The sequence below is a fragment of the Coregonus clupeaformis genome, chromosome 2 (assembly GCF_020615455.1).
Source record: "Coregonus clupeaformis isolate EN_2021a chromosome 2, ASM2061545v1, whole genome shotgun sequence".
Taxonomy (NCBI): Eukaryota; Metazoa; Chordata; class Actinopteri; order Salmoniformes; family Salmonidae; genus Coregonus; species Coregonus clupeaformis.
This window is the reverse complement of record NC_059193.1, coordinates 8445039-8575890: the sequence shown is the minus strand read 5'-3', so window position 1 is coordinate 8575890 and position 130852 is coordinate 8445039. Positions and strand designations below refer to the sequence as shown.

The window sequence follows — 130852 nt, the reverse complement described above, 5'->3', positions numbered from 1 at the left end:
GCATGACAATGGGCCTCAGGATCTCGTCACGGTATCTCTGTGCATTCAAAATGCCATTGATAAAATGCAATTATGTTCGTTGTCCGTAGCTTATGACAGCCCATACCATAACCACACCGCCACCATGGGACACTCTGTTCACAACGTAGACATTAGCAAACCGCTCGCCCACATAAAGTGGTCTGCGGTTGTGAGGCTGGTTGGACGCACTGCAACATTTTCTAAAATGACTGAGGCGGCTTATGGTAGAGAAATTAAAATTTAATTATCTGGCAACAGTTCTGGTGGACATTCCTGCAGTCAGCATGCCAATTGCACACTCCCTCAAAACTTGAGACATCTGTGGCATTGTGTTGTGACAAAACAAGTGGCCTTTTATTGTCCCCAGCTCGAGGTGCACCTGTGTAATGAGAAATTATATTTTTGTGGGTATGGAAACTTTCTGGGATATTTTATTTCTGCTCATGAAACATGGGAACAACACTTTACATGTTGGGTTGATATTTCTGTTCAGTGTATAAGAGGCATACTCAATCAAATATCAATCTACTCAGTTGTTACATTTTCTTGTTACATTTTCTTTGAGGCAACAGGGTTACTCTTTTTAGAGATGAATTATATGTGAATGTCAATATAAATTACAAATAAACATTTTTCTGCACAAATCTGACTAATTTCTCACTTATGGCTAACAATGTACACTAGTAACAATCATGGTATATTCTGTAAGACATGGCAACAGTTGGCGCCCCTCTAACAGACGTGAGTGGGGCTGCTGGCATGGACAACGGAAAGAGCTGTGTGTTTTTTTCACTCTAAATTACAATCTCTGGAAAAGGCTGAAGAGCAGCTGGAAGATGTTTCTCTCAGAGCATTAAAAGCAGATGGAGTCAAGGCTTGATTGGTATCCTACCTTGACGTTCTTCCTCTTTCATGTCAACCCGTCCAACAAACATTTGGCTCCTCTCAACACTTAAATCATCATTTGTTATTTATGTTCCTATATGGATGTGTTCGCTGCCTGCGTGGTAGGCCCAGCCTTCACAGATGAGTTCAGCAGTGACTGAGACGCTGCCTGCGTGGTAGGCCCAGCCTTCACAGATGAGTTCAGCAGTGACTGAGACGCTGCCTGCGTGGTAGGCCCAGCCTTCACAGATGAGTTCAGCAGTGACTGAGACGCTGCCTGCGTGGTAGGCCCAGCCTTCACAGATGAGTTCAGCAGTGACTGAGACGCTGCCTGCGTGGTAGGCCCAGCCTTCACAGATGAGTTCAGCAGTGACTGAGACGCTGCCTGCGTGGTAGGCCCAGCCTTCACAGATGCGTTCAGCAGTGACTGAGACGCTGCCTGCGTGGTAGGCCCAGCCTTCACAGATGCGTTCAGCAGTGACTGAGACGCTGCCTGCGTGGTAGGCCCAGCCTTCACAGATGAGTTCAGCAGTGACTGAGACGCTGCCTGCGTGGTAGGCCCAGCCTTCACAGATGAGTTCAGCAGTGACTGAGACGCTGCCTGACAGGATTTCCAGACTTCCTCCCAGCTCTCTCTGAACAGAGCTGCAGTTGGTTGAGTTGGGGCAGAGCTGCAGGTGGTTGAGTTGGGGCAGAGCTGCAGTTGGTTGAGTTGGGGCAGAGCTGCAGTTGGTTGAGTTGGGGCAGAGCTGCAGGTGGTTGAGTTGGGGCAGAGCTGCAGTTGGTTGAGTTGGGGCAGAGCTGCAGTTGGTTGAGTTGGGGCTGAGCTGCAGTTGGCTGAGTTGGGGCAGAGCTGCAGGTGGTTGAGTCGGGGCAGAGAGACAGAGAAATATACAAGACATTGAATGGAAAGGTGTTATAATAATAATATAATATGCCATTTAGCAGACGCTTTTATCCAAAGCGACTTACAGTCATGCGTGCATACATTTTGTTTTGTTTTGTGTATGGGTGGTCCCGGGGATCGAACCCACTACCTTGGCGTTACAAGCACCGTGCTCTACCAGCTGAGCTACAGAGGACCACACACTGGGTTATAGATCCATATGCAATGTTTGGCTTTTCCATGCCAAAGTGGGTTGTGGCGTTAGTATGACCAAAAGTTTTGTGAGAAGTGTTTTAGTTTAGCCGGCACATTGTACGGGAGCAGGAGAATGTGCTCACTTGTAGAGGCGCCATGCCCATAGCGGGCACAGAGGCACGCGCCACCTCAGATTGGTCCTGTACATTATTAGTTTTTACTTTTTGGTTTGTTTTTTTCTCTGTAATATTACTAAACACTTAGCAAATTTATGAAGTTGGCTTTAGCTAGCCCAGATAGGTTCCCAATCTCCCAACCTCATAACTAGCTAACATGAAGCCGTTTCAGGCTATCAAGTTAGAGTAGCTAGCTTGTCAACTATCTTAGCTGGCATGCCTGCTGGCAAGGTTGGTAGACTTTAGAAAAGCAAGCAATATCTAAATGTACTGAATAAGACTCACATTCCTTTCAATCTTTTACCCAGATTTTAGCAGAGATGCAGAGAAGCATATTTAGTTTCTTATTTTTTTTTTTACCCCAGTCAGGAGGATACAGACAGCTCAATAGGTATTGCTTAGATATGCAGAAAAAACAAACACATTAACATAGAATTAAGCATAATGACTATGTTTTTAGATTGCAGGAAAAAGTTTGATCCAATTTATGGACAGTGGTGTAAAGTACTTAAGTAAAAATACTTTAAAGTACTACTTAAGTTGTTTTTGGGGGTATCAGTACTTTACTATTTATATTTTTTTACAACTTTTATTTTTACTTCACTACATTCCTAAAGAAAATATGTACTTTTTACTCCCTACATTTTTCCTGACACCAAAAAAGTACTTATTACATTTCGAATGCTCAGGCAGAAAAGAATTATGGTCCGATTCACGCACCTATCAATATAACGCATTGTCACTCCTACTGCCTCTGATCTGTCGGACTCACTAAACACAAATACTGCATTTGTAAATGATGTCTGAGTGTCAGTGTGACCCTGTCTGTCCGTCCGGTTTGCTTAATATAAGGAATTTGATGTATAGAATGTACTTTTACTTTTTACTTTTACTCAAGTAACATTATGACAATTGAGTACTTTTTCCACCACTGTACTAGTAAAAGTAAAGATAACTTTGACAAGTAGTCAAGTAAAAGTAAAAGTCGCTGGGTAAAATACTACTTGAGTAAAAGTATCTGGTTTTAAATATCCTTAAGTATGACAACTGAGTACTTTTTCCACCACTGCTTACAGTACTTTGTGCCCACTCAGAATTTTTGGGTGCATGACGCCCTTGGTCACTTAGATGCCTGGTCCTCCTCTCAGCTCACAATAAAACTAGTGTGCTCCACTGTGAAAAGAAGGGTAATGTCTTAAACCCAGTTCCAACACCTACATAGCCTACATTTATACAGAAGCCAATTGTCCACATTATAAATAAAGAAAACTTAAAAGGCTGAGTGCTTTGATAGTTTTTTAAACCAAAAGACAAGGCTATAACCGGCAATTCGCTCTATAACACTTACAACAATCATTATTTTAAGTGTAATTGTTTTTGTAGACCCATATAATATTGTGGATTGAGTAAAAGTTGGAATGTAAGGTAAACAATTGGGCAAAGACTGTCATGAGATTGGAAAACAGTTCAACTTGACCATTGGAAAGGAGGGGGATGGGGCATAAAAAGACTACTAAAACAGAGGAAGGATGTTTTATGTGTCGATTAAGAACAGTCCGGTTTGGCTATGCAAACATTTAGGCCGTATTTTAGTTTTCATTTTCCATCGTTAACGGCCACGTTTTGAGAAACGAGACTGTGAGAGGAGATTGACCCACTTTCAGTCTGGTTATGTTGTCTAGTTGTGATTTGAACGGGAGCTGTTGTGTGCCATGTGGTTTTCATCAAAGTTTTGGCTAATAGGACCTCGGTGGTACCTTTACAAGCTTATGTAAGAGATTCCCTCAGAAAGACACTGGTCTTTTATTGACGGAAGACAGTTTCAATGCCTGCTAACATCCTTTCTTTTAGTTCTAGCCCTCACAATACTCAAGGTCTATTTTCTTAGCTATAATCTGAATGATGACTTGTCAGCACCGATGGGCTTGCACCTAGACTACATGGGAAATCATGCCTTTTGTATTAAATGCACTCATTTTACCTGTCTCAAAACAAAGTGAAATCCCAAGTTTTTCCAAAGCTAAACCACCATTATTTCCCCTTAAAATTGACTCATGATTCCAAGAACCTATTCAAACATCTGGAGAGCAGTATTGTTTGCGAAAATCTAAGTAGTTTCAAGCAATAACAAAATAATAAATTCAGATCGTACTTGCTTTAATCCATCATAAACACATTAATGTCAGATATATTTCCGACTGTCTGGTCAAAGGGGTTTTTGACCAGGACTTTCATCACTTCCATGACTGCACATGACTTTCAGAGTGGAGGCCAGCTGAGGTTGCAGTGACTCACCTGACCAGACAAAGATTTCTGGAGGCCTGCAATTGGGCTCAATTGACCCCAACATCAAGTGTATTTCTTAAGACACAATCTGGGCGTCCTCAGATCATTCTTCTTGTTCTCTAAGTTATGCTTAATCACAACCTTCCTTGCCTGTCAGAAGACATGCTAAAGCAATGCATTGCCTCTCTGACATAAGTCAAGTTTTCCCTTCCATGCTTGGGCCTGCTTAATGTCAAACGAACTGAGGTCTTGATTCAATATGACAGCTAGATTCCCCTCTAGTCCACCCGGGCCTTCACTGTCCATTACCAGCCTGGCTGCTTTCATCCCTTACAAATGAACATTAATGACCAAAGTGAAGTGGAAATCTTTGGCATCAACCAATGGTTGTTTGTATGTTCTCCTTCCCAACATGTTCCTTCCCAGTCCATTGACCTTACACTTCAGTCAAATTTACTTCAAATCCTCTGTAAGTCCAATGGAAATGCGGTAATGCTATGGGAAACACCAAGCGTAACTTTATTATTGCGTATATTACATAAGATATACTTTTTTAACATAAACAAAACGTTCTCTCCTAGTGACTTGAGGATGAAATATGTCTCTGCTATAACTCAAACTGAATTATTTGTTAATTTCATTGGCATTTGTTTACACACACACAGCTCAGGGTGAACAGTTTCAAATTAACGTTTCAAATCCTTTGCCATACTTTAATAACATCCTTTTTAAGGATGTATTTCAACGTCTTTTGTAGACTTATAGCTGATTGGCCTCAATGGGGGAAGGCAATGAAACTGTCTCTATGATAATCTTTCCATCTGCTCTCATAAATATTTAGACCTGAGAATGCCAGTAACTGCACTGACAGCACGGAACACCAAGAGACATCCTTCTCAACCTTATAAGCCCCTTCCACTGGCAACAAATGTGAGAAATTGTCACTATTGTAATAACCTCTGAGAAAATAAGGCATTGTAGTCCATTGAGAGTGTCTCGTAAAACGCTTGCACCTATCAAATCTAAATGAACCCTTCTTAGAGTTACCCGCTAAAAACAGAGTGTTTCAAAGATCCTTGAAGAGAGCTAGGTTTGGGTTTTGAGGAATAGTTTCACGACTTTATGGTCCTGACATTGAAAGACCGCACCGAAAGACCCATATGCATGTCAGCATTGTGTGTCAGCGCACACCACACTGAAAGCTGTCTGTGTTTACCTAGTGAATGGTATACTGTCTGTGTTTACCTAGTGAATGGTATACTGTCTGTGTTTACCTAGTGAATGGTATACTGTCTGTGTTTACCTAGTGAATGGTATACTGTCTGTGTTTACCTAGTGAATGGTATACTGTCTGTGTTTACCTAGTGAATGGTATACTGTCTGTGTTTACCTACTGAATGGTATACTGTCTGTGTTTACCTAGTGAATGGTATACTGTCTGTGTTTACCTACTGAATGGTATACTGTCTGTGTTTACCTAGTGAATGGTATACTGTCTGTGTTTACCTAGTGAATGGTATACTGTATGTGTTTACCTAGTGAATGGTATACTGTCTGTGTTTACCTACTGAATGGTATACTGTCTGTGTTTACCTAGTGAATGGTATACTGTCTGTGTTTACCTAGTGAATGGTATACTGTATGTGTTTACCTAGTGAATGGTATACTGTCTGTGTTTACCTAGTGAATGGTATACTGTCTGTGTTTACCTAGTGAATGGTATACTGTATGTGTTTACCTAGTGAATGGTATACTGTCGGTGTTTACCTAGTGAATGGTATACTGTATGTGTTTACCTAGTGAATGGTAAACTCCACCACCACCCTGCTGAACACGACATAGACAGATTCCATAGACTCCATATTCTCCATATCCTGTTATCTAATAGTTTTGGACTTAAGGACAGTGTACTCCTTGAGACAAGGACAGGTAGAAACACATGTGGGGACGCAGCAGGTTGCTGGAGGGACAACAGTCATCAAACCACTAATATCCTGGCAAATTAGCGTCATCCATTACTACAGTGAGGGAAAAAAGTATTTGATCCGCTGCTGATTTTGTACATTTGCCCACTGACAAAGGAATTATCAGTCTATAATTTTAATGGTAGGTTTATTTGAACAGTGAGAGACAGAATAACAACAACAAAATCCAGAAAAATGTCAAAAATGTTATAAATTGATTTGCATTTTAATGAGGGAAATAAGTATTTGACCCCTCTGCAAAACATGACTTAGTACTTGGTGGCAAAACCCTTGTTGGCAATCACAGAGGTCAGACGTTTCTTGTAGTTGGCCACCAAGTTTGCACACATCTCAGGAGGGATTTTGTCCCACTCCTCTTTGCAGATCTTCTCCAAGTCATTAAGGTTTCGAGGCTGACGTTTGGCAACTCAAACCTTCAGCTCCCTCCACAGATTTTCTCTGGGATTAAGGTCTGGAGACTGGCTAGGCCACTCCAGGACCTTAATGTGCTACTTCTTGAGCCACTCCTTTGTTGCCTTGGCCGTGTGTTTTGGGTCATTGTCATGCTGGAATACCCATCCACGACACATTTTCAATGCCCTGGCTGAGGGAAGGAGGTTCTCACCCAAGATTTGACGGTACATTGCCCTGTCCATCGTCCCTTTGATGCGGTGAAGTTGTCCTGTCCCCTTAGCAGAAAGACACCCCCAAAGCATAATGTTTCCACCTCCATGTTTGACGGTGGGGATGGTGTTCTTGGGGTCATAGGCAGCATTCCTCCTCCTCCAAACACGGCGAGTTGAGTTGATGCCAAAGAGCTCCATTTTGGTCTCATCTGACCACAACACTTTCACCCAGTTCTCCTCTGAATCATTCAGATGTTCATTGGCAAACTTCAGACAGGCATGTATATGTGCTTTCTTGAGCAGGGGGACCTTGCGGGTGCTGCAGGATTTCAGTCCTTCACGGCGTAGTGTGTTACCAATTGTTTTCTTAGTGACTATGGTCCCAGCTGCCTTGAGATCATTGACAAGATCCTCCCGTGTAGTTCTTGGCTGATTCCTCACCGTTCTCATGATCATTGCAACTCCACGAGGTGAGATCTTGCATGGAGCCCCAGGCCGAGGGAGATTGACAGTTATTTTGTGTTTCTTCCATTTGCGAATAATCGCACCAACTGTTGTCACCTTCTCACAGAGCTGCTTGGCGATGGTCTTGAAGCCCATTCCAGCCTTGTGTAGGTCTACAATCTTGTCCCTGACATCCTTGGAGAGCTCTTTGGTCTTGGCCATGGTGGAGAGTTTGGAATCTGATTGATTGATTGCTTCTGTGGACAGGTGTCTTTTATACAGGTAACAAGCTGAGATTAGGAGCACTCCCTTAAAGAGTGTGCTCCTAATCTCAGCTCGTTACCTGTATAAAAGACACCTGGGAGCCAGAAATCTTTCTGATTGAGAGGGGGTCAAATACTTATTTCCCTCATTAAAATGCAAATCAATGTTAAAAAAAATTGACATGCGTCTTTCTGGATTTTTTTGTTGTTATTCTGTCTCTCACTGTTCAAATAAACCTACCATTAAAATTATAGACTGATAATTTCTTTGTCAGTCGGCAAACGTACAAAATCAGCAGGGGATCAAATACTTTTTTCCCTCACTGTATACCCAATCAGGGAGGAGAGTCAGTAGAAAGTAAATCCCACATTAATCAGGCGCTATGTCATTTAGTGGTTCCCATTATAAGCCAAGTGGGATTTGGCTGATACGCGGCGCCAAGTGAAGAACTTACTATCCAAATAATTTCCTCTCTGATTCTCCATACGGCTATGAACTCATCTGTATCAATGTGAGTATTTCATTATGGGGGCCGGTCGACAGAGCTTTAACTAACAGGCTTCGAGGGCCAGGTACCTATCAGAACACATAAGCGCAACTCTCGCTCGAATTGAAACTGATCCTTTTTATTGATTTATTTGTATTAAAAACATGAATGTGTTGGCCATGGGGTGAGATTTAATTATTGTCTTCTGACAAATATTATATAACAGACATGGGAATGTGTCTGGCAAGGAACCACTGTTACACCACTGTTACACCACTGTTACACCACTGTTACACCACTGTTACACCACTGTTACACTACTGTTACACCACTGTTACCTTCTTTCTGCAAGGCCCCCTAGCTGATAGGCATCCATTAACTGAATCTAGGTCACAGCACTAATGTAACCAGCAGAGTTTTCTGAGCACCACAGGACTATGCTAGCCTGCATCACGTTCTATCAAACTACTGTCTATAATACTACAGTACCTTTACATACTTCATGCTTGGTGCATGTGGTTCCCACATGTGATCATACCATCTTGATATCTGGTTCTGTAGATTGTCCAGGTCCATCTGGGAAGTGGCCTGTAAACAAAACACAGGTGACTACGTTAAATAGGGTTTACTGTTTTCAAGTCCTGCTGAGGAAATGGATTTTGCACTTTCACAAAATGAAATGTAACCGCATTGTGCAGTGCCAAAGGCCTATATATCAAACTAACATTTGAGAGGGCGAAGCTCCCTGTAAAAAGTGCTACCCATGCTGGAAAACAAATCTCTCTCGTTTTTTTTGGAGAGGCCCTGTAAATCATGTTCTTTATACCTCCGGCCGGAGTCAGACGACTCCCACGGTGGAAGAGGTGGATGATTGGAATACCAGCGGGCTCTCACTTAGTGGGTCAATAGAGGATAACCTGTGTTCAACAGGAGAAACAGAGCCTGAGAGAGCAACCTGATCTCAGAGCATGTTGTATTATTATGTACATAAATCCACTCCATTCAGTACGAATTTGCAAAATGTACAATATTTTACAAATTTGCAAAACGTATGATATGTTACAAATTCCAATTTCAAATTCTAATGTTAGCTATGTGACTAATGCTAAGATTAGTTAACTGGCTAACGTTAGCTAGGCTAGGGCTTAGGGTTAAGGTTAGGGTTAAGGTTAGGAGTTGGGTTAAATAGTTAATTGAGTTTTGGCACTGATCTAGCTATGTATACAGTATCCTACATTATTATAACCTTCATTTCTATTTCTATCCCTAAATGATTTGTGTTGGTGCATGTAAATCCGAATATCAGACCTGTCTCTATACATCTCTAATTCTTCTCCCACTTGTATGTCTGTGAGAATCCCCGCTCATCCTCCCATGATGTATGTCTCTCTCTCCAGCCTGGTCTCATAGACTAGATGTAACATAGTAAACATACAGTGGGGAAAAAAAGTATTTAGTCAGCCACCAATTGTGCAAGTTCTCTCACTTAAAAAGATGAGAGAGGCCTGTAATTTTCATCATAGGTACACGTCAACTATGACAGACAAAATGAGGAAAAAAAATCCAGAAAATCACATTGTAGGATTTTTAATGAATTTATTTGCAAATTATGGTGGAAAATAAGTATTTGGTCAATAACAAAAGTTTCTCAATACTTTGTTATATACCCTTTGTTGGCAATGACACAGGTCAAACGTTTTCTGTAAGTCTTCACAAGGTTTTCTCACACTGTTGCTGGTATTTTGGCCCATTCCTCCATGAAGATCTCCTCTAGAGCAGTGATGTTTTGGGGCTGTCGCTGGGCAACACGGACTTTCAACTCCCTCCAAAGATTTTGTATGGGGTTGAGATCTGGAGACTGGCTAGGCCACTCCAGGACCTTGAAATGCTTCTTACGAAGCCACTCCTTCGTTGCCCGGGCGGTGTGTTTGGGATCATTCTCATGCTGAAGGACCCAGCCACGTTTCATCTTCAATGCCCTTGCTGATGGAAGGAGGTTTTCACTCAAAATCTCACGATACATGGCCCCATTCATTCTTTCCTTTACATGGATCAGTTGTCCTGGTCCCTTAGCAGAAAAACAGCCCCAAAGCATGATGTTTCCACCCCCATGCTTCACAGTAGGTATGGTGTTCTTTGGATGCAACTCAGCATTCTTTGTCCTCCAAACACGACGCAGGTTGAGTTTTTACCAAAAAGTTTTATTTTGGTTTCATCTGACATTCTCCCAATCCTCTTCTGGATCATCCAAATGCACTCTAGCAAACTTCAGATGGGCCTGGACATGTACTGGCTTAAGCAGGGGGACACGTCTGGCACTGCAGGATTTGAGTCCCTGGCGGCGTGTGTTACTGATGGTAGGCTTTGTTACTTTGGTCCCAGCTCTCTGCAGGTCATTCACTAGGTCCCCCCGTGTGGTTCTGGGATTTTTGCTCACCGTTTTTGTGATCATTTTGACCCCACGGGGTGAGATCTTGCGTGGAGCCCCAGATCGAGGGTGATTATCAGTGGTCTTGTATGTCTTCCATTTCCTATTAATTGCTCCCACAGTTGATTTCTTCAAACCAAGCTGCTTACCTATTGCAGATTCAGTCTTCCCAGCCTGTTGCAGGTCTACAATTTTGTTTCTGGTGTCCTTTGACAGCTCTTTGGTCTTGGCCATAGTGGAGTTTGGAGTGTGACTGTTTGAGGTTGTGGACAGGTGTCTTTTATACTGATAACAAGTTCAAACAGGTGCCATTAATACAGGTAATGAGTGGAGGACAGAGGAGCCTCTTAAAGAAGAAGTTACAGGTCTGTGAGAGCCAGAAATCTTGCTTGTTTGTAGGTGACCAAATACTTATTTTCCACCATCATTTGCAAATAAATTCATAAAAAATCCTACATTGTGATTTTTTGGAGAAAAAAAATCTCAATTTGTCTGTCATAGTTGACGTGTACCTATGATGAAAATTACAGGCCTCTCTCATCTTTTTAAGTGGGAGAACTTGCACAATTGGTGGCTGACTAAATACTTTTTTTCCCCACTGTACATCTGGGACACTCAAATGAGTTTGATATGTTAGGTTTGGTATGGTTACATAAGACAAGGTTACTTAAGGCAAAAACGAAAGGAGGGTGGTTGGTCGGAGTAGAACGCGAACATCTAGCAACCCATAGGTCGAATCTCATCACGGACAACTTTAGTATATTAGCAACTTTTCAACTACTTACTACTTTTTAGCTACTTTGCAACTACTTAGCATGTTAGCTAACCCTTCCCCTAACCCTAACCCTAACCCTAACCCTAACCCTTTTAGCTAACCCTTCCCCTAACCCCAACCTTAATAAAATCTTTCACATTGGCTCAATTAATGCAAAAAGCTTGAAGGAACTTAAACAACAAACTTTATCTCATAATTGCTATTCTGAATACACAGAGCAACACTGGAACAGAGGCTTATTCAAACATAGATTAAAAAAGAATATGAGTAGGCACAGTAGAGCTTTCATAGACGCTGAGAGTCTCGTTAAGCAAGTTGTATAGGATTTTACAACTTTGGCAGATGTTTCCGATAAAAGGGGCCAACATGTATAGCATATCACCACATTGGAGTATATCCCACCTGCTGCCTGTCTGCAGCTTCCATTACCGTCAAGATATGGCTTGATATTTTGATGGAAGTGACATAGCAAGGAAATTACATTCGGAAATTGGAGGTGATTATTGCCTAACGACCGCTAAGGGCAATGTTTGGTGCCGTAGGGATAAAGAGAAAAGTGTCAAAGGGATATCAGTCAATATTTTGTCCAGGTGTGGTTGTGTGGAGACCCCTCTAAACATCTCACAGCCAGAGAGCCATGGCGCTGTGTTTATGGCTGCAACAACACTTTCTTTGTATCCTCTTCTGCCACTCCTGACCTACACCTGCAGTCACACCATGTTTGACTCCGGTATTTATTACATCCTAACATAATAAGGTTACATATGTTTCATCAGTGTTAGAGTTTTAGCAGACCACTCACATTACTTTGAGCCCTTGCCATCATTAGATACAGTGTGCATATGGTACAATCAAATATCAACATATTGAATATTGATAATCCGTTAAATTACCTCACTCACATTGATGCAAAATAAATTGCTTGCTTGCAAGATTTTACGACAGAATGTATACTGCACGTGCACTTCTGATTGAACTTCTGGAACTTAATCAACAGAATCTTACAAACAACCCTAGTCTTGGAGTTAAAGAGCAAGGAGTGGGAGTGGGAGTGGGAGGGCAGCAGCGGCAGCAGCAGAAGCAGCCGTGGAGGTGAAACGTGAGCATGTGAAAGCAATTACAGCAGCAGGCTGGAGCTGTTAGCCTGAATGTGGGCTAGAAGGGCTGCCGGCTCAGGCTACCTCCCCATCCCTTTCCCACCGCCAAGCTGTCCGCCGGCCAAGCCACTTCCCCACAACTCTGCTTGCCTAAAAACCAAGAGGCCCTTCACAGGCAGGCGTGGTCCCTGCTCCACTGTAAACTAGACCTCCTGGTTCCAACTATGATCTATTAACTCACACCCTGGGAGGACTAGGAGGGAGGGAGGGAGGGAGGGAGGGAGGGAGGGAGGGAGGAAGGGAGGGAGGGAGGGAGGAAGGAGAGAGAGCTAATGTGGAGCATGCATCAGTGAAGCTGGGAGGGGTCAGGACAGGGGTTATTGATATTGTTCGACTGAGGGGACCTCTGGAAGGCATAAATAGCTGAGGGAAGCGTTCAGGTCTCGTAGTCCCTCCTCAAGACAGCCCAGGCACAGGTGGTTTCCTGCACTCCTATCCTCTACATTTCACTCTTCAACTTCAACGATAACCACATCTGTATCTGCAAACTCAGTAAGTACCCACTCCTCTGTCGTCTCAAGCACTGCCTTACTGAATGTCAAATGTACCTTTGTGTAGTGCGGATCTGACAAGCATGCATGCAATGAGTAGGTGTTATGTGTGGAAAGCAAAAGCTATTCGTCACTCGTCTAAATGTTTTGAACAAGTGTTCTATGAATGCATGATGTTCCTATTGGCATAAGCTTATTTATATTCATGAAGTCTGACAATTCACATGTGAATTGTCAGACTTAATGTCGCCGCTGTTATATTCCTAGGCTTTCATTGTCAGTAGGTTAGCTGTGCATGTTCATACTCATGTAGCCTAATGCCTACAGGTACATTTCAAATGCAATAATATGAATGAAGACAAATGATCATATATAGACTGCAAACACCTTAGAATTCTCTCAGTACAGATATTAATATAGACATCTAAGTTGATTTCAAGTCTGCATCTGACCTGCTTCTGTTTCCCATTTCACTCTCACTCACATTGTTGCACTGGGTTTAGGCTAAGCGAGAGTTTGAGTCTCCTCAGTCATATGGACCACATACTTTAAACCAACACAGAACGAATGTGGTTGGTTGCCCAGTCAAGTGGTGCAGAACCTGAAATTCCCCTCTCTCTTTTCCAGCTCAGTAACAAGCATGGAAAGTGGCATGAAATTGAGCAGCACTAGCAGTGTGGTGCACTGGCTAGCCAGCCTGACCCTGACCCTGCTTGGGAGTGTCCACCCCATGCCTGTGACCATAGACCCGGTGTGCATGGCAGACACCACTGCTAAGTACAGCCTGACATTTACAGGGATGTGGAGCCAAACCTCCTTCCCCAAGCAGTACCCAATCTACCGCCCCCCTGCCCAGTGGTCCCCTCTCATTGGTAAGTTAAATATTTTTTGGGCGGCAAGTAGCCTAGCAGTTAAGAGCGTTGGGCTAGTAACCGAAAGGTCACTGGTTCGAATCCCCGAGCCGACTAGGTGAGAGATCTGTGGATGTGCCCTTGAGCAAGGCACTTAACCCTAATTGCTCTTGTAAGTCAGTTTGGATAAGTGCGTCTGCTAAATGTTAAATAAAATGTCCCCTTATTAGCCTGTGATCTGACTCCCTTTGTTTATATTGTAATAGTAATCCTATACTGTAATAGATTCCTATATTCATTAATAAAACATGGTATGAAAAAATACTAAATTTATGGTAGCAGACATGCATTGCAGATTTCCCCATTTCCCCTAGAATTTAAAACCCTTTGAGCACCTGGAAAAGCAGTATATGAATCCAATCCATTACTATTAGGTTACAGTGTGCCTGAAAAGCAGACCTTTTAAATACATTCTGAGCTGCTAGTTAAGAGCTAGACTAACTTGAGGAAACAATCCATGTAATATGTTGTGTGATTCTTCCATTCCAGGGGTGACCCACAGTTCAGACTATCATATCTGGCAGCGGAATGCGTTTGCAAGCAACGGGGTGAGGGAGTTTTCTGAGAAGGGCGAGGCCTGGACTCTGATGAAGGAGGTGGAGGCGGCTGGGGAACGCATCCAGAGTGTCTATGGGCTGTTCTCCGCTCCAGCTGTGGTCGGGGGAACGGGCCAGATGACCTCAGAGTTCGAGGTCTTTGCAAGGCACTCTTTCGTAAGTAAACTTCACAGAGCGTTCAATATCTATCTAAAATACATATCTCGATTTATGTCTATCTAATATACCTCTCTCACTGTCCATCTATCTAATATACCTCTCTCAATGTCCATCAATCTAATATACATTTCTCAATGTGCACCTGTTTACTTGAAGAACCTTTCTAAAGGTTTGTCTCTTCGAGACTACGCCAGAAATCAAGTATACTGTCATAGAGAGATTGCTATCTCAAACCTACACAACATATTCTAAACCTTGTACCAACTTTTAATATAAAATGTTTTTATGAGTGTTCCAGTAGGTATAGATTAGTAGATTAATATATTTGCTGTTCAGTTGCCAACTCTCATTTATATGGCCCAAAGCTAACAACCGTAATATAAAAAATAAAAAAATAATTCTACACAACATTCAGAGTCTGCATTTGGGACCAGTTACAGTTTCTTATTATTGGCCACCAGGTTTCCAATAAAATATGTCAGCAAAAAGAACTCTTACTGTTGGAACTCTCTGTTGGAACTCTCTGTTGGAACTCTCTGTTGGAACTCTCTGTTAGAACTCTCTGTTGGAACTCTCTGTTGGAACTCTCTGTTGGAACTCTTACTGTTGGAACTCTTACTGTTGGAACTCTCTGTTGGAACTCTCTGTTGGAACTCTCTGTTGGAACTCTCTGTTAGAACTCTCTGTTAGAACTCTCTGTTGGAACTCTTACTGTTGGAACTCTTACTGTTGGAACTCTTACTGTTGGAACTCTCTGTTGGAACTCTCTGTTGGAACTCTCTGTTGGAACTCTCTGTTGGAACTCTCTGTTAGAACTCTCTGTTGGAACTCTCTGTTGGAACTCTCTGTTGGAACTCTCTGTTGGAACTCTCTGTTGGAACTGTAGTTGAGGAAAGCTCTGGAAAGATGAGAGTGCGGAATAATGAAGAGCAGATTAAGACTGCTGATCCTTTGACTGTCTGCACTAAATTTGAGTTTACTGTTAGGCGTACTCCTAGAAACGTCAACACATAACCCATCCTACTCCTCCCTCTCTCTACAGCTATCCTTCCTAGTGAGGATAGTTCCCAGCCCAGACTGGTTCCTGGGAGTGGACAGCTTTAACCTGTGTGAGGGAGACCAGTGGAAGGAAAGCATCACACTGGAGCTGTACCCCTACGATGCAGGCACTGACAGCGGCTTCACCTTCTCCTCTCCCAACTTTGAGACCATTCCTCAGGACAAAGTCACACAGGTAAATCTAAAAGAGCCCATGGTTCATCATCATGTGGATACTGTATGATAGTGATGATGCTATATCAGTTTTCGGTAATCAACACCAGCAGTGTTGTTGACAACACGACTTGATTTTGTCCTTTCCAGATAACGTCATCTTCTCCAAGCCATCCTGCCAACTCCTTCTACTATCCCCGTCTGAAGAATCTGCCACCCATGGGCAAGGTCACCCTGACAAAGACCAAAAACAACCAGATCTTCAGCATACCTATGGAGCCCACCCAGTTCAACCAGACTGCCAATGAGATTGGCAATGAGATTGAGGACTCTCTTATAAGTAAGCAAGAAACATGTAAGAAACAAATACAGTGAAAATGCATAACTAATATTTATTGCTTGCTATCCTCCAATCCTACCCCTCTGATAGAAAACAATCTGATCTGGCAAAAAATAGTAAAGTAAAGCCTAGCGGTAATCGGATCCATTGTGTTGGAGTCAGCAAGAGCTGCTCCTCTGTGCCCATGGCAAATCAAAACCAGGCAACACACAGGATAAAGGAGGTCAAAGGCATTGGACATTTCCTGCCACTCAGCACTGATGTCAAGTAGTCCAGCCTTGCTTTTATTTCCATGTTCCATCCTTCTGCTTCTCTAATTCTCCAAAAATATCCTAAATCTGTGCTAGATATCAACATTTTACAGGCTCATAACTTGGGGGGGCGCTGGCAAACATACAAAGTCAAGTTTCTGTAATTTAATTATTCAATAAAAGTCCATCCAGATGTAGCAACCGTAGCCAGGAATGTACAGCTAAGAGCTTTGGATATATAAAAGCATATATTTTAAAGAATTTCCTTACATTGGGATTTACTTTGGCATATATACGAAATACATTTGGTTACCCTGTAAATTCTATACAATCATAAAATGTCCTGTTTTCTACAGTTTTACAGCTATATTTTACATAGCACTTGGAAATATTCTATAAACTATTTTTTTCTGTTTGAGCAAATGAACTAAAAGTTTAGTATCAGACAATAAATCAAGTCTTTCATATGAAATGGTGTTGGGTGGCTTAGCTAAATCAGTCATTTTAACCTATGCCTGAGGGCTTATCCTTCTGTGGCATGTTATAACTCCAGCAGACCACCACACACACAGAGGGCCCCTGAGCCTGGCTAGAGAAAGGGTCACTGAAATCATATCACCCCTTACTGCTGCACGCTCAAGTGTTACAGGTCTCTGGTCTCTTGCAATTCAAGTGTTCTATGGATTGCTAAAATATTGCTAACAGAGTATCTCTGGTGTCCTTCCCACTAGATTCCACCCCTCTGGACTGTGAGGTGTCTGTATGGTCACCCTGGGGCCTGTGCAAAGGCAAATGCGGAGACTCAGGGGTGCGCCACAGAACGCGCTACATCCACCTACAACCAGCCAACAATGGGGTAGTCTGCCCCCCACTGGAAGAGGAGAACAAATGCATCCCTGACAACTGCTTATGACTGGCTGGCAAGGGTAAGAAACAGAAAATAAGAGGCCATGCAAGACGACAAAGAGTACGAAAGATGCGTCCGTCATCTCCACTGGAGAAGTCCAAGCTGTAGAAATTCACCCTTTTCTCGCTGGGCTTCCTAGCCTATTCACTGGGAAAAGTGCAGGCTGGTGAGGGGAGGACGGTTCATAGTAATGGCTGGAATGGAATAGATGGAACAGTATCTAACCATTAGAAACATGTGTTTAATGCCGTTCCATTAATTCCACTCCAGCCATTACTATGAGCCCGTCCTTCAATTGAAAGTGGCACCAGCCACCACTGACTGGGAAAGATTTATAAATGGGTCATAGACAGGCAATTATTGTGTAGCCAGAGGAATGAAGAGGTTGTCTTGAAACTTTGCCCATAGTTCTTCCTTGTGATGAATGTTCCCTACGTCATTGGGTTTTCTGAGGTAGCTAGCCATGAGTCTGAAAAATAATTATTACATTCAAATCTGGACCTGGAAGCCAGTTCCACTGTTCTTCTTCTTCTTCTTCTTCTTCTTCTTCTTCTTCTTCTTCTTCTTCTTCTTCTTCATTCTTCCCCTCTAATCCAGGACTGATTTAGACCTGGGACACCAGGTGGGGCCAATTCATTATCAGGTAGAACAGAAAACCAGCAGTACTCCGGACCTTGTAGGGTAAGATTTGAATACCCCTGTTACAGACGATAAGGCAGTCAACCCCAAAACCTCAGAGAACAGAGAAGTCATGGTGCTTCAATGGCTTCATTACTTACAACAGACCAGATGTGTGTTTACAGATAAAGCATTGCTTTCCATTATGATCTCTACTACAGAGAATATATTTATTTACAGGGTTTGGACCTGTACTGTACAGTAACAAGCAGTAGAAATATCACACTCGATCGTGCTATTGAGATATTGTCAAAATCAGAGAGAAATTGCAAAATGCGTACTTGTCAGAGAAAGTATACCTCCTTGTAAAAAAACCAGTAGGCTGTCTGTATGTATGTTCTTTGTAAGTCCAATAAACTGTAAATACATGTAAGTTGATTGCAATTTTATTTCTAATTGATGTAAAGCAAAAATATTTCATACAATCAACAAAATCCATCATGCTACACCACAGCATAAAATAGGTCTATGAAACACAACGATCTCAAAGGAGTGTCCCTGTCATGAAAAGCTTTGTTACTCATTGATGTTGTTTGCTATCTATGCCAAAGCTTTCATCAGTCATACCTGACATACTTCATCATGCCATGTCCCATGATAAGATATGACAAACTGTCTTACAATGTAGCACAAATGAGCTCTTCCCTAGAAAACCCCTAAGCTACAGAAAACCTGAGAAATAGACTGACTCCAAGCAATTGCAATCATCGCCTACATCTGGCCCATTGGTGCCTTCCGCTTCATATATTTCTGGTTGTTTCTCAAGTGTTGGTCTTATTTCAAACCAATGAAAACTGATGGAAAATTACTGGGAAAAGTAACAGGAAAAATAGACAGAGATTCTTGGCTTTTGATGGAGGACAGTCTTTGCAGATGCTATGTGAGTACACTCTTAGGGAAAAAAGGTGCTATCTAGAAAAGGGTTCTTCGGCTGTCCCCATAGGAAAACCCATTGAATAGTTATTTTTGGTTCCAGGTAGAACCCATTTGGTTCCAGGTAGAACCCTATTTGGTTCCATGTAGAACACTTTCCACAGAGGGTTCTACATGGAAACCTAAAGGGTTATAATAATAATAATAATAATAATAAGCCATTTAGCAGACGCTTTTATCCAAAGCGACTTACAGTCATGCGTGCATACATATTTTTTTTGTGCATGGGTGGTCCCGGGGATCGAACCCACTACCTTGGCGTTACAAGCGCCGTGCTCTACCAGCTGAGTTCCAGGTAGAACCCATGGGGGACAGCTGAAGAACCCTTTTGGAACCCTTTTTTCTAAGAGTGTAGGTTTCATGATGGTACAGTGGACAGGACAGTAATTAATAAGTGAACTATTTCATGTTTCTTTATCAATACATGTGGGCTTCTACTTCTGGTCAGGCTTATCAGTTTCTCTGCTGACCTTGGGTGCCCACTCAGATGCACAGTTTGGATGGGTCGGTCGCAGCAACAGCAGGTGTCAGTTTCTCACACCAGAGTGGTCGCCTGCACACCAGCAACCATAAGGCTCATTATACTCATTTAACTTTGTCACATACTGTGTGTCAAAATGAATGTGAGGGGCATTGGGCTGTGGATGCTGTGTTACCTGGCACTGACGGCTGCTATGTACTTTGATCTGGGTGAACAGGAGGAAAAGTGGCTCATTGAGGAGATTCCAGGCAACATGCTGGTCACAGGTGAGCTCTATGGGCAGGTGGAGAGGAGGACATTGTTCTGCATGGTTGACAGGTGAGTTCTATGGGCAGGTGGAGAGGAGGAAATTGTTCTGTATGGTTCAATCTCACCCTGCTGTATCTCAGCCTATCAGAAAAACACCACAAAGTTCAATGGGTTAACAGAGATCATGATGAAGTCAACCCAATTAAAAAGTGAAATGGGTTAGCAGAGATCATGATGAAGTCAACCAGGAGGCATATGAAATTTGCTTGATATTCTAGTAGTATTTGCACGCTTAATTAGAAAAATCGTCTCTACTTTTAATGTAATAATGGTTTACTCCCAAGCAATCTAAAGCACATTGAGATGTAATAAAACATTTGGAATATCATCTGTCAGTGTTATGTTTTTCTCAGTTATTTTCTTTTGGAGAATTGGGAAAAAGAACCCTAACTCCCCTCCTCTTGGCCTGACTATCACTGTGATCCAGAGCACCATGTACGGAGGCCTATAGAGCAGTTTACTACCCAGACAACTCTCTAAACACAAACATGTTCTCCTGATTACATAAAAGCATTCCTTAAACAGAGAAAACATACTCTTAATATTTTTCTCCTTTTTCTTTTGGTTCTAGACATTAATGAAAAAAAATATGGCAGATTTGGAAAATTCACATTCACATCCCATGCCTCTGGCTCACATTGGTTGTGCATGCAGTCCAACTCTACTCTAAGGTTTTCCATTTTCGCCAGTGACAGCCTGGTGAGTTCAACCATACTTGCACTGAGTCTGCTGGACTGTGTTGCTCCACAACCATATCTGAATATTTTTCTGATATCTCCAACGAAGAAGATTCATTTTGATGTTCAGACGGGAGAGCACTCTGTTGACCCCAGTGCTGAGAGGCACAAAGACACAGTCCAGACCATTGAGTACAGCCTGAAGCACCTAAGAGACCAGATGTTATACATCACCAAAAAGGAAATAATCACAAACACACTTTGTTATGAAAGGGTCATTTTCCAAAATTCTAGTTTCAGAACAAAACAGACTATTGTTTTGATCAGAACTAGGCCTACAGTACAATACATGAAGACAACAAATATTGTGTTGAGCTACTAGGCCTGTCCTACTAACGGTCCAGAATGAACTATTCACCGGCCCTTTTATTTATATTCACAGGAACGAGAGGAGACGTTTCGCCAGATCAGTGAAGAAACCAATAGGAAGGTTTTGTGGTGGGCTGTTGTGCAGACTTCCATTGTACTATCAGTTGGATTTTGGTAAATCAAAAGACTGAAAGACTTCCTGATTGCAAAGAAGTTGGTTTGATAAGAACTTTAGGGCAGGAATTATGTCTTGCAGTACAATGCAAAGTGGCCACTAGAGTCAACTGCTATTCCAAACTAGACTAAGATCAGTGCTGAGGAGGTATCTACTTTACTGTACATCCTTCTAGAGACAATGTATGAATTAATAAAATGTGTTTTGTTTCATTTACACAACTATCCTAATGTTTATTTTTTATTTCAATGAATGCCCCAAAATGTAAATAATGACGTAGCCAGCCAATCAGAAAGCGATCTGAAATGCAAACAAACCGAAAATCAGAAGGTAGCCAGGCTAGTTAATAGCTACTGTAGCTAAAGCCAGGAAAACGACACAGAAAGTTTTGTGACAGTTTGCTAGCTAGTTCCATAGAGAAGAAAAGGCCATCATGTAAGTCAGATGTGGGTCTTTCTTCAGTAAAATATCCTTTACTTTTAGTAGATACCTGTTCGGGGGCAGCTAAGTTAGCTAGCTACTGTAGCTAGCTATTTTTTTTTAGCGTTGACACGCAAGCTAACGTTAGCTAGCTAGCTAGTTCGTCTGTGCTATTACCAGGCTATTATAGTCCAAATTGGTAGCCATTAATCTATTTTGGCTGATCTATTCGACTTGAAAGCAAGAAGATAGTTATAAATTCAGACATTCTATGTCATAGTTTTATGTTATGTTTTTACTATCTAACATTGGCTAATGTTAATCTCTTAGCTATGGAAAATGGCTTACTGGATCTGCTGTAACTCCTGCTTCAACCTCCCTGGTCCTGAACGCAAACTAGCTGTTACCACCTGTGGTCATGTCATCTGCAATGTGTGTTTTCAGAAAGGTAGCATGTTCAGTCTGTCTATTTAATTGTGCCAATGCACCCTGTTATGTATCTTTAAATGAATTAAGCTCAGCATATCATACTACCTTACTTCTGATGCTATATGAGAAAATATCTGTTCCTCCATGAAACTCAGCCTATTTGTCGGTTTGCAGCAGTTCTGTCTTTTTTAGAACACACAGGCTAAACTTGAACACACTGACCTCTGCTGGTCTTTGTCTGATGTTACAGAAACAATTTGGCTATACAAAAAACTGTCATGCTGTTTAAAAGCATCGTTCTAGTCAGTGTTATATTCTTAATGGCATGCTATTGTATTGTATATGATATTGTGCTTGTTCCAATAACCACATTGTACATTTTCTTTCAGGCAATCAAGGAGAATGCCTGATATGTAAGGCAAAATGTCAAGTTACTCCTCTCTCAGACAAAGTAAGTAGTGATACAGTATCTTATAGATGTGTTTGTCTGGCGAGGCTCACAAACAAATCTATTTGATAACCTAAACTTTACAATCTTTACTTTCACAGAGTAGTGCAGAAGTAAAGGCCCTCTTCTCTGACATCAATTCTGTAGCAACCAAACACTTCACAGAGATAAGCAAGGTATTTCTCTTGATGCTCATAATAATAATAATATAATATGCCATTTAGCAGACGCTTTTATCCAAAGCGACTTACAGTCATGCGTGCATACATTTTTTTTTTTTTGTGTATGGGTGGTCCCGGGGATCGAACCCACTACCTTGGCGTTATAAGCGCCGTGCTCTACCAGCTGAGCTACAGAGGACCACATAATAGGATAGGCACATAAGAAATTAGCCTATTTATAGTGAACATTTTTAAACACCTCAAGGTTGTACACTGCCGGTCAAATGTTTTAGAACACCTACTCATTCAACGTTTTTTCTTTATTTGTACTATTTTCTACATTGTAGGGCGGCAGGTAGCTTAGTGGTTAAGAGCGTTGTACCAGTAACCGAAAGGTCGCTGGTTCTAATCCCCAAGCCGACTAGGTGAAAAATCTGTCGATGTGCCCTTGAGCAAGGCACTTAACCCTAATTGCTCCTGTAAGTCGCTCTGGATAAGAGCGTCTGCTAAATGACCAATTTATTATTATTATTTATTTATAGTGAAGACATCGAAACTATGAAATAACACATATGGAATCATGTAGTAACCCAAAAAGTGTTAAACAAATCAAAATATATTTTATATTTGAGATTCTTCAAATAGCCACCCTTTGCCTTGATGCACACTCTTGGCATTCTCTCAACCAGCTACACCTGGAATGCTTTTCCAACAGTCTTGAAGGAGTTCCCACATATGCTGAGCCCTTGTTGGCTGCTTTTCCTTCACTCGGCGGTCCGACTCATCCTAAACCATCTCAATTTGGTTGAGGTCGGGGAATTGTGGAGGCCAGGTCATCTGATGCAGCACTCCATCACTCTCCTTCTTGGTAAAATAGCCCTTACACAGCCAGGAGGTGTGTTGGGTCATTGTCCTGTTGAAAAACAAATGATAGTCCCACTAAGCGCAAACCAGATGGGATGGCGTATCGCTGCAGAATGCTGTGGTAGCCATGCTGGTTAAGTGTGCCTTGAATTCTAAATAAATCACTGACAGTGTCACCAGCAAAGCACCCCCACACCATAACACCTCCTCCTCCATGCTTTACGGTGGGAAATACACATGCAGAGATCATCCGTTCACCCACATCGTGTCTCACAAAGACACAGCGGTTGGAACCAAAAATCTCTAATCTAATGTCCATTGCTCGTGTTTCTTGGCCCAAGCAAGTCTCTTCTTCTTATTGGTGTCTTTTAGTAGTGGTTTCTTTGCAGCAATTCAACCATGAAGGCCTGATTCACACAGTCTCCTCTGAGCAGTTGATGTTGAGATGTGTCTGTTAAGTCTGTTGAACTCCGTGAAGCATTTATTTGGGCTGCAATTTCTGAGGCTGGTAACTCTAATGAACTTATCCTCTGCAGCAGAGGTAACTCTGGGTCTTCCATTCCTGTGGCGGTCCTCATGAGAGCCAGTTTCATCATAGCGCTTGATGGTTTTTGCGACTGCACTTGAAGATACTTTCAAAGTTCTTGAAATGTTCCGTATTGACTGACCTTCATGTCTAAAAGTAATGATAGACTGTAGTTTCTCTTTGCTTATTTGAGCTGTTCTTGCCATAATATGGACTTGGTATTTTACAAAATAGGGCTATCTTCTGTATACAACCCCTACCTTGTCACAACACAACTGATTGGCTCAAACACATTAAGAAGGAAAAAAATTCCACAAATTAACTTTTAAGAAGGCACACCTGTTAATTGAAATCCATTCCAGGTGACTACCTCATGAAGCCGGTTGAGAGAACGCCAAGAGTGTGCAAAGCTTTCATCAAGGAAAAGGGTGGCTATTTGAAGAAATATAAAATATATTTTGATTTGTTTAACACTTTTTTGGGTACTACATGATTCCATATGTGTTATTTCATAGTTTTGATGTCTTCACTATTATTCTACAATGTAGAAAATAGTAAAAAATAAAGAAAAAACGTTGAATGAGTAGGTGTTCTAAAAATGTTGACCGGTAGTGTATAAAAACAACATATTTATCCACTCTATTAGGTGTTACTATTCCAGGCAAGGCACCAAAAGAGGTTGTTGGCGCATTCCCAGCAGAGGGTGAGGCTGGGGGACATTTAGTTGTACCTCTACTACTATTTAATAATACCAAAGAGTTGAATGGTAGCCTATGTCTTGTGGTGTTATAATCTGAAACATCTGTGCTCCTTATTTTTCAACCCGTTTAGAATGAAAAGTTAGAAGAAGTTTTACTCAAGATGAAGCAAGAAATGCAGCAGATGTCCAAGTAAGAATGCAAATCATTAGACATCACGTAGCAGAATTCAGTACCACATATTAACGATGGCTTAGTGCGACTTTAACATTCTTATATTTACCAGAAAAATGACAGAGCAGAATTCCTATATTGCCAAGCTGGAGAGCACTCTTCCGCATCAAAGGTATCAATATCTTTATGGGTGTTACTGCTTTCTACTCACCAGGGGTCACTATTGTCATCTTGATATCAACATATTTTTTATTCAGACCAACTCGTTAGTATTAATGACCATGGTTGGAGATTAATCACATTCCTCTCTCTCTCTGTACAGTGCAAAAGCAGCTTCTACATCTCAGCTGAACCATAGTTCTCACAACGCTCGTTCACAACAAATCAAATCTGATCAAATGCAGATGCCGTTCAACTCGCCCATGTCCCTCTCTCGCCACTCATCTACTACAAGTCTGTAAGTATTACATCTTAGGAAATCTGCATTAGGCCTACGCATATAAAAAAAAATGTGAACCCTTTAGTTAAAGGTTACAAATGTCTAGCCTAAATGAAGATAGATGCTAGTACATGGCATATATCCAGGAACAAGATAATGTATTGTGTAACTGTTTTCTGATGCTTTGACTTAAAATATGACATGGCGTGCTGCGTTCTGCGGTCGTCCTGACCCTGTTTGATTTATAGTCAGCATGCTGTGGACTAGTCTAGCTGACAGACAGAGCATGTGTCTGTCTGCTGGCCTCTCTGGGCTCTCTGTGGGGCCCTTTGCTCCATACCTCTATCACAACAGCTCTGAGCTGCAGGGGAGAAAGGGGATCCTTCAATGTAAACTGTGTATATCCTGACTTCATTCACCCTAGCTGCTGTTTGGCTTTGCCCTGCAGTACCACACCAGTCTCACCTGAATAAGCTGGGCAGGCTTGTGAACATTATGTCTGAGTGAGCATTTCCATAATCTTTCTTCCTGGGTTCTATGAGAATGAAATGTGACATGCCATGTTATGTGATTTCCCCTCAGGGCAGAAAACATGGAGGTGGATAGCAGGGGTCTGTTTAGGAAAGTATGTGAACCTTTTCAATTGACCAATAATGGTTCAAATCAGAGACAAATATTTATATTATTTGTATCTAAATATGTCTCTGGTTCATATTAATAGTCTACTTATTTAGTTTTGAGAGTGAATACTAGATGTGTATACCCTGACTCCAAATCATTATTTGATGTTTAATACCAGTGATGAGGTCTATTGCATACTGAAACTGGTTTTAATGATCGAGACGTATGTTTGTACAAATAGAAATGTGTTTTTCTCCCTGAACAGCCGGAGCTCTCTGGAAGTGTCCAGAGGTTGTCCTTGATCAGCCCTCCACAGGACGGCCGGATGGGTACGTCTGCTACTCTACTCTGCTCTACTCCACAGACAGACAGATAGATGCCTGTGGAGCTGTTCACTGCTTACATAACAGCACAATGCTTCAATGGATTCAACTTCTGTCTGTTGTATCTGATTAAGGGTTTTCGTTTCTGTTTGTGGTTAGTAGACTCTGCTATGAGTCTGGAAGTCTTGAGTTTTAGCATACAGTATTTAGGGTGTTGCTGAACTTGTGGTGTGTGAATTCTAAATATTGTATCTTTAGGTACCGTCCCCCATCGATCGACCAATCAGAACACCCTAGTCAACCACTCAGCTCGCTCGGCCACTGTCAGGTATAACTTGTTATAATCAGATCATTATGATGACTTAATCATTTATACACCAGTGTGCTATGACACAATAAATTAACTTTGATGCCTTGCCTTCTGTCCTCCCAGCCGTCTGGCGGAGCTGCAGATGACCCCTAACCTGCCGTATCGTAGGGACACAGGGTGGGAGACGCCCGTGTTCAAGCCCCCGTCAGCCTACAGACACTCCTCCATGTCTTCTCTGGTCATGTCCTCTCTGGGAGTCACCTACCCTCCACCATAACACCGCCAAGAGCCAGCCATCACGAAGGCACAAGGAGACGTCTCCGATCCACTTCAATGCCCTCCACGAGTGACTTAGCTAGAGTATCAAATCACTTGGTAATGGTTGAACTCTCCACTGTGGAGAGATTATCTGTAGAATAGGAAGTGTTGGTCAGAAATTGAGCCCCCTTCACACAGGGTTAAGAAGAGTTTGGAAGCTGTAATTCTGTTGGTTGTGTGTGCAGTGTAGCGTGTATATTGTCATTGTAATGGATTACATACGGTATTACTTCATTCATTGAATTTTGTCACAGTAACAAATAAAATTTAACAAACCAATCAAATGGATCTCTCAATAATGAATTGGCTAATAAGACACTGAAATCACAAAACCTGTACTGTAACCTCTGTGCCACTGAGTCATTAATCATTAACAAACCACTCATCTGATTGGCATGTTTAGAGGTTGTGATTTGCAGTATAATTAGTTAACACCCACAGTGAGTCCCAGACAGTGCCAAGTGTTCCATTGGCCTCCAGCATGATTCAACCAGGACAGGACCAGCTCTGCTCTCTGCTCGGCTGTCTCTGGGGTGCCTGCTGCTGCCTGCCTGTCCCTCCCAGGCATTCTCAAGGTCAATTAATCACAAAGGCACTGTGTGAAGAGGTGTGGGCAACATAATTGTGTTATTTCTTCAAATAGCCTGTCCAACATGGCAGATATGACACATGATTAGAACAACCTCCATGGCCTCTTGATTGCTTCGAGCCCCAAGGGCAGGAAATCTACTTCTTACAAGCACAGGTTTTGGCTTTCATAACTACTTTTAGGATTTACAGACTTGCACAGGGCAAAAGCGGTGGTTTGCGTGCAACAGTAGATTGCAGGGTGAGTGCTGGATTGGAACACCTTAGTAAGAGGGCAGTTAGAATCAGAAGGCTACACTTCCCAATCCCTTCTGAATCAGCCCTCTGCTACCAATGACCTGCTACCTTTCAGGACAAAGATAGAGGAGACCTTGTAAGCACACTATGATTATTTCCTGTGGTTTCAATGTTTCCTTAAAGCTTTTAACAGACATGATGACATGGAATGATGACACCCTGGAGACAGCTGTGGAGGGAGATGGGGACCATTTATTCATTTACATGAACTCAGGCAGCTGTAGGCTGCAAATGAAGCATGATGATACACAGGAAGCATGGCGGGAACATGGGTCTGATCTGGCAGAACAAAGTCTCCTGCGGGCCGATGAACCAAAATGACCCTCCTTGTTTGTCTTATTAGAATTCAGCCTAAAACTATTTGTACTGCCAATGCACATTACTATAACGTACAGGTCCCTTGGCAGAACTTTTCAAAGTACCACCTATTCTCAATTTGGACATAGAGAAGTCTGATTATGGAATCCCAATAAGTCATTCTACTCTGATAACATTTCAGGGAATGGAAATTCCATTCACATTGATTGGCAGCTGACTTTCCAGTCAAAATGAGTCATGCTAAATCCCTGTGTTGTGCACCCTGTGATAAGTGCAGTGGAGCCACAAGCTGTGCTCTGTACTAATGACAAATCAAAAACAGGTTTTTAGAAGAAAAAAAAGAAATATTACATTTACATAAGTATTCAGACCCTTTACTCAGTACTTTGTTGAAGCACCTTTGGCAGCGATTACAGCCTCGAGTCTTTTTGGGTTTGACGCTACAAGCTTGGCACACCTGTATTCTCCCATTCTTCTCTGCAGATCCTCTCAAACTCTGTCAGGTTGGATTGGGAGCGTTGCTGCACAGCTATTTTCAGGTCTCTCCAGAGATGTTCGATCGGGTTCAAGTCCATGCTCTGGCTGGGTCACTCAAGGACATTCAGAGACTTATCCCGAAGCCACTCCTGCGTTGTCTTAGGTGTGTGCTTAGGGTTGTTGTCCTGTTGGAAGGTGAACCTTCACCCATTCTGAGGTCCTGAGCGCTCTGGAGCAGGTTTTCATCAAGGATCTCTCTGCGCTTTGCTCTGTTCATCTTTGCCTCAATCCGGACTAGTCTCCCAGTCCCTGCCGCTGAAAAACATCCCTACAGCATGATGCTGCCACCACCATGCTTCACCGTAGGGATGGTGCCAGGTTTCCTCCAGACGTGACACTTGGCATTCAAGCCAAAGAGTTCAATCTTGGTTTCATCAGACCAGAGAATCTTGTTTCTCATGGTCTGAGAGTCTTTAGGTGCCATTTGGTAAACTTCAAGTGGGCTGTCATGTGCCTTTTACTGAGGAGTGGCTTCCGTCTGGCCACTCTACCATAAAGGCCTGATTGGTGGACTGCTGCAGAGATGGTTGTCCTTCTGGAAGGTTCTCCCATCTCCACAAAGGAACTCTAGAGCTCTGTCAGAGTGATCATCAGGTTCTCGGTCACCTCCCTGACCAAGGCCCTTCTACCCCGATTGTTCAGTTTGGCCGGGGGCCAGCTCTAGGAAGAGTCTTGGTGGTTCCAAACTTCTTCCATTTAAGAATGATGGAGAGCACTCTGTTCTTGGGGACATTCAATGCTGCATAATTTTTTTGGTACTCATCCCCAGATCTGTGCCTCGACACAATCCTGTCTCGGAGCTCTACGGACAATTCCTTCGACCTCATGGCTTGGTTTTTGCTGTGACATGCACTGTCAACTGTGGGACCTTTTATAGACAGTTGTGTGCCTTTCCAAATCATGTTCAATCAATTGAATTTACAACAGGTGGACTCCAATCATGTTGTAGAAACATCTCAAGGATGATCAATGGAAACAGGATGCACTTGAGCTCAATTTCGAGTCTCATAGCAAAGAGTCTGAATACTTGTGTAAATAAGGTATTTCTGTTTTCTATTAAAAACCTGTTTTCGCTCTGTCATTATGGGGTATTGTGTGTAGATACCCCCAACAATAACAAACATATACATTCTCACAGGCAGGTATACTTTCACCTACACACATTACCACATGCATACACACACATACACACACACACACACACACACACACACCTGGTGCTCGTTAGCTCACTCAGAGGTAGAAAGACAGGCTATCATGTAGGGTTAGGCAAAACCCTATCCCCTCTTGCTTCTGGGCTAAATCTGTGTGGATTTAAACCATGGGAAATCTCCTAATAAGGCTTTAAATCTAAATTAGTCAAAGAGTTCCCTAATGTGCCAAGTGAGAGCAGAAACAGAATATACTTTCTCCCACACAGCAGGCACGACGGAGCATTTAATTGCAAAACCGTCAATCTAAAGGCTGTAGGCATAGGGGCTACACATGGCTGACTACTGCTTGACGAGACCATCATTGAATCCCCATCATGGACACGTGTGTTTCATTTATATTCAGCTGCGATTGAACAATGCCTTAATTGTGTTGCACAGATGCACAGAGTTATTCTTATTCCCTTCATTACGAAACATGCAATAAAGAGGAGTTGAAAACGAGTGTGGTGAAAGTGTAAATCAGACCATAGAGTTGGATTACTAAAACGAGAGAATACAGACTTGGGCATGCTGTACCCCATTGGACCCTGTGTAGTGGCATTTCTGACTCAAAGACTGCTGTCAAGAGTCATAATCTGGACCTGTCTAATTAGGTCACAGTTTTCAGGCCATTCCATAAACCTCTCAACAAGCCCTTAGCACTTCACTTCATGAATTTGTCTCTTTTCCACAGCATCGGCTACAGTTGCAAGATTTTACTCTACCAATCTGTTAACTAACATAGATAAATATTGGAGCTGTAAGCACGTGATCATTACTGAGAACAGAAGGAGAAGCCATTTGTGCAGCTTGTTGTGATGTGCCTGTCCAGACAGGTATCTTTGGATAATCTGTGTTTCCTCTGTTGCCCACAGTAACACGCGTCATTTTGGTAGCTTTTCATAGTTGTGAATGGCCACAATTTAAAAGGAATTAGGTGTGAACAGACGCTATTGTACATGAGAAATGTACATGAACTCCTTTGCTTCACTTGGATTTGGGATAATTTCCTGTTTGGGGTCCAGTGAGAGTGAAATTCAGCCCTGGGGCAAGCTGTCATTGTGTCAAAGAGAGGCAGAGAGAGAAATCTAAATCAGTGCTTTCTCTCTCTCCTGGATGGCTGCAGGGCTTACAAATGAGTCGTGCCACTTCACCGAGGAACAGAAAACAATTTCTAATGGTGAGAGCAATTATTTAACACTCACAGTGTGTCCTCTCATAGAGGCATACATCTGCTTTATAAAATGAAATTACATTAAATTTGCTCCAGTCTTCAAACTCATATTCTCACAAAGCATGTTGTTCTTGTCAACCACAATTTAGGTGGTTGACAGGTATGATTACAGAAATACTTATCTCACAAATAAATGATTATCTTTGCCCACACTTGCTGTTCAGAATATGTGGTCTCAAGTTCTATATATAGAAGAGAGATATGGTTCTAGCCTGGCTACCTATCCACACCGCTCTGGCCAAACGCCACGCCCACTAACATTTCTTCTCCTCAATGATGTACAGAGCAATCAATAGGGCAGTGAAATTAAATTCAGGACGAGTCGTCAGGCAAATATGCTTTAGGCTCAGTTGTCTTCCTGACACCAGCCACCTGTGATGTGAACCAGTGGCCAGTGACTGGCACTATAATCCACTAGACTCCCATGGACAGCCTCTGATTTCAACACAACTTTTGTTTAAGGGAGAATTTGAACAAAACTTTTGTTTAAGGGAGAATTTGAATATAACTTTTGTTAAAGGGAGAATTTGAATAAAACTTTTGTTTAAGGGAGAATTTGAATACAACTTTTGTTTAAGGGAGAATTTGAATACAACTTTTGTTTAAGGGAGAATTTGAATACAACTTTTGTTAAAGGGAGAATTTGAATAAAACTTTTGTTTAAGGGAGAATTTGAATACAACCTTTGTTTAAGGGAGAATTTGAATACAACTTTTGTTTAAGGGAGAATTTGAATACAACTTTTGTTTAAGGGAGAATTTGAATAAAACTTTTGTTTAAGGGAGAATTTGAATAAAACTTTTGTTTAAGGGAGAATTTGAATAAAACTTTTGTTTAAGGGAGAATTTGAATACAACTTTTGTTTAAGGGAGAATTTGAATACAACTTTATGAGGATAAAGATCTATATTGTGGATTTGTTGCATTTGGGAGAATAGAGATAACCTCTATGGTGGTCTATGAGTAGAAAGAGGAGCAGGTGAAGGGTGGGGTGGTACTGACAGGCCCACTCATGTTCTCTTAGTCACACACAGACGTCCCGCATGTGAAGGGCCTTTGAAGGCCCTGACTCCATCCCATGCTTGAGTGATGTCAGCGGGGCTGTGGAAGTCCTCTCCTGTCAGACAGCTTGGCAGGATGTGTAAAGAAAGTCTGAAAGACAACACTGAGATTAGGCCGCTTTTGTCACGGCTCCGTAGCAGACTTTAAAGGCCTTGGCCTCTTTCCCATCACACAGATTTCCTTTCTCACTCTGCATCCCTTTCTCTTCACCAGCACGGTAAACATCTGGGGAAAACCGCTGCCTCTTTAGCTTTTTTGTGTGGTTTTTATTTTCCCAGTTTTAAATGGTGGTTTTGTTGTTCTGAATGTCAATTTGAAAAGACGGAGGTATGCAAACAGAGGGAATTGTTCTCTGCCAGGTACTCACAGGTGTGTCCTTCATGGACGCCGACTTCATTCATCTGATGGTTCCTTTCAGTGTGCACCAGTAAAGACCTCTGGACACTTTTCCATCATCACAATACAGTTGGTATTTGCACAAGTGCCCAAGAATCTGATATCTCTTTTTCTTAAACATTACAATTAAAGCATGTCCACCATTAGTATGAATAAATAGTGTATCACTAATATATAGTATCAATATATTAGTGATTTGGATTTAATGCTCCCATTCACAATTATCTTAAATATATATTTTATTGTAAAGATCAATCAGCAAAGTCTTGTTTTGAAGGCTGAAGTAGCTAGGCTACATACTGTCACTAAGTGTTCCAGAATGAGACAATTCTCGTTGATGCCTGCTCCTCACCCTGTCGTCCTCAATGGGCAGCTGTGAACTCAACACCAATGTCTGTCAACAGCACAGGTGTGTGTCATCTGACTCAATCACTCCGCTGAGAGCTTCTCAACCCTGAGTCCGCAAGCAAGACTTGTTCATCTATAATCTAGAACAAAAACACTGACAGACAGCTAAATCAGTTGCTCTGACTGCCCCTATCTTTTTAACAGCAAAATGCATTTTAAATAGCACATGTACTTGTGTTTAATGATCCCCGTTCCCATGTGTCAATTTTGTGTGCTTAGAGTTATTATTATTTGTTTCTTATCTCCTAATATAATTATGTACCCTCATGTCTGCTCTGGCTGTCTGTGGCCTGTCCCTCAAGACTATTTGTTGATGACTGATTTTATGATGTTCTCCCTCACTTAGAAGAAGTCTATTACTTTTATATAATAAAAGTCACTTGATATGCATGTATGCATTGTACACATATCAACAGCACTATTCACTGCACAGCTTAATATCAAACACAAATTGCAAAGATTAACTATCATTTTAATGACGTTGATAAAATGATTAAAATGTTTCCATGTGACAAAAACTTGTTTCCATGTGACAAAAATCATATTGAACCTAAAAGACAATAGATTGTACAAGATTGTCTATACAAAGATTACCAATAATGTTTTGTATATCTGAATGGCACATATAAATATGTTACACTTGATACGTATTTGCTACATAGCTTACACTGTAACTATAAGACAAAATGTCATCCACTGATGAGTTGCTATTTTTTTGGAGAAAAAAACAACACAATGCCCAATTGTAAAAATAAATAAAATTATTGCTTATGAAAATAAATGAAAAACACATTGATATACAGTGCCTTCGGAAAGCATTCAGACCCCTTGACCTTTTCCACATTTTGTTAGGTTACAGCCTTATTTAAAATTGCTTTAATTGTTTTTTCCCCCTCATCTACACACAATACCCCATAATGACAAAGCAAAAACAGGTTTTAGAAATGTTTGTTAATTTATAAAAAATAAAAAACAGAAATATCACATTTACATAAGTAATCAGACCCTTTACTCAGTACTTTGTTGAAGCACCTTTGGCAGCGATTACAGCCTTGAGTCTTCTTGGGTATGACGCTACAAGCTTGGCACACCTGTACTTGGGGAGATTCTCCCATTCTTCTCTGCAGATCCTCTCAAGCTCTGTCAGGTTGGATGGGGAGCGTTGCTGCACAGCTATTTTCAGGTCTCTCAAGAGATGTTCGATTGGGTTCAAGTCCGGGCTTTGGCTGGGCCACTCAAGGACATTCAGAGACTTGTCCCAAAGCCACTCCTGCGTTGTCTTGGCTGTGAGCTTAGGGTCCCCAAATACAGGTTTGCCAAGCTTGTAGTGTCATACCCAAGAAGACTCGAGTCTGTAATCGCTTCCAAAGGTGCTTCAACAAAGTACTGAGTAAAGGGTCTGAATACTTATGTAAATGTCACATTTCCGTTTTTTAATACATTTGCAAAAATCTCTAAAAACCTGTTTTGCTTTGTCATTATGGGGTATTATGTGTACATTGATGAGGGAAAAAAACAATTAAATCCATTTTAGAAATAGGCTGTAACGTAACAAAATGTGGAAAAAGTGAAGGGGCCTGAATACTTCCGAATGCACTGTGTATATATACACACTGTATATATATATGCAGTACTGTGAAATAGTATGTGCCCCCTTTCTGATTTTCTCTATTTTTGCATATTTTTGATACTGAATGTTATCAGATCTTCTACCAAAACCTAATATTAGATAAAGAGAACCCGAGTGAACAAATAACAAAAAAAAAGGATACTTATTTTATCTATTTAATTAACAAAGTTTTGCAACACCCCATTCCCCTGTGTGAAAAAGTAATTGCCCCCTTATACTTAACTGGTTGTGCGACCTTCAGCTCCAATGACTGCCGTCAAATGCTTCCATAATGGGACGAGATGGGTCCAATTATGTCTGGCGAAAACCAAACACAATCAAGTCTACATGAAAATTTGAAGTTCTGGAATGGCCTAGTCAAATTACTTTTTCACATAGGGGCATTGGGTGTTGCATAACTTTGTTTAAGAAAAATATGAAATAAGTAAGTCATTGGTGTGTTATTTGTTCACTCAGGTTCCCTTTATCTAATATTAGGTTTTGTTTGAAGATCTGATAAAATTCAGTATCAAAAATATGCAAAAGTAGAGAAAATTAGAAAGGGGGGGAAATACTTTTTCACAGCACTGTGTATATATATATATATATACAGTATCTCACAAAGGTAGTACACCCCTCACATTTTTATAAATATTTGAGTATATCTGTTCATGTGACAACACTGAAGAAATGACACTTTGCTACAATGTAAAGTAGTGAGTGTACAGCTTGTATAACAGTGTACATTTTCTGTCCCCTCAAAATAACACAACACACAGCCATTAATGTCTAAACCGCTGGCAACAAAGTGAGTACACGCCTAAGTGAAAATGTCCAGATTGGGCCCAAAGTGTCAATATTTTGTGTGGCCACCATCATTTTCCAGCACTGCCTTAACCCTCTTGGGCATGGAGTTCACCAGAGCTTCACAGGTTGCCACTGGAGTCCTCTCCCACTCCTCCATGACGACATCACGGAGCTGGTGGATGTTAGAGACCTTGCACTTCTCCACCTTCCGTTTGAGGATGCCCCACAGATGCTCAATAGGGTTTAGGTCTGGAGACATGCTTGGCCAGTCCATCACCTTTACCCTCAGCTTCTTTAGCAAGGCAGTGGTCGTCTTGGAGGTGTGTTTGGGGTCGTTATCATGTTGGAATACTGACCTGCGGCCCAGTCTCCGAAGGGAGGGGATCATGCTCTGCTTCAGTATGTCACAGTACATGTTGGCATTCATGGTTCTCTCAATGAACTGTAGCTCCCCAGTGCCGGCAGCACTCATGCAGCCCCAGACCATGACACTCCCACCACCATGCTTGACTGTAGGCAAGACACACTTGTCTTTGTCAACTCCTCACCTGGTTGCCGCCACACACGCTTGACACCATCTGAACCAAATACGTTTATCTTGGTCTCATCAGACCACAGGACATGGTTCCAGTAATCCATGTCCTTAGTCTGCTTGTCTTCAGCAAACTGTTTGCGGGCTTTCTTGTGCATCATCTTTAGAAGAGGCTTCCTTCTGGGACGACAGCCATGCAGACCAATTTGATGCAGTGTGCGGCGTATGGTCTGAGCACTGATAGGCTGACCCCCCACCCCTTCAACCTCTGCAGCAATGCTGGCAGCACTCATACGTCTATTTCCCAAAGACAACCTCTGGATATGACGCTGAGCACATGCACTCAACTTCTTTGGTAGACCATGGCGAGGCCTGTTCTGAGTGGAACCTGTCCTGTTAAACCGCTGTATGGTCTTGGCCACCGTGCTGCAGCTCAGTTTCAGGGTCTTGGCAATCTTCTTATAGCCCAGGCCATCTTTATGTAGAGCAACAATTCTTTTTTTCAGATCCTCAGAGAGTTCTTTGCCATGAGGTGCCATGTTGAACTTCCAGTGACCAGTATGAGGGAGTGTGAGAGCGATGACACCAAATTTAACACAGCTGCTCCCCATTCACACCTGAGACCTTGTGACACTAATGAGTCACATGACACCGGGGAGGGAAAATGGCTAATTGGGCCCAATTTGGACATTTTCACTTAGGGGTGTACTCACTTTTGTTGCCAGCGGTTTAGACATTAATGGCTGTGTGTTGAGTTATTTTGAGGGGATAGCAAATGTACACTGTTATACAAGCTGTACACTCACTACTTTACATTGTAGCAAAGTGTCATTTCTTCAGTGTTGTCACATGAAAAGATATACTCAAATATTTACAAAGATGTGAGGCGTGTACTCACTTTTGTGAGATACTGTATATATACACACAGCACCAGTCAAAAGTTTGGACACACCTACCCATTCCATGGTTTTTCTTTATTTTTACTATTTCCTACATTGTGGAATAATAGTGAAGACATCAAAACTATGAAATAACACATATGGAATCATGTAGTAACCAAATCAAAATATATTTTATAATTGAGATTCTTCAAAGTAGCCACCGTTTGCCTTGATGACAGCTTTGTACACTCTTGGCATTCTCTCAACCAGCTTCATGAGGAAGTCACCTGGAATGCATTTCAATTAACAGGTGTGCCTTGTTAAAAGTTAATTTGTGGAATTTCTTTCCTTCTTAATGCGTTTGAGCCAATCAGTTGTGTTGTGACAAGGGAGGGTTGGTATACAGAAGATAGCCCTATTTGGTAAAATAGCAAGTTCATATTATGGCAAGAACAGCTCAAATAAGAAAAGAGAAACGACAGTCCATCATTACTTTAAGACATGAAGGTCAGTCAATGCGGAAAATTTCAAGAACTTTGAACGTTTCTTCAAGTGCAGTCGCAAAAACCATCAAGCGCTATGATGAAACTGGCTCTCATGAGGACCACCACAGGAAAGGAAGACCCAGAGTTACCTCTGCTGCAGAGGATAAGTTCATTAGAGTTACCAGCCTCAGATATTGCAGCCCAAATAAATGCTTTACAGAGTTTAAGTAACAGACACATCTCAACATCAACTGTTCAGAGGAGACTGCGTGAATCAGGCCTTCATGGTCGAATTGCTGCAAATAAACAACTACTAAAGCACACCAATAAGAAGAAGAGACTTGCTTGGGCCAAGAAACACGAGCAATGGACCGGTGGAAATCTGTCCTTTGGTCTGATGTGTCCAGTAGGTGAATGGATGATCTCCGCATGTGTGGTTCCCACCGTGAGGCATGGAGGAGGTGTGATGGTGACACTGTCAGTGATTTATTTAGAATTCAAGGCACACTTAACCAGCATGGCTACCACAGCATTCTGCAGCGATACGCCATCCCAAACTGGTTTGCGCTTAGTGGGACTATCATTTGTTTTTCAACAGGACAATTACCCAACACACCTCCAGGCTGTGTAAGGGCTATTTGACCAAGAAGGAGAGCGATGGACTGCTGCATCGGATGACCTGGCCTCCACAATCACCTGACCTCAACCCAATTGAGATGGTTTGGGATGAGTTGGACAGCAGAGTGAAGGAAAAGCAGCCAACAAGTGCTCAGCACGTGGTAACTCCTTCAAAACTGTCGGAAAAGCATTCCAGGTGAAGTTGGTTGAGAGAATGCCAAGAGTGTGCAAAGCTGTCATCAAGGCAAAGGGTGGCTACTTTGAAGAATCTAAAATCTAAAATATATTTTGATTTGTTTAACACTTTTTTGGTTACTACATGATTCCATATGTGTTATTTTATAGTTCTGATGTCTTCACTATTATTCTACAATGTAGAAAATAGTATATATATATATATATATATATATATATATATATACACTACCGGTCAAAAGTTTTAGAACACCTACTCATTCAAGGGTTTTTATTTATTTTTACTATTTTCTACATTTACTTAGGATTTAAATTTGTAGGTCAATTCGACATGGGATATTCCATGGTACTAGATTCCCCCCAAAAGGCTGAAAGCAATAGATTAACTTTAACACTACTTTGATCAACATACTTGGAATAAGTGCATGAATTCTTAATCTGGCAGTCCATTAGCTTTGACACAACAAATAGTGGGGTAAAACACAGAACAACTGAACAATCAGTTTGAGGACACTTTTCACAGACAATGCAGCAATCATACTGTATTTTGGTTTTTGGCAAGCTTTCCGTCTCTCTTCCCATAGCTTGAAAAGGGTTCCATTACATGAGCAGTCAAAGGCATATTCCACAGTTTCATGTAGTGGTCAGAGTTGTACCCTATACACACCCAAAGAACAAGACACAAAAAGAAAGATGGCCACCTGAGAATTCAAAAGTTGAACAAGTCCTTTTGTGATTGGGTGCCCCTGCGGTTTGGATCAGCCCAACAGTACCACTCACAGGACCATGACGCCCCCATGTCAGTGACCTGTAAAACCCAACGTAATAATGAGAAGAACACAGTACTGTATGCTTTGCTGTAATTCTGAATATTTCAGTATCTAGGTTCTTTGTTAGGATATTGACAATATAGGAATTATAACGTTCTTTACACGATTTCATACCATTTCCTATTACCCATAAATAATTGTCCATTCACGTACACATACAACAGACAAAAGACTGTAATGCTTTGCAGGTCTTTTCCTTGAACAAAACCTTTTTTAGAAACAAAATACATGCGATCTTTGTTTACTCAATCCCGCTGTGTCTCTATTGGTTGACCTGCTTCTGACGTTCTCAGGATGTGAAGGCACATGTGGATTCTGATTCAATCCAACGGCAATCCATAAAATCTGCAAACAGTTTACATCGCACTGTATTCCTTTTGCTGCTTGCTGAGGTTGTGCATCTGACAAAAATGTGGAGCTAATGTACATGATCCTCTTGGACCCATCCACAGTCACTGCACATGAAGGCCGGAGAGGAGATGGGGTGTTGGAGGAAATGCTGCCATTTTCCTACAGAGTAAAGACTCAAATGAGACAGAGCTAACTCTATACATTCACTCATTTCAGTCACTGTGAGTTTGTGCAGATTGTCCCAGACTTGAGAAACAAATGTTGCCACATCTCTGCAGAGTGGGGTTCTGTGTGAAATGTTGCTCCATTTGGACTCACATTAGTTTATGTGGGATTCCTGAACAGCATTTCCATGTCCCTTATTCTGTACCTCATGGAGGGTGCTATCTATCCGGACTGTGTCCATGTTCCCCAGGGCCTTGGTTCAGTACACTACAGTATTTAGCAGTGAGAGGGTTTATGTGCAGCACCCCAGCACAGACTGTTTGGCTGGGTCTTTAGAATGAAGGCAGGACTGGGCATGTGGAGGAGGGGAGGTGGTGGGAGCTGACACAACACTGCAGACATGAGGGCTATTGTACATATGAGCATCCCTGTCGGGACAGTGGCAGCTAACATTGGTAGTGGATGTGCTGGTGTTGGTGCACTTTGCCATCCATGTGTGAGTGGGTGTGTGTGTGGATGTCCGTGTAGATCTTTGGGTAGACTTTAGGGACCGTCAGACCGCTGCCTCCCTGGGCCAGGAGGAGCTGCTGCTGCTGGGTCATGTAGTAGCTCAGGCAGTCTTTGTCCACGCTGGGGGGGCAGTTTGGCACCCGGGGGGCCGGGCGCTGTGAGGCGGACAGGGCCTGGGCGGTGACCACACCTCCAGAGGAGCAGTGGCGTTTGGATTGACAGAACCACAGCAGGACAGTACCCAGGATGAACACCACCCCGGCTGGGAGGCCGATGATCACAGGCCAGGGCAGGCTGGGGGAGGTGGCCGTGGGGATGGGAGTGTGGTGAGGCTTTGGGTCTGGAGGGAAGAGAAGAGAAAATATGGAGAGTTATGAGCAGCTTGGTCAAAAGTCACTATTAAAACCTGATGGTGAATTCATACAGTAGAAAATATAACAATTATTAAAACAACTTCAGTTGGACAGTTGTGGATGATGGGTGCATCACATGTTGTTTGGTTGTGAATGTGACAGGATGTTACATGGTTGTAACAGGGTGTTATGGTTAAACAGGGTGTATCAGGGTGTTATAATATGGTTGTAAAAGGGTGTTATGGTTAAACAGGGTGTAACAGGGTGTTATAATATGGTTGTAACAGGGTGCTATGGTTAAAGAGGGTGTATCAGGGTGTTATAATATGGTTGTAACAGGGTATTATGGTTAAACAGGGTGTAACAGGGTGTTATGGTTAAACAGGGTGTAACAGGGTGTTATAATATGGGTGTAACAGGGTGTTATGGTTAAACAAGGTGTAACAGGGTGTTATGGTTAAACAGGGTGTTATAATATGGTTGTAACAGGGTGTTATGGTTAAACAGGGTGTATCAGGTTGTTATAATATGGTTGTAACAGGGTGTTATGGTTAAACAGAGTGTAAGAGGGTGTTATGGTTAAATTGGGTGTAACAGGGTGTTATAATATGGTTGTAACAGGGTGTTATGGTTAAACAGGGTGTGATAATATGGTTGTAACAGGGTGTTATGGTTAAACAGTGTGTAACAGGGTGTTATGGTTAAACAGGGTGTGATAATATGGTTGTAACAGGGTGTTATGGTTAAACAGTGTGTAACGGGTTGTTATAATATGGTTGTAACAGGGTGTTATGGTTAAACAGGGTGTAACAGTGTGTTATGGTTAAACTGGCTGTTATAATATGGTTGTAACTGGGTGTTATGGTTAAAGAGGGTGTATCAGGGTGCTATAATATGGTTGTAACAGGGTGTTATGGTTAAACAGGGTATATCAGGTTGTTATAATATGGTTGTAACAGGGTGTTATGGTTAAACAGGGTGTAACAGGATGTTATAATATGGTTGTAACAGGGTGCTATGGTTAAAGAGGGTGTATCAGGGTGTTATAATATGGTTGTAACAGGGTATTATGGTTAAACAGGGTGTAACAGGGTGTTATGGTTAAACAGGGTGTAACAGGGTGTTATAATATGGGTGTAACAGGGTGTTATGGTTAAACAAGGTGTAACAGGGTGTTATGGTTAAACAGGGTGTTATAATATGGTTGTAACAGGGTGTTATGGTTAAACAGGGTGTATCAGGTTGTTATAATATGGTTGTAACAGGGTGTTATGGTTAAACAGGGTGTAAGAGGGTGTTATGGTTAAATTGGGTGTAACAGGGTGTTATAATATGGTTGTAACAGGGTGTTATGGTTAAAGAGGGTGTATCAGGGTGTTATAATATGGTTGTAACAGGGTATTATGGTTAAACAGGGTGTAACAGGGTGTTATGGTTAAACAGGGTGTGATAATATGGTTGTAACAGGGTGTTATGGTTAAACAGTGTGTAACGGGTTGTTATAATATGGTTGTAACAGGGTGTTATGGTTAAACAGGGTGTAACAGTGTGTTATGGTTAAACTGGCTGTTATAATATGGTTGTAACCGGGTGTTATGGTTAAAGAGGGTGTATCAGGGTGCTATAATATGGTTGTAACAGGGTGTTATGGTTAAACAGAGTGTAACAGGGTGTAATGGTTAAACAGAGTGTAACAGGGTGTTATGGTTAAACAGGGTGTAGCAGGGTGTTCCACTCACCTGGCAGCACGGTGAGGTAAGCACTGCGGAAGCTGTAACCCATGGTGTTGGCACCCAGACAGATGTACATCCCAGCGTCCTCCTCCTTGGCCCGGGTGATGAGCAGCTTGTTGAGGTAGGAGCCATCTGGCCTGGACCACACCTCTCCCGTGGGCAGCACCACGAAGCCATGGTCGCCCACCTCGATGGTGGAGTTGTACTTGTTCTCATCCCCCGGCTCCACCCTCTTCAGCCACTGAATCACCGGCTTGACGTCGCTGCGGACCTTACACTGGAATGAGGTGGTGCCGCCGTAGTCCACCGTGGTGTTCACCGGATGGGTGCCGGTCAGGATAGGCTTGGAATGTGTCCGCTCTATAACGGGAAAAAACGTAATAGAGCATATTCATACTATTCATATTAACAGAAAAGTTATTGCCATGTTCAGCGCTTTCCTCTCATTCTCTGTGCTGCGGCTAGAATAGTCTGAGGTTGAGGGAGAAAATACCACATTTGACACAAGCAAGCACAAGTTTTATTCACTTCCTCTCCTCTCCGCTTCTGCGTACACAGCTGGGATATAATGCTAAGCAGATGGCCAAGGGGAGAGAGAGAGGAAGGCTGAAGCTCACCATACCACACCAGCCCAGGTTTAACCCAACCTCACAGCTCAACGCTCAACCGACCATTACCAACCTAAACCCAAACCCCATCCTCAATACTCAACTATAAACCAATCTGACCAGTAAATCCAAGTTAATGCACAACCTCCAAACTCAACACCCTGCATTAATACCCTACTCCAACCCTAGCTCAATGCTAATCCAACCTCACCATTCAACATTGACCCAAGCTTATAAATCATCCAAAAAGCAATACATCTATACTGAAAGTAAGTAAGTGACCAAACTTACGGATGACTTCCACTTTGTATGTGGCATTGATCTCTCCAGCCCGGTTGGAGACGTGGCAGGTGTACTTCCCGCTGTTCTCAGGGGTCAGATTCTTCAGACTCAGGGTCCACTTCTTCTTACGGCCCTCACCCACCTCCTCAGGGGTCAGCGGCTTGTTGTCCTTCAGCCACACGATGTCCGGACGAGGGTTCCCGCTGGCCGTGCACTTCAGCCGTACTGAGCTGCCCACTGGCCGGGCAATCACGCGCTTCCTCATCTTGGCTGGCTGCGTGAAGCGTGGTCGGACTGAGATCAAAGAAAGGGTTGTTTATGAAATAGTGTTGTTGGGAAAAAGGGTGAAGTTCACAGGAACAGTTTATAATGGTATGCACAATGCACACCAGACAGCTATTAAATATTGCAATGAATCACGCTGGAGGACTTTGAAAATAATTAAGGTTGAGTCTGTTTGTTTGACAACGTTATTTTTCTAACACTGAACAAATAAATATTAAGGATATGTAGTGGGGCTTCCATTTGGGGTCCATCAGTATTTCTGGTGTGGCGGCACTATTCAGCATAACATAACCCAGTTTGATACCACTGGTCTGGCCTTCTAGAGAGCTGAGTGCAGAGTCAGGGTCACAGCCCAGTGGAGCACTTCATCACCACACTTCATCACCACCACCACACCTCACCACCACACCACCACCACACCTCACCACCACAATTCACCACCACCACACCTCACCACCACAACTCACCACCACACCACCACCACACCTCACCACCACAATTCACCACCACCACACCTCACCACCACAACTCACCACCACCACAACTCACCACCACACCTCACCACCACACCTCACCACCAGACCTCACTACCACCACACCTCAACACCACCACCACACCTCGCCACCACACCTCACCACCACACCTCACCACCACCACACCTCACCTCACCACCACCACACCTCACCTCACCACCACACCTCACCACCACCACACCTCACCACACCTCACCTCACCACCACCACACCTCACCACAATTCACCACCACACCTCACCACCACCACACCTCACCACCACACTTCACAACCACACTTCACCACCACACTTCACAGTGCAACAATACTCATGGCAGCCCGCCTTTGATCAGGGTAGAACACGGTTAGATTCTGCAGCCACTGACAGTGGAGCTCAGTACCGACAGAGTCCAAGGGGGCAGCCAACAGAAAGAGAGGGGAGAGGATGGAATGTTTCCCCAATCACACTTCACTCAAATAGCCTGCTCTCTGGCCTGTCAGAGGCAATTACCAAAGCAAAGAGCACCCTGCTGGTGGGGTGGGTGGGGGGTCTCTAGAGAGGGGGTGTGTGTGTCAGGGCGGAGTGGTGCCAGGTGTGGCCAGACACACTTGGCCCCTCCAAAACTAGAACTACACCCCCTCTCTAGAGACTGGGCCACTACATACCCATCACTAAGACAATGCCCTGTTTTCTAAATGATCTAGGATCAGATGAAACCAGAGATAAACATCAGAGAGAGAGATACAGTGCTCAGTGTCTTACCCAGTTTCCCTGACAGGTCAGTGGTGTATTCTGGGTCTCCCGCTGTTCCTGCTCCGTCCCTCCCAGTGCTGGCGTCCTCTACAGAGAGAGAGCGATACAGACAGATAGATAGAGTTAGCATAGCATCAGTGTCAGTGGGAAATAACATCCTCTCAGTGATAAAACAGTTTTATATTTCACAGCTCTAGCAGTGTTCCAATACGCTGTAATGTGTCTGTGGATGCAGTAGTGGTATTAGGACAGAACCAGAATCCAGCCTGAAGTGTCCAGTAACATGGGCCACGATGCTGAAGACCCGAGATCATATCTCCTATCTCATCTCTGTGACTGGTCCTGCTCAAGGCTTTGTTCTGCCACCACCCTCCTCACTCCAGGAGACACACAGAGTGATGGATTAACAATGATGAGCCAATGCCAAACAGATCGGCCATACTGCACGCTATGAAACCACTTCAAGATGTGGACATATTCTCAGAGGAGCCGTTCACCAGAGATGCAAGAATCAGACATTACATCAGGTGGGACTGGGTAAACCAATGCCAACTTGTCAAAACAGATAAGTGACTTATCTATTCTCAGTGGCTATATGTGCTAATATTGGCCTGGCTGGCCAGCGCTGAAGAGCTCAGTAAACAAACGATGCTTGTGAAAAGAGCGAGCTGAGAACAGTCTCGGACCACCTGAGAGCGCCACATGAATTGATTTGGAGCCAATGTCTTTGAATTCAGCCATTTGGACTGAGAATATATTTTAAATGCAAATAGAAGAAAACGAAGTCAGCATCCCGTTTGCTCTTTTTATAGAGTGCTAGATGGTTGTATCTGACTAACTGGTAACCTGAGTTGCTGTACGGTATTCTGGTTACTCCACACTCTCCCCCGCTCCTCCCTCCAACTACAGCACATGACCGGCATGTTCAGAGCTGGCAGTTCTTTGAAGCCGGTGGCAGGACAGTTTGATCTCAAAGAGTACATGGTTTAGCACTCTTACAGTACTGGGCCTCCAGAAGATAGGAGAGGAGGGGCGGGGAGGGGAGGAGGGGAGAAGAGGGGAGATGAGAGAGGAGAGGAGGGGAGGAGAGGAGAGAGTGGAGAGGAGAGGACGGGAGGGGAGGAGAGGAAGAGGAGGAGAAGAGAGGAAGAGGAGAGAAGAGAGGAGGAGGAGGGGAGGAGGGGAGAAGAGGAGAGGAAGAGGAGGAGAGGAAGGGAGAGGAAGGGAATGGAGGAAGAGAAGAAAAGAGAGGAAGAGGAGAAAAGAGAGGAAGAGGAGGAGAAAAGAGGAGAGGAAGAGGAGAGAAGAAGAGGAGGAGAGCAGAGGAAGAGGAGAGAGGATAGGAAAAGGAGAAGGAGAGAAGAAGAGGAAGAGGAGGAGAAGAGAGGAGAGGAAGAGGAGGAGAAGAGAGGAGAGGAAGAGGAGGAGAAGAGAGAGGAGAGGAAGAGGAGGAGAAGAGAGGAGAGGAGGAGAAGAGAGGAGAGGAAGAGGAGGAGAAGAGAGGAAGATAAGAGAGCACCACTGATGGGCACCTGACAGCTTCATATTCACTCCATTCACCCAGCCATGCTCCTTACATACTAGGCCCCTACAGTGGGCCCCTACACTCTCTCCCTCCTTCCCTCCCTCCCTCCACAGTACCCTTTCTTCAAATATTTTATAGGTATATACACCATATATACCAGATGAATTTACACAAGATATACTAGGAATGATATGTATAGCAGTAGATATATTACAGTGAGCTATGTCAAGAATCCAGTACATAAATAAACATGAGGTGATGAAAACAGTGTAACCAAAATGCAATGTACAGTAGTAGAAATATTAGAATCGGCATTGTCGAGAATCCAGTATTTATATACACAGTTCAAAACCCCATGGCAAAATGGATAGAATTGCAGGAAATTAGCTTCCGGACCAGAGTCTGGAATATAAATATATATTCATGTGAATGGTGTGTATAGACAGTATGTGAATATAAAAGGTGTTTACAGCAGTAGTTATATAGGATGAGCCTTGACTAGAATACAGTATATACATATGAAGTGGGTGAAACAGTATGTAAACATTATTAAAGTGACCAGTGTTCCATGACTATGTACATAGGGCAGCAGTCTTTAAGGTGCAGGTTAGACTACCTGGTGCTAGTAACAGTGTCTAAGGTTCAGGGCAGGGTGCTGGGCAGAGGCCGACTAGTGGTGACTATTTAACAGTCTGATGGCCTGGAGATAGAAGCTGTTTTTCAGTCTCTCTGTCCCAGCTTTGAAGCACCTGTACTGTCTCCACCTTCTAGATGGGAGCAGGGATAAACAGGCTCGGGTGGCTGAGGTCCTTGATGATCTTCTTGGCCTTCCTGTGACACCGGGTGCTGTAGATGTCCTGGAGGGCAGGCAGTGTGCCCCCGGTGATGCGTTGGGCTGACTGCCCCACCCTCTGGAGAGCCCTGCGGTTGGCGTACCAGGCGGTGATACAGCCCGACAGAATGTTCTCAAGTGGTGTCTAATGCACATTCAAACACTAAAGGAACTACGAGGGTTTATTGTGATTACACTGTGCACTTACATTCGAGCACACACACACAGAGAACACGAACATGTTGAAAATCATTCCTTCAATTTCAGCTGTACTCAATTACAATATCCCCCCTCTTCTGATCTGATCCCACCCTCTAATCACGAGTCAAATGTCCTTCAGTAATATACCCTCCATGTCCTACAGTAATATACCCTCCATGTCCTACAGTAATATACCCTCCATGTCCTTCAGTAATATACCCGGTGATACAGTAATTACAGTAATATATCCTCCATGTCCTACAGTAATTACAGTAATATACCCTCCATGTCCTACAGTAATTACAGTAATATACCCTCCATGTCCTACAGTAATATACCCTCCATGTACTAACATAATATACCCTCCATATCCTACAGTAATTACAGTAATATACCCTCCATGTCCTACAGTAATTACAGTAATATACCCTCCATGTCCTACAGTAATTACAGTAATATACCCTCCATGTCCTACAGCAACATACCCTCCATGTCCTACAGTAATTACAGTAATATACCCTCCATGTCCTACAGTAATTACAGTAATATACCCGGTGATACAGTAATTACAGTAATATATCCTCCATGTCCTACAGTAATTACAGTAATATACCCTCCATGTCCTACAGTAATATACCCTCCATGTACTAACATAATATACCCTCCATATCCTACAGTAATTACAGTAATATACCCTCCATGTTCTACAGTAATTACAGTAATATACCCTCCATGTCCTACAGTAATTACAGTAATATACCCTCCATGTCCTACAGTAATATAACCCTACATGTACTAATATAATATACCCTCCATATCCTACAGTAATTACAGTAATATACCCTCCATGTCCTACAGTAATTACAGTAATATACCCTCCATGTCCTACAGTAATTACAGTAATATACCCTCCATGTCCTACAGCAACATACCCTCCATGTCCTACAGTAATTACAGTAATATACCCTCCATGTCCTACAGTAATTACAGTAATATACCCTCCATGACCTACAGTAATTACAGTAATATACCCTCCATTAGTGTTCTGATATACAGTACATCCAAATAGCATGGCTGCAGAAAATCAGCCTCCACCCGCGGCGACCTGCCCATCAAAAACTCTCCTTGATTTATGGAAAGTCAAACAAAGACATGCAGTATGAGGGGAGTCAGGTTTCTCAATAAAACAAACTCCTTATCCCCTTTATTCAGGGGAAAAAGTCACAACAGCGTACTACATTTCACACATTCACTGACTTGGTGCCCTGTGACAGGCCTGTTTGTGTAACCACACACTGTATTTGTTTTAATGTCTGCAGAGCAGCTAGGCGGCAGCTCTAGAGAGCTCAGTCCTCAGAAATATGAATCCCTGAGTCCAGTGTTGGTGTAGGCCTCTGTTTTCCAACAGGGTCATGTCCTTCAGTAATTTTAATTCAGAGACATTGGATCTCAGTCTGGACAGTCTAGTCTGGTAGTGAGAGGGTGGGTGGGTCAGTGTCTACTGTCCTCTGTTATTCACTGGCCAAGCCTAACTCTTCACAGTTCAATTGTGGCTTGAATGGTGGAGGGCTAAAACCACTCAGAACCAGAGCTTTGCCACAACATGTTTTAGATTGATGTACAAGGCCAGATAATAATAACCGATGGACTAAAAAATTGTTGGACAGAAGATTACCCAACTAAACACCCAGATCTAAACAAATAATATTTATCCCAAAACCACGCTAATTACTCTGTCATCTTTTCTGCCTTTTGAGCAGAAACTAGAGCGTGAAACCCGAGAGGGACTGTTATTGCAGCTCTACACATTCAAAGACATAGCTCCAGAGGATTGACAGTGTGCAATGCTAGCTACAGCCTTCACCCCAGGCTCTATGAGAATCTGATTTACACAATTCCAGGGCCTAGCTTATGGAAACCATTACCGTTTGGTGCTGTTACACAGGTCTGTATTAACGACTGGCTCTAAACGGAGGGGGAGATTTACGAGCAGTGGTCACAGCACAGACGTTACTACATTACCCAGTGCCACTACAACCGTACAAAGGAATGAATAACACAGAGAGGCCGACAGATTAACAACCTGTTGAGGATATTTACAGTCATAATCGCACCAGATGCATCTTTGAAGCGTTAACATTTTCAAAGTTCATTAAACATTACTGATTCGGCGCTATTAAATGTTGACATTTCACAACATTTCCTGGGTGTGTGAGTTTTAATTGGTTTTAATGGCCAGCTATGTATGCTTGGCTTGCATTGCCTAAGGACACAATTCGCAGAGGTCCTCCACAAATCCTTTTCGTCTTCAACATGAAAGAGACATGAAGCTAGAATTAATCTTTTTAAACATTCCTTTTCACTACGCTGTCCACCTAATAATTGCTCCTTTGAAAGTTATTTTAGACTGAACCAAGGCAACAAAGTTTAGGACTAAATACTATTTACTAAATGTGATTACGCATTGCAATTTCTGAGCTCCATCTCAGTCCGAAATATGAACATGCTTAAACTGTTGAATTATTCTGTGAATAGTTTCCAGCTTTCAGACCATTCCATAAGGTAATCCATCTGCATGGGCCGATTACCCAGGGTGCCTTGCTCTCTGGCAGGGGTCCACGACGAGGAAGCACAGCGCAGATTTAGGGAGGCCTTATTCTGTCGAGCAGAGGACTGACCCGGCATTAAGCATTTCCTCTTCTCTTTTAGGGATTACCAGCACAGAGGGGGGAACGACTTGGACCACGCGACGTCCTGCTTCAGTCCAGGGATCTCTGGGACCTCAGCACAGGAGGAACAGAGGGTCAAAACTAGCCACAATCTGGCCTACTGGGCTGACTCCTGGTCTATCTGTTCTGGACCCACTGTCCTATATGAGTCTGGACCCAGTATCACCGTTCTATATGAGTCTGGACCCAGTATCACTGTCCTATATGAGTCTGGACCCATTATCACTGTCCAATACGAGTCTGGACCCAGTATCACTGTCCTATATGAGTCTGGACCCAGTATCACTGTCCTATATGAGTCTGGACCCATTATCACTGTCCAATACGAGTCTGGACCCAGTATCACTGTCCTATACGAGTCTGGACCCAGTATCACTGTCCTATACGAGTCTGGCCCCAGTATCACTGTCCTATACGAGTCTGGACCCAGTATCACTGTCCTATACGAGTCTGGACCCAGTAAATAAAAAACGGAAATACCTTATTTACATAAGTATTCAGACCTTTTGCTATGAGACTCGAAATTGAGCTCAGGTGCATCCTGTTTCCATTGATCATCCTTGAGATGTTTCTACAACTTGATTGGAGTCCACCTGTGGTAAATTCAATTGATTGAACATGATTTGGAAAGGCACACACCCATCTACATAAGGTCCCACAGTTGACAGTGTATGTCAGAGCAAAAACCAAGCCATGAGGTCGAAGGAATTGTCCGTAGAGCCCCGAGACAAGATTGTGTCGAGGCACAGATCTGGGGAAGGGTACCAAAAAATTTCTGCAGCATTGAAGGTCCCAAAGAACACAGTGGCCTCCATCATTCTTAAATGGAAGAAGTTTGGAACCACCAAGACTCTTCCTAGAGCTGGCCACCCGGCCAAACTGAGCAATCGGGAGAGAAGGTCCTTGGTCAGGGAGGTGACCAAGAACCTGATGGTCATGCTGACAGAGCTCTAGAGTTCCTCTGTGGAGATGGGAGAACCTTCCAGAAGGACAACCATCTCTGCAGCACTCCACCAATCAGGCCTTTATGGTAGAGTGGCCAGACGGACGCCACTCCTCAGTAAAAGGCACATGACAGCCCTCTTGGAGTTTGCCAAAAGGCACCTAAAGACTCTCAGAACATGAGAAACAAGATTCTCTGGTCTGATGAAACCAAGATTGAACTCTTTGGTCTGAATGCCAAGCATCACGTCTGGAGGAAACCTGGCACCATCCCTACGTTGAAGCATGGTGGTGGCAGCATGCTGTGGGCATGTTTTTCAGTGGCAGGGACTAGGAGACTAGTCAGGATCGAGGCAAAGATGAACGGAGCAAAGTACAGAGAGATCCTTGATGTAAACCTGCTCCAGAGCACTCAGGACCTCAGACTGGGGCAAAAGTTGACCTTCCAACAGGACAACGACCCTAAGCACACAGCCAAGACAATACAGAAGTGGCTTCGGGACAAGTCTCTGAATGTCTTTGAGTTGCCCAGCCAGAGCCCGGACTTGAACCCGATCTAACATCTCTGGAGAGACCTGAAAATAGCTGTGCAGCAACGCTCCCCATCCAACCTGACAGAGCTTGAGAGGATCTGCAGAGAAGAATGGGAGAAACTCACCAAATACAGGTGTGCCAAGCTTGTAGCGTCATACCCAAGAAGACTCAAGGCTGTAATCGCTGCCAAAGGTGATTCAACAAAGTACTGAGTAAAGGGTCTGAATACTTATGTAAATGTGATATTTCAGTTTTTTATTTTTTATAAATTTGCAAGCATTTCTAAAAACCTGTTTTTGCTTTGTCATTATCGGGTATTGTGTGTAGATTGATGAGGGGGAAAAACTATTTAATCAATTTTAGAATAAGGCTGTAGTGTTGGAGGGTTGTTCTGTGTGTGGAAGAGAGGACCAGCAGGTATAACCACTAGGGGGAGGTAATGTCTGATTAGGCATCATTCAGTCCCTGGTATTAGTGAGAGGAAGAAATCCACCTACAGTAGTGTAGATCAGTGGTTCCAACCAGGGGTACTAGGACCCCTGGGGGGTATTTGGCCTATCCACAGGGGGTACTTGAGAAGCCTCATGAGACCATAGCCCTACTGGTAAAATGCACATAAGGGGGTACTTCAGGGGTACTCCGGGCAGAGCAACATTTAGTTGGTTGGACAGTAACTGATAAAGGTTGGGAACCACTGGTTTAGCATTAAGATAAAGCCGCTCTCACTACACTGGAATTTAATAGGAATACGACTTTTAGATTGCGAAACATCTATCATACATGTCAGATTTCAATACTGTCCGATGTCATAACGCGGGAGGTTGTCTTCTCTCGAATGAGCCATTGATCATATTGTTGCGATATTCCTTCCACGAGAAATGTGTAATTTAACAGAGGGTCTAACACATTTCCCTATTTGTGTGCCTCATCAGTCAAGGTGCATTGCATGGCCGTTGTGAATGTCAGACTCCCCTCTGCGAGGCACATAGATCTGCAGGTTGAACATGGTGAGATTGTAGTCTCCTAAATTGATAGTGCAGTTTGTTTAGGCGATTTTACAGCTAGCTAGCTACTTCACATGCTGATATTGACTTTGGTATTATTTTGTGTGTAGCTACGTTTGCTAGTTTGCTAGCTAGCTAGCTAGCCAGCCCATAGAGAGAGTATTGCATTCTGGGTTTTGTGGTCGACTTGAGCTGCAACTGATTTCCACAATGTTGCTACCAACCTTATTATAACGACAAAATGAAAGATTTGTTCACAACAAATATTGTTTGCACATATTTAACACTCCAAATTATAGGAATTAGTGGTTTTGGGTGGGATTTTTTTTTAACATAGTTCAAATACACAGTATGATTAATGATTCATGTGATGGATCTTTTGTCATGAAACATTGCAAACCAATTCCAATTCACTATTGAAATGTGCTATACCAGGGTTACTGTTAAGTTTCTGTATATCTTCCTTTAAAGTATCTTTAAGTGGTAATGGAACGCTATTGTATTCTGCTGAACAATTTGGAATTGATGGTGCGGTTGATTGTTGAGATGAAAATGTATATAAAGAACAGATCCTCGGAGCATGAACATTACTAAGTACAAGTATAATGTCAACATTCACTAAAATAACATATCTGGGTACAAGTGGTTCCATCCCGTTGGTCATAAATGTCAAGTGCGATGCATTTTATAAGTTCTGAAACCTGCAGTTAGTATCATGTTCTGTGTGTATCTGCACAAAAAGGCCTTTTTTTGTTCATTGTTCAAACCTTGGTTTCTGCCTCACTTGGAAAGCACATTTCCCTCATGCCTGTGTGCAGCGGCTGCTTCATATCATGTTAACACTTAATTTACTCAGGGTCACGTATGAAAGCCAAAGTTTTGCCTCAAATGGGTATATGGGTGGACTGGAGAAGATACAATGGAACCCTGAACCCCCCCACCACACACACACACACATTAGGATGATGGCCTGATCCAACCCCCACACATTAGGATGATGGACTGATCCAACCCCGAACACATTAGGATGATGGCCTGATCCAACCCCCTCACATTAGGATGATCTGTTCAGGCAGTTCCCACATGGATTCACTTCAAGGAGGGAACCGACTGGATTCCTCCTCACATGCCTGTCTGTCTGTCTCACAGGAGCCTCTCACTAACACCAAAGAGGACAGTGCACATGGGAAAGGGACACACTTTTATGTCCACACAGGTCTATCTCTGTTTCATCGACTGTCCCAAGCTATGCTTTTGTTCAGTTGAACTTTTTCTTCTCTGAGTTGTAAGAGCAGCCCTCCTAAAACTTATCTGAGGGGAAGTGAAATGAGGAGATTCACAGTTGTCTTTGGAGGTGGTCGCTGCCTGCGACGTGTGTCTCTGTCTCTTCTCTTCCACTCTCCCGCTCATCATCCCAGCTGCTTCAGTGTAACTCTAGCAAACATCAAGGCCAGGACGGGGCTTTACCGAATTAACATATCTCATATATTGATCGCCTCACGCTCCCTTTGAAACCGACACTCCCGCCCTTGCACTTTGAACTCCCTCTCTCCAGTTCCGTCCAAATCATTTCAACACATAAAGGCTCCATAAAATGAATGGGGTTCCAGGTTTGAGGTTCCTGTTACGGAGAAATGAAAGTTAATTCAGAGAAGCAGGGAACATATATTGACATCCCCGTATCTAACATAAGGTTAAGAAGATGGGTAATATACAGGACATGGATATTATTACAAATCATGTTGATACAAACTGATAGATGCAGCCTGCCAAACAACATAAACAAAAGCCGAAAATACTTTTACAGATTGTTTACACGTACTTTATGTGCATGGACAAAACATCGATAAACACTCTGTACTACACTGTACTGTAAAACCCTTTCTGGAATGTGAGACTAGCTTATGCAACCAACATTACAAAGTCAACAGTCAGACAAAAACTAAAGCCTTAGGTTAAAAGGCCGGTCATCTTTCACTGTGTCGAGGTTACTGCTGACAGTGTCCCTTTGATGAATGAATGTTTACAGCAAAACACTAACTTATACGTATTACATCATTAGACTATTCTATACATTATTACGAGGAGGAGATGAGGGCTGAGTGAACTGTACTTTGTGGTTTGTGCTTGACTTGGTACAACATGTTTATAAAGCCTAACTAATTGACTTTCCACCATATCACAGCTTTCCTCCCTCTGCCAGACGTGTACAGCACATACTGAAGGAGTCACACTTAGATCTAACAAATCACAAAGCTACAAAGGACATCAACGCAGAGCTCAAATGTCTTTGCCACGCTGGCTGACATACCTTCATAAACCATGGCAAATCTCGGAATAACGCAAACGTCTGCAGTTTAAATGAATTGAGAACGATTACAGTGAATGGTACGTGGGTATACAGAACGTTTTGAAATGTAAAAACAAGCCTTCATTCCCGTTGACTCAAGCTATCACTTTCAGCACAATGTCCTGCTGATCAAACTGACGTCCGATAGCCGAGGCGCCGGGGAATGATCCCTATGTTTGTGTAACAAACTAACTAAAGGGGTAATCGCACAGCTATACTCACACCCAGATACGGCCTTGTAAAGGGAGACCTTTATATCAACATTAGAAATAAAAAGTAGCTGAATTCTGAATTCATGCTGATTAACTTAAACAAGTTTTCTGTCGCCTTAGTGTTTGGACTTGTAATGGAACGTGAACGTTGTTTTAAGTCTCTCTTCTCTTATAAAGGAGACAAAAAGATTGAAAAGATGAAAAGATTCATTTAGTCAGAGAATCTGCACATTAACAAAAGCAGACAAGAGGAAAGTCAGAGTCCTCATTACTGATCAAAGTGATGCAAGTGGTTCTTGGGCATTTCTAGAGGGACAAACATTTCACAAACATAGGAGTATCAAAAAGGAACATTATGCAGAATTGCTGCGCTTGGATGGAAGAATGGAGGATGCAGGACAAAGGCTTGTGAAACTTCAAAAGGAATCGTTCGTGTGCACCGTGCTCTTTCTTCAAACATGTCTTTACTAATTGCTATGCCTATTCCCCCCATCCACACTCCACTTGTTTCTTTCTTATTCAGGTTTCACCACTGCAGAGGTTGGGCTGATAATCACCCTGCGGAATCACAAAGGACGACAAGCAGAGGACACAAAAAATACTTATAATGAGAAAAGATTCCTCCATCATACAACCTAGCCGCTGCAGAGAACCTATTATGGGCCTTTTAAAGTGGGGGAACTCAGGGTAGTGTGTGGCTGCTGGCTCAAAGGAGGACAAGTCCCTCCCTCTGTGGGCCAAGCCCTCAGGGAACAATAGTTGACAATCTTAATCCTCAGTACCGCATAATGAGCTGTAAGCTTTCCTTTCAGCACAGAAATGTCTCCCTGCTTACCGCTCTAATCACAGACAAATGCCCTTGTCCCATTCACAGGCCTGAAAACCTTGTTCCTTCCTTCACCTCTCCGCTAACCCTCGTCACTCGCTCCGTTTTTAAGTGTTGGGGGGGTTGATGAAGTTTGAGTGCTGGACGACCCGTGAGAATGGATGGGACCTCATTTCTCATTGCATTGGAGGGCTCTCGTTGAGATGCTTTCCATTTTTGATAGGTCGGCATCTGCTTAGATGTTGAGAGGCTTTTTGTTGATGTGAGGTTCTCACTGTGCCATCACGTTGGTGAGGAAGGCCCATGTTGGAGATGTGGTCTAGGAGTGGACAAATTACCAATCTTGTTCCCTCATTATTCCCAGCAAGCCACTTCAGAATGACTTACTTAGAACAAAAAAGACATAGCATGCTAACTGCATGAGAAATGTTAATGCTTTCATGAAGAATTTCAGTCAAAACTGTGGGTAGGCTACTTAAGTTCCATTAGGGAGCGTTTGTGCGAGCTTGACTTACTCTGGCCCACATTTTAACACATACAACACCGCCCCTAGCCTCAAACAGAGCTTGAATTAAGGCGTCCGCATGCTTCCCAGCCGAAACAGTTTGGAAGAGTTTGTGCATATATTATGATGACAGTTTGTGACGTTTTTGTTCGTTTTGGACTTCAGTGAGGGTTCTTTCGGCTGTTCGGACACACACATTTTTCTCTGGAGGCAAGCCGAAGTCCGTAGCCGAAGTCTACGCCCCTTAGTCAGTGATTGGTCAACAGTAGGGATTCTTCAATAAAGTCTTTGTTGTTATTCAACGATTCAACGCACATTTTTTCATTGAGATATACAGCACCAAACATCTTAGTTAGACGTAAAATTGCACAGCTAAGATCTCCTTGGCAAAAACATATAAATTAACTCAAGAAATCTGTCATTATCTTAGATCAATTCTGACTATTTTGAGTAAGTGTATACTGGCTACGGCGTCTCAAAATGGACAAACAGTATTATTGCTGCTTTTTTCTCATTTCTCAATCAAAGGTCTTTTTAAGAGAGTATGCGAGCACACTCGTTCGGTTAGGCACCAGCAGTATGCTGATGCCTTTACCCTGGCCCCCATTTTAACACCTACAACACTGCCCCTAGCCTCAAACAGAGCTTGACTTACTCTGGCCCCCATTTTAACTGTCACGCCCCCTGGCTCTGGGGAGGCTTGTATGTTGAGCCAGGGTGTGAGTGTTCTTTGTTTATTCTAGTTCATGTATATCTATGTTGGCCAGAGTGGTTCTCAATCAGAGGCAACGAGTGTCAGCTGTTGCTGGTTGTCTCTGATTGGGAACCATATTTAGACAGGCTGTTTTCCCACAGTGTTTGTGGGATCTTGTTCCTGTGTAGGTTTGTGTTTTGCACCTTTGGACGGCACGTATCGATTTGTTGTTTTGTTCGTGTAATCATTTAATAAATAAGTATGTTCACCTTCCACGCTGCGCCTTGGTCCTCCTCCTTCAGCGAACGTGACATTAACACCTTACACGCCTGAGAATTGGCCTATATGGATAGGGCTAAATTGAAATGTTTCTTACAGAAGAAATGATAAGAATATTCTTGGAAAATGTTGGGTAGGTGCAACATAAGATAAAAAAATGACAAGGGTTTGAGTGAGAGGACAACTAGTGTTTCCAAGTGGCCACACACCTCTCCAAAGTGTGCACAGTTCCTAAGTAATTTCAATGCACTTTTATGACTTAAAGAAGAGTCTTCAACTATAAGGTGCTTTTTTGAGCTCTCCTACCTGTGCTGTTGAGGAACTAGCACACTTGTAGTTGTTTTCTTTGGAACACAGCCCTGCATCCCCGCCTTTACACAATTACTGTTGTTGTTTACGCAATCCGAAAACGGTCCATTATAAATTGCAATCTGGGTGAGGTGGGCATAATTTGAAAGCTTGTTCTATTGCCAACATGACTAGTTAAGTTATAAAATATAGGTAATTCAGAGAAGCAGATCATAATGTTGGTGTGCATAGAATGGAGTCGTGAGCGCATTCAGATGCATGGTCCATGTAAGATTTTCTTCACAATACAACAAACATAGGCTCATTCTGTTCAGGACAACCCAGGGTATAACGCCACGTCATCTTGTAACTGTACATCAAACATAGTGATCATAAACGTTGACACTATATATTACATGAGTTTTATGATATGGAAGTGCACATTTGGAATCACAGGTGTTTAGCTTGCATTACATTTACGTCATTTAGCAGACACTCTTATCCAGAGCGACTTACAGGAGCAATTAGGGTTAAGTGCCTTGCTCAAGGGCACATCGACAGATTTTTCACCTAGTCGGCTCGGGGATTAGAACCAGCGACCTTTCGGTTACTGGCACAACGCTCTTAACCACTAAGCTACCTGTCGCCCTACATCAAAGTGGTATTTATTAGAATCCTCAACGTCTCATCTTTCAAAATACATTGAGTCCTCGTAATTTACAGCATTTCCCTCACTCAGACAGTAAGACATTTGCTAAAGTTGCCCAATTACAAGGAGGGATGGGGACAACTTCTTGTCGCACGGTGCTCAAGTTCAGAATGGCTGTCAGTGAAAACCCATACAGCGCTGTGAAGCGCAGAGCCAGAGCTTTGACATCATGTACATCATGTTACTGTACAAATCAAATCAAATCAAATTGTATTGGCCACATGCGCCGAATACAACAGGTGCAGACATTACAGTGAAATGCTTACTTACAGCCCTTAACCAACAGTGCATTTTAATTTTTTATAAAAAAGTAAAATAAAACAACAAAAAAGTGTTGAGAACAAAAGAGCAGAAGTAAAATAAAAGAACAGTAGGGAGGCTATATATACAGGGGGGTACCGGTGCAGAGTCAATGTGCGGGGACACCGGCTAGTTGAGGTAGTTGAAGTAATATGTACATGTGGGTAGAGTTAAAGTGACTATGCATAAATAATTAACAGAGTAGCAGCAGCGTAAAAATATGTGGTGGGGGGTGGGGGTGGGGGGGCAGTGCAAATAGTCCGGGTAGCCATGATTAGCTGTTCAGGAGTCTTATGGCCTGGGGGTAGAAGCTGTTGAGAAGTCTTTTGGACCTAGACTTGGCACTCCGGTACCGCTTGCAGTGCGGTAGCAGAGAGAACAGTCTATGACTAGGGTGGCTGGAGTCTTTGACAATTTTGAGGGCCTTCCTCTGACACCGCCTGGTATAGAGGTCCTGGATGGCAGGAAGCTTGGCTCCAGTGATGTACTGGGCCGTACGCACTACCCTCTGTAGTGCCTTGCGGTCGGAGGCCGAGCAGTTGCCATACCAGGTGGTGATGCAACCAGTCAGGATGCTCTCGATGGTGCAGCTGTAGAATTTTTGAGGATCTGAGGACCCATGCCAAATCTTTTCAGTCTCCTGAGGGGGAATAGGCTTTGTCGTGCCCTCTTCACGACTGTCTTGGTGTGTTTGGACCATGATAGTTAGTTGGTGATGTGGACACCAAGGAACTTGAAGCTCTCAACCTGTTCCACTACAGCCCCGTCGATGAGAATGGGGGCGTGCTCAGTCCTCTTTTTTTTTCCTGTAGAGCTACTACGTTCCGGTTAAGGTGTTTATCAGTGTCCAAATCTGACATTTTCAACCCGTATACGGGTAAGAGTGTAAAGGGTTAACCCATACAACACTGCCCCTAACCTCAAACAGAGCATGAAGACATAGAGAAGAAAACAACAGACCCAAAACCAATTCAACTCCTGACAGAAAGAAGACTTCCAGCTGAAGCATGTAGCACTCTGCCAGGGAACATTTCTTCCATTTGAGCGGCAGGTCGGCGAGGGAAAGGGAGAGGGCTGGATGAGGAATCCATTAAAGCAGAATGACAGCTAATCGGCTTAGGGAGAGCTGCTCTGTGGCCGGACCAAATGAAAGATTTTGGTTCCAAGACTCCATGTTCCATTTAAGCTCCCAGTGGAGCCGCAGGAGCCACCGATGGGGAGGCAAACGACCAGCCACTTCAGGGACGAGGGGACAATTAAGCGTTACAAATGAATAAGCCCACTAGCCACCAGGGAAAGCCAGATCAGCTTTAAAGATGCATCAACTCTCTTTATTCTAGAGAACATTGCTGTAATAAAAGTAAGTGAACAGCATTGCTCCATCTGAAGACGTTGAGCTAGTATCTCCTGATGTCTGCCTGTTCTCAGACAAAACAAAAAGGAATGTGACTCTTTCTTCTTTCATCCATTCTCTCTATCTTGTTTCCGTCTTTCTGTGGTCGGTGAAATGATCCAGAACCGTGATGTGGAACCATGACAGTGCAGCCTCCTCTCCAGCCCACAGGAACAGGCAGGCGTGAAATGTAAGCCTGGGCCCCCATGCCCCTGTGCTTGGGGGCCCAGGCTTACTGTGTGTGTATGGGGGTACGGGGTACTCTGTCCCTGCCTCACAGATCTGTTGCTGTTTTCCTTTCCGGCTCTTTGAATAACTGCTTGCAAATAGCTTTGAAACCCGAAGCCCCACTCCCACCTGTGGCATTGTAACCCCTCTGGACTGCCATGTTGACGTTTGGGTTGTTTTCAAATGCCAACTTCATTTCCTCTGTGCTGTTTCCGGGGGAGTAGGTTCTCTAACAATATGATAGGGAGGTATTGTTATCAGCTGGGGGATAGGATAGCAAAGGTCTAGTTAACATTGTAGGCACAACAATCTGACTCAACTGAACGAAACACTATACGATATCACTATGGTCTATCTGTGGCTATGGCTGCAGAGAATAGTGCTTTTTAATGAACTGGCATGGACTGTGCCCAATGCTGAAGTTGTACTAAAAAGATCTTAGAAATGTGTGCAGCTTACTGCATGTATACTACTCCCTCAACACATGGCATTTCTAACTTTTACGATGTGAGAAACAGGTCAGTGAATTCTAACATGAGGAACATGTGTCCTCTGTAGCTCAATTGGTAGAGCATGGCGCTTGTAACGCCAGGGTAGTGGGTTCGATCCCCGGGACCACCCATATGTAAAAATGTATGCACACATGACTGTAAGTCGCTTTGGCTAACTGGCATATTATATTATAAGAGCTCTGTCTGTCAACTCTGATTTCTACAGCTCTGCCTCTCCCTGTAACCCTGTTACCCTTTCTGGGCTCGTGTCCCAAATGGCACCCTATCCATTTATAGTGCACTACTTTTGACCAGGACCCATAGAGCACTTTATAGGGAATAAGGTGCCATTAGGGAAGCATCCTCTGTAACACTGTTCCCCTTCCTGATCCTTCTCTACTACAGACTGCCAGTCAACCCCTGGTTCCTGACCACCCCTTTGCTCACACCACCCCTCCACCATAGCAGGCAGGCCTGTGGACACATGGCCAGTGAGGATTAGTGGAGCACAAGTGAAGACAAATTTACCCAGCCACACGCCACAAAGGCCTCGTTAGCACATGAAGGGGAGGCAAGCGGGGGGGAGGGTGTCAACATCAGAGAGCGGCTTCCCAGCTACCAACACTACCCCCACGCACAGCTCTCCGAACCAATTCCAAACACCAATCCTACCCTCCCCCTTCCTGTCCACCTCTTGCAATGGTAGCGCGGCTAGAAGTTCAATAATGAAGAAGCTGAAAACAGATGTGAAAACACTACAAAGATGCCAGATTCCAGGTATAAACATATATCTAAATTAAATCATCAACTATTCATTTCAAATAAATATTTTCCCTTCCACATGAAGTCAAAATCAAGCGGAAATCAGCGAATTACAGTAAAAGCCCTTTGTAACTTGACCACAGGATCTGAGTGCAGACCATGGAAAAGTCCACAGCCCTCAGCATTCAACCCTATGTCTGTGTGTGTGTGTGAGGGAGGGAGGGAGGGAGGGAGGGAGCAGCCGCTGTTTGAGGCCCTACACTTTGGGTGTAACGATCCCGGCAGTCTGAGTCGGGTCCTGTCTGTGGACTAGTTTTTCCGCTCGTGATCTCCAGTTTCCCGAGGGTTCTGGAACGCTCCGGGGAGCTCTCTTGATTTCCGCACCTGCATCCCATCAGCAATCTGCACACCTGGTCCTGATCATCACCCTTCTTAGGCTCTGGCCTAACATCCATTCCCTGCCGGATCGTTAGCCATGAACATCAATCTCCCGGAACCTTCACCCAACCCCTGCCTGGTTGTCGGCGGCTGCCGAGCCATTCTTGGATCTACCACTGCACCTCCACCAACTCACCTCCGCCGTCCGCTCTGTCCCCTGGATTATTCTACATCGTTTTTGGAATCTGTTAAATAAATACTCCCCTTCGTTTCAACTCACCTTGTCCTGGTCTGCTTCTGGGTTCTGGCTTAGTAAACCGTGACATTGGGTTCTTTCTTCTCCCTGTCTGATGAGACACCAGATTTCTCAATAAAACTGCAGTAACTTGAGTCAATGCCTCCAAGCACTTTTCAATTTATTCAACATCTAATGGGATATCGTGGAGAGCACCCATGAAGGTTGTGATATTGGTGGTAATATGATATGTTTTGTTAGGTTCTGCACGGAGAGAGCTGTGGAATTTGACACTTGCGTCATGGTGTGGAGAGAGAGCGAGAGAGATTAAGGAGAACAGGCAGGTCCAGAGAGTTTGTTTCCAGTTCATTTACCTTCCCGTTCAAACTAACATTTCTGTCTCTGTGTGTGTTTTTTCAGTACAGACTCAAGGTCTGTGTGCTGTGGAACATGGATACAGTGTGCCTGCCTGTACAGACAAGAACATACTGAGAATTACAATTGCGGGACAGGACACCCTTGTGGGACAGGACACCCTTGTGGGACAGGACACCCTTGTGATCCTCAACCATATGCAGTAATTGTTACACCTCAACAGATGTAAGACACATGACCAATAGTGTGTTATTAACTTGCATTTAAGATCAATGTCTCTAGTACCACACATTCCAGTACTTACAGCAATACTCTTAGTTACAATGAATTACAGACCGTTCCAGAGCTTATCACAGTTGTGCACATGGAGGACGGACATATATAGAGGGCAGAGAGAGTGACATTGACCTCTCACTCCAACAATCACCAGTGTAAACACAACTCGCCAGGCAGTCAGGCAGTCTAACCAGCAGCAGTCACATTCTGGTCAGATTAACCAGACTGTTCCCATGAAAAAAGAGTTTATTTTAACTACTGTTACTAGTTTAAAAAAAACACGACTCGATATCAGTCAGGCACATCCCTATTTGGACACAAAACGTGACCTTCAGAGTTAACTTTGTTCCTGTACTGATGCCCTGACATACACACAGGAAGCCTATGCTGTTCAACTCCTGAAAAGGAAAACTACATGTTGCTGCTGGTAGAGGTTATCACTTCTGCAGTAGCCGTATGTCTACACCCCATCCCACTAGCAGCATGTCAGGTCAACAGAACCATCATAAATAGTACAGTCAGGTTACTGAACCGTAATGTACATGGGCTGGTACAGCTACACATCTTTTCCAATAACCTTTAGAGTAAAACCCTGGGGTAATGGTAAGAGAACCAAGTGCATAGAGAAATAGACACAGTCTATCTGCCTGTCTATTCCTCCTGGTCCAGGATCAGTCTATCTGCCTGTCTATTCCTCCTGGTCCAGGATCAGTCTATCTGCCTGTCTATTCCTCCTGGTCCAGGATCAGTCTATCTGCCTGTCTATTCCTCCTGGTCCAAGATCAGTCTATGTGCCTGTCTATCCCTCCTGGTCCAGGATCAGTCTATCTGCCTGTCTATTCCTCCTGGTCCAGGATCAGTCTATCTGCCTGTCTATTCCTCCTGGTCCAATATCAGTCTATCTGCCTGTCTATTCCTCCTGGTCCAAGATCAGTCTATGTGTCTGTCTATCCCTCCTGGTCCAAGATCAGTCTATCTGCCTGTCTATTCCTCCTGGTCCAAGATCAGTCTATGTGTCTGTCTATCCCTCCTGGTCCAGGATCAGTCTATCTGCCTGTCTATTCCTCCTGGTCCAATATCAGTCTATGTGTCTGTCTATTCCTCCTGGTCCAGGATCAGTCTATCTGCCTGTCTATTCCTCCTGGTCCAGGATCAGTCTATCTGCCTGTCTATTCCTCCTGGTCCAGGATCAGTCTATCTGCCTGTCTATTCCTCCTGGTCCAGGATCAGTCTATCTGCCTGTCTATTCCTCCTGGTCCAATATCAGTCTATCTGCCTGTCTATTCCTCCTGGTCCAAGATCAGTCTATGTGTCTGTCTATCCCTCCTGGTCCAGGATCAGTCTATCTGCCTGTCTATTCCTCCTGGTCCAGGATCAGTCTATCTGCCTGTCTATTCCTCCTGGTCCAAGATCAGTCTATGTGTCTGTCTATCCCTCCTGGTCCAAGATCAGTCTATCTGCCTGTCTATTCCTCCTGGTCCAAGATCAGTTTATGTGTCTGTCTATCCCTCCTGGTCCAGGATCAGTCTATCTGCCTGTCTATTCCTCCTGGTCCAAGATCAGTCTATGTGTCTGTCTATTCCTCCTGGTCCAGGATCAGTCTAGCTGCCTGTCTATTCCTCCTGGTCCAGGATCAGTCTATCTGTCTGTCTATTCCTCCTGGTCCAAGATCAGTCTATGTGTCTGTCTATCCCTCCTGGTCCAGGATCAGTCTATCTGCCTGTCTATTCCTCCTGGTCCAAGATCAGTCTATGTGTCTGTCTATCCCTCCTGGTCCAGGATCAGTCCCAGATGTTGGCTCAGTCTGAGCTTCTAGCGCCAGAGTAAGCAGCAAAAATCACCATAAATCACATTGTGTCACTTCCAACCAGCTCCCTACACACACAAATCTCTATCCAACACTAATTTCTAGTCACGCTTGTATTGTCATCACACCAGTAAATCCGGTAGTGTCATTCACAATGGTGCAGTATACAACTTCATAAATGTGAGAAGTAGCTTTGTGAGTACAGTACACGCTGTGGGTCCCATCATGAAACCATTCTCCATCTCACTTTGATCCTCTACATCAGGGGTTCCCAAACTCTTTCACTCAGGCCTCCCTTCTAGTGTTGAGGACCTCTTTCACTCAGGCCTCCCTTCTAGTGTTGAGGACCTCTTTCACTCAGGCTTCCCTTCTAGTGTTGAGGACCTCTTTCACTCAGGCCTCCCTTCTAGTGTTGAGGAACTCTTTCACTCAGACCCCCCTTCTAGTGTTGAGGAACTCTTTCACTCAGGCCCCCCTTCTAGTGTTGAGGAACTCTTTCATTCAGGCCCCCCTTCTAGTGTTGAGGAACTCTTTCACTCAGACCCCCCTTCTAGTGTTGAGGAACTCTTTCACTCAGACCCCCCTTCTAGTGTTGAGGAACTCTTTCACTCAGACCCCCCTTCTAGTGTTGAGGAACTCTTTCACTCAGACCCCCCTTCTAGTGTTGAGGAACTCTTTCACTAAGCCCCCCCTTTAGCCAGGCCTGCTAGAAAACTCTGAGCTTGGTGGTAGAAGTCCAAATCACCATGTGCTCCTATTACGTGAGCCCCATCCTCAAAACTGAACAACAGTTGGATTAGATTTCATAATAGATGGGTTAGCTGACAACATCACAAAAACGATGCACACGCTTCAATGGGGCAGAAGTCTGTGAGTTGTGATTCTGGATGGGCAGATACTGTAGCTACCAACAATGACAAGAAACTGCCATTTCAGCTAGTTTAATCTTTTTCTTGATACCATGTCTTGTTTTGAGGTGTTTTGACTGATTTTATGTCAATGCTAATATGGCAAAAATTCGCTAGCTAGCTAACCAACAACTGTAACAATGTATTTGAGAGACAACAAGTGCTCATTTGGCAAATGTATTTATGTTTTCAATAAACATTTGAGACTAAATATAGTTTACATGTTGTCAACAATCTAAGCCAACCCCATCTGTTTTGCCCCATAGTGGTGCACGCGTCGGTTTTGTTGCTAAACAACCAACCAGTCTATATACACATTATCAACGACTTTACCAGCTGGATGGATGAAGGGTTCCAACAGACTCCTCCCATCACCGGTCAGTCATCAACACCAGGATAACACTGAAAAAACGCTGCTGGTGTGGGGAGATTACAGTACGTACAACCTCCCACTCATTTCATGATGGACCAACAGTGGTCCCACAATGGTTGAAAGAAAGACTGAGCCAAATGCAATGGTCAGAAATGAGCAACATACAGTGCATTCGGAAAGTATTCAGACGTCCAGCCTAATAAAAAAAAAAAAAGATGAATCAATCTACACACAATACCCCATAATGACAAAGCGAAAACAGGTTTTTAGAAATTTCTGCAAATGTATTAAAAATAAAAAACAGAAATACCTTATTTACATAAGTATTCAGACCCTTTGCTATGAGACTCGAAATTGAGCTCAGGTGCATCCTGTTTCCATTGATTATCCTTGAGATGTTTTACAACTTGATTGGAGTCCACCTGTGGTAAATTCAATTAATTGGACATGATTTGGAAAGGCACACACCTGTCTATATAAGGTCCCACAATTGACAGTGCATGTAAGAGCAAAAACCAAGCCATGAGATCGAAGGAATTGTCCGTAGAGCTCCGATACAGGATTGTGTCGAAACACATATCTGGGGAAGGGTACCAAAAAATGTCTGCAGCATTGGAGGTCCCCAAGAACACAGTGGCCTCCATCATTCTTAAATGGAAGAAGTCTGGAACACCAAGACTCTTCCTAGAGCTGGCCGACCGGCCAAACTGAGCAATAGGAGAGAAAGGCCTTGGTCAGGGAGGTGACCAAGAACCCGATGGTCACTCTGACAGAGCTCCAGAGTTCCTCTGTGGAGATGGGAGAACCTTCTAGAAGGACAACCATCTCTGCTGCACTACACCAAATCAGGCCTATATGGTAGAGTGGCCAGATGAAAGCCACTCATCTTTAAAAGGCACATGACAGCCCACTTGGAGTTTGCCAAAAGGCACCTTAAGGACTCTCAGACCATGAGAAACAAGATTATCTGCTCTGATGAAACCAAGATTGAACTCTTTGGTCTGAATGCCAAGCGTCACGTCTGGAGGAAACCTGGCACCATCCCTACAGTGAAGCATGGTGATGGCAGCATCATGCTGTTGGGATGTTTTTCAGTGGCAGGGACTGGGAGACTAGTCGAGGGAAAGATGAACGGAGCAAAGTGCAGAGAGATCCTTGATGAAAACCTGCTCCAGAGCGCTCAGGACTTCAGATGGGGCGAAGGTTCACCTTCCAACAGGACACCGACCCCCTCTTTGAAGGATCGTTTAACCTCAATCCCTTGTGAATGGCACTGGAGGAGATGGCTGCCGTTTTATGGGCTCCTAACCAATTGTGCTATTTTGGGTGTTTTTTCGCGTTGTTTGTAACTTATTTTCTAATCAAATCAAATGTTATTTGTCACATGTGCCGAATACAACAGGTATAGACCTTACAGTGAAATGCTTACTTACAAGCCCTTAACCAACAATGCAGTTCAAGAAATAGAGTTAAGAAAATATTGACTAAATAAACTAAAGTAAAACATTTAATAAAAGGTAACACAATAAAAATAACAATAACGAGGCTATATACAGGGGTTACCGGTACCGAGTCATTGTGCGGGGCTACAGGTTAGTCGAGGTAATTTATACATTTACGTTTTACATTTTAGTCATTTAGCAGACGCTCTTATCCAGAGCGACTTACAGTTAGCGAGTGTATACATTTTTCATACTGGCCCCACGTAGGAATCGAACCCACAACCCTGGCGTTGCAAAAGCCATGCTCTACCAACTGAGCTTACATGTAGGTAAGGGTAATGTGACTATGCATAGATAATAAACAGCGAGTAGCAGCAGTGTAAAAACAAAGGGGGGGTGTCAACGTAAATAGTCCAGGTGGTGCTCCGGTACCGCTTGTCATGTGGTAGTATAGAGAACAGTCTATGACTTGGGTGACTGGAGTCTTTGACAATTTTTAGGGCCTTCCTCTGACACCGCCTGGTATATAGGTCCTGGATGGCAGGAAGCTTCGCCCCAGTGATGTACTGGGCTGTACGCACTACCCTCTGTAGCACCTTTCGGTCTGATGCCGAGCAGTTGCCATCCCAGGCAGTGATGCAACCGGTCAGGATGCTCTCGATGGTGCAGCTGTATAACTTTTTGAGGATCTGGGGACCCATGCCAAATCTTTTCAGTCTCCTATGGGGGAAAAGGCGTTGTCGTGCCCTCTTCACAACTTTCTTGGTGTGTTTGGACCATGATCGTTTGTTGGTGATGTGGACACCAAGGAACTTGAAACTCTCAACCCGCACCACTACAGCCCTGTCGATGTGAATCGGGGCGTGTTCGGCCATCCTTTTCCTGTAGTCCACAATCATCTCCTTTGTCTTGCTCACGTTGAGGGAGAGGTTGTTGTCCTGGCACCACACTGCCAGGTCTCTGACCTCCTCTCATCATTGTCGGTGATCAGGCCTACCACTGTTGTGTCGTCAGTAAACTTAATGATGGTGTTGGAGTCGTGCTTGGCCATGCAGTCGTTGGTTGAACAGGGAGTACAGGAGGGGACTAAGCATGCACCCCTGAGGGGCCCCAGTGTTGAGGATCAGCATGGCAGATGTGTTGTTGCCTACCCTTACCACCTGGGGGCGGCCCGTCAGGAAGTCCAGGATCCAGTTGCAGAGGGAGGTGTTTAGTCCCAGGGTCCTTAGCTTAGTGATGTGCTTTGGTGTTGAATGCTGAGCTGTAGTCAATGAACATCATTCTCACATAGGTGTTCCTTTTGTCCAGTTGGGAAAGGGCAGTGTGGAGTGCGATTGAGATTGCGTCATCTGTGGATCTGTTGGGCACTATTGCGAATTGGAGTGGGTCTAGGGTTTCCGGGATGATGGTGTTGATGTGAGCCATGACCAGCCTTTCAAAGCACTTCATGGCTACTGACGTGAGTGCTACGGGACGGTAGTCATTTAGGCAGGTTACCTTTGCTTTCTTGGGCACAGTGACTATGGTGGTCTGCTTGAAACATATAGGTATAACAGACTCGGTCAGGGAGAGGTTGAAAATGTCACTGAAGACACTTGCCAGTTGGTCCGCACATGCTCTGAGTACACGTCCTGGTAATCCGTCTGGCCCCGCTGCCTTGTGAATGTTGACCTGTTTAAAGGTCTTGCTCACATTGGCTACGGAGAGCGTGATCACACAGTCATCCAGAACAGCTGGTGCTCTCATGCATTTGTTGCTTGCCTCGAAGCAAGCATAAAAGGCATTTAGCCCGTCTGGTAGGCTCGCGTCACTGGGCAGCTCGCGGCTGAGTTTCCCTTTGTAGTCCGTAATAATTTGCAATCCCTGCCACATCCGACGAGCGTCAGAGCCGGTGTAGTAGGATTCAATCTTAGTCTGGAATTGACGCTTTGTCTGTTTGATGGTTCGATTACTCACCTTGAACTGGACAAAGATGTTTTATTTAATGAGTCGGACGTGAAGGATTTACTGCTGATACCGGACCAGGCCCATATCCCTGTCATTCGCATGAAGAAGAGATGCCGATACAGGGGACGTAGGTCCGGGTGCCTTGTGAGAATTTATCGGCAAGTGGGTAACATGCCTCTACCATCCGTCCTATTGGCCAACGTGCAATCATTGGAGAATAAACTGGATGAGCTCTGTTCAAGACTATCCTACCAACGGGACATAAAAAACGGTAATATCTAATAAAGTCGGGGCTGAACGACGACATGGATAATATACAGTTAGAGCTGGGTTTTCCGTGTTTATTCTCCAATGAAACAGAACAGCTGCCTCCGGTAAGATGAGGGGTGGTGGTCTGTGTCAATTTGTCAACAACAGCTGGTGCGCGAAATCTAATATTAAGGAAGTCTCTAGGTTTTGCTCGCCTGAGGTAGAGTATCTCATGATAAGCTGTAGACCACACTATTTACCAAGAGAGTTTTCATCTATATTTTTTGTAGCTGTCTATTTACCACCACAAACCGATGCTGGCACTAAGACCACACTCAGCGAGCTGTATAAGGCCATAAGAAAACAAGAAAATGCTCATCCAGAGGCGGCGCTCCTAGTGCCAGGGGACATTAATGCAGGGAAACTTAAATCAGTTTTACCTCATTTCTACCAGCATGTCAAATGTGCAACCAGAGGAAAAAAAACTTTACTCCACACACAGAGACGCGTAACAAAGCTCTCCCCCGCCCTCCATTTGGCAAATCTGACCATAATTATATCCTACTGATTCCTGCTTACAAGCAAAAACTAAAGCAGGAAGTACCAGTGTCTCTCTCAATACGGAAGTGGTCAGATGACGCAGATGCTAAGCTACAGGACTGTTTTGCTAGCACAGAATGGAATATGTTCTGGGATTCCTTCGATGGCATTGAGGAGTATAACACATCAGTCACCGGCTTCATCAATAAGTGCACCGATGACGTCGTCCCCTCCTACAGGAAAAGGAGGGCCGAGCACGCCCCCATTCTCATCGACAGGGCTGTAGTGGAGCAGGTTGAGCACTTCAAGTTCCTTTGTGTCCACATCACCAACAAACTATCATGGTCCAAACACACCAAGACAGTTGTGAAGAGGGCATGACAACTCCTATTCCCCCTCAGGACACTGAAAAGATTTGGCATGGGTCTTCAGATCCTCAAAAAGTTCTACAGCTGCACCATCGAAAGCATCCTGACTGGTTGCATCACCGACTGGTATGGCAACTGCTTGGTCTCCGACTGCAAGGCGGTAAAGAGGGTAGTACGTACGGCCCAGTACACCACTGGGGCCAAGCTTCCTGCCATCCAGGACCTCTATACCAGGCGGTGTCAGAGGAAGGCCCTAAAAATTGCCAAAGACTCCAAACACCCTAGTCATAGACTGTTCTCTCTGCTACCACACAGCAAGCAGTACGGGAGTGCCAAGCCTAGGTCCAAAAGGCTTCTTAACAGCTTCTATCCCCAAGCCATAAGACTGCTGAACAGCTAATCAAATGGCTAACCGGACTATTTGCATTTTCACTTTACCTCTACGTACATGTACATATTACCTCAATTACAGTGGCTTGCGAAAGTATTCTCCCCCCTTGGCATTTTGCCTAATTTGTTGCCTTACAACCTGGAATTAAAATGATTTTTTGGGGGGGTTTGTATTATTTGATTTACACAACATGCCTACCACTTTGAAGATGCAAAATATTTTTTATTGTGAAACAAACAACAAATCTTGAGCGTGCATAACTATTCACCCCCCCCCAAAGTCAATACTTTTTAGAGCCACCTTTTGCAGCAATTACAGCTGCAAGTCTCTTGGGGTATGTCTCTATAAGCTTGGCACATCTAGCCACTGGGATTTTTGCCCATTCTTCAAGGCAAAACTGCTCCAGCTCCATCAAGTTGGATGTGTTCCGCTGGTGTACAGCAATCTTTAAGTCATACCGCAGATTCTCAATTGGATTGAGGTCTGGGCTTTGACTAGGCCATTCCAAGACATTTAAATGGTTTCCCTTAAACCACACGAGTGTTGCTTTAGCAGTATGCTTAGTGTCATTGTCCTGCTGGAAGGTGAACCTCCGTCCCAGTCTCAAATCTCTGGAAGACTGAAACAGGTTTCCCTCAAGAATTTCCCTGTATTTAGAGCCATCCATCATTCCTTCAATTCGGACCAGTTTCCCAGTCCCTGTCGATGAAAAACATCCCCACAGCATGATGCTGCCACCACCATGCTTCACTGTGGGGATGATGAGAGGTGTATATATACTGAGATCATGTGACAGATCATGTGACACTTAGATTGCACACAGGTGGACTTTATTTAACTAATTATGTGACTTCTGAAGGTAATTGGTTGCACCAGATCTTATTCAGGGGCTTTCATAGCAAAGGGGGTGAATACATATGCACGCACCACTTTTCCGTTATTTATCTTTTTAAATTTTTTTTAAACAAGTTATATTTTTAATTTCACTTCACCAATTTGGACTATTTTGTGTATGTCCATTACATGAAATCCAAATAAAAATCCATTTAAATTACAGGTTGTAATGCAACAAAATAGGAAAAACGCCAAGGGGGATGATAGGAAAAACGCCAAGGGGGATGAATACTTTTGCAAGGCACTGTACCTCGACTAACCTGTACCCCCTGTATATAGCCTCATTATTTTTTTATTTTTTACTTTAGTTTATTTAATAAATATTTTCTTAACTCTTATTTTTATTAAAACTGCATAGTTGGTTAAGGGCTTGTAAGTAAACATTTCACTGTAAGGTCTACACCTGTTGTATTCGGCGCATGTTACAAATACAATTTGATTTGATTTGAAGCCAACTCAGTCTGCTGTGATCCATCAACCACCTCACTCTGTATAATAAATCCATACAGCATTCATGCACAATACTCACTAAATAGTCTTATTACTGGGTTATTATTACACTTCATACAAATGCAATTTATCATATTTTATACAAAATGTGAATGAATACTGGGTCATAATAGTGAGCTAAAGATACTTGAGCCATATAGTCATAACAGTCTATAATCAGCCTTGCTTCACCTCTGAGCCTTGCTGGATCCCAGTGGCTGACGCCTGCATACAATCAGAGAGGCTTTGGCTCCCCGTGGTCCCATTGACCAGCGCACTGATATCCTCCACGCAGTAACAGATATGCAAGGAGAAAAAAAAGCAAAAGGAATCTTTTAATTTCCCTAAAATTGGGAACAAGTGTTGTCATGTAACTATTTTGACTGGCTTCTGTAACCGGATCGAACAGTACATCTATTGTGCGATCAAATACAATAAAGTGGAAAACGAAAGCGGTGAAAATATTTATACAAATGAAATGTGGTCTGTGAAGCAGGATTTGGCAAGGCAGCCAGAGACTTGAGCCTTAATGGGAAAGAGGTGTCAATACTTTAGTGAGTTAAACTCCAGAATAAAACATCAAGGCTCTTTTAGTCCGGGTGTGGGTTTGACTTTAGTCCAGGTGTGGGTTAGACTTTAGTACAGGTTAGGCTTTAGTCGAGGTGTGGGTTAGACTTTGGTACAGGTTAGACTTTAGTCCAGGTGTGGGTTAGACTTTAGTACAGGTTAGGCTTTAGTCAAGGTGTGGGTTAGACTTTAGTACAGGTTAGGCTTTAGTCGAGGTGTGGGTTAGACTTTGGTACAGGTTAGACTTTAGTCCAGGTGTGGGTTAGACTTTAGTACAGGTTAGGCTTTAGTCAAGGTGTGGGTTAGACTTTAGTACAGGTTAGGCTTTAGTCGAGGTGTGGGTTAGACTTTGGTACAGGTTAGACTTTAGTCCAGGTGTGGGTTAGACTTTAGTACAGGTTAGGCTTTAGTCCAGGTGTGGGTTAGACTTTAGTCCTGGTGTTGGATACATTTTAGTCCAGGTGTGGGTTAGACTTTAGTCCCGGTGTGAGTTAGACTTTAGTCCAGGTGTGGGTTAGACCTTGCCTTTCCAACCACCAAACACGCCATTTCATTATTGGGACCACACAAGAGAAGCATGGATTCATTTATGTTCCCATGTTTGATTCAGAGTTCACCAAGCAGACTAGTTGGGCTAATGAAAATACACTTGTCTGTTTTCCATACTAAGTGGACCTCAGTGGGAATCTCATAGCTTAGTGCTCCTATTACATGACCTACCGTCTTCTGGGGTCAAATCCACGGTTCATGACGCTCTCCTACAAAGCCAAGAAGGCAGGAGGCACTGCAGTCTGATTCTGCACAGTTATGTGACCCTGCCCTAGTTAGAGCGTCTGCTAAATGACGTAAATGTAAAATGTTAACGTGTACGTTCTCTGACTGCAACATACATGGAAGTCAAATTGGCGGCCCCCTTGAACACTCCTTATTCCTGCCACATAAACAACATGCTGGACAGGCTTGGGTTAGGAGGCGAGAGGAGGCAAGCCAACAAATAAAACAAGAACAAGTTCAAGACACCTGACTAAACGGCATCTCCAGGCCCGTGTCGGCACTTCAAACACGGGCTGGCACCCAGAGCAGGGGGAGGGGAGGAGGAGCAGCTGCTGCTGAGGTCATCTGGGCAGCTGCCTCTTTCCACACCTCACAGGCCTAGCCAGCCATCACTGGAGCCCAGCCTCTCAGCTCCAGGCTTCAAATAACTACTGCAGACCTATCCTCCATTCAGACTCTCTCTCTCACTCTCTCTTTTTCTTTCTTTCTTCTTGCGTTACTACTTTATTTGTATTATTATTTTAAAACTCTGCATCGTTGGTAAGGGGTCGTGAGCAAGCATTTCACAGTAAAGTCTACACCAGTTGTATTCGGCGCATGTGACAAATAAAAACTCATTTGATTTTCTCTTACTCTCTCTCTCTTTAGTCATGCTATTTGTATTTGAGCAATATGATTGGCCGTTTATTCAAGCACCACTACGCTCCCGCAAGTCACAACTTGTCACACAAGCAAGCTGTCCTGAGCACAAAGAAGCGCTCATCAATCTACTCGCTGAGCTTACTTATTTTAGGGAAAGTGATTTACAAAAGTGAACATACTAGCAATATGCTGGCTACTGTTGATAGTCCACAAAAAGAATGCTACAGAAATACACTATTGCATTAGTCTTGGCTAGCCTACTGTAGCCAGGTTGATCTCTATTTTGGAACCGCAGTTCTCTTAAAGGTGCAGCGTCCTATTTTGAGATGTAGAAAATGTGAGGGTCCGTTAGTACTGTGGTAGTGAACAGACGCAATGTGAGGGTCTGTTAGTACTGTGGTAGTGAACAGACCCAATGTGAGGGTCTGTTAGTACTGTGGTAGTGAACAGACCCAATGTGAGGGTCCGTTAGTACTGTGGTAGTGAACAGACCCAATGTGAGGGTCCGTTAGTACTGTGGTAGTGAACAGACCCAATGTGAGGGTCTGTTATTACTGTGGTAGTGAACAGACCCAATGTGAGTGTCTGTTAGTACTGTGGTAGTGAAGAGACCCAATGTGAGGGTCCGTTAGTACTGTGGTAGTGAACAGACCCAATGTGAGGGTCTGTTAGTACTGTGGTAGTGAATAGACCCAATGTGAGGGTCCGTTAGTACTGTGGTAGTGAACAGACCCAATGTGAGTGTCTGTTAGTACTGTGGTAGTGCAGAGACCCAATGTGAGGGTCTGTTAGTACTGTGGTAGTGAACATACCCAATGTGAGGGTATGTTAGTACTGTGGTAGTGAACAGACCCAATGTGAGGGTCTGTTAGTACTGTGGTAGTGAAGAGACCCAATGTGAGGGTCTGTTAGTACTGTGGTAGTGCAGAGACCCAATGTGAGGGTCCGTTAGTACTGTGGTAGTGAACAGACCCAATGTGAGGGTCCGTTAATACTGTGGTAGTGAACAGACCCAATGTGAGGTTCTGTTAGTACTGGTGACAGACCCAATGTGAGGGTCTGTTAGTACTGTGGTAGTGAACAGAGCCAATGTCTATGTCCCAAAAGGCACCCTATTCCCTATATAGTGCACTACTTTTGCACTATATAGGGAATAGGGTGCAATTTGGGACATAGCCAATGTGAGGCTGAGGGTGGGTCAGTGGTAATGGCTTCCCTCCTTTTTGAGTCTGATTTACCACCAGTGGAGTTAATTACCCTCCTTCCTTTGTCCCAATGGCAGCCATTCTGGCCACGCAGCCAGGGGCCACATACGCTGAAGCCCAGTTCCTGCTGTTTAAACATCGGCTCTGTTTAGACTGATGGAGAACTTGTTTGTGTTTCCAAAGACGGCAATAATTGTTGCCAGTTTGTCTTTTTTTACAATATTAGTTAAGTGTCTACAGACATCTGTCTGAACATGTTCATTCCAACATTTCCCTGAGTTGTTAGGACACTAGTCAGACTAGTGAATAATGACCGGCTAAAGAAAACAACCTCTCAAGATAAAACCCTGGCAGTGGGAATGAGCACGCTCCACACTGGCCTCGAACACATAAAGTCACACACAGTCAAACTCACTCATATGCAAGCACACACGTTCAACCAAAACAATCTAAATAACAAAAGCTCTCTCTCTCTCTCTCTCTCTCTCTCTCTCTCTCTCTCTCTCACAAACACACACACACGCACTCATCCATGGGATGAGGGTTCATGTCCTTAAATACTTGGGGTTTGGAGGGAGGGAGGGCAATCACAAGACCAGCCCATGGATGGATGACCCCCCTCCACCTCAGCGTCTGTCTCTCCCCAGGACACCCTGCCAAATTAGGCCCTGATTCATCAGGCAGATAGCCAGGCCGCTCAGGCAGGTACCACTCATAGACAGGCCTGGGTGGGTGGGGGGTGGTTGGGGTCACAGAGAACCAAAGAGGAGAAGAGTAGTAGGGTTATTCCTTATTTCTGTGTCTTATTGTCCAAGTTCAAGTCAAGTTCACTGGTTTCTGGCCTGGCGTCAGGGTGGTGGTGGTGATTCTCTAACAACATGAATGAATGAATGTTGCTGGCTGTTAGGACAAGGAGCCATTCCACTGATTAGAATGATATGAGGAGAACCACTAACCAACCAACCAGTGGTAGAGCAGCCGTGTAAAATCATAACACATATTAGATCCACTTGGCTCCCGTCCAGGGAGAGGAGGAGATACTGTACTGACTGTGTAAGTGGATAGCCTGGTTTCAGGTATGTTTGTGCTGTTTTTCATTGTCACACCCCAAGACAGTAAACAGATCTGGAACCCGGCAAGGTGGATGGGAGGGGGGAGGGGACTCACCGACGACGATGAGGGTGTAGTTGATGTTGACGCTGCCGAAGCCATTGGTGGCCTTGCAGATGAAGGTGCCTGCGTCTTCGGCCTCCACGTCTTTGATGCGCAGCGCCTGCCGCAGCACCCGGAAGCGCATCCAGCCGCTGTGGATGTTGCGGCCGTCCTTTGTCCACATGATGAGGGGTGGAGGGTCGCCCTCCACGGGGCACTGCAGCTTCATGGTGCGCCCGATCCGCACCGTCTGCCGGTGGGCGATCTTCTCTGCCACGCGGGGAGGGCCTAGGACAAGAGAGGGAGACGTAACAGTGTTATAATGGGACATCAAGTAGATTACAGACAACTGAATCAATCAGCTACAATGTCTGCTACTTCAGGTAAAGATAGTCTGCCATACAGAACAGAACAATGCTGAGCCTTGTACTGACTATAATCTGAACTGAGATTACATCAACCTTACATCAACCTTATATCAACCTTACATCAATCTTACATCAACCGTACATCAACCTTACATCAACCTTACATCAACCGTACATCAACCTTACATCAACCTTACATCAACCGTACATCAACCTTAAATGAAAGGTGGAGTGGAGATAGGGGGAATTAGAGGGGGTGATTTAACGAGGGAGAGAGAATGTGTCAGAGAGTGGGAGAAAGGCAGACAGAGAAAGAAAACACAGAAAGGATCTGTGGTCTTCAGTTCCATCTCCATCCTCTCCTGTTAAATACATGTTGGACATGGAGCCCAGCAGTCTAGAACAGTCCCCTGTGAGCAGCACGTCTAGAACAGTCCTCTGTGAGCAGCACGTCTAGAACAGTCCTCTGTGAGCAGCACGTCTAGAACAGTCCCTGTGAGCAGCACGTCTAGAACAGTCCTCTGTGAGCAGCACGTCTAGAACAGTCCTCTGTGAGCAGCACGTCTAGAACAGTCCCCTGTGAGCAGCACGTCTAGAACAGTCCCCTGTGAGCAGCATGTCTAGAACAGTCCCCTGTGAGCAGCACGTCTAGAACAGTCCTCTGTGAGCAGCACATCTAGAACAGTCCTCTGTGAGCAGCACATCTAGAACAGTCCCCTGTGAGCAGCACGTCTGTTTGAATCCTATCTTTCTGCATAAATCACATCACATTTCCACCGGGTTCAGTCCCTGGGCACCAGAGGTTAACACATCTTTACTGCCTTGTAACTTGCACATCTTCAACCCCTCGTACAAAGTCAGCCCTTCCAATTGCCAAAGTGATATACATTTGTGAGGAAAAATGCTAAAAATGCTAAATGTCTGACTACAGTACAACTAGTGTTTCATGTATTTAGTGTTAGCCATCCATAGGGGTGTGCTGTGATGTGTTGATGTGTGGAGCGAGGCTTTAGTGCTGGCTTCTCCAGCCCACACACTACAGTACACGGCCCACTCCCTGGAGGCAGTCTGGAGGCTGTGTGATAGTGTCACTGTTTATGTCTGTGGGAAATGGTAACCGCCGTCCCTTGTCAGCTGGCCACATCTCCCTCCTTACTCCTCAGCTACCGGGCTGTGGTTGGACAGATTCACTGGGTTGTTTGTGTACTGGTCTTACTACTGTGTGTGTGTGTGTGTGTGTGTGTGTGTGTGTGTGTGTGTGTGTGTGTGTGTGTGTGAATGTGGTTGTGTGTATGTGTGTGTATGGTTGTGTGTGTGTGTGTGTGTGGGTTAGTGTGTGTGTGTGTGTGTGTGTGTGTGTGTGTGTGTGTGTGTGTGTAGTGTGTGTGTGTGTGTGTGTGTGTGTGTGTGTGTGTGTGTGTGGTGTGTGTGTGTGTGTGGTGGTGTGTGGTTGTGCCTATCACTACAATGTGCTCCTTGGTTAGTGATTATTCCAGGGTTAAAGCTAAGGTGCCCCCCTGAGTTACACCAGCCAGAAATCCTTCCCTCCACCATGCTGTGAGTCATGCTAATGCACGTTAGCGTAAAGCTAATTCCAGATTTGATTAACATGACTTGCATGAAATGCAGTTCGATTGAGCCTGTGATGAGAAACATAGATACGCAGCCGTTTAGAGGTTGGCATGAATTATATTTGATTGGTCGTTAGAGAAGCATTTTTGGCTTGTAGTTGAAAGGTTTTGCCGTTCTCACTCAAACAATGTCTGTCTATCATGTCCATTCATCCTCAAATCTGTTTCAGCCAATCATTTTACAGAGATGGGAATCATGGTGAATAATTCTAGAGAGCAGTATGGACCCACTGGTCACACACTGGTTGAATCAACATTGTTTCATTTTAATGAAATTACATTAAACCAACGTGGAATAGACATCTGTACCCAATGGGGAAGATATTTAGAGGGGGCAGTCTTACGAAGATGGTGGCACATCACTGTTTTCACAGGAGAACGCGAGAACCAACACTTTAATGGATGGAGGTTGAAAATTTGAAAAATAAATGAGTCACAGTGAGGAATTCACTGGACCACTCTTTATCCACCCGCTTCACTGTTACTGGTTTTCTCATCAGGAGCTGAAACCTTTAGTAAAACCTTCCTGGTCAGACTTTCTCATCAGGAGCAGAAACCTTTAGTAAAACCTTCCTGGTCAGACTTTCTCATCAGGAGCAGAAACCTTTAGTAAAACCTTCCTGGTCAGACTTTCTCATCAGGAGCAGAAACCTCTAGTAAAACCTTCCTGGTCAAACTTTCTCATCAGGAGCAGAAACCTCTAGTAAAACCTTCCTGGTCAGACTTTCTCAAAGATTGGAATCTCATTCTCTCTGGAAGCCTGTAGACCTAAACGCCCTCTCTCTCTCTACCTCTCCTTCTCTCTCTCCGTGGTGATTTACAGCTGTACTGCTCTGTGCCTTCTGTTTGAGAGAAAGCCCAGGATTCAGGTCCCATAACTGCTCCTCACACCGAAAGGCTCGGGGGTCCAACAGAACCACACCACACCACTGCACCTTCCAGAGATCACAGGAGCACAACCCAGACTGCAGCCCCACACACTCTCACCAGTTAACCTCCTGCTTTTCACTCCTCTCCCCTTCTCTTTAGGCCAGAGTGATGAATTGAACATACAACAGACACCTCTCTGAGGAGCTTTCCTTGACGTTGGAGGGACGACTGGCCTGGAGTCAAATACTGTTTAACCTCTCTCTGGAGGAATGAAACAGAAACGACCAAAGAACATGTTTTTTTCATGAGATTCTCTGTCAGTGTGAGTGCAGGTCACTGTTGCTTTGTGTGTGTGTGTTTATGTATGTGTGTGTGTGTGCGCATCAGAGAGAGAGAGAGAGAGAGAGAGAGAGAGAGAGAGAGAGAGAGAGAGAGAGAGAGAGAGAGAGAGAGAGAGAGAGAGAGAGAGAGAGAGAGAGAGAGAGAAAGAGAGAGAGAGAGTTGTGTGAGGGGAGCAGAGGGAATTGTGGGGAGAGGAAATTGCAGGCTGGACCTTTTAAAACACAATCTGTTTTGTCCATTTCAAACTAAATGCCTTAACCTATGCTGCAGCTGCTGGCTCCACTTGGGGGATCTAAAGTACACGGCTCGTCGAACATCTCATTCCAAAATCATGGGCATTAATATGAAGTTGGTCCCACTTTTGCTGCTATAACAGCCTCCACTCTTCTGGGAAGGCTTTCTACTAGATGTTGGAACGATGCTGCAGGGACTTGCTTCCATTCAACCACAAGAGCATTAGTGAGGTCGGGCACTGATGTTGGGCGATTAGGCCTGGCTTGCAGTCGGCGCTCCAATTCATCCCAAAGGTGTTCGATGGAGTTGAGTTCAGGGCTCTGTCCAGGCCAGTCAAGTTCTTCCACACCGATCTTGACAAACCATTTCTGTATTGACCTCGCTTTGTGCACGGACGGGGGCATTGTCATGCTGAAACAGGAAAGGGCCTTCCCCAAACTGTTGCCACAAAGTTGGAAGCACAGAATTGTCTAAAATGTCATTGTATGCTGTAGCGTTAAGGTTACCCTTCACTGGAACTAAGGGGCCTAGCCCAAACCATGAAAAACAGCTCCAGACCATTATTCCTCCTCCACCGAACTTTACAGTTGGCACTTTGCATTTGGGCAGGTAGCGTTCTCCTGGCATCCGCCAAACCCAGATTCGTCCTTCGTACTGCCGGATGGTGAAGTGTGATTCATCACTCCAGAGAGCACGTTTCCACTGCTCCAGAGTCCAATGGCAGCGAGCTTTACACCACTCCAGCCGACGCTTGGCATTGCGCATGGTGATCTTAGGCTTGTGTGCGGCTGCTCGGCCATGGAAACCCATTTCATGAAGCTCCCGACGAACAGTTCTTGTGCTGATGTTGCTTCCAGAGGCAGTTTGAAACTCGGTAGTGAGTGTTGCAACAGAGGACAGACGATTTTACGCGCTAGGCGCTTCAGCATTCTGCAGTCCCATTCTGTGAGCTTGTGTGGCCTACGACTTAGTGGCTGAGCCGTTGTTGCAACTAGACGTTTTCACTTCATAATAACAGCACTTAGAGTTGATCGGGGAAGCTCTAGCAGGGCAGAAATTTGACGAACTGACTTGTGGGAAAGGTGGCATCCTATGACGCTGCCACGTTGAAAGTCACTGAGCTCTTCATTATGGCCATTCTACTGCCAATGTTTGTCTATGGAGATTGCATGGTCGTGTGCTCGATTTTATACACCTGTCAGCAATGGGTGTGCTGAAATAGCCGATTCCACAAATTTGAAGGGGTGTCCACATACTTTTATTTATTTATATATAGTGTAGCTTAAAGAGGCAGCGTGTTTCCATATACCTCATGTCTAAGGATCTCTCTTAAAGCCGCATACTCCGATGTCTCTTTATTCCCTTTTACGGCATACTGGCTTAAGGTATAGAGGGAGTCAACATACTGGCTTAAGGTATAGAGGGAGTCAACATACTGGCTTAAGGTATAGAGGGAGTCAACATACTGGTTTAAGGTATGGAGGGAGTCAACATACTGGTTTAAGGTATGGAGGGAGTCAACATATTGGCTTAAGGTATAGAGGGAGTCAACATACTGGCTTAAGGTATAGAGGGAGTCAACATACTGGCTTAAGGTATAGAGGGAGTCAACATACTGGCTTAAGGTATAGAAGGAGTCAACATACTGACTTAAGGTATACAGGGAGTCAAAATACTGGCTTAAGGTATAGAGGGAGTCAACATACTGGCTTAAGGTATAGAGGGAGTCAACATACTGGCTTAAGGAATAGAGGGAGTCAACATACTGGCTTAAATTTACGGAGGGAATCAACATGGTGGCTTAAGGTATAGAGGGAGTCAACATACTGGCTTAAGGTATAGAGGGAGTCAATATACTGGCTTAAGGTATTCAGGGAGTCAACATACTGGCTTAAGGTACGGAGGGAGTCTGGAATGTCTACTAATGACAGGAAAAGAAGAGAAGGCCAGAATTCCAAGCAAGGCCAACAAAAGTATCATTCTCTCTCTCTCTTTCGGCTCTGTCCGCTGACCAGCGGTGATTAACATTGTCAATGAGGTCTGACTATCCTTGTATCCTGGAGAGTCTAGGCTCTGATCATAGACTCGAAGGAAGAGGAAGAATTCCACCGCAGATACACTGTCGATTGGCCAGTGAGTCAGATAGGGACATTTGGTCTATCGAAGTCCAATGCACAACATTGTTGTTGGCATGCGCCTGTACCCTGAGCTTCGAGAATGGGAGTTGGGATCTGAGGAATGTTTTTGATTATGAACTCTTAAGCAGGACTTAGGTATAATGTGTTCTCTGTGCCAGAGTCTTCGCCTTCAGGAGGTCAGGGTGAGCCTGGTGATAACTGATAGTCCTACCACACCTAGACCATAGGTTAACCCTACCACACCATCCTAGACCATAGGTTAACCCTACCACATCATCCTATACCATAGGTTAACCCTACCACATCATCCTATACCATAGGTTAACCCTACCACACCATCCTACACCATAGGTTAACCCTACCACACCATCCTAGATCATAGGTTAACCCTACCACATCATCCTATACCATAGGTTAACCCTACCACATCATCCTATACCATAGGTTAACCCTACCACACCATCCTAGACCATAGGTTAACCCTACCACATCATCCTAGACCATAGGTTAACGCTACCACATCATCCTAGACCATAGGTTAACCCTACCACATCATCCTAGACCATAGGTTAACCCTACCACACCATCCTAGATCATAGGTTAACCCTACCACATCATCCTATACCATAGGTTAACCCTACCACATCATCCTATACCATAGGTTAACCCTACCACACCATCCTAGACCATAGGTTAACCCTACCACACCACCCTAGACCATAGGTTAACCCTACCACATCATCCTAGACCATAGGTTAACCCTACCACATCATCCTAGACCATAGGTTAACCCTACCACACCATCCTAGACCATAGGTTAACCCTACCACATCATCCTATACCATAGGTTAACCCTACCACACCATCCTAGACCATAGGTTAACCCTACCACATCATCCTAGACCATAGGTTAACCCTACCACATAATCATAGACCATAGGTTAACCATACCACATCATCCTAGACCATAGGTTAACCCTACCACATCATCCTAGACCATAGGTTAACCCTACCACATCATCCTAGATCATAGGTTAACCCTACCACACCATCCTAGACCATAGGTTAACCCTACCACACCATCCTAGACCATAGGTTAACCCTACCACACCATCCTAGACCATAGGTTAACCCTACCACACCATCCTAGACCATAGGTTAACCCTACCACATCATCCTAGACCATAGGTTAACCCTACCACACCATCCTAGACCATAGGTTAACCCTACCACACCATCCTAGACCATAGGTTAACACCAAGCGTATAGGCTAAGCACCTCAAGGGTTAAAGCAAATCATTCAGGTAAGGTTTTATATCTAATAGAAAAACAACACTGGAATGAATTGCATGATTGAAATACATTGTTGAAAACAGCAATACATTCATAATATTAATGCATTTTTTAAGATCAGTGTGTGGTATGGAAAAGTAGGACATAGGCCTACATTTGCAATAGCCAACCAGCTGGGTTGGACCTGGTCATGAGATGATTTCACCAACAACTTGACAACTGGAATGGTGTTAGGTGACTGTAGACATGGGATGCAAAATAGTGCTTGTATCCTAGGCAACAGCACAGCACTCCATCTACAGGTATAGATCAGCCTGTACACTTTCAATCCATCTCTAAGTCACCAGAATTCCCACTATTCAGAGATACACACTGTGACGTCACGAGAGGCTACACAGCTTTCAGCGGGATTGCTCAAGTAGTGCAAGGAGACAAGGTTCAAACAAAACAAGGATTTTATTAAAGGTCTTGGGAAACTAACGAAAGTATAACACAATACTGTTCTCTGGTGGCTCTTAAGGGTTAACAGTTCAGGGATGTCTCTTCCACATCCAAAATCATAACTCTCCCTCGCTCAAATAACTTTTCCCCAGTCTTACTGTCCTCCACGTTGCAGCTAGTGGCCAACCCAGCAAAACGTCCTTCCAAATGTCCCACACGTATTTCCACAGGTGCATATATCCAAAGGTGAGTATTTCCCAAAGGTAAGTATCTCCAAATCCTTATATTCCTCATGGAAGTGGACGTGCAGCACTCTTGTCCTCCAGAGAGCCCAGGTTGGAGACTGTGTCTCTTCACCCCCACACACCCCCTCAGTGTGTCTCTTCCCTTCCCAAACCTTCAGCTCATCAGCTCCTCATTTGTTTCAGCTGCGTGGGGAAGATTGGCCATAGAGGGGTGGAGTTCCCGACCATACCAGCAGATGGAGCCATAGCTGTCTGGGTTTGCAGCCACCTCAGGGGATGTAAAGTCCCTCCAGGACACAGCCTCTCGTGACATCACACATCCCCCTCCTCGGGACCGACGTCCTCGTCGGGGTAAAGGCAGCGAAGAAGGCATCACGCCGGGAGAGGGCGTCCCGCATTGCCGTGGTGCTTGCCAGACTGCTCTCTCTTCAACTCCTCCAACTCTAGGACCAGGGACTCAGCCTCCTGTTGTCTCTCCTTGAGTTTCTTACTGAACGCATCAGCCTTGGTTTTAGCAGAGTTTAGCTTCTGTTGAGCAGCTTTCAGTTCCTTCTCTCTCTCTCTGCCTCCGCATTCTTCATCTTGTTCTCCAACACCTTGTACTTCTCCTCTGCCTTCTTCTGGACCTCCTTACTACTGCGCAGGGTCTCCTCACACTCCTCGATGGTCCTGCGCAGCCTCTCCAGCTCCTCCTGTTGCTTAGGGAAGGAGCTCTGTTGGAGTTTAGCCTGGAGGATATCTAACTCTTCTGTCTTCATGTCTAACTGTTGCTTTAACAAACGATACCTCTCAGCGGTCCCCTTCAGACCAGACAGTTCTTTGTCCAGATTCTGTAGCTCCGCCTCTGTGTCGGTCTGGGCACCTGCCATCCCTATCAGAGCCCGGGCGGGAGTGAGTAACTCGGAGGATTGCACCGGAGCCTTCCCAGGATGAGTCTTGCCTCTCCGTTTCCGAGGTACTCGGGTTATCCTCTCCTGAGACTCTCTCCAGAGTGGGTAAAAGGCTGGGCAGTCTCGTCCAATTAGGACAGGGACGGGGAGGGAATCAACCACCCCCGCCAGTCGTGTGTATGGTTCCCCGTGTGCTGGTCATTGTAAGTTCAGTAATGGGGTATTCTCTGGTGTCCCCATGGACACAGGAAACTGGGAGGACTTTCCCGGGGTCAGACACGTTGGGCCCACCAAATCCCTTACGCACCAGGGTGGCCCGGCTACCAGAATCCAGTAAGGCCTCCACATCATGGTGATTCACAGTTACCGGGCAGGTGGGGGGTCGATCTGGGCCGCCATCTACGACTCCCAAGAGCGAGGCAAAACGGTGTGTGGGTGCTGAGCTGGAGGACTCCGCAGTGGGCATAGGTTCATCGGCTGGTTTCCCACACTGCCAGGAGATATGTCCCATCTCCCCACACCGGTAACACTGTCGAGTTTCCCCTCCTGGTGTACTCTTCTTGGACCCGCCTGGTTTCTGGCTCCCCCTGGAGCCGGGATAAGTCCTGACGTGGCTGGGTTCGAGACCTTGGGGTCCTTTGGACGGGTTCTTCCCATTTGTGGTGGGGGCCGCCCTCCTGGGGTCTTTTTCGGGAAGCATTCAGCATCTCCGCTGTGGCCTGGTACTTTTCCACAGCTTCCACGGTCAGATCAGCCGTGGTCAAGGCCTGTTGACTGATGAACCGTTTTTGCCTCATAAGGCAGGGCGCGTAGGTAACGATCCACCACAACGGCCTCCACCACCGCCGCTGCTGTATTCCTCTGCGGATCCAGCCATTTCCTTGCGATTCGGACAAGTTCATGCATCTGCGCCCGAGGAGGTTGGTCTGGTTGGAAGGTCCAACTGTGAAAGCGCTGGGCCATACCAAACTTTGTGAGTCCATATCTGCTGAGGATCTCAGACTTCAGGGCATCATAGTCAGTAACCTGGTCAGGGCCCAGGTCCCGGACAGCATTCAGCGCTTCCCCGGTTAGAAAGGGGGCTAACAGACCAACCCACTGTTGCTTGGGCCAGGCTTCCCCTAGTGGCCGTGGCCTCAAATGCATGCAGGTATGCCTCAATGTCATCGGTAGCTCCCATCTTAGATATAAAGTCACTTGCCTTTATTGGGCGGGTATTTTGGACCACCCTCTGTCTCTGCAACTGCAATTCCTCTGCCTTCAGACGGTTGGCTTTCTTTTGCTCCTCCAAGAGAGCCACGTTTGCTTGCATCTGGGCTTGCTGGCCAGCAACAAGGGCTTTCAATATGTCCTCCATTTCAGTCGGCGGGGAGCCTACGGCCAACTTGGAAAACTGGGTGATCAAACCTTCGGTATCCTCCTCTGACATGCACTATTAACGCTTGAGCGTGCCTGTATTCTCCACCATCTGTGACGTCACGAGAGGCTACACAGCTTTCAGCGGGATTGCTCAAGTAGTGCAAGGAGACAAGGTTCAAACAAAACAAGGATTTTATTAAAGGTCTTGGGAAACTAACGAAAGTATAACACAATACTGTTCTCTGGTGGCTCTTAAGGGTTAACAGTTCAGGGATGTCTCTTCCACATCCAAAATCATAACTCTCCCTCGCTCAAATAACTTTTCCCCAGTCTTACTGTCCTCCACGTTGCAGCTAGTGGCCAACCCAGCAAAACGTCCTTCCAAATGTCCCACACGTATTTCCACAGGTGCATATATCCAAAGGTGAGTATTTCCCCAAAGGTAAGTATCTCCAAATCCTTATATTCCTCATGGAAGTGGACGTGCAGCACTCTTGTCCTCCAGAGAGCCCAGGTTGGAGACTGTGTCTCTTCACCCCCCACACACCCCCTCAGTGTGTCTCTTCCCTTCCCAAACCTTCAGCTCATCAGCTCCTCATTTGTTTCAGCTGCGTGGGAAGATTGGCCATAGAGGGGTGGAGTTCCCGACCATACCAGCAGATGGAGCCATAGCTGTCTGGGTTTGCAGCCACCTCAGGGGGATGTAACGTCCCTCCAGGACACAGCCTCTCGTGACATCACAACACGTATACTTTGAAACACTGGCACAGGGCTTACGCAATGCATAACATGCAAACTCCTTAGTCCTTAAGGTCCTTGAGCTCCCAGATTATTGTGACTGTCTGCTGAAGTGGGCCGAGAAAGCAGAGAGAAGCCGACAGAGGGGCGAAGGGAAAAGCCGATTGGGTCACTAACCCTAACCTCCCCTGGGGCGGGGAGGAATGAGGGGCTGGTGGGTTCTCATGTTGCCACACTGGGCTCTGGGCTCTTGTGGTTTCTCATGTTGCCACCCTGGGCTCTTGTGGGTTCTCATGTTGCCACCCTGGGCTCTTGTGGGTTCTCATGTTGCCACCCTGGGCTCTGGTGGGTTCTCATGTTGCCACCCTGGGCTCTGGTGGGTTCTCATGTTGCCACCCTGGGCTCTGGTGGGTTCTCATGTTGCCACCCTGGGCTCTGGTGGGTTCTCATTTTGCCACCCTGCAGAGCCAACAGCAACATACTGGGTCTGTTTGGTCTCTTAACCTTCCTCTCATTAGAGCAGGCTGTCATGGCCTGCATCCCAAATGGCACCCTAATTCCAATATAGCGCACTACTTTTGACCAGGGCCCCGGGCTATAGTGCACTATGAAGCCAAGATAAAGGCTAGGGAACGATGGTGGGACAATACATTTCAGACATTTAGTTTCCCAACAGAAGGGCCCACCACAATAGTCGGCTCATAGGAAAGACAATACACATGTTCTCTATTCCACACACCCATAGATATCTGAAGACCACCTGAGAGGCCCATCTCCCTCTTTACTCTCTCCTTCCCTATAGCCCTGGGTGGCAGGGCAGAGTGATGACTACACATTTAGACAGACTGCACCGCCTATCCTTTCCACAGGTAAAGACTGCTCATTTCCAACGCTGTCAATAGGTCAATTGCTCCCAATTGGTAAAGCATGACAGTTAACACTGGCCCGGGGCTGGGAGGTGGTTACGTTTACATTAACAACTGTGAACTTAAAGCATAGCCACACTTTCCTCAGAGTAAGACTAATCACGCCTTTACTGAACTGACTCATCTGAAAGGAATTTTTCAGAGACCCTGCTGAAATCCAGATGAATAACAATAAAGAGTTCTAATCAACAAACATGGTGTAGTTCCTACAGTGCTTCTGGTCCTCTTGATATTTGTTACATGAGAGCGGAGGAGTGAGCAAGGGAGAGAGAGAGAGCAGGAGAGAGAGAAAGGGGGGAGAGAGGTAGAGAGAGATGGGGAGAGAGGTAGAGATGGGGAGAGAGATCCAGCCTGTGTCTCGTTCTCTCTTTAGCAGCCCTGCAATTCTGGGCTGGTGGAGGGCCTCAGTGTTAGCAGCACAGGGTTCTGGGAAAGCTGAGGGGTGTTGGGCACTGAGCAGATCATGTTTCCACACCGACCAGTCAGCAGATTGCGCACAGTCTTTAAAGTTCCACTTGCTGTTTTCAGGAGCAGGGCAGATCGGAGGTCCGTGTGACAGTGTGTCAGGCAGGCAAAATTAAACATCAGTGCTCCTGTGACGCAGCACTCAACCACTTTTTCCTGTAATGATGTTTGAGCTATGTATTATTGTTCTGTCTGAGTAAGAACGTTCCAACTGCCTGGTTTGGAAATAGGCTAACTCTTTTGACTCATCACATACGCTGCTGCTACTGTCTATTATCTATCCTGTTGCCTAGTCACTTTATCCCCACCTATACGTACATAGCTACCTCAACTACCTCGTACCCCTCCCTGCACATCGACTGGTACTGGTACCCCGTGTATATAGTAAATCGTTACTCATTGTGTATTTATTCCTCGTGTTATTATTTTTCTATTATTTCTAATTTTTTCTCTCTACATTGTTAGGAAGGGCCCGTAAGTAAGCATTTCACTGTTAGTCTACACCTGTTGTTTACAATGCATGTGACAAATACAATTAGATTTTGATTTAAAGAAGATGCCATGTGTCCATGCGATTCAGAGGGACAAAAAGCCTGGCCATGTCATCATGAGAACCACAAGCAGCAGAACTTCACCCAGACACTCACAGGTCTATCTCAATACCACAGTACAAACTCCATTGTCGTAGCTCTGAGTAATGGCAGTAAGTGAACTGAGAACTGGAGGTATTCCAGAGCCCCCAATTACCACTTGTTTTGTTCAAAATCTACAAGCACACCTGTCGTTTTTCAAGTGAACAGAACAGATCAAAAATTAAGAAATGTTGCAAGTTAAGACTTTTACTGGAATCCAGTGGAAGAAAACTTGAGCCTGAATGACAAGTATCCAGATGTATTGGAAGGGAAATAATAAAAAAATGTAATAATTAGCAGATAATTCCCAGGCCTGTGACCTGGGTTTAGGAGGGAGAGAAGCTGGCAGCTGTGGCAGGAAGTATGTTAAAGGCCACAACTACTATTACATAGCCACTATGGAGCTTTACACAGTATTTCACTGGGGGTGGCTAAAAATGACCCTCCACGAGTAGCAGCCCATCACCCTCTCCAGCTGCAGCACTGGGCCCAGTGACCGAGAGAGAGAGAATACCTGACCACTGTGACTGGCCCAAAATTAAGGAAAGCTTTGACTATGTACATACAGACTCAGTGAGCATAGCCTTGCTATTGAGAGAGGCTGCCGTAGGCAGACCTGGCTCTCAAGAGAAGACAGGCTATGTGCACACTGCCCACAAAATGAGGTGGAAACTGAGCTGCACTTCCTAACCTCCTGCCAAATGTATGACCATATTAGAGACAGATATTTCCCACAGATTACACAGACCCACAAAGAATTCGAAATCAAATCCAATTTTGATAACTCCCATATCTATTGGGTTAAATACTACAGTGTGCCATCACAGAAGCAAGATTTGTGACCTGTTGCCACAAGAAAAGGGCAACCAGTGAAGAACAAACATCATTGTAAATACAACCCATATTTATGTTTATTTATTTTCCCATTTTCACTTTAACTATTTGCACATCGTTACAACACTGTATATAGCCGTAATATGACATTTGAAATGTCTCTATTCCTTTGGAACTTTTGTGAGTGTAATGTTTACTGTTAATTTTATATTGTTTATTTCACTTTTGTTTATTATCTATTCCACTTGCTTTGGCAATGTAAACATGTTTCCCATGCCAATAAAGCACTTTGAAATGAATTGAATTGAATTGAGAGAGAGAGAGAGAAATCAACAGTACAAAGTCTGAGGACTGAGATAAACGACCGCATCATTTCACCCTATCCAACCTGTACTATTGACCTCTACCTGTTAATTTTGCTAAGGTAACAGGACTTCACAGGACACAAAGAGTAACTGTGCTGAGAATAGCATACAAATAAGTCAAATATTGTGCCTCTCCAGCCTCGGCCTAGCATGCAGAGGCACACGGAAGGCAGAGCAGGAGTATTGGGCATATATTCTGAGGAGAGCTCCACACACACCAACAGACCAACACACACACCAAAGAATGAAAAACAGGGGGCTTTAAATGGTCAGTGGCTGTCCTGCGGTCAACACAATGACATGGCTCCGCATACATATAGTTATTTCTGGGTCCAGGAGCTTCTACACGATACGTTTACATACAGTATATGCTACTGAATCACTGCAAGAGTGAAAACAAAGATATCTGCCATAATGAAATAAGTGTTATTGAGTGTCCTACAGTTGATGAGGAGGTGAGTGGCAGTCCGAGGCCGGAGTGTGTGTGTGTGAGTGCATGTGTGTGTGCCCCTCTTCAGAGACACAGGCTTGATATCAGGGAGGTTAATATGTAACAGCAGCTGCCCCCAGAGGCCTGATAGTGGCCTGGGTTGAGCCGGCCGGATCACACTTCCCCTGGGGCTTATCAGAGGTACATAGCTGCCCCACTTCTGATAGGCCACTAGACTACAGCACCACACCAGAACCTGCCATGGACCTCTCCAATAATCACAGGTCAATTCCTGATTTAGGTCTAGACAACTAGACTAGAAGAGCTTTGCATTTGCCATCATGAAGACAGGAGAGAGGTCTGAGTTCATAAAGCCATCATAAAGACAGGAGAGGTCTGAGTTCATAAAGCCATCATAAAGACAGCAGAGGTCTGAGTTCATAAATCCATCATAAAGACAACAGAGGTCTAAGTTCATAAACCCATCATAAAGACAGGAAAGGTCTGAGGTCATTAAGTCAGAGATATGGATACTCTTACATTAGAGGTAGTTATATTTCAAATTGTTGTGTTTTCATGTGTGAATGAATACACCAAAAATGACTTAAAACGCTTAAATTCAAATGCACAATAAAATACAGGTTGTAATTTTTAAACTGGTAAGAATTTGGAGATGTGCTTCCTGTTCTCTTTCCCACGTGTCCTCCTCTTTATCCTCCTCCATGTTTCTGCTCCACTGGGTCCCTCCCCCATATGTACCCCAGACCCATGCCTCTCTCACACATTCCTCACCTCCTCTCAGCCATGACTAACTAAATTTGTTCTGCGCAGGTCTCTGTCAGAAGAGGTTTCATTCAAAATCTCCACAGTCAAATGAGTGCCGGGCAACCTGGCCCTGACAATGAGGCTAACTCTGTTCCTCAGGGAAACACTAAAATTATGTGTACCTACGGACAGAGACAAGCACTGAGGGGTGTCATTCTGTGATGGCATTCTCCCTTTCTCATCACTGACATCATAATGAGGCGTACACACAAACTATGAAGAGTAGCAGTCAGCTGAAATCGACATTGAAAGCATCGACAACATGTCATTTAGAAGAAAAAAGGTTACGACAGAGAAGTGATGTACACAATATGAGGTCACAAACATTTGGAATAGTTGAGCTCATCAGATGATGGCAGTATTTGGCACACACCCTTTGGTGTGTGACTGTGTGTTGAGGGCCAGTGTGGATTGGCGCCACTAGACATGAATGCCATGACTCATAGGCAGGGGCTGAGCCAGGTCCGGGGCGCACAAAGTGACCATTGACATGCCGAGGCACTCACGGTGCAAACAAATGAATCAGTCATCGTGCCACTTGTACCTGTCAGTGGAGGCTGAGTTTCATCCCCAGAGGAGTGGCGTTCACCGAGGCCTCGGCGGAGTGGCGTTATGTTCACCGCGGCCCCAGCGGAGTGGCGATCTGTTCACCACGGCCCGTCGGAGTGGCGATCTGTTCACCACGGCCTCAGGTTCGTTTCCCCCTCGGCTGATGTCACACAGGGGTCACTCAGAGAGACGACGACCCCGCCTCCCTAAGCCCCAGCTCTCCCCTTCTCAAAGTTACATTCTTAAAACCCAGGGGAGCTGGCCAGAAAAAATACTTAGAGGTCCTGCTAATATAGTGTATTTTGAAATAGGGACCCTGAAGAATAGAGCTATTTTAGACTCTGACATAAATCTGTGTGATAACGGGTGAAAACTTGGAGCCAAAATATGAGGCTTATATTTGGTTAATAGAGTACTTCAACATTGTGCTCGTGTAACTTTGTGCACAGAAAATAATCACAGCTAGCACTCAAGTTTTGACTTCTGCACAACCTGAGGGTGATGGTGGTGGAATTCAATACTGAAGAGACAGAAAGACAGACACAGAGAGAGGAAATGGGGGAGGAGAGTTTAAATACCTTGTAGAGGATCTGCTTGCGTCTCTCACTTTACAGTTTTTGAGAAACACACCCACATTATTCAGGCCCATTCAAATCCTATTGAGGAAGACTGGGGGAGGCAATATATGGCGTTGCTCTAAGCTTAAAGACAAACCAACTGTGAGAACAACACCGTGAAACAGTGAGACCTCCAGCAGACAACGGATTTATAACTGGGGGAAAAGACAGCTGTTCATAGTGAGCCATGGTCATATCACATGGTCCTTTTAACAGGCCTGATCCACCACGGGACTGGGGGAGAGACATGAGGCAGCAACAGATGAGGAATCCCACAGGTGCAAGCCTATTCACTCCAGACAGCCACCATGACACCAAAAAGCTTCTCCACTGAATTCTGTGCCTGGACCAGTCAGTCAGGTGGTTCAGAATTCCCGACTGGAGCCTATGGGTTTGGCTGGGTCTGTGTCCCAACTACATCCTTGAAAAACCCACAACACTGCAGCTAACAGCCCAAGCAACACAAGGTCCTCAGTTGCTAAAGCCTTCAAATTCCCAACTTTCAAACCACCCCACAACTCCCACACTCCTTACACATTCCAACTGCAGTGTGGAATCCACTCTGACAGCTGCCTTAATGAACAAGCCGTGTGTGTGTGTGTGCTATGCTTTTCATTCTCTGTGTGGCTACGGGCAAGAACACCACAGAACCATTGTCAGTCCACTCTGGTGGGGGGCTCTGTGATGTCATTCAGACATACATCAGCTGGGCTTATGGGGGGTTCTGTGATGTCATTCAGACATACATCAGCTGGGCTTATGGCCTCTCAGTGGCTGTTATTGTTGTTTTTTAGGATATACAGCTGACCTTTCACGCCAGCACCAAAGGAAATGCCTGTGGAGGCTGATTGGTTCAGGCTGTTTAGAAAGAGCGCAGGGGGCCACTGGGTTAGTCCCAAAACTCTGAACAAACAGCGGCATGCAGCGAAATGAGAGAAATAATAATAATAATAATAATAATAATATGCCATTTAGCAGACGCTTTTATCCAAAGCTGACTCAGTCTATGGTTGCGACCCAAATGGTACCCTATTCCCTACATGGCTCTGGTCAAAAGTATTGCACTATGTAGGGAAATAGGGTGCCATTTGGGACGCAGTGCACACGTCAATGGACACTTAGAAAAGTAGTGTAGAGCAGGGGTTTCCAAACCTCTCCTCTGGGACCCCCAGCCGTTCCATGTAGTTTAACTATTCCAGAGCCAGCACACCTGATTCAACTTGTCAACAAATCATCAAAACCTTGAATAGGTGAATTAGGTGAGCTAGTCCAGCATCACAACAAAATGGTGAAATGTCTGGGGGTCTCCGAGGAGAGGTTATAAAACCACTGGTGGACACAGTATGACTGCCATCCGTCAGTTTTGTTTAGGTCCCAGAAAGGCATCTCTCTTTCTGCTGGGGGAGCCCTCTCCTCTCTGTATCTCTGCTGGGGGAGCCCTCTCCTCCCTGTCTCTCTGCTGGGGGAGCCCTCTCCTCTCTGTTGGGGGAGCCCTCTCCTCTCCTTTCTCTGCTGGGGGAGCCCTCTCCTCTCTCTGCTGGGGGAGCCCTCTCCTCTCCTTTCTCTGCTGGGGGAGCCCTCTCCTCTCCTCTCTCTGCTGGGGGAGCCCTCTCCTCTCCTTTCTCTGCTGGGGGAGCCCTCTCCTCTCCTCTCTCTGCTGGGGGAGCCCTCTCCTCTCCTCTCTCTGCTGGGGGAGCCCTCTCCTCTCCTCTCTCTGCTGGGGGAGCCCTCTCCTCTCCTTTCTCTGCTGGGGGAGCCCTCTCCTCTCCTCTCTCTGCTGGGGGAGCCCTCTCCTCTCCTCTCCTCTCTCTGCTGGGGGAGCCCTCTCCTCTCCTCTCCTCTCTCTGCTGGGGGAGCCCTCTCCTCTCCTCTCTCTGCTGGGGGAGCCCTCTCCTCTCCTCTCCTCTCTCTGCTGGGGGAGCCCTCTCCTCTCCTCTCTCTGCTGGGGGAGCCCTCTCCTCTCTCTCTCTCTGCTGGGGGAGCCCTCTCCTCTCTCTCTCTCTCTGCTGGGGGAGCCCTCTCCTCTCTCTCTCTCTGCTGGGGGAGCCCTCTCCTCTCCTCTCTCTGCTGGGGGAGCCCTCTCCTCTCTGTCTCTCTGACATCTGACACATATACATCTGCTTAGGGGTGCAGGCCCCAACACAAACTGACACGCAAAATCCAAAAGAAAACAAGGAGAGCTGTTTCCGGTCCCGGGATTGCTTTTCAACATCTCATTTGTAATGCGACCAGGAGAACAGCTGGGAAGGTGGGGGAGGAGGAGGGAAGTACATGCATACATATATCTAGTGCCTTCAGAAAGTATTCACACACCTTGACTTTTTCAAAATGTTGTTGTGTTACAGCCTGAATTTAAAATGCATTAAGTTTAGATTGTTTGTCACTGGCCTTATAATGTCAAAGTGAAATTAATAAAAAATGAAAAAATGTAATGTCTTGAGTCAATAAGTATTCAAACCCTTTATTAAGGCAAGCTTAAATAAGTTCAGGACAAAAAACGTGCTTAACAAGTCACATAATAAGTTGCATGGACTCATTCTGTATGCAATAATAGTGTTTAACATGACTTTTGAATGACTACATCATCTCTGTACCCCACACATACAATTATCTGTAAGGTTCCTCAATCGAGTAATCAATTTCAAACACAGATTCAACCACAAAGACCAGGGAGGTTTTTCAATGCCTCTCAAAGAAGGGAAGCTATTGGTAGATGGGTAAAAAATACAAAAAGCAGACATTGAATATCCCTTTGAGCATGGTGAAGTTATTAATTACACTTTGGATGGTGTATCAATACACCCAGTCACTACAAAGATATAGGTGTCCTTCCTAACTCAGTTGCCGGAGAGGAAGGAAACTGCTCAGGGATTTCACCATGAGGCTAATGGTGATTTTAAAACAGTTTAATGGTTGTGAAATGAGAAAACTGAGGATGGATCAACAACATTGTAATTACTCCACAATACTAACCTAAATGACAGAGTGAAAAGAAAGAAGCATGTACAGAAAAAAAATACAAAAACAGGTATACTGTTTGCAACAAGGCACTTAAGTAATAATGCAAAAAATGTGGCAAAAAAATGAACTTTTGGTCCTGAATACTAAGCGTTATGTTTGGGGCAAATCCAATACAACACATCACTGGGTACCACTCTCCATATTTTCAAGCATGGTGGTGGCTGCATCTTGTTATGGGTATGCATGTAATTGGCAAGGACTAGGGATTTTTTGTTGTTGTTGTATAAACAGAGACAGAATACAGCTAAGCACAGACAAAATACTAGAGGAGAGCCTGGTTCAGTCTTCTTTCCAACAAACACTGGGAGACGAATTCACCTTACAGCAGGACAATAACCTAAAACACAAGGCCAAATAAACACTGGAGTTGCTTAACAAGACGACCTTGAATGTTCCTGAGTATTGTATAATCCAGGTGTGCAAAGCTCTTAGAGACTTAACCAAAAAGACTCACAGCTGTAATCACTGCCAAAGGTGTTTCTAACATGCATTGTCTCAGGGGGGTGAATACTTACAGTGCCTTGAAAAAGTATTTACCCCTTTCTAATTTTCTCTACTTATTATATTTTTTATACTGAAAGTTATCAGATGTCCAACCAAAACCTAATATTAGATAAAGGGAACCTGAGTGAACAAATACCACAACAATTTCATACTTATATCATGGGACATATGTCATCCAAAAAGTTACACTTTTGAATCATCTGTCCATAGAAGTCCCCCTCAGGAGACTGAAAAGATTTGGCATGGGTCCCCAGATCCTCAAATAGTTATACAGCTGCACCATCGAGAGCATCCTGACTGGTTGCATCACCGCCTGGTATGGCAACTGCTCTGCCTCCGACCGCAAGGCACTACAGAGGGTAGTGCGTACGGCCCAGTACATCACCGGGGCCAAGCTTGCTGCCATCCAGGACCTCTATACCAGGCGGTGTCAGAGGAAGGCCCTAAAAATTGCCAAAGACTCCAGCCACCCTAGTCATAGCCTGTTCTCTCTGCTACCGTACGGCAAGCGGTACTGGAGCGCCAAGTCTAGGTCCAAAAGGCTTCTTAACAGCTTCTAACCCCAAGCCATAAGACTCCTGAACAGCTAATCAAATGGTACACTGCTGCTACTCTCTGTTTATTATCTATGCAGTCACTTTACCTCTACCTACATGTACATATTACCGCAATTACCTCGACTAACCTGTGACCCCGTACATTCACTCTGTATGCATACCCCCTGTATATAGCCTCGTTACTGTTATTTTATTAATAATATAATAATATAATAATAATAATATAATTATTGGTGCTCTTTAATTATTGGTGCTCTTTAATTATTTGTTATTTCTCTATTTGTTATTTTTTACTTCAGTTTATTTAGTAAATACTTTCTTAACACTTATTTTTCGTAAAACTGCATTGTTGGTTAAGGGCTTGTAAGTAAGCATTTCACTGTAAGGTTGAATTTGGCGCATGTGACAAATACAATTTGATTTGATTTTTGATTTGATTTAGAACATTCTTCCAAAAGTCTTTTTGACAAGCTTGAGTCAACTTTTTGGACGACATGGGTCCCATTTTGCCTTGCGAAAACCAAACATTGCATTCCACAGTAAGAACCTGATACCAACGGTCAAGCATGGTGGTGGTAGTGTGATGGCCTACCGAGTGGCGCAGTGGTCTAAGAGATGTGCCACTAGAGATCCTGGTTCGAATCCAGGCTCTGTCGTAGCCGGCCGTGACCGGGAGACCCATGGTGCGGCGCACAAGTCGTCCAGGGTAGGGGAGGGAATGGCTGGCAGGGATGTAGCTCAGTTGGTAGAGCATGGCGTTTGCAACGCCAGGGTTGTGGGTTCGATTCCCACGGGGGGTATGAAAAAAATAAAAAATAATAATAATGTATGCACTCACTAACTGTAAGTCACTCTGGATAAGAGTGTCTGCTAAATGACGTAAATGTAATGGTTTGGGGATGCTTTGCTGCCTCAGGACCTGGATGACTTGCCTTAATAGAAGGAACCATTAATTCTGCTCTGTATCAGAGAATTCTACAGGAGAATGTCAGGCCATCCGTCTGTGAGCTGAAGCTGAAGCGCAGCTGGTTCATGCAACAAGACAATGATCCAAAACACACAATCAAAATGGCTAAAAAGCAACAAATTTGACGTTTTGGAACGGCCTAGTCAAAGTCCAGACCTAATACCAATTGAGATGTTGTGGCAGGACTTGAAACGAGCAGTTCATGCTTGAAAACCCAGAAATGTTGCTGAGTTAAAGCAGTTCTGTATGCAAGAGTGGGTCAAAATTCCTCCACAGGGATGTGCGAGACTGATCAACAACTATAGGAAGCATATGGTTGCAGTCATTGAAGCTAAGTGTAAGGGGGCAATTACTTTTTCACACAGGGGAATTGGGTGTTGCATAACTTTGTTAATTCAATAGATAAAATAAGTAACATTTTTGTTAGTTATTTGTAAACTCAGGTTGCCTTCATCTAATATTAGGTTTTGATTTAAGATTTGATAACATACAGTATCAAACATTTTCACAAATAGAGAAAATCAGAAAGGGTGCAAATACTTTTTCACGGCAATGTATTTAATTAATTTTAGATTTCTGCATTTTTCTTCCACTTTGACATTCAAGTATTTTGTGTAGATCGTTGACCAAAAATGACAATTAAATTTACATTTTAGTCATTTAGCAGACGCTCTTATCCAGAGCGACTTACAGTGAGTGCATACATTATTTAATTTTTCATACTGGCCCCCAGTGGGAATCGAACACACAACCCTGGCGTTGCAAACGCAATGCTCTACCAACTGGGCTACATCCCTGCCGGCCATTCCCTCCCCTACCCTGGACGACGCTGGGCCAATTGTGCGCCGCCCCATGGGTCTCCCGGTCGCGGCCGGCTACGACAGAGCCTGGATTCAAACCAGGATCTCTAGTGGCACAGCTAGCACTGCGATGCAGTGCCTTAGACCCCGAGTAGCGCAGTGGTCTAAGAGTATTCCATTTTAATTCCACTTTGTAACACAACAAAATGTGGAAAAAGTCCCGGGGTGTGAATACTCTCTGAAGGCACACATACAGTTGAAGTCGGAAGTTTACATACACTTAGGTGTCATTTGGAGTCATTCAAAATAGTTTTTCAACCACTCCACAAATGTCTTGTTAACAAACTATAGTTTTGGAAAGTCGGTTAGGACATGTAGTTTGTGCATGACACAAGTAATTTTTCCAACAATTGTTTACAGAAAGATTATTTCACTTATAATTCACTGTATCACAATTAAAGTGGATCAAAAGTTTACATACACTAAGTTCACTGTGCCTTTAAACAGCTTGGAAAATTCCAGAAAATGATGTCATGGCTTTAGAAGCTTTGGTGGGCGAAAAGTGCAAATCAATCCCAGAACAACAGCAAAGGACCTTGTGAAGATGCTGGAGGAAACAGGTACAAAAGTATCTACAGTGGGGAGAACAAGTATTTGATACACTGCTGATTTTGCAGGTTTTCCTACTTACAAAGCATGTAGAGGTCTGTAATTTTTATCATAGGTACACTTCAACTGTGAGAGACGGAATCTAAAACAAAAATCCAGAAAATCACATTGTATGATTTTTAAGTAATTAATTTTCATTTTATTGCTTGACATAAGTATTTGATACATCAGAAAAGCAGAATTTAATTTTTGGTACAGAAACCTTTGTTTGCAATTACAGAGATCATACGTTTCCTGTAGGTCTTGACCAGGTTTGCACACACTGCAGCAGGGATTTTGGCCCACTCCTCCATACAGACCTTCTCCAGATCCTTCAGGTTTCGGGGCTGTCGCTGGGCAATACGGATTTTCAGCTCCCTCCAAAGAATTTCTATTGGGTTCAGGTCTGGAGACTGGCTAGGCCACTCCAGGACCTTGACATGCTTCTTACGGAGCCACTCCTTAGTTGCCCTGGCTGTGTGTTTCGGGTCGTTGTCATGCTGGAAGACCCAGCCACGACCCATCTTCAATGCTCTTACTGAGGGAAGGAGGTTGTTGGCCAAGATCTCGCGATACATGGCCCCATCCATCCTCCCCTCAATATGGTGCAGTCGTCCTGTCCCCTTTGCAGAAAAGCATCCCCAAAGAATGATGTTTCCACCTCCATGCTTCACGGTTGGGATGGTGTTCTTGGGGTTGTACTCATCCTTCTTCTTCCTCCAAACACGGCGAGTGGAGTTTAGACCAAAAAGCTCTATTTTTGTCTCATCAGACCACATGACCTTCTTCCATTCCTCCTCTGGATCATCCAGATGGTCATTGGCAAACTTCAGACGGGTCTGGACCTTGCGTGCGCTGCAGGATTTTAATCCATGACGGCGTAGTGTGTTACTAATGGTTTTCTTTGAGACTGTGGTCCCAGCTCTCTTCAGGTCATTGACCAGGTCCTGCCGTGTAGTTCTGGGCTGATCCCTCACCTTCCTCATGATCATTGATGCCCCAAGAGGTGAGATCTTGCATGGAGCCCCAGAACGAGGGTGATTGACCGTCATCTTGAACTTCTTCCATTTTCTAATAATTGCGCCAACAGTTGTTGCCTTCTCACCAAGCTGCTTGCCTATTGTCCTGTAGCCCATCCCAGCCTTGTGCAGGTCTACAATTTTATCCCTGATGTCCTTACACAGCTCTCTGGTCTTGGCCATTGTGGAGAGGTTGGAGACTGTTTGATTGAGTGTGTGGACAGGTGTTGTCACGATCGTCGTTAGATGAAGCGGACCAAGGCGCAGCGTGATATGCGTACATACTTTATTAAATGTACAACACGAACCAAAACAACAAAACAAACGATACGTGAAGTCCTGGGTTGAACACAAACCTTCCGGAACAAGATCCCACAAAATAACAGTGCCAAACAGGCTGCCCAAGTATGGTCCCCAATCAGAGACAACAAGCTACAGCTGCCTCTGATTGGGAACCACCCTGGCCAACATAGATATACACAAACTAGAACACAAACCTAGAAAACTAAACAATGAAACCTACACACCCTGGCTCAACATATAATAGTCCCCAGAGCCAGGGCGTGACAGTACCCCCCCCCCAAAGGCGCGGACTGCGACCGCGCCAACCAAACACAACAGGGGAGGGGCCGGGTGGGCATTCCGCCTCGGAGGCGGATCCGGCTCCGGGCGTGACCACCACTCTCTCGCTACCCCCCCGTAGCGCCCCTGGTCTGGTCTGGCCCCGCTGGCCGGAGCTGGACTGGACACCGGTGGAGCGGATTGCTCTTGCTCCGGAGTGGAGCAGCTGACCGGTGCCGGACCAGGCACCGGTGGAACAGGCACGGGCTGTGCCGGACTGACGACGCGCACCACTGGCTTGGTGCGGGGAGCAGGTACGGGCAGGACCGGGCCGAACCGGGCTGACGACGTGCACCACTGGCTTGGTGCGGGGAGCAGGAACAGGCCGGACTGGCGACGCGCACCACAGGCTTGGTGCGAGGGACAGGAACAGGCCGGACCGTACTGGTAACACACCCCAGTACCTCTCGCCGTGCCTCTACACTCTCCTTCCCCCTCATGACCAATGGCCCCCGTAACCTGGTGGCCTCCTCTCCTTGTCCGCAAACTCGCCCTGTAGCTGCCTCCAGCAGCCCCGTCGTCCATGCCGTGTGCCCCCCCAAAATTTTTTATTGGGGTTGCCTCTCGCCTGTCCGACGACGGCCCGGTTGGCGCCGCTTCTCCTCTCCTGCCTGGGCACCCTCCCTCATCGCCCTCCGGTAGCGGACGGCCTCCTCCTCCGTGATCTTCCCCCAACCGAGGAGGACATCCACTAGAGTAACCTCCTGTTCCTTACCCGGCGTTTGTTCCTGAACACGCTGCTTGGTCCTGTTTTGGTGGGATCTTCTGTCACGATCGTTGTAAGAGGCAGACCAAGGCGCAGCGTGATAGGCGTACATATTTTAATGAGTACTTTACACCAACAACAAAACGATACGTGAAGTCTAAAGGTTCACCAACACAAACCTATACAGAACAAGATCCCACAATACTAAAGTGCCAAAAGGCTGCCTAAGTATGGTCCCCAATCAGAGACAACGAGCTACAGCTGTCTCTGATTGGGAACCACCCTGGCCAACATAGATATGAACGATCTAGAACAGACCCAATGAAAACTAAACATAACAAGTCCACTACCTGGCTCAACATTTAAGAGTCCCCAGAGCCAGGGCGTGACTGGTGTCTTTTATACAGGTAACAAGTTCAAACAGGTGCAGTTAATACAGGTAATGATTGGAGAAAAGGAGGGCTTCTTAAAGAAAAACTAACAGGTCTGTGAGAGCCGGAATTCTTACTGGTTGGTAGGTGATCAAATACTTATGTCATGCAATAAAATGCAAATTAATTACTTAAAAATAATACAATGTGATTTTCTGGATTTTTGTTTTAGATTCCGTCTCTCACAGTTGAAGTGTACCTATGATAAAAATTACAGACCTCTACATTCTTTGTAAGTAGGGAAACCTGCAAAATCGGCAGTGTATCAAATACTTGTTCTCCCCACTGTATATCCACAGTAAAACGAGTCCTATATCGACATAACCTGAAAGGCCGCTCAGCAAGGAAGAAGCCACTGCTCCAAAACCGCCATAAAAAAGCCAGACTATGGTTTGCAACTGCACATGGGGACAAAGATCATACTTTTTGGAGAAATGTCCTCTGGTCTGATGAAACAAAAATAGAACTGTTTGGCCATAATGACCATCGTTATGTTTGGAGGAAAAAGGGGGTTGTTTGCAAGCCGAAGAACACCATCCCAACCGTGAAGCACTGGGGTGGCAGCATCATGCTGTGGGGGTGCTTTGCTGCAGGAGGGACTGGTGCACTTCACAAAATAGATGGCATCATGAGAAAGGAAAATTATGTGGATATATTGAAGCAACATCTCAAGACATCAATCAGGAAGTTAAAGCTTGGTTGCAAATGGGTCTTCCAAATGGACAATGACCCCAAGCATACTTCCAAAGGTGTGGCAAAATGGCTTAAGGACAACAAAGTCAAGGTATTGGAGTGGCCATCACAAAGCCCTGACCTCAATCCTATAGAAAATGTGTGGGCAGAACTGAAAAAGTGTGTGCGAGCAAGGAGGCCAACAAACCTGACTCAGTTACACCAGCTCTGTCAGGAGGAATGGGCCAAAATTCACCCAACTTATTGTGGGAAGCTTGTGGAAGGCTCCCCGAAACATTTGACCCAAGTTAAACAATTTAAAGGCAATGTTACCAAATACTAATTGAGTGTATGTAGACTTCTGACCCACTGGGAATGTGATGAAATAAATAAAAGCTGAAATAAATCATTCTCTCTACTATTATTCTGACATTTCACATTCTTAAAATAAAGTGGTGATCCTAACTGACCTAAGACAGGGAATGTTCACTAGGATGAAATGTCAGGAATTGTGAAAAACTGAGTTTAAATGTATTTGGCTAAGGTGTATGTAAACTTCCGACTTCAACAGTACATATCGAGGAAAAAAGAGAGGGATGAATAAATGCAGAAAAAGCTGAATCTGCAGGAGGACTGGTGTGTTATTGTAAGTCCCTGGTGAGAGGTCAGGCATGCACACTCCCTGCTGCCCTCTGACCCTTCCTCTGTAGCAATGACCAAACACAGGCTCCAGGCCCCCAACAATAAGCTATTGTTTCACCACTGTACGACACAATGCACTGTTCTGTCCGTGAGAGTATGAGGTGTCCCAGCCTCCTCACCCTCCTGCTGCCCAGCCTCCTAAACCTCCTGCTGCCCAGCCTCCTCACCCTCCTGCTGCCCAGCCTCCTAACCCTCCTGCTCCCCAGCCTCTTCACCCTCCTGCTGCCCAGCCTCCTCACCCTCCTGCTGCCCAGCCTTCTCACCCTCCTGCTGCCCAGCCTCCTAACCCTCCTGATGCCCAGCCTCCTCACCCTCCTGCTGCCCAGTCTCCTCACCCTCCTGCTGCCCAGCCTTCTCACCCTCCTGCTGCCCAGCCTCCTCACCCTCCTGCTGCCCAGCCTTCTCACCCTCCTGCTGCCCAGCCTCCTAACCCTCCTGATGCCCAGCCTCCTCACCCTCCTGCTGTCCATCCTCCTTACCCTCTTGCTGCCCAGCTTCCTCACCCTCCTGCTGCCCAGCCTCCTTACCCTCCTGCTGCCCAGCCTCCTAACCCTCCTGTGCCCAGCCTCCTCACCCTCCTGATGCCCAGCCTCCTCACCCTCCTGATGCCCAGCCTCCTCACCCTCCTGATGCCCAGCCTCCTCAACCTCCTGATGCCCAGTCTCCTAACCCTCCTGATGCCCAGCCTCCTCACCCTCCTGCTGCCCAGCCTCCTCACCCTCCTGCTGTCCAGCCTCATCACCCTCCTGATGCCCAGCCTCCTCACCCTCCTGATGCCCAGCCTCCTCACCCTCCTGATGCCCAGCCATAGCTGTGTCTGATCTAGACTAAACAGACCTCTAGTCTGCCTGTCTGTCTGTCTGTCTATGCTGTGGCTATTTCAGGCTGGAAAGATCGTGCTCAGTATGTCAGTGTGGGTGTGGCATAATTCCAATGAATCCACAACAATATAAAGATGTTGCTTTCAGTGGCTGATGTGTTTGCAACATCAATGGACGCAGACTGGGGTAGAGGCCGCTGGCTAGCCAAATGGAAGTAATGTCAGACAAGACTGGAGGATTGCAGGGAGGACTGAGGAAAACAGTAGGCCAGTTGGAATGCAGGAGAACTTTCTATCTTTCCCTCTCCAATTGTAATGCAAATGCTATGTACCTGAAGTGTTTTACACCTCTATTCTAATTGAGCTGTTTTTCCTCACTCCTACACAGGGCACCTATCCCAGTCCCATTGAACACCATGATTCTGTACCAGGAGGACTAGCGCAGGGCTTCCCCATCCCACCCTCTGCCATTGTGGGATAAAAACCCCTGAGGTGTCTTGATGGACACATTAAAACACAAACACCAGACGTGCTAAGCTAACATTGACTTTATCTGAGCTCCCGTTTAATTCAGTTCCTTTTGAAGCCGGACTTTGTTTCCTAATCAGCACATCATCAACCCAGCAACATGCTGTTCCCAGTCTTAAATCAATTTACGACCTCCTGGGTAACACAGCTTCATTACTGGGGAATGTGATTAGCAGCCCAACGCTAATAAGAAGAGGTGAGAGAAAAATGGTTGCTGTGTAAACACCATATGACATGCTAATAACCACTTTATGGCCTGTAGTCTGACAGAAGCCTTGCTCAATGGATCTATCCTCCTCATTGAGATGAACTGGAGCAGAGCTCTCATTCCTCACTCACACTCAGCTCTGTTTGTCACGTCTGGAAGACGGTTTATGTCTGAGCTTTGCCTGATGGTTTTGTGTGCATCGTTACCTGGAAATGCCTATAGGAATTTATTATAACATTGTAATATAGTATTTACATTTTATGACACATTTGTCTCAATACACACACTTTTCAATTGGCATTGTTAATAACATTGACTTTAACCAAGACATATGCATCAATCCCTATTCTAAATTTAACTACTGTTTGCTTAACCCACACTCCAGGCTGTGGATATTCTCTAGTTTTCTACAGAGCTGTGAAGGGCTGTGAATGGACAAAAGGCTACCCAGTGGCTCAGCTATGTTTCTCCAACACTCTAAATTAACTTCACACATTCCCTCTGGCTTAGAGCTAGCCATAAACTGCTGCAGTGGGAGGAGTGTGAGGTGAGAAGGGAGAGATGGAGGGGGGGACGGAGGAAGTGCTGGATGGAAAGAGGGAGAGATGGAAGGAAGGAGGGAGGGAGAGATGGAAGGAGGGAGAGATGGAAGGGAGGGAGGGAGGGACTCAACCTCATCTCAGTTTCTATTGACTTTAAGAAGGCTCAGAGGAATACAAGAAAGTTCGATAAGCAGACTGTATTTATTTTCATTATTATTATTTGCTCAATCATGAATCCTGGAAGGCTGCCTCTCATTGACACACCAGCATGTAGCCGCACGGTGGTCCTAGTTTGTACAAACAGCACAACAGGCTCCTACAAACCCAACAGTATCACCTCCAAAAGTCCCCACATCTCCACGTGTCCATACGGCTGCCCGTCTCCATTGTCTAAATGCAACACTGCTAGTATTTAGTCTACATTTGCGGGACCAAGATCATGTGCTTCATAATGAGTTTGACTTTACTAAACTAGACAACGATACCTGAGTGAATGCAGTTCAATTTCATTTGTGATCATGATTTAGTTTTTTAACTGTGTTATGGTAACTATCCAATGAATTATTTGTTTCCCTATTTAGTTGGCACAGATGTTAATACCCACATTTCTGCATTAATAGTCTCTGTCTCGACCATGCACACCCTGAATCATTGCATAAGCTTATACAGTTCATATGCCTCTCTGGCAGCTGGGCCCAAACTGTGCTTCCGCTTGCAGTGGAAAATATTTGTCATCTGACGTGATATTCTGCATTCCCCGTGCACCAAGGACACACAGGAACAGCAAACTCTTAATCAGGAGGGATAACTCAAATGGGGTCGAGGGTTATTGCTGTTCCATTGGAAAGACAGTGACATTTTAGTCATTTAGCAGACGCTCTTATCCAGAGCCACTAGGATTAAGGGCCTTGCTCAAGGGCACATTGACAGATTTTTCACCTAGTCGTCTCGGGGATTCGAACCAGCAACCTTTCAAAATGCATTCCCTTCTCCACATCATAGCAATCAACCTGAACTCTCAAAAAAGTGTTGTTACGTGTCCTGTAGTTTTGAAAGTATGTTCCTTTTCTATTCCTGAAGTTCCCATCTGAAGGTATCAAACTCAGGTCACAAAATAATTATATAATGTAAGCAAATGTTTTCCATGAAGAGAAGTATGTTGATGTGGACTCAAGCTTTTCTACTGTATGTTGAGTTGCCATTGTTGACCCTCCACAGTATGTCCAAAGCCCAGCATTGGGTCAAATGGAGTGCAAAGTATCTCAGATCACGTGGAGAATAATCTCTGATTCGGTTTCAGTATCTCTGAGGTATTTAGTTTTCTGTACAACCACCATGCTTGTCTCTGTTTTATCAAACCTGTCATATCAGACTTTATGAAAAAGGGAAGAAGTTTGTTTCTCTAATATCCGCATGCCATCATCTATCTCTCCTCTGTGAACCCAGTGAGGCGCTAGCTAGGCTAACCCAGTGAGGCGCTAGCTAGGCTAACCCAGTGAGGCGCTAGCTAGGCTAACCCAGTGAGGCGCTAGCTAGGCTAACCCAGTGAGGCGCTAGCTAGGCTAACCCAGTGAGTAACACCCTCCGATATCATCACCAGGAAGACAGATTGTCTCTTCTACCTTTAAGCCCACAGCTATCCTTGCCGCCTTGCTCCATTCACGATCGGAAACGCTGTGGCATTGCACAGCAAACAAACATAATTACCTAATCTAATCGCATTGCTCTCTATGGGTCTCTGTTTACTTTTGCCTAAGTGTCTCCATGACTGCTCGGCTGTGTGACTGTGAATGCTGCATTGTTCAGGCCAGGGCCCTCACTGATCCAATCTGCCTGAGCGCTGTGCGTTTGGCTCCCCCATGCCCCCTTGCATTCCCGACAGACAGACAGACAGACAGACAGACAGACAGACAGACAGACAGACACAGACAGAGACAGGCAGACAGACCAGAGGTCTGTTGAGTCTAGGTCAGACACAGCTATGGCTGGGCAGCAGGAGGGTGAGGAGGCTGGGCAGAAGGAGGGTGTGGAGGCTGGGCAGCAGGAGGGTGTGGAGGCTGGACAGCAGGAGGGTGAGGAGGCTGGGCAACAGGAGGGTGAGGAGGCTGGGCAGCAGGAGGGTGAGGAGGCTGGGCAGCAGGAGGGTGAGGAGGCTGGACAGCAGGAGGGTGAGGAGGCTGGGCAGCAGGAGGGTGAGGAGGCTGGGCAGCAGGAGGGTGAGGAGGCTGGGCAGCAGGAGGGTGAGGAGGCTGGACAGCAGGAGGGTGAGCAGGAGGGTGAGGAGGCTGGGCAGCAGGAGGGTGAGGAGGCTGGACAGCAGGAGGGTGAGGAGGCTGGGCAGCAGGAGGGTGAGGAGGCTGGGCAGCAGGAGGTTGAGGAGGCTGGGCGGCAGGAGGGTGAGGAGGCTGGACGGCAGGAGGGTGAGGAGGCTGGACAGTAGGAGGGTGAGGAGGCTGGGCAGCAGGAGGGTGAGGAGGCTGGGCAGCAGGAGGGTGAGGAGGCTGGGAAGCAGGAGGTTGAGGAGGCTGGGCGGCAGGAGGGTGAGGAGGCTGGACAGCAGGAGGGTGAGGAGGCTGGACAGCAGGAGGGTGAGGAGGCTGGGCAGCAGGAGGGTGAGGAGGCTGGACAGCAGGAGGGTGAGGAGGCTGGGCAGCAGGAGGGTGAGGAGGCTGGACAGCAGGAGGGTGAGGACTACACTCTATCTGCATGTCTCACTTGACACTTGCACACTGCACTGCAGTCAAAAGGTGTGATCTAGGCAGGGTCCATTAGAAAACAGAGGGTACCAAAGGCTGTGTGATCTAGGCAGGGTCCGTTAGAAAACAGAGGGTACCAAAGGCTGTGTGATCTAGGCAGGGTCCGTTAGAAAACAGAGAGTACCAAAGGCTGTGTGATCTAGGCAAGGTCCGTTAGAAAACAGAGAGTACCAAAGGCTGTGTGATCTAGGCAAGGTCCGTTAGAAAACGGAGGGTACCAAAGGCTGTGTGATCTAGGCAGGGTCCGTTAGAAAACAGAGAGTACCAAAGGCTGTGTGATCTAGGCAGGGTCCATTACAAAATGGAGGGTAGGCCCTTGGCTTGAATGGACTATACCACTAACTTGAGTTACACAACTACAATTTTGTTCAGAAAAATAGAAAGTTGTGAATCAGCTTTTAGTAGATATCATCAGTCCTCACTGTGGTGAGGCACTTTTTGAAGATGGTTGCCTACAGATCTACTTAAAGGGTAACTCTGAGGCCCAATTTCAGCCTTTGCCCAACCACAAAATGCTCATAAATATTCATTTTAGGGGTGGGTAAACTTTGTTGTACCTGATCCAAACACTTTCTCACCAAAGCATACTTACCAGAAGTCCACTGGCACGCTCTGAGTTCAAATCACCCACGGGCGCAAAAAAGGTTTAATAATCACCTTGAAAATGAAGATTAGAGGCTCAATTCAATACAATCCGCATTGCAGGATTTACACAGTAGCTCTTTATCCAATGGTCAAATTAACTCACAGATTTGTCTTGGGTTCTGTATAAAAACGTACAACTACTACCAGGGCGACTCCTCTCACAGGTACGCTTTCACTTTTCAGAATTAGAAGTGTGTGGGCACGGGATGAATACTGTAAATAAAGGATTTGAAAAATGTATATCTGCCCCATACAGGATTAGAAATCACAACTATTGAACTATGAGCCAACTGTCTTATCGGACTGCGCCACCAATCCGCCATAGCGGTTAGGAAGAAATACAACGACTTGACATGACCACCAGTTATCTATTTCTTGTTTCAAAATATATCACTTTTGCAACAAACTGTCAAAATGAAGACCAGAATTCAGGTGTCTCATAATAACTAAGCCTTAAACATCTGGTTTTCCATGAAAAAATGGGTTTTTCATCAAAGTTACTCTTTAAACACTTTCAGTTGTTATTGTTCCTTACTACTAAGTTACTAAGTTACTACTCACCCCGTGCACAGTCCGACAACAGGATTATTTCACAAATCAGCAGGCAACTCCATAAACGCACCATTCTTTCTGGATCGAAGGCTTCAACACTTCAAATCTGGGATAAGAAACAACAAGACAATTCACAGTGAGGAGAGGAGGAGGAGAGGAGGAGAGGAGAGGAGGAGGAGAGGAGGAGAGGAGAGGAAGGGAAGTGCAACAACACATACTGGTATTATCCATATCATCTCTAAGTTACTAAATACTGTTTTACAACACAACAATATTATTTCTTAGAGACCTTTCTTTGGAAGTGGGATAGTCAAGGCATTGAGTAAATATAACATAATTACAGTCTTGTAACTAGTGACATTAAAACAAGTTGTTAATCATTTAACAGACTGAAAAATACAAGACTTCTGTTCCCAACACTACAAAATGTGTTTCTGGAAAAGCAATTTAGGCTTTTTATTCATGAACTTCATTCAAATGAGCAGCTCTTATTCTGTCCATATGACCCTCTGTTTCTGGTTAGAGGAGATATTCTTTCTGTCATTTGAAATCAGTCATGAACATCCTTTAGAGTTTTGCATTGACTCTTTGATCAAACCCATCAACATAACATAACATTGAACATTATATTAAAGCATCTGCTATTGGGGAACTAGGCATGTCCTCCTAACTCACTGTCTTAGAATTGGTTATAGATGCTGCTGTATAAACTACCGTTAATCTACCTGCTATGAACCATCCACATAGATCATAAAATAATTATTTGTCCTATGTGAGTTGGGTCACGGCCAGGGTCATCATTGTCCAGCGCCCCTGGAGAAATTAGGATTAAGTGCCTTGCTCGATAGATTTTTCACGTTATCGACTCGGGGGTTCGAACTACCTTTCGGTTCCTGACCCAACGCGCTAAACGCTAGGCTACTTTCCGCTCTAGATCAGTGACACATGGTGAATCAGTGGAATGACAACATTCTACACTCAGATGTTGACAACAAATAATAGCTTTTATAAGGTAATATAGACTAACTATAATTTATGATGAACACAAGCATATTGATTTATACAATACAGCTGTGTACTGTTCTATTACGAAACATTAGTAATAATCTGTAGTATCAATTAAAAATTGGCTACTTACGCATTTTTTTATTGCAGGTCTACAACAAACATGCATCCTTCTAAAATCAGCTGCTTAAAAAGAATCACATTGTAACCAGGCCAATAACACATGTTAAAATAATACAAGTTAGTGACTTACTTGAAATGTCCTGCAGCAATGATATGTCTTGAATCTGTTTCACACTAACAGCAAGTCTATCATTCTTATTGCCTTTACATTTGCATCAAATGTGATTTAATCCAAATAATCAACAAATCAATATCCACTAAATGTTGAACTGCACGCACTGTCGCTCAAGTATCGGTGGCTGAGTTACTGAAAACAATTGTACCCTCCAACACAAAGAACACTATAAATCGACAATATCAAACATGCGAGCGATCAAATCTGGCTATAGTATTTTGAATGACAGTCATCACATAACGCTCGTGCGAGACCACCACACCAGACAGAACGCGTGCTTAAAGACTAAATAAATAAAAGCCCTCTGCTTGCGGTAGGCTACAGTTAACTCATACCCTTTTCAATTTCAGTAGGCCTAATCTGTTTATTTATTTTTTTATCGCAATTTCCATTTACAATAATTTAGCTAGCAGACCTTGCCATACAGTGATCGACCGCAGGCAAACAAACAGCGGAGTGGGAAAGGCGGTCCATCCCAGCTCGGAACTTTTGCCCAATCACAGTGTAGCCTTAGTAGCAGCTACTCAACACATTTTAAGAATTAACTCTTTCCTATTAGGCTACGCTTAGGGCGGTTCTGCTGATAACATGGACTACATCATAATAATAAAATATATGCGTCATAATAAAAAATAAAAAATATAGGCTAACATTCATAATCACAAAATATAACGAAACATGAATTACAATGTAATAAATGCATTATAATGTAATTACAATGTAATGATAGAGTTGATATTCAATTGAACTTCTATAAATTTGATTTTGCCACTATGTAATCAGACACATTGATTAATGATTGAAATTGTATGGTTTAGATGTTAAAAACACACACTTGCCTAACATAGAAAATTGGTCAAAAACATTCATAAGAGAAAATAGTTATTTAAATAAACATTGTAATATGACAAAGGGTCATTTTATTAGACCCAGATTAAGCCCCGATTAAAACATGCTCGATGTAAAATCTCTATTGAGAATGTACTCCTGGACTAGGTTAAATCTGGGTCCAGGAAATCGGCCCTATGTGCTTCGTAATACATTTATCAAGTAACACAACCGATGCACTGAGAAGGAACATTAGGAGAGGAACCTGCATTAATAGTAACTCATTTAATTTGTCAAGCACTTCTCACACCCAAGGCGCTGGAGAAAATAAAACATGTAATACAAATAATAATAAAAACAATTCAGAACACAGAATATATTAAGCAGACAACAAGGCGCAGTGGTCTAAGGCGCCGCATCGCAGTGCTAACTGTGCCACTAGAGATCCTGGTTCGAATCCAGGCTCTGTCGCAGCCGGCCGCGACCGGGAGACTCATGGGCGGCGCACAATTGGCCCAGCGTCGTCCAGGGTAGGGGAGGGAATGGCCGGCAGGGATGTAGCTCAGTTGATAGAGCATGGCGTTTGCAACGCCAGGGTTGTGGGTTCGATTCCCACGGGGGGCCAGTATAAAAAAAAAATATATGTATTCACTAACTGTAAGTCGCTCTGGATAAGAGCGTCTGCTAAATGACTTAAATGTATATACAGGTGTTGTCAGATCCAGTGGGCAGGAGAACTGAATTAACAGAGGTCTTCGAAAGCTTTTCTGAACAGCTAGGTCTTTAGCTGTTCCTTAAACGAGGCCAGTGACTCTGCAGCACTGACAGTGACTGGAAGTGTGTTCCACAGCTGAGGAGCTGCACAACTGAAAGCCCTGTCACCCATAGTTTGTAGTCTGCTGTGGGGATGCTGAAGGGAGATGGACCTGGAGGAGCGAAGGGTGCAGGATGGTAGGATGAGGTCAAACAGGTACTTGGGTCCAGAGTTTTGGATAGCTTGGTAGGTGTGAATCAGGATTTTAAAGTCAATGCATGAGCATATGGGGAGCCAGTGGAGGTTGAACAGCACTGGAGTGATGTGCTCACGGGGGAAGGTGTGGGTGAGGACAAGTGCAGCACAGTTCTGGACATATTGTAGCCTGTTTAGACACTTGGCAGATGCACCAACAAACAGAGCTATACAATAGTCCAGGCAGAACGAGACACAGGCGTGGATGAGTCGCTCAGCTGTAGGTTGTGACAACATAGCTCGTAACCTGGCAATGTTCCGTAGATGGAAAAATCCAAGTTTGGTCACACTTTTCATGTGGGCCTCAAACAAGAGCGGACTGTCAAATATCACACCCAGGTTGAGAACCTCACTGGACAGGAGGACCTTGTCCTTGACACCAATATATCAATTATCATTGATCCTACTTGAATGAAAGCACTTGTAGTCAAAACAATGTTTGCTTCTTTGCTCTCAAACTCTAAAGCACAGAAAACAACTGAAGGGGATTTTCACACAGACAAGTTCAATAGTTGCCCTCAAATAACAGTTGAATCCATTGACATAGAGCAGCTGTTATATTGTCAATATATATTATAATATACTGTATATCCCTCATGCTTAGAGTGCATTTGGAAAGTATGCAGACCCCTTGACTTTTTCCACATTTTGTTACGTTACAGCCTTAATCTAAAATGGATAAAATTGTCCCCCCCCCCCATAATGACAAAGCAAAACAGGCATTTACATAAGTATTCAGACCCTTTACTCAGTACTTTGATGAAGCACCTTTGGCAGCGATTACAGCCTAGCCTAGAGTCTTCTTGGGTATGATGCTAAAAGCTTGGCACACCTGTATTTGTGGTCTTCTCTGCAGATCCTCTCAAGCTCTGTCAGTTTTGATGGGGAGCATCGCTGCACAGCTATTTTCAGGTCTCTCCAGAGACGTTCGATCTGGTTCAAGTCCGGCCTCTGGCTGGGCCACTCAAGGACATTCAGAGACTTGTCCTGAAGCCACTCCTGCGTTGTCTTGGCTGTGTGCTTAGGGTCATGGTCCTGTTGGAAGGTGAACCTTAGCCCTAGTCTGAGGTCCTGAGCGCTCTGGAGCAGGTTTTCATTAAGGATATCTCTGTACTTTTCTCCGTTAATCTTTCCCTCGATCCTGAATAGTCTCCCAGTCTCTGCCGCTGAAAATCATCCCCACAGCATGATGCTGCCACCACCATGCTTCACCGTAGGGATGGTGCCAGGTTTCCTCCAGACGTGATGCTTGGCATTCAGGCCAAAGAGTTCAATCTTGGTTTCATCACACCAGAGAATCTTGTTTCTCATGGTCTGAGTCCTTTAGGTACCTTTTGGTAAACTCCAAGCAGGCTGTCATGTGTGGCTTTCGTCTGGCCACTCTACCATAAAGGCCTGATCGTTTGAGTGCTGCAGAGATGGTTGTCCTTCTGGAAGGTTCTTCCATCTCCACAGAGGAACTCTGGAGCTCTGTCAGAGTGACCATCAGGTTCTTGGTCACCTCCCTGACCAAGGCCCTTCTCCCCCAATTGCTCAGTTTGGCCGGGTGGCCAGCTCTGGGAAGAGTCTTGGTGGTTCCAAACTTCTTCCACTCAAGAATGATGGAGGCCACCGTGTTCTTTGCGACCTTCAATGCTGCAGACATTTTTTAGTACCCTTCCCCAGATCTGTGCCTCGACACAATCCTGTCTCGGAGCTCTACGGACAATTCCTTTGACCTTATGGCTTGGTTTTTGCTCTGACATGCACTGTCAACTGTGAGACCTTATATAGACAGGTGTGTGCCTTTCCAAATCATGTCCATTCAATTGAATTTACCACAGGTGGACTCCAATCAAGTTGTAGAAACATCTCAAGGCTGATCAGTGGAAACAGGATGCACCTGATCTCAATTTCTCATAGTAAAGGGTCTGAATACTTATGCAAATAAGGTATTTCTAGTCTCATAGCAAAGGGTCTGAATTATGAGGCATTGTGTGTAGATTGATGAGGAAATGTTTTATTTAATCAATTTCAGAATAAGGCTGTAACGTAACAAAATGTGGAAAAAGTCAAGGGGTCTGAATACTTTCCAAATGCACTGTGTATATACATATATATTTTTTAAATCATGTTCAAAAATGGGTAAGAATTCAATGACATTATGCTATTTCTATGGTTTAATTACATAAAGTGAAATGTCTTAATGACCTTGGTAGGATGCTTTTGTGTTTATCCTATGGATTCTTGGACAACAGAGCATGTGCAAAAAGATACTGACCCTTAGTGGAGATTTGAGGGAATGCATGCCACAAATGAGTCAGCCAACAGTAACCGGTAGTCCAAAATATTTAAAAAAAATATTCAAAAGTTACAAATTAAGTGTTAAGTCGATGATATATATCTCAACAATGTATTATCCTATCTTAGGGTCCCTTCTCACAGTCTCTGTCACAAAGACACCTGAAACAATACTTTGAATCAACATTTTTATTGAACCTTAAATTAACTGATCCTTTATTTATCTATCCACACATACATACACAACATTATTTACAACAATGGTGATGTCCAAATTCAAGCAACACCCACCATTCAGACATCCACCTACTAAGCAGCAATAAATCAGACATTTCTACTTGAGTTAAGAGTCTCCTCATTGTCATTAGTGGCAATATGTAACTTTTTGGGCAACCAGACCAAATTCACATAGAAATGTGGGTTATAGATCTATCATTCTACTTGAAAGTCTAAGAAGCAGTAGATCTGTTCTATATGCACTATTTCTATGCTTCCCGTTCTTAAGTATTTTGCTTTCAGTTTTGTACACCAGCTTAAAAAAGCTGAAACAATATTTTTGGTTATGGAAAATATATTTCACAGCGGTTTAGATGGTGCAATGATTCTCTACACTATACTAGCTTATTTTGTCACAAACTGAAATTAGGCAAACTATTAAGAGCTAGCAACCAGGAAATGTTGTCGCGATTTCTGCATAGTGCAACTTAAGTGCCATTCACATGTGATTGCCATCAACACAACATGTGACTTAAGATATTACAAAATAAAAAGCGCAAGATAACAGTTGCTAAATGAAAATACAATTTAAAATGTGGCATTTAATTCAAACAGTATCTGATCAAAGGGAATATAGCTTCTGAGCTTAGTTATTTTCTTGGTTGTGGTCACTGGTAATGGAGATCCACAACGATCTGATTACTATGAAATGAATGACCAGCAGTAATAGGTGGAAGAACTGTCAAAAAATGTAGGTGAATGTGTGCTGGCATAAGAGTGAGTCATGTAGAAGAAACATCGGTCAGATGTGTATGTGAAAGAAAAGGGTATGCTTATGTCCAGTAGGGGGCAGTGATATAGTCAGGTATGATTAAAAGTGTTACAGGTTTGGAGAGGGTGAAACCAGTGGATGAATCTCATGGGTGTTTGGTGTCAGATGTATATGGGGTGGTATTGCTTGTGGGTGAGTTTCTTTCTGCAGGTTGGGCAAGTGTGGGATCTCGACAGTGAGTCGCGGAGGCACTGACTGCAGAACAGGTGACCACATTTTGTGGAGACCACTAGTCTCCCACTTTCAATGATCTAGAGGAAGAGGAGAAAGGGCTCTTAGTTGTGCGGACAAATTCACATTCTGGTTGCTACACAGCAATTACAGAACCTTTACACACAATGAAGTATGCTTCTCTTACCTCAGCATAGGCATCCATACACACTGGGCAGCTGACTGTACCTGGGGTAGACCTGTAGAAGAGAAGAGACCCAACTCAAGATCATGATTTCAGTGGTCACATGCCAATATTATGAGTGGATAAATGGATGGATGAGATTGATGCTTTAATGTGCCCTATTCTTTATTTTACAGTTTTATATGTCATCTGATGAGATTAGCATGGTCAGAGAGGTTGTTAGTTAGTACCTGGCACTACTGCTGGCCTGTAGAGAGGATAGGAGGTCAGCACTGAGGCCTCCATTGGTATCCCCCTCCTCATCACTGCTCAGCACGTAACTCTCACCGCCAGCTCCACGTCTGCCCCGAAGCCCTGATATATGCCATTTAGCAGATAGACAAACTCACAGTTAGAAAAATGCATGTTTGATGTAGTGATGAATACTTACCTGAGGGTCAAAACATATAGTTAATCTAAATATAATTGCTGTGATTGAGGAAAACAATGAATTACCTTCATCGAAAACCTGGTCTCCCATTCGCAATCATGCAGTGGTGGAAAAGAGGAAAATTGAAACATAAAATGTCAACATTTCAGTTTTTAAACAGTGACAAAAGCTTATTCTTATCAATACATTTAAAACAGCTAATGTATACATCATTATTTGCATAAAGAGAGCTCCCAAACTCACCACCACAGAATCATTGTTGGTCAAGTCAACCACAGTTGGATCAGAACCTTCACATGTCAAGTCCACCACCTCCTCACCTGCACAGACAAAAGAAGGGTTAGAAACCTATCCATAATCAACCAGAGAGAAAGGCATAAAGCCATTGGTACTCACTGCTAGTCCTGCTGCTCTCCAGCACAGCAATGGTCTCAGCAGCGGCTGCTGCACGAGGTGGCACAGTGGTGGTGACTCTGCTACTCTTGGCTGTGCGTCTGGAACTTGAGGGGGCTCCAGTCCTTCTCTTCCTCTGTGTCTGTGACAAAGCACTGATTCTTAGTAACCAGAGCCCTTAGCATAAATGAAAATAAAACTGAAGGTTTTGGCGGGTTATCACATGGCTGTGGTAGGAATGTAGGCCTACAACGAACACTACACATTGGCTGCTACCGTAGGCTGAATGATAGAACAGCTATTTCCATGTTAAAATGTTATGGGATGAATTTTCTCCATTGTTTTTTTATGGTAGGCCACTCTGGTAGGGCCACATTGTGATCAAATAGCCACAGTAGCCTACTTGGCCACTGTTAAAACTAACTTAAAGCAGGTACAGCGTCAGTGTTCACAGTAAACACACGCTGGAAGTTGCACAGAATTTTCACAATGTTCAAGTATGTGCTCAGCAGAATTGACATTTGCCAAGTGCATAAAAAAATGAGAGGGGTGTAAAGGTGAGGACTTACTGTACTGCTCATTTCGTGACAGGGAAGGTGTGGGTGAAATCGGCCAAATGTCACTTAGCTATAGTACACGCTTACAAATCCACTTCTGTTCCAACTCAAGCTCTTGAGACCAATTTAACAATAATCTGGGGAAATAAAATAAACCAATGACGTTACAAAACAAGCAGACACATCTGATAACCACAACACACACCGGTCTGAACACAACACATGCCATTCTGAACACAACACACCAGGCATGAGCCTTTACAATATTTAGTAAATTTTTGTTGACAATCTGAAACCTATTAGCTAGATAATAAAACCAAACAAAGCCACAACCCATCTCAGTCTCTGTGCTTCTCTGCTTAGAGAAATAAAACGTGAGTTTTGATAGCTAGCTACGTTTAGCCATAAACATTTAATAACTAACCCATTGTGGTGTGGTTAAGCTGCTGTGATAACAAAAACTGTTGGTTAGCTAGCTAGTTAGCTAATGAACTTAACTTGCCTATTTGCTTGGTCTGAGCAGGGCAGCTCATCAAGCGCAGGCTTATCTCGAGAACATGGTCCTTAACACGGGTTATTAAGCATGACGTATCTAAACAACTTGCTAAAGTATCTGGTTATCACAAACGCAGTGGATAATGAAAACATGCGCTAACTAGAATTAAAACTAGCTAGCGAACAAAGAATAGACAACTGTCTAGCAAAGCCAGCTAACTTAGCTAGCTAGTAATGCTAACACGCTCTATGCAAACTCTAGCACCTTGTAAGAAAGGCTTACAACCTGAGTCAGCTTTACCTTTACCTAACATTTACAAAAACATTCAACATTTGGGTGAGTGACTGGTGATAGCTAGATGTATGCAATTATAAATAACCCAGTTTTAAAACGGTACACACCTTTTCAATCACTTTTTGAAAGACAACATCCCGTCTCCTGCAGCCTGCTAACCAAATACAACGGAAACGCTTCTTCTACTTCTTTGGGGTTGGGTTGGCGGATCGCATCCAACTTTTAAAGTGCACACACCGCCATCTACTGTACTGGAGTGTGAGGCCAGTCACAAAGAAGAAGAAGAAGAAGAAGAAGAAGAAGAGCTGGGTACGTTGGACGGGGACACGTTTTAATACAATAAAAAGCCTCTCATTTTACATGGTTCTGTGAAGCCAAGTTGAGACCAGTGTATTGCATTTAATTTCGTCTTTGACTTAAGTAAAATATATTTCAGTAGTAAACAGCGAAACAAGAACGAGTCCCAGACAGTTCACAATATAAAATACCAGAGGGGCATCGTTTACTTGGCTACCTAAATTATTGAGATCATCTGGTTATCACAAGTTTTTGGAATACATTGAGTTCATTGACAAAACAGACCATGGGACGCCTTTTCACACGAATATTTATTTGTCAAAGGTCCGCGGTGGGTCTGTGTAAACTATGCGGTTATATTGGAGACAGGTTTATAGCAGTGAATGTCATCTGTTAATTTACTGTTATAGTATTTCTAAGTAGAAGCCATATCAGCCAGGGAAAATAATTGTTCTCACTTTATGATAGCACATTCAGATTTTTCTGCCTGACTTTACCTGAATTGTTAGGATTTTCATGTGATCACAACAAAACTACTAATTTTGCTCAAATAGAGGGCAAACTACCCGCCCTCCAGGACACCAACAGCACCCGGTCGAGGCCAAAAAGATAATCAAGGACATCAACCACCCGGGCCACTGCCTGTTCACCCCGCTATTATCCAGAAGGCGAGGTCAGTACAGGTGCATCAAAGTTGGGACCGAGAGAATGAAAAACAGCTTATATTTCAAGGCCATCAGACCGTTAAATAGCCATCACTAGCACATTAGAGGCTGCTGCTGCCTATTGAAATCACTGGTCACTTTAAGAAATGGAACACTAGTCATTTGAATAATGTTTAGATATCTTCCATTACTCATCTCATATGTATATACTGTATTCTATACTATTCTACTGTATCTTTGTCATTGCTTGTCCATATATGTAAATATTCTTAAATTCAATTTCTTACTTAGATTTGTGTGAATTGGGTATATGTTGTGAAATTGTTAGATATTACTTGTTAGATATTACTGCACTGTCAGAGCTAGAAGCACAAGCATTTCGCTACACCCGCAATAACATCTGCTAAACACGTGTATGTGACAAATAAAATTTGATTTGATTTGATGAGATATATCATTAAATTGTCTTTTTGAAAAGATGGGCCTGGTTGAGAATATAACATTCTGTTTTCTGCTTGAAATTGGCGCTGTTTACCATACTTTTCTGGATTGTCTAGTGAACAGAACAAAACTACTTATTTTACTCAACTAGAGATTGAATTAAATGTTGTTTCTTTTAAAAGGTGGGCCTGGCTGACATGAAAAATACATGAATGGGAAAGGATCCAGAGGTTGATTATCATTCTCCACATATTTGTATTGACAATGCTGGCTGCCATGGTTAACACAAATGCAGGACTTTGAAAGCTACCTGAATTGACTCAACGAGGTCAAACAGGTGTGTGTGTGTTAGTCAGATTATCCAGTATCCATAGCAAGACTATTGATTATTCTCTATCCCCAGTGTATTTGTATTTATTATGGATCCTGGGGTCCAACAAAATTAAGGCAGTTATACAATTTAAAAAACATTACAATACATTCACAACAGATTTCACAACACATTAAGTGTGTGCCCTCAGGCCCCTACTCTACTACTGTACCACATGTCTACAATACAAAATGTACACTACCATTCAAAAGTTTGGAGAAATGTCCTTGTTTTCGAAAGAAAAGCATTTTTTTGTCCATTAAAATAACATCAAATTGATCAGAAATACAGTGTAGACATTGTTAATGTTGTAAATGGCTATTGTAGCTGGAAACGGCTGATTTTTAATGGAATATCTACATAGGCGTACAGAGGCCCATTATCAGCAACCATCAGTCCTGTGTTCCAATGGCACGTTGTGTTTGCTAATCCAAGTTTATCATTTTAAAAGGCTAATTAAAACAAGGACATTTCGAAGTGACCCCAAACTTTTGAACAGTAGTGTATGTGTGTATATAGTGCGTATATTATCGCGTGTTTGTATGCATGTGTCTGTGCCTATGTTTGTGTTGCTTCACAGTCCCTGCTGTTCCATAAGGTGTATTTTTATCTGTTTTTTAAATCAAATTTTACTGCTTGCATGAGTTACTTGATGTGGAATAGAGTTCCATGTACTCATGGCTCTATGCAGTACTGTGCGCCTCCCATAGTCTGTTCTGGACTTGGGGACTGTGAAGAGACCTCTAGTGGCATGTCTTGTGGGGTATGCATGGGTGTCCGAGCTGTGTGCCAGTAGTTCAAACAGACAGCTCGGTGCATTCAACATGTCAATACCTCTCACAAATACAAGTAGTGATGAAGTCAATCTCTCCTCCACTTTGAGGCAGGAGAGATTGACGTGCATATTATTAATGTTAGCTCTCTGTGTACATCCAAGGGCCAGCCTTGCTGCCCTGTTCTGAGCCAATTTCAATTTTCCTAAGTCCCTCTTTGTGGCGCATGACCACACGACTGAACAGTAGTCCAGGTGCGACAAAACTAGGGCCTGTAGGACCTGCCTTGTTGATAGTGCTGTTAAAAAGGCAGAGGTGCACTTTATTATGGACAGACTTCTCCCCATCTTAGCTACTGTTGTATCAATATGTTTTGACCATGACAGTTTACAATCCAGGGTTACTCCAAGCAGTTTAGTCACCTCAACTTGCTCGATTTCCACATTATTTATTACAAGATTTAGTTGAGGTTTAGGGTTTAGTGAATGATTTGTCCCAAATACAATGCTTTTAGTTTTAGAAATATTTAGGACTAACTTATTCCTTGCCACCCATTCTGAAACTAACTGCAGCTCTTTGTTAAGTGTTACAGTCATTTCAGTTGCTGTAGTAGCTGACATGTATAGTGTTGAGTCATCCGCATACATAGACACACTGGCTTTACTCAAAGCCAGTGGCATGTCGTTAGTAAAGATTGAAAAAAGTAAGGGGCCTAGACAGCTGCCCTGGGGAATTCCTGATTCTACCTGGATTATGTTGGAGAGGCTTCCATTAAAGAACACCCTCTGTGTCCTGTTAGACAGGTAACTCTCTATCCACAATATAGCATGGGGTGTAAAGCCAGAACACATCAGTTTTTCCAGCAGCAGACTATGATCGATAATGTCAAAAGCCGCACTGAAGTCTAAATAAACAGTCCCCACAATCTTTTTATCATCAATTTCTCTCAGCCAATCATCAGTCATTTGTGTAAGTCCTGTGCTTGTTTAATGTCCTTCCCTATAAGCGTGCTGAAAGTCTGTTGTCAATTTGTTTACTGTAAAATTGCATTGTATCTGGTCAAACACAATTTTTTCCAAGACTTTACTAAGGGTTGGTAACAGGCTGATTGGTCGGCTATTTGAGCCAATAAAGGGGGCTTTACTGTTCTTAGGTAGCGTAATGATTTTTGCTTCCCTCCAGGCCTGAGGGCACACACTTTCTAGTAGGCTTATATTGAAGATATGGCAAATAGGAGTGGCAATATCATATGCTATTATCCTCAGTAATTTTCCATCCAAGTTGTCAGCCCCAGTGGCTTGTCATTGTTGATAGACAACAATAATTTTTTCACCTCTTCCACACTCACTTTACGGAAATCAAAATTACAATGATTGTCTTTCATAATTTGGTCAGATATACTTGGACGTGTAGTGTCAGCGTTCGTTGCTGGCATGTCATGCCTAAATTTGCTAATCTTGGCAATAAAAAAAATCATTAAAATAGTTGCCAATATCAGTGGGTTTTGTGATGAATGAGTCAATGAATGATCGAGCTGAGTTTGCCTTTTTGCCCAAAATTTCATTTAAGGTGCTCCAAAGCTTTTTACTATCATTCTTTGTCATTTATCTTTGTTTCATAGTGTAATTTCTTTTTCATTTTATTCAGTTTAGTCATATGATTTCTCCATTTGCAGTACATTTGCCAATCGGTTGTGCAGCCAGACTTACTTGCCATTCCTTTTGCCCCATCCCTCTCAACCATACAATTTTTCAATTCCTCATCAATCCACGGGGATTTAACCGTTTTTAGTCCTTTTTTTCCAATTTTTGCCTAAAATGACATCCCAAATCTAACTGACTGTAGCTCAGGACCTGAAGCAAGGATATGCATATTCTTGATGCCATTTGAAAGGAAACACAAGTTTGTGAAAATGTGAAATTAATGTAGGAGAATATAACACATTAGATCTGGTAAAAGATAATACAAACAAAAAAACATGCATTTTCTATTTTGTTCCATCATCTTTGAAATGCAAGAGAAAGGCCACAATATAATATTGCAGTTTAGGCGCAATGTAGATTTTGGTCACTAGATGGCAGCAGTGTGTGTGCAAAGTTTTAGATTGATCCAGTGAAGTGTTGCAATACTGGACTATTTTGTATCAAGTCTGCCCAAATGTGCCGAATTGGTCAATTGATACATTTTCAAGTACATAACTATAGAAACATAAAAAATGATATGGTAATACAAAATGTAAGTTTACACACACCCAGGAATGTCATACATGATGGATCATTAGCTTATACACTAAATTTCACACATCTAGATGGCAGGGTGGGTGTGGAGCCAGAGACAGCAGGGGTTCAAACTGTAGAACCCAGTTCCTATATTTTAATATAAAAATTGATTTTATCAAACAAAACTATGCTAAATTATATCTCTGGAACTCTTAGGATGACAAATCAGAGCAAGATTACGGAATGTAAGTACATTATTTACCTTCAGAGGTGAATGTATCAAACCAGTTGCCTTGATACGTTTTCTGTTGTTGTGCACTCTCCTCAAACAATAGCATGGCATTTGTTTTACTGTAATAGCTACTGTAAATTGGACAGTGCAGTTAGATTAACAAGAATTTAAGCTTTCTGCCCATATAAGACATGTCTATGTCCTGGAAAGTTTGCTGTTGCTTACAACAGTCATGCTAATCACATTAGCGCACGTTAGCTCAACCGTCCCGTATACGGGACACCAATCCCATAGAGGTTAATGGGTGCATGCTTATTAGTAACTGGGATAAGCAATTTCATAAATGTGTCAAGTGCAGTGTCTGGTTGCTCCTCATTACACACCACGAACCAACAAATATATTTACATCAACAACATAAGAATCACTACAAAACATATTGTATGACCTCTTATACACTATATTAGGCCCAGCCTTTGGAACTTTGGTTTTCCTAGATATGGCTGCTATATTGTGATCTCTACATCAGATGTATTTGGATACAGCTTTAAAGCAAATTTCTGCAGTATTAGTAAAGATGTGATCAATACATGTTGATGATTTCATTCCTGTGCTGTTTGTAACTACCTTGGTAGGTTGATTGACAACCTGAACCAGATTGCAGGCACTAGGTACAGTTTGAAGCGCTCTCGAGTGGGCAGCCTGATGAAAGCCAGTCAATATTTAAATCACCCAGAAAATATACCTCTCTGTTGATATCACATAAATGGTCGTATTATGGTCTTAGCCATGCTCTCACTAACCCTCATATTTTCTCTTTCTCCCTCCCCTTTCGAAGGGCCTGAGGCACTTGGACCATGACACCTTGGCCTGACACCTGGATGTGCCTGGTCCCCTCTCCTGCCTCCACTGGTTCTTTCTCCCCCTCAAGTCACTGAAACTTTGATTCCATTACTTACCATGACGTCTGACCATAGGGTCTTGAATGTATGCTTTTATACGGTCTGTATCTCTGTATTACAGCAAGTCGAATAAAGATTTGTGCAAACTGGAAGTGTGACTTTACATTTACGTCATTTAGCAGACACTCTTATCCAGAGCGACTTACAGTTAGGGAGCGCATACATTTTTCATACTGGCTCCCCGTGGGAATCGAACCAACAACCCTGGCGTTGCAAATGCCATGCTCTACCAACTGAGCTACTCAGGGCCTGACTTCTTTCCCCAATGACTTCCTAAGGCTGAGGTAGTTTGTCAGTTATTCCATACCAACGCTAGATGAGGCTGAATGGCAACAACACCACACACAACTGCAATACAACTAATTAATATAATTGGTATATGACTGTTCAGTCTTAAATATTCCATCAATGAAAAGAGGAAGGAAAAGTAATTTTATAAAAGTCATTGACAGGAAAAGTAATTTACTACATCAATTATAGTCAGTCCCTCCCCTTTGTTTGCTTAACTGGGGGAATGGGATGGAGAAATGGTTTACAATAGGCAGGGTGGGGCTTAGGCGGAATGCGTCCCAAAGAAAAAAAATTGCACAATACAGTGCATTGGGAAGTATTCAGACCCCTTGACTTTTCCACATTTTGTTACGTTACAGCTTTATTCTAAAAGTGATTAAATAGTGTTTTCCCCCTCATCAATCTACACACAATACCCCATAATGACAAAGCAAAAACAGGTTTAGAAATGTTTACCAAAAATAAAAATATTAAATATCACATTTACATAAACATTCAGAAAGATAAATACATAAATATTCAGACCCTTTACTCAGTACTTTGTTGAAGCACCTTTGGCAGCGATTACAGCCTCAAGTCTTCTTGGGTATGACGCTACAAGCTTGGCACACCTGTATTTGGGGAGTTTCTCCCATTCTTCTCTGCAGATCCTCTCAAGCTCTGTCAGGTTGGATGGGGAGCGTCGCTGCACCTGAGCTCAATTTCGAGTCTCATAGCAAAGGGTCTGAATACTTGTAAGTAAGGTATTTCAGTTTTTTATAATTTTGCAAACATTTCTAAAAACCTGTTTTCGCTTTGTCATTATGGGATATTGTGTGTAGATTGATGAGGAAATGTATTTAATCAATTTTAGAATAAGGCTGTAATGTAACAAAATGTGAAAAAAGGGAAGGGGTCTGAATACTTTCCGAATGCACTGTATATACGGAATAGGCTGCCATTTGGGTCACATTCCATCTGTTGATGAAGCCACCTGAAATCTACCAATTGTCCATCCCTCTCCTCATGGATATCCAAGCATTGGATAGGTGTAAGCATTAGCTTGAGCTACTTTGCAGCATTGTTAAATCCCTGAGACAAGAAGAAATGTGCAAGTCCACACTTTGGAAGAAGGACAATGGATATGCAGCCAATGTTGATGGTCACACACCTTGGAGGCATTAGTAAAGAAGGCTATTCTATAAGGGCAAATAATTGACACTAGTTGTTGCAGTAGTAGGTAAGACAATGGATCCAGAGCTGTATTAGTTAATTATGGACTTTAAAGTAACAGGCAGGTAGGTAGCAGGTAGAGGGGTGCCAGGTGGGATTGGGCCAGGCATGTCCAGGTGTCAGGCCAGGGTGTCCTCAGTCACGGTCCAAGAGCCTCAGGCCCTCTGGAAGGGGAGACGGAGAAAGATTAAAGATGACGGTTAGTAAGAATATGACTAACACTATAGTACACCACATACACTGGGGGTAGAGAATAATCAATAGTGTTGCTATGGACACTGGATAATCTGACTAACACACACACACCTGTTTGACCTCGTTGAGTCAATTCAGGTAGCTTTCAAAGTCCATGGCAGCCAGCATTGTCAATAAAGACAATCGATAATCAGCCTCTGGATCCTTTCCCCTTAATGTATTTTTCATGTCAGCCAGAACCACCTTTTAATTCAATCTGTAGTTGAGTAAAATGTGTAGTTTTGTTCTGGTCACAAAATAATCCAGAAAACTACAGTAAACAGCGCCACATTCAGGCAGAAAACAGAATGTTATATTCTCAGCCAGGCCCATCTTTTCAAAGAAAACACAATTGAATTATATCTCTATTTGAGCAAAATAAGTAGTTTTGTTGTGATCACATGAAAATCCTAACAATTCAGGTAAAGCGCGCCATAGTCAGGCAGAAAATCTGAATGTGCTATCATAAAGTGAGAACAATTATTTTCCCTGGCTGATATGGCTGCTACTTAGAAATACTATAACAGTAAATTAACAGATGACAGTCACTGCTATAAACCTGTCTCGCATCATTTACACAGACCCACCGCAGACCTTCGTGTGAAAAGGCGTTCCATGGTCTGTTTTGTCAACAAACTCAATGTATTCCAAGACTTGTGGTAAACTAAGATATGTTATATTGCCAACTGTCTGGGACTCATTGCTGTTTCCCTGTTTACTACTCAAAGATATTTTACTTATTAAGTCAAATACGAAATTAACTGCAACACACTGGTCTCAAATATATTAGCATGACTAGGCGGACCATTGTAAAATGAGAGGCTTTTTATTGTATTAAAACGTCTCCCAGTCCAACCTGCCCAGCTCTTCTTTTTCTTCGTCTTCTTCTTCTTCGTCTATGATTGCATGGCGGTCTGCAAACAATTGTTTAAGTGCATGCCGCCACCTACTTTGCTGGAATGTACGATCAATCATGATCTGCCCAAATCTTTACTACCATGAAATAAAATAAAAACCAAATAAATCCCTATTAACTTCTACTATACCCTCCCCCTCCCCCAAAACCCCTCCCCAACCCCCTCCCCCCCAAAACCCTCCCCAACCCCCCTATCCCATTAAACTTGATCTATATCATGCTGAAACACTCCACCCTTAGGATTGTTCAGCATGTCAACAACCATTTCAACATTAACATCTGTTACCCCCAATATCTCTTTTGCCGTCTCCACAATAACCTTCAACCTGGCATTTCTGCTTTCCACAACCCGAGTCGTATTGATAACCTTACCAATAAAAGCTATGAAGTCAACTTTATTCATTATCAAAGTGTCCTTTGACACCGCACATTCATGAGCACAAGATTTCTGAACAGGCCTTGAAACCATGCCAGGACCATGAGAAGCACCAGCCCCGACAGTAGGTCCACTTACTACAGGTACATCCATGTAAGCTCCATCAGTCCACACTGTAGTTCTACCAATCTGTTTGAAGGCCTCTGCATAAGATACATCATGACTGATCTCTGAGCCTCTCTAGCCTCTCTCTGTACCTGGCATCCACCAAATGCTGCACTGTGTTTCCCCCCACTATTACAGCACTTAACCTTCACATTGCTCCCACATTCACCCAGTGGAGGCTCCTCAGAGGAGAAAGGGGAGGACCATCCTCCCTGTGAATTTCATAAATTTTTAAATTTTAAGACATTGAAAAAGTTATCCTTTTTAGATAAAACTATACAAAATATAATCACGTCACCAAATAATTTATGAAAACACACTATTTTGCAAAGAGGATCTACAGTAGCCTCAACAGTACTCTGTAGGGTAGCACCATGGTGTACATTTTACATTTTAGTCATTTAGCAGACGCTCTTATCCAGAGCGACTTACAGTTAGTGAGTGCATACATTTTCATACTGGCCCCCCGTGGGAAACGAACCCACAACCCTGGCGTTGCAAGCGCCATGCTCTACCAACTGAGCTACAGGGGACTAGTGTAGCCGGAGGACAGCTAGCTTCCGTCCTCCTCTAGGTACATTGACTTCAATACAAAACCTAGGAGGCACATGAGTCTCACTGTCACGAGTTACAAAGCCAGAACCCAGAAGCAGACCAGGACAAGGTAAGTTGAAACGAAGGTGAGTGTTTATTTACAAATTCAAGAGTGATGCTGAATAATCCAGGGAACAGAGCGGGCGGCGTTGATTAGTTGTTGGGGGTGCAGTGGTTGATCCAATCATGGCTCGGCGGCCGCCGACCACCAGGCAGAGGTTGGATGAAGGTTCCGGACGAGTGACTGCAGATGGAACAAAACGGAGGTAAGTAAACAACAAACCAACAAGGTGCAAAACAACAAAACTAACGCTAGAAGCTCTAAGACTGATACTCTGGTAAACCTACTGTTCATGGCTAACGATCCGGCAGGGAATGGATGTTAGGCCAGAGCCTAAGAAGGGTGATGATCAGGACCAGGTGTGCAGATTGCTGATGGGATGCAGGTGCGGAAATCAAGAGAGCTCCCCGGAGCGTTCCAGAACCCTCGGGAAACTGGAGATCACGAGCAGAAAAACTAGTCCACAGACAGGACCCGACTCAGACTGCCGGGATCGTTACACTCACCCCCTTCCATAGACTTACACAGTAATTATGACAACTTCCGGAGGACGTCCTCCAGCCTATCAGAGCTCTTGCAGCATGAACTGACATGTTGTCCACCCAATCAAAGAATCAGATAATTAATCTAGTACTGAAAGCATAAGCTACAGCTAGCTAGCACTGCAGTGCATAAAATGTGGTGAGTAGTTGACTCAAAGAGAGAGAAAGACAATAGTTGAACAGTTTTGAACAAATTAATTTCTTCCAAAATGAAGGAGAAGCAAGAGAGAAATAGAGAGCGAGAGAGAGAGAGAGATTGTCATTTTTTTCTAGTTTCACTTACTTAGCTAGCAAATGCAGCTACCTAGTTTAGCCTACTGAAACACCCTGCTCAGAGGGATGCTATGTTAGCTAGCTGGCTATGACTTTCCAACACAACACTGGAACTCTTCCAAGTCAAGGTAAGCTTTTGGTATTACTCATTTATTGCTACTCGGGCCAGCCGGTGTAACTGCCTACTGACTGTACACTAACGTTACTGCATGATTGTAGCGGGTTTACTAACGCATTAGTTATATTAGCTATGCTGACTATGACGTTACTTTAGTTAATATGGTGACAACGATGTAGGCTGTGTGCAGCGGTTTGGCTTGGAAAGGGTTTTTAGCCTGGTCACATACAGCTGATGTGTTGTGCATTGAAGTCCACAAGCGAAGGGAAGAGGTGAGAGGAGGAGAGAGCGTAGATAGATGCGAGAAGGAATACAACGTGGCTGCTATGAAAGTGAACTTTGTTTACGCATGATCAGGGGTGTATTCATTCCGATTCTGTTGAAAAACGTTCCTTAAACGGAATGAAGCGGGGATAAACATACCTGAATTTGTCAAATAGAAACTCTTGTTTGCTACTGTTGCACCCTATATCAGCTAGATGCAGGAATGTGTCACTGTCTGTCACCTCAAATTTGTCTCTCGACCTGTGTGCACCTACGTTGTAAACGTTCATTCATAGGCTAGGTTGTAGCAATCTCATGATGGGTATAGGGAAAATTAGAGTATCATGTAGTAGCCTAAACCTATCGCTGTTACATTGACCTGGGTGAATGGAATATGAATGTGAGTCATCCAATATGCTGTAATAGAAATAAGACCATGCTCATTTAAAAAAATCGTCCTCCCTCATCTTAAACGCCACTGACCGCCACTGCATTCACCATAATCATGTGCACCTCCACACTTGGCACACATTTTCTTTCCTTTACACTGAGCAGCTACATGTCCCATTCTTTGGCATTTAAAACACAGCAGTGCATATGGGACAAATTCTCTAACATTGAAACTAAGAAATCCTTTCATCCTCCCGCTCCATACCATCAGAACTGACACCCATATTGTTCTCATTCCAGCACAGCTGTTGCTGTTGCTTCGACCGCCTGGTCCTTCTGCACCCCACTGGGGCGTAGCTTCTTCTTCTTTAAGTTTTTTGGGTGAATCGCAACCAAATGACAGTTGCATACACCGCCACCTACTGTACTGGAGTGTGAGGCCGGTCGCGACCTATCTAAGCCGCAGAACCATATACAAAGCACCCATAATCTATGGACGATCGCATCAAAGTATGATAAATATTCAGTAATGATTGGCTATCTGCCCCCCAATCAAGACCAACTATTGTCCACATAAGATGTAATACTTTCTTCCATTTAGTTTCAATACATGTATTATGGGCGGCGCACAATTGGCCCAGCGTCGTCCAGGGTAGGGGAGGGAATGGCCGGCAGGGATGTAGCTCAGATGATAGAGCATGGCATTGTGGGTTCGACTCCCACGGGGGGCCAGTATAAAAAAAATATATATATATATATGTATTCACTAACTGTAAGTCGCTCTGGATAAGAGCGTCTGCTAAATGACTAAAATGTAAAAATGTAAATGTAATGTCTCCATGTAAGCTTTTCATCAAACCAAAGCCCCAAATACTTAAATTCTGTTACCCTTTCCATTCACTCTACATATAATTGAACACTGACATCGTCCTTTATCTTTTTGTTAGCAAACAACATGTGGCAAGATTTAGATACAGATAACTTGAAACCCCATGATAAGGACCATTCCTCTACTGTTACAACAGCACCTTGATACAGATAACTTAAAACCCCATGACAAGGACCATTCCTCTACTGTTACAACAGCACCTTGATACAGATAACTTGAAACCCCATGACAAGGACCATTCCTCTACTGTTACAACAGCACCTAGATACAGATAACTTGAAACCCCATGATAAGGACCATTCCTCTACTGTTACAACAGCACCTTGATACAGATAACTTGAAACCCCATGATAAGGACCATTCCTCTACTGTTACAACAGCACCTTGATACAGATAACTTGAAACCCCATGACAAGGACCATTCCTCTACTGTTACAACAGCACCTAGATACAGATAACTTAAAACCCCATGACAAGGACCATTCCTCTACTGTTACAACAGCACCTTGCATTTTCTCTGTTACAGAAGGAAAATTCCTTCCCCTTTTCCAA

At 44.1% G+C, this 130852-nt stretch overlaps 4 protein-coding genes across 5 annotated transcripts; 2 read left to right on the top strand and 2 right to left on the bottom strand.

Moving 5' to 3' along the window:
* Positions 1–12974: 12974 nt before the first annotated feature.
* LOC121536161 (spondin-2) lies at positions 12975–17999 on the top strand. 2 transcript variants are annotated; one of them, XM_041843450.2, is made up of 6 exons: positions 12975–13086; positions 13713–13957; positions 14486–14709; positions 15755–15946; positions 16075–16264; positions 17247–17999. In XM_041843450.2, exons 2-6 carry the CDS (start codon positions 13726–13728, stop codon positions 17426–17428), a joined length of 1020 nt encoding a protein of 339 aa, XP_041699384.1. In that variant the 5' UTR covers positions 12975–13086; positions 13713–13725; the 3' UTR covers positions 17429–17999. The 2 variants fall into 2 exon arrangements, with proteins under 2 accessions (XP_041699384.1, XP_041699378.1); XM_041843444.2 differs by having other exon boundaries at positions 16075–16279.
* A 3375-nt stretch (positions 18000–21374) lies between these two features.
* On the top strand, positions 21375–27026 carry LOC121536150 (probable E3 SUMO-protein ligase RNF212). Its single transcript, XM_041843435.1, has 12 exons — positions 21375–21479; positions 21795–21912; positions 22283–22344; positions 22443–22517; positions 24539–24595; positions 24724–24782; positions 24877–24936; positions 25087–25221; positions 25786–25828; positions 26090–26153; positions 26406–26475; positions 26581–27026. Exons 2-12 carry the CDS (start codon positions 21804–21806, stop codon positions 26732–26734), a joined length of 888 nt encoding a protein of 295 aa, XP_041699369.1. The 5' UTR covers positions 21375–21479; positions 21795–21803; the 3' UTR covers positions 26735–27026.
* An 11162-nt stretch (positions 27027–38188) lies between these two features.
* On the bottom strand, positions 38189–110779 carry LOC121586611 (fibroblast growth factor receptor-like 1). The gene is made up of 7 exons (XM_041903448.2): positions 110284–110779; positions 109035–109131; positions 76150–76422; positions 44328–44405; positions 42776–43060; positions 41883–42236; positions 38189–40130 (listed from the first exon to the last, which is right to left on the bottom strand). The coding sequence occupies exons 2-7, from the start codon at positions 109096–109098 to the stop codon at positions 39727–39729; spliced, it is 1458 nt and encodes a 485-aa protein (XP_041759382.1). The 5' UTR covers positions 109099–109131; positions 110284–110779; the 3' UTR covers positions 38189–39726.
* Positions 110780–114619: 3840 nt separating this feature from the next.
* LOC121536139 (E3 ubiquitin-protein ligase RNF4) lies at positions 114620–118204 on the bottom strand. Its single transcript, XM_041843427.1, has 8 exons — positions 118126–118204; positions 117241–117365; positions 116675–116813; positions 116522–116598; positions 116344–116356; positions 116079–116202; positions 115852–115903; positions 114620–115744 (listed from the first exon to the last, which is right to left on the bottom strand). The coding sequence occupies exons 2-8, from the start codon at positions 117250–117252 to the stop codon at positions 115595–115597; spliced, it is 567 nt and encodes a 188-aa protein (XP_041699361.1). The 5' UTR covers positions 117253–117365; positions 118126–118204; the 3' UTR covers positions 114620–115594.
* Positions 118205–130852: the final 12648 nt, after the last annotated feature.

Coding starts and splice junctions, on each gene's coding strand:
- LOC121586611 (XM_041903448.2), bottom strand. CDS start 109,098: ATGGTGCGTTTATGGAGTTGCCTGCTGATTTGTGAAATAATCCTGTTG. Junction 76,423..109,034: donor GTTGTCGGACTGTGCACGGG/GTGAGTAGTAAC, acceptor CTCTTGTCCTAG/GCCCTCCCCGCGTGGCAGAG. Junction 43,061..44,327: donor TGACCTGTCAGGGAAACTGG/GTAAGACACTGA, acceptor CTTTGATCTCAG/TCCGACCACGCTTCACGCAG.
- LOC121536139 (XM_041843427.1), bottom strand. Junction 116,599..116,674: donor GGAGAGCAGCAGGACTAGCA/GTGAGTACCAAT, acceptor TTGTCTGTGCAG/GTGAGGAGGTGGTGGACTTG. Junction 115,904..116,078: donor CAGGCCAGCAGTAGTGCCAG/GTACTAACTAAC, acceptor TCTCTTCTACAG/GTCTACCCCAGGTACAGTCA.
- LOC121536161 (XM_041843444.2), top strand. CDS start 13,726: ATGGAAAGTGGCATGAAATTGAGCAGCACTAGCAGTGTGGTGCACTGG. Junction 13,958..14,485: donor CCAGTGGTCCCCTCTCATTG/GTAAGTTAAATA, acceptor CTTCCATTCCAG/GGGTGACCCACAGTTCAGAC. Junction 14,710..15,754: donor TCTTTGCAAGGCACTCTTTC/GTAAGTAAACTT, acceptor CTCTCTCTACAG/CTATCCTTCCTAGTGAGGAT.
- LOC121536150 (XM_041843435.1), top strand. CDS start 21,804: ATGGCTTACTGGATCTGCTGTAACTCCTGCTTCAACCTCCCTGGTCCT. Junction 25,829..26,089: donor GCAGGGGTCTGTTTAGGAAA/GTATGTGAACCT, acceptor CTCCCTGAACAG/CCGGAGCTCTCTGGAAGTGT. Junction 26,154..26,405: donor TCCACAGGACGGCCGGATGG/GTACGTCTGCTA, acceptor TTGTATCTTTAG/GTACCGTCCCCCATCGATCG.